Source organism: Phacochoerus africanus, chromosome 16 (assembly GCF_016906955.1).
Source record: "Phacochoerus africanus isolate WHEZ1 chromosome 16, ROS_Pafr_v1, whole genome shotgun sequence".
Lineage (NCBI taxonomy): Eukaryota > Metazoa > Chordata > Mammalia > Artiodactyla > Suidae > Phacochoerus > Phacochoerus africanus.
The window spans coordinates 42,390,020-42,527,398 of NC_062559.1; the positions used below are offsets into that span (position 1 = coordinate 42,390,020).

General features: G+C 44.3%; 2 protein-coding genes across 8 annotated transcripts; both read left to right on the forward strand.

Annotated features, from left to right (window-relative positions):
- Positions 1-9,770: 9,770 nt before the first annotated feature.
- Positions 9,771-17,511, forward strand: GGCT (gamma-glutamylcyclotransferase). Of its 2 annotated transcripts, XM_047763593.1 has the most exons (5): positions 9,996-10,127; positions 13,803-13,857; positions 13,946-14,091; positions 15,309-15,444; positions 16,899-17,511. In XM_047763593.1, the coding sequence occupies exons 2-5, from the start codon at positions 13,813-13,815 to the stop codon at positions 17,040-17,042; spliced, it is 471 nt and encodes a 156-aa protein (XP_047619549.1). In that variant the 5' UTR covers positions 9,996-10,127; positions 13,803-13,812; the 3' UTR covers positions 17,043-17,511. The 2 variants fall into 2 exon arrangements, with proteins under 2 accessions (XP_047619547.1, XP_047619549.1); XM_047763591.1 differs by lacking the exon at positions 13,803-13,857 and having other exon boundaries at positions 9,771-10,127.
- A 13,723-nt stretch (positions 17,512-31,234) lies between these two features.
- On the forward strand, positions 31,235-108,075 carry NOD1 (nucleotide binding oligomerization domain containing 1). Of its 6 annotated transcripts, none has more exons than XR_007132585.1 (15): positions 31,235-31,707; positions 58,698-58,795; positions 59,019-59,097; positions 60,633-60,940; positions 63,251-63,425; positions 72,911-74,735; positions 78,036-78,119; positions 79,877-79,960; positions 81,340-81,423; positions 83,934-84,017; positions 85,720-85,803; positions 88,188-88,271; positions 92,197-92,280; positions 104,834-106,458; positions 106,576-108,075. XR_007132585.1 is itself a non-coding variant. In XM_047763101.1 (14 exons), exons 4-14 carry the CDS (start codon positions 60,740-60,742, stop codon positions 104,904-104,906), a joined length of 2,862 nt encoding a protein of 953 aa, XP_047619057.1. In that variant the 5' UTR covers positions 31,235-31,707; positions 58,698-58,795; positions 59,019-59,097; positions 60,633-60,739; the 3' UTR covers positions 104,907-108,075. The 6 variants fall into 6 exon arrangements, 3 of the variants coding, with proteins under 3 accessions (XP_047619057.1, XP_047619058.1, XP_047619059.1); XR_007132586.1 differs by having other exon boundaries at positions 104,834-106,238; XR_007132584.1 differs by having other exon boundaries at positions 104,834-105,328; positions 106,087-108,075.
- The last annotated feature ends 29,304 nt before the right edge of the window (positions 108,076-137,379 follow it).

The window sequence follows — 137,379 nt, forward strand, 5'->3', positions numbered from 1 at the left end:
CTTACCCCTTGATGGTCTTTGGTTTCTACCTTTTGGCTATTGTGAATAGGCTTGCTGTGAACACTCATGCAGAAGTATTTGAGTCCCCATTTTCAATTCATTTGAGTATATACCCAGGAGTGGAATTGTTGGGTCATGAAAATATAATTTTGCCTCTATAATTTTGTGGCATCCTCAGGCCCGTCAAATCACATGATTTAGCTAGCTTGAGATGTCATTTTAATGCATCGGAAAAAGATGCGTATAAAATGCACTACCCACAGGAAGCTTAGAGAATGACTTACTGAAGCAACTTTCTTCTCTCTGCACAAAACATACCTATTTCTCCCATGAATACCATTCATTTTCAGTGAGCCAGTTGAGTTTCTGTTACTCAGCTGTATAGAGTTTCTGTTGTCTTCTCAGCCAGTAAGCATTTAACAAGGACAATAAGTAGAGAAGCCTTTTGGGAGCTCTATTATTGGGATGTGGTACCCATGTGAAAGCAGAAAATAATGAAGAAGAAAAAAGGTTGACACCAGCACTAGATCAGCTTTTCTGGAAAGATTCTGAAACATCCAGAGTTGTATTAGAGTCAAGTAAACCAGCTGCATTTGAGTACAGGTCTCTGCGAAGAGTTAATTAATGATTAAATATGGGTGAATTGACTGAAAACATTAATTGAGCAGAGAACCCAGGCATAGTTCTCACTTTCCAAAGATGTTTCCAAATGCTTAAGCTAGGCCTCATTCCAAAGCTATTCTTCTTAGGGGGACATTAAGAGAATCTTGGCTTTCTTCTAATGACTATACAGGATATTAAGAATTTACTGCGTTTTCATTTCTGGGAAGAAAAGAATGGGTCTATCACCAAGGGAAACGGGGATTTTCATTTAAGTAAATCTACATTGTAACGTGTAAAATTACTTAATTATTTATATTACTCCCATTAATAACAGTAAAAACATGCAGCAAACATTTTTTAATTTAATTTTATTTATTTACTTATTTTTGCTTTTTTGGGCCGCATCTGAGGCATATGGAGGTTCCCAGGCTAGGGGTCGAATTGGAGCTGTAGCCGTTGGCCTACACCACAGCCACAGCAATGCGGGATCCGAGCCGCATCTGTGACCTACACCACAGCTCATGGCAACGCCGGATCCTTAACCCACTGAGCGAGGCCAGGGATCGAACCCACAACCTCATGGTTCCTAGTCGGATTTGTTAACCACTGAGCCATGACAGGAACTCCAGCAAACATTTTTTTAACATTTTAATTTCAGCTGAAATTAAGATGTTACAATAGCGTGGACATATACGCTGAGGAAATCAATATATATTACCATGCAATTTGTCTGACTTTAGCAGTAGTCAGTCTTGGATCTAATGAACCTATCGTAAATAACAGGGAGAGAGCTGAACTGCTGTATTTCCAGGAACTTCTGGAAGTGATTTAAGCTTGGCAGTAGGAGCCAACAAATCATTGTCTAAAACATACATGTGACCTTTTTTGAAACCAGATTGGGGAAGTATTCTGGTTCTTGTGTCCTCTGACATCTCAAAGGGCGAAGAGGGACCATCCAGACAGGCACTGTGAGATGGAACAGCTTTGGGCTCCACAGGATGAGAGCGTATCCATCCTCAGAGCAAGGCTGACTTGATCTGGCCTAATGATCTGATTGGTGTGTCAAGAGATAGACCTACATCGAAATGCAGGTGCTGCAATTTTCTCTTTAGACATTTTATTTAGTCATCACCATTTTTTTATCCTTATAACATTAGATCTCTAGATATTGACCTCAAATTCTCTAAGATATGAATTTAATAACACGTATTTTTAAATAATAAAAGTTATACAAGAATATAGGCTCAAACATGCAAAAAAAAAAATAGAAAAGAACAAAAATGAAAAGATGAAAGGGGTTTTTGTTTTTGTTTGTCTTTTTTGGGCTGCACCCGAGGCATATGGAGGTTCCCAGGCTAGGGGGTCGAATCAGAGCTGTAGCCTCCGGCCTACACTACAGCCACAGCAATGCGGGATCCGAGCCGCATCTGTGACCTACACCACAGCTCATGGCAATGCCGGATCATTAATCCACTGAGCGAGGAGGCCAGGGATTGAACCTGCGTCCTTATGGATCCTAGTCAGATTCGTTTCCACTGAACCATGACAGGAACTCCAAGATGAAAACTTTTGTATTCAACTTGCTCCCCTTCCACTTCCATTTCCCTTCCAACAGGTAAGCACTGTTAACAGTTTGGCGGCTGCCTTTCCAAGGTGCAGAGTTATAAACATAGATCAGAGACAGCAAAGGAGACCATCTTCACAAACCCTAAATAATAAATGTTATTGGAACTACTTTTCAGAGTTTATCTCAAAACAAGAATACAAGTTATCTCTCAAATTACTGCCTCCCGGAATTTTCCTATTCTTTTTTTTCCTCCGTAAATCAGTTTGGGATTTAACACATTCTGACTTGCTTCCCTGTCATGTGCCAGACATAAGCTGGGAGGAGATATAAATACCACTATGGCTAATAAAATTTATGCAGGATCCCATATGTTAAAATCATTTATTTTAAAATAAATTTTAAAATCTTAACTCAGAGCTGAAGCACCTCAAGCCATCAAAGAAATCTGGGGGAAAAAAAATCATAGAAAAAAAAAAAGCTTGGGAGCCCGTGCAAAGGGTAGGGGAGATTTTGACTCTGGTTCCATTCATCAGCAAGTATTTGTTATTCATCTCTGCTGTGGCAGGCACTGTAGGGATGCAGAAATACAAGGTGTGGCCCCTGCCTCCACTGGGTTTACTATCAGCTGAGAAATCAGACCAGTCAGACAGAATGGAATCAGATAAAAGAGGCTTGTGCAAGAGCTTGAAGTTGATAAAGTGATACACAACAGGCCGCCTCTACATGTTTTTACACAAAGGAGTGATACAATTAAAAAAAAAAAATGCATCCCTTCATTTCCCTTCCATAATTACTCCCCCAGCTCAGGCTTCCGTGGCCTTGCTTGTTGCAGTGAACTTGTATCCAGCACTCAGCAATCGTCTCCCCACCCCCGACCCCCAGCCAGGCCATCCTCCACGCAGCCACACGAACGAGTTTCCAAAGGTGCGGGGGAGCCTCTCTCTGCTCAAAAGTAAAAAAAAAATGTCTCCCCTTTGACCCCTAAATAAGCTGAACTTTTGAGTGCAAAATTCAAGGCCCTCCCATCAACCATGCTAATCTCCTTCCAGACTCGTCTCCCACTTCCTGATATAAATCCATTGCTCTGTTGAAACTGAACTGCTCACCCACGGCTCCCCAAACCCACTTCTGTGCTGTCCTCATGGGATTCGCACCCTTCTCCCACCTCCACGGAAGAGCAGAGTCAGGGAAGCCAGCCAGGCAGCTGTGGCCATAGTCTGGGTGTGTGCTGATGACGCCGAGGAGAGGGCGGGAGGGTGGAAAAGCCGAGAACAGAGGAAACGCGGGCAGCAGCGGGTCCTACTGACTGATGGGATGTGGGGTTTGAAGGAGAGTGGAGGAGAATCCTCGGGAACTCATTTTAGGTGTTAGACAGCAAACAGTTCTCAGTAACTGCTTATCAACATCCTTGCAAGTCGTTGCGGGTTCCTATTCATTTCATACTGCTGGTGTAACCTGGGACCACATAAAATGAATGACTTCTCTATGGGATAGGTCAGCAATACATATTTATTTAATGTAGTAATTTACTTACTATATATATTTTAATTAAAGTTAGGATCTAGAAGTCCTCAGGACACGCTCTAAAATATTGTGGGGAGTTCCCGCTGTGGCACAGTGGGTTAAGAACCTGACTGCACATTTTAAAAAATAATAAAATAAAAATACTGAATCACTATGTTGTACCTTTGAAATGAATAAAATTGTAAATCAACCATATTTCAATAAATAAAAAATTGATTAATTGAAAAAAAAAAAAAGAATCTGACTGCAGCAGCTTGGATGGCTGCAGAGGTGCAGGTTCAATCCCTGGCCCCACGCAGTGAGTTAAAGGATCCGGCGTTGCTACAGCTGCGACTTGGATTCAATCCCTGGCCCAGGAACTTCCATATGCCTTGAGTGTGGCCATAAAAAATAAATGAAATAAAATATTGTTGAGGGATTAAATATGCTGATTTCCACATAAACTATACACATCTAAAAAAAATTTTTTTTTGATTTCACTACAGAGTGGTTTGTACCACAAAGCATATTAGGTTACCATGTGAAAACTGAAGTGAGAAACTCAGGTGGATCTTGGTAATAGCTAGAGCCAGGTGCTTGAATGAGCTCAGGAGCCAGATTCTTTTTTTTTTTTTTCTTTTTCTGCTTTTAATCTTTTTAGGGCTGCACCCAATGGCATATGGAAGTTCCTGGGCCAGGGGTTGAATCGGAGCTACAGCTGCTGGCTACAGCCACAGCCACAGCCATAGCCACAGCAACAGCAACTCAGGATCCGAGCCGCACCTGTGACCCACATCACAGCTCATGGCAATGCCAGATCCTTCACCCACTGAGTGAGACCAGAGTTCGAACCTGCATCCTCATGGATACTGGTCGGGTTCATTTTTGATGGAAACTCCAGTGTTCAGATTTTTTATGTCCCTTCTCCCTGTAGTCTATGATCTGCTTTCTTCTCTGTCACTCCCATCAAATTCCTTCTCTCCTCATCCCTTCCATGGAAAGCTGGCTGAGACCAGCTCAGAATGTTACAAGCTATGGTCTAGGCCTCCAGAGAATAACCTAACCCTTTCAGACACAAGTTCAAATTCTCAGGGAAAAAAACTAGAATTAGCAGGAAAATCAGCTCCCTGTATTCCCAGATCAGTGCTTCCTTCCCCAGGAGGAAAATCTACTAAAAAGGCAAATTACAATTGGAAAATTGTTTGGTGAGTGTGGAGTCACACCTCCAGTCCCTCAGCCAGTCTAGTCTTCTCCGCCATAAAAAAAAGCCCCGAATCAGTCCTCTCTCCCTTCATTCCTACTACCCAGTCCAAAGCCACCATCCACTCTTGTCAAAATGTCTGAAATAGCCTCTTTATTTATCTCTTAACATTATTTGCATCCTCTTGGAAGTGATTCTCCACTCAGTATCCAGAATTATCCCATCAAAAAAAGTCAGGAGTTCCCGTCATGGCTTAGCGGAAACGAACCCAACTAGTATCCCTGAGGACACAGTTTCGATCTCCGGCCCTGCTCAGTGGATTAAGTATCTGGTGTTGCCAGGAGATGTGGTGTATGTTGCTGACGCAGCTCAGATCTTATTTGACAAAACTTATTATCAGTAAATAAAAAATACTGATGATAAGTTTTGTCAAATAAGATTTGACAAGGTCAGCTAGAAAATGGAAATTTACAGCAGGTGTATCTGAAATACAGGTTTTATCCACTATTGCTTATAATTAACTTTGCCCTGGATATGTTTTGCATTGACGTGACAGTTGAAATAGTTACTTTTAAAATTTCTATTTTGTGGGTATAGCACGTGTAAATTATATACATATGTGATATATATTACTGTATTTAGTGCATGAGTGCTCAAAAGTTTTAATGAATATAACCAAAAACTTTTAAAGACCACTGGATTAAAAGATGGTATTTAGGAGTTCCCATCGTGGTTCAGAGGTTAATGAATCCGACTAGGAACCATGAGGTTGTGGGTTCGATCCCTGGCCTCACTCAATGGGTTGAGGATCCAGCATTGCCGTGAGCTGTGGTGTAGGTTGCAGACGCAGCTCAGATCCAGCATTGCTGTGGCTGTGGCGTAGGCCGGTGGCTACAGCTCTGATTAGACGCCTAGCCTGGGAACCTCCATATGCCATGGGTGTGGCCCTAGAAAAGACAAAAAAAAAAAAAAAGATAGTGTTTAGAGGATATCTGACACCATTATCTTTATTAGCAAGTGTTTGAAAGCTAGAATTATTATTGCATAATATCCTTGTAGATAAGATAGAGATCTTACTTGAAAGAAGTTTATTAATAACCAGTTATGTCTAGACCACGAGGGCTTTACAAGCTGAGCAACTAGGGAAGCAGCACCCAGTAATGACCCTGGAATTCAGATTGTCTGGCTGTTAGTCTCCCCTTCAGTCATTGCTGACTACATCTGGGGCAAATTAGTCAACCTACTGCACCCCAGTTCCTCAACTGTAAAATGAGGGTAATACTAGTATTTTCTGCATAGGGCTATTTTTGGGATTAAATGGGCTAATATATGTAAGAGTTTAGCTTCTCCCCTATTTAATAAGTGCTCAGTGAATGTTGGAGTTCCCGCTGTGGTGCCCTTGTGTTAATGCTCTGGCTTTTTTCTCTGTGGAGGCACAGATTTAATCCCTGGCCCAGCACAGTGGGTTAAGGATCTGGCATTGCTATAGCTATAGTGTAGGTTGCAGCTCCAGCTCAGATTCTGTCCCTGGCCCGGGAACCTCCATACGCTGTGTGTGCAGCCCAAAAAGAAAAAAAAATTGCTCGGTGAATGAATGTTAACTAATATTACCCGTGCTTTGGTTAAGTTTGAAAAAATAAAGCCCCTTGCTATCTATTGCCTCTTGTTGGCCAACAGGGGTCAGTATGTGGCAATCTGCTTGGGGAAGCTAAATAAAATGCTTCCTTTGGACAAGATTTTCGGTGTCTGAGGAAACATCAGTGCTTCAGAAAATGTTCACAAAATGGTGTTGAGAAAAATCAGTCACCGTAAAGTAAACAATTAGTGAGAAGTATAGGAAAAGAAGTCAAATACCTTAAAATAATTAATTAATTAATAAATGCATTTTGAATGTCTAAAAGCAGCGGAAACACAGAAGGATGTTTTAAATGGTAGTGCTCTGAAGCAGAGACCTTGGGAATTCATAGTGCAATCAAACACTGCTTGCCAAGAAAAGCAACTTGCTTACTGAAATGACCAAATATGTATGTTGAGTTCTGCCTTAATGTTTAGGGGGCAGAAGAGGGTGTGAACCTTCTTATTTGCAGATTATATAACAACACAATTATTGCTTGTGGAGTGTTCATTACGTCAAGCACTTTACCTATATCACCTTTTTTCTTTTTTGACTTTTTAGCATGAAAATGTTCAAATATATAGAAAAAAGAGAATAAGCATCCATATAGTTTAACATTTAACACTTTCCATAGTTTGATTTTTTGAATAATTAAAAAATGTAGATAGAAAACATTTTACTCCTAAATATGCCAATATGTGCATTTATTTTTCTACATAAGCACAATGCCATTATCATCCCTAAAAGAAAAACAATTGTCTAATATCATCTAATGCCCTAGTCTGTATTCAAATTTCTCCAATTGTCCACAAAAATCCCTTTTGTATCTGGTTTATTAAACCAGAACCAAGGACAAGCCATTGTATTGGCAGTTATGTTTCTTAGGTTTCTTTTAATCTAAAACAGCCCTCCCTCAATACTTTTCTTCTTCTTCTTTTTTTTTTTATAACACTGAGTTAATTTGAGACTGAGCCATTTGTTGTACAGTCTGTCTCACCATTTGTTCTGGATTTTTCTGATGGTTTCCTTCTATCCTTGTAGTTCCTGCTCGATTATACTGAGGTTAAAGATTTTTGGAAACAATATTTCACAAATAATGCTGGTGCTTCATATTATATCACATCAGGAGACACATAATGTCAGGTTGGTCCAATTTTAGTGATGATAAAATCAACTGAGGTTAGGGTGGGAGGGGCCAGATTTCTCCATAGTCATTATGGTTTTTCCCCTGATTACTGGCAAGTAATCCCTGGGGTGGGAGTGAGGGTCATTTGGCTCTATCTGAATATCTTGTTCCCTGGCACACTTTTACCAGTTGGTTTCATTGATGATCCCAGCATGAACCAATAATTTCATTAGGGACTGCAAAGTGGTGAATTTCTAATTCCATCATTCATTTTACATTATTTAGCTGGCATACTTCTGTAAAGAGAACTCTTTGCTCATCAACAGGGGACAGTTGGTTACCCTGAAATACACCTGCAACTAGAAAAACAGAATAAATGTTTTCTTAAATTACCACTTTTCAGAGGAAAGAGTTGGTATAATAGTTATACCAGCACTATGGAGAAGGAAGGTTTTTTTTTTTTTTTTTAAACTGCTGTTTTTTTTAGATTTGGTTTACTCTTCGGGAGAAATGACCTTTATATGTTTGACATTGTTAACCAATTGCAATTCTTATTTTTGATGCTTAAAATTGTTCTAACTTTGGCCAGGGGGCATTGTTCCAAGCTGGCTTCCATCTCCTGAAGGACCTCATTTTTGTTGTTGTTGTTTGTATATTTAGGGCCGCACTTGGGGCATATGGAGGAGCAATCGGAGCTGTAGCTGCCGGCCTTCCCCAGAGCCACAGCAATGCCAGATCCGAGCCGCGTCTGCGACCTACACCACAGCTCACGGCAATGCCAGATACTCAACCCACTGAGCAAGGCCAGGAATGGAACCCACAACCTCATGGTTCCTAGTCGGATTCGTTTCCACTGTGCCACGACGGGACCTCCAGGACCTCATTTTTTAATACCTCCTGACTTTCCTTTACAAGATGTTCCAAGTGTTTCTATTATTTCCCAGCTCTTGACCCTGGCATCAGCCATTTCTCCAAGGGCCCTGGGTACCTTTTAGTTGGAAGTAGTATTTAGAGATCAAAGTCTGGGTGCCAAGGATAGTTAATGCTTCTAGGCCCTGAGTTCATATTAATATTTCCATTTCAAAGTTAACAAGACAGGCTTTTAATGTCATTGTTATTAATTTCTATATTTTTACACTGGAGCTTTTGCACCTAGTAACATTAACAAAAGTACTCAAAAATATTTATAACAGCCCATATACGATCCCATATGAGACATGGGATCATACTTTATGTTATATAACTTGTGATTATAACATGATCTTTCTTTTAAAAGGAGGAACTGGGGGAGTTCCCATCGTGGCGCAGTGGTTAACGAATCCGACTAGGAACCATGAGGTTGTGGGTTCCAACCCTGGACTTGCTCAGTGGGTTAAGGATCCGGCGTTGCAGTGAGCTATGGTGTAGGTTGCAGACGCGGCGTGGATTCCGCGTTGCTGTGGCTCTGGTGTAGGCTGGGGCTGCAGCTCTGATTAGACCCCTAGCCTGGGAACTCCATATGCCGCGGGAGGGGCCCTAGAAAAGGCAAAAAATAATAATAATAATAAATAAATAAATAATAATAATAATGATAAAATAAAATAAAAGCAGGAACCGGGGACTTGAGATGTGTCTGAGGTTACATGTCCAATAAACAGCAGCTCCAGGATTTGAAGCTGGCATGCTGCTTCCATCAAAGAAGGGAGCCCCTGACACTCAGAGGAGATTTTCCAGGAAGCCAGAGGTCCTTAGAAAAAGTATCAGGGAGAGGATAAGGCCTGGGGGTGCAAGAACCAGCGTCTGCGGTGAACACGCCGGTCCTGACTCCTCCAAACCTGGAGGGCGGGATAGAAGCGAACTGCAGAGTGAGGGACCTGTCGGGAGCGTTTGCCAGAGCCGGCGTTTAGTTTCACATCTGTCGAAAACCACACAAGGACAGCCCAATGGTGAGAAAACCTGGCTGGGACCCGCGCGCCACGCCCCCGCAAACGGAGCTCACAGGACCTGACCCGCCCCCGCGTAGTGCGCGCCCACTTGCCAATCAGAGAGGGAGCCTTGAGCACGGGGGCGGGACAACAGGGGAGGGTAACGGGTGAAGAATCAGCTCCGGCTAGCCTCTGCGCAGAACCTTACAGAATCCCCTCGAGAGCGTAGAGGAGGCGGGCTAGCCAATCAGAGGGATCGGCTCACAGCGTTGCGTATTGGAAGCCAATCAGAAGGGTGCTCTCAAGCGACTGGCCCGACCCCCGCTTCCCGCCTTTCCCTTAACCTCTGAGGCTGCGGCGAGCCGGCGCGGTCCTTGGACTGGGGTCATCGGCTACTGAGCTGTGCTCGTAGTTCTCTCCACACATTCCCGCTGCCAACCCAGGTCCGTGTAGGCGTCTGGTGGGACATGGCAAACTCCGGCGGCGAGGACCGCCGAGGCCAGGAAGAGGAGAGTTTTCTCTACTTCGCCTATGGCAGCAATCTGCTGATGGAGCGGATTCACCTCCGAAACCCCTCCGCCGAGTTCTATTGTGTGGCCCGTTTGCAGGTCAGTCAGTGCTCCCTGCCCAGCCCCTGCAACGTCCTGTGCCCCTCTGCAGTCGAGGGAGCCAAAATTTGAGAGATGCTCTCTCAAGGCCTCCTAGGAATGCAGGCCTAGGCCAGGAATGCAGCTCTTCTTGCTAAGAGCACATTGCTCCCTGCACAACCCAGGCCGGCCCCCCCTCGCCCTCGGCCCTATGGCCCTATGCTTGACCCTGCTGAGCTCTGCTACCCTGCACCTGCGCCTCCTAGCCTGCCCTGAGCTCCTGCTCCTGTTATTCCCACTAGTTGCTAGTTCTCCCCAGATCCCGCCTCCTCTCTCTTGGCCACTGACCTGGCATCATCACCAAATCCATTTGGTTGGTCCTTCTAAGAAGCCTTCTCTGACTCAGGTCAGGGAATCTCTTGTTTTCTGTTCTTTACCTGCCTTTGCTCCAGGACTTGTCACCTGGTTTTGTAAAAATCCACTTGCCTGCTCCCGGTCTGAGAAGTTCTGAAAGCTGGAGCAGCGTCTTATTCGTAGTAAGGGCTGTGCTCAGTTAAGTCACGTGGTTGGGTGAGCCTTGGTAAGAATCAGTGCTATCAGCACAGTCCGTCCATTCACTTAGTGTGTGTTCTCCCAGCACTTACCTGGAGATAGGAAGGTGATTAAGTAAAGTTGGCTGCTTTCAGGACCTTCCAGTCTATAAGAGAGACATGCAAACAAATTGCCTACAAAGCCTTTTGACATTATCGAGTGGGATAAATATGGTCTCTGCTATGGTTGTCAGGGTTCTTAGCTGGAAGGAACAGAGTGGCTGATTTAAGCAGAAAAAGCATATGTTGTAAGGCCGTTGTACAGCTCAGAGAATGACCAGGAAGATAGGATCACAAAGCTGACAAAATAGGCAGGCATAAAGCGAGCCTGTAATAGAGCCAGTATCACAGACAGAACGAGCCCAGAAGGCCACTGTTGTGTGGCCGCTGACCTTAGTAACCATGGACACTGCGTCTTCCATCACTTGCTTGGGACCCTGTCTGCCACTGTCACTACACCTCACAGTTCCTGAAACCACCAGAGTGAAGTTACTGCTGTCTGGGTCCCCAGCTTCACACTCAAAGCCCTAGGTGGGCGTCCTGATTGGCTAAGTCTTGGCCCTGACTTCCAGCAAAGCTGGCAGAACCAACTTCCGGCTTTTGAAACTTCAAAAATGGGAGTCAGGCTCTGGCATTCTCTAACCCCCAAACTTATAAGGTAGGAAGTTCCCCAAATGCAGAAAAAGAAGTTCAGATGTTTATCATGGGGCGGGGCAAAGAGCTAGCAAGCAAGTGATCATTCAGTCACAGATATGGTCAGCCTTAAAAGGAGACCTGCTGTATCTTCCTCTCCGTTTTGCCCTGAACCTAAAACTGCTCTAAAAAAGTGAAGTCATTTTTTTTCTTTCTTTTTTTTTTTTTAAGAGGGCATACAAGGTGCTATGGGAGCATATGACTTGGCGGGACTGCTCAGTAAAGCTGTTCCTGAAAACGACCTTTGAGCTGAGACCTGAATGATTGCGGAGGGGATAGCAAACAGAAGGAAGAGCAGGTGCACTAGACCTCAGGAAAGAAACACCTGCATCTTCTGGCTAGTGTGGCTGGAATTTAGTATGTGAGGAGGCTGTAGCATGAAGACTAGAGCGGTTGGGAGGGCCACATGGTACAGGACCCCAGAGGCCAAAGAAGACTTGGGTCTTTATCTTGAGAGCAATGGGACAATCTCGGTGAAACGTAAACAAAGGAAACCTCAGATTCGCATCTCTGAAAGCACCTTCTGGTTGCTATGGAAAATGGATTGGAAGGGTGGGGGCAACAGTGGGTGGGGGGAGCCCACTTAGGAAGCTTTGGTAAGTAGTCCATATTGAAGATCATGGTGCCATGAGGGGTAGCAGTGGAGGGTAGATGGGTTTGGGAGATATTTAGGAGAGAACGCGTTAGACCTTGGTGGTTGCGAAAGAGGAGATAACGGGGATGACTGAGGTTGTCGGTGCATCCGAGTGGATGGTGGTGATGTTTGTAAAAAGAAGATAATTAAGTTGGGAGGGAGAATCAAGCTCATTTTCAACATGTAGTTGGCCCATGAACAACGCCAGGGTTGGTGGTGCCGACCCTCTGCCCAGCCAAAAATCCGTGAAAACTCAAAAGCAAAAGGATTGATCAATGACTCACCCAAGGTCAGGAAGCTGAAAAAGTTTGGATAGAATCAGGACTCAAACCCTCGTTCATTTGACTCCACATGTTCTCTATTTCCATCTCTACTCAAACACAAACTTACCCCATACTTAGTTAATTTAATGCTCTCTAAAATGAAAATATAGATGCTATGTTTACTGAAAAAATTCACATATTAAGAGGACTTGTGTAGTTCAAACTCCTATTGTTCAAGGGTCAGCTGTGCTGAGTTCGAGATGCTTGTTTTATATGTCCAAGTGAGCAGCAAAAAATATTTGTGAACATTTATTAAGAACTTACCATGTTCTAAGCACTTTTGAACCCAGAAGGGAGGTGGGAGCATCCAGTATGCCAGTTGAAGGCTTCCAGTCACTCAGAACAACCTTTTTTCGTGAACTGTCTGACAAGTTTTTAAGAAAATAAAAGGTGACAGAGATAAAATGTAAACCTTATATTTATTATCTAGTCCAGCCACTTCTGTTTTATCATTAAGGAAACGAAGCTCTGGAAAGATGGAAAGAAATCTTCCTAGAGCAAAGAGCCAAGTAAGGATTTTTAATCTTCATGGCTCTGTCCTTTGATTACCCACCTCTGTGAGAGAAGAAACTAAACTCGAAACCTTGACTCCATTACTTATTAGTTGTAAGATCTTTGCTTAATCTTTTTAAGCCACTTCTTTTTTTCTATTATATGGGTCTAATAAGGTATTGACAGGATAAAAATGAGACTCCATGTAAATCTCATAGCACAGTGTAGAGAACCCAGTAATTTTCCAGTAAGTGTTAACTGCTCTTGATTGTTATAGATGTATTAGTATAATTCATGAATATTAGATTAAGTTCATAAGTATACAAACCACTTTCAAATACCAGCTTCCTTAGGGTAAACGTGGTAGTGTATCTATCTAGTGGGATACTCTTACATACGTAAAAGTAGAAAGAATGTTATAACTTTTTTTGTAGCCATCACCCGGCTTCAACAACAGGTACACAGCAATTGCCACTGTGTTAAAATCTGTGTATGTAAATAAACTAGGAAGTCATTTTCAAAATAAAATAATTGTGTTAAGGCATCAGGATTATGGGGTTTATTTTCCCCCTTAAACCTTTTGTTTATGGTAAGATATATGTACAATTTCAGTATATATTTTATTTTTAATGAAAGATAGTAAAAAAATATAGTCCTTGAGATCTAGATGCTTCTTTGTTTTTGCCTTTTCTTTTTTTTTTTTTTTTAGGGCTGCACCCTCAGCTTACGGAGGTTTCCAGGCTAGGGGTCTAATCAGAGCTACAGCTACCAGCCTACACCACAGCCACGTGGGATCCAAGCCATGTCTGCAACCTACACCACAGCTCATGGCAATACCGGATCCTTAACCCACTGAGCGAGGCCAGAGATCTAACCTGTAACCTCGTGGTTCTTAGTTGGATTTGTTTCCACTGCACCACGATGGGAATTCCTGCTTCTTTGTTGATCTTTGTATTTTCCACAGCATCTTATGCATGGAAGGAACTCAGAATTTGTGTTTTAATTGCATGGAGTCCAAGGTAAATTTTTTTTTTTTTTTTTAATTTTGAAGAGGGAAAGTTTGGTTTAAGCAGATATTGATCATATGACTTTGATTTTCCTTTGTAGGATTTTAAGCTTGACTTTGGCAATTCCCAAGGCAAAACAAGTGAAACTTGGCATGGAGGTATAGCCACCATTTTTGAAAGTCCTGGCGATGAAGTATGGGGAGTAGTGTGGAAAATGAACAAAAGCAATTTAAGTTCTCTGGATGAGTAGGTGGCTTCTAATTATAAGTTTAATAATTACTAATTTAAAAAGTGGATGATATGCAAGGATATGTATATATGTGTTAGTTTTGCAAAATCATGTACTACGGACGTGTTCAGGGTTAATCTAAAAGGTGTAGTGTTCATTTCCTTAAAAAAAGGCCTAGAAGGGGCACACTTTCTGATTGAGATTTGAGGAGTTGTTGGTAATCTCTTCTATTGTAGATGGGAGTCCTTATTTTCCGTCCTACTTGTTTTTATTTTTATTTTTTATTTATTTATTTTTTTGTCTTTTCGCCTTTTCTAGGGCCACACCCACGGCATATGGAGGTTCCCAGGCTAGGGGTCTAATCGGAGCTGTAACTGCCAAGCCTACGCCAGAGCCACAGCAACGCAGGATCCGAGCCGCGTCTGCAACCTACACCACAGCTCCCGGCAACACCAGATCGTTAACCCACTGAGCAAGGCCAGGAATCGAACCTGCAACCTCGTGGTTCCTAGTCGGATTCATTAACCACTGAGCCACGACAGGAACTCCTCTACTTGTTTTTTAATAAAAATATCTTTGTAGTTTCATTGTGAAAAGGCCTGAAGATTTTCGTAATCATTACATGCTCTTACTGATTTCAAAAGCAGTTCAGTTTTTATTAGAGCCAGTTTTTGAAAGATAATTCTTTAAGTTGGCAGTTGACTCAGTCAAAAAGTAATAATAATTTGTAAAAACTTTAAAACACTTTGTTGCATTTTATAATTAGAACTCAGGGATGTGTGATAGAGCATTTTATAAGAAAGCTGGCAGAAAAGAGCAGCATTTGAGAAGAGCAGACAAGCCTCTGACATGCTCTGTGCTTTACCTCACTTGCAAATGGGAATGAGCCATCCTCTGTCCTTTTCTCTGGGTGGATATTCTTTTGGTGTCAGAACACATGGTCCAGTTTTTGTAGCCTAGAGAGCAGCGTGTCAGGGTTATAAAGCTTGACACTGAAGCATGTTTTTGGATAGGCTAATTCTAGAGATCTGTTAGAAGTATCCTCAGGAATAGTAAGTCTGCAGCTTTCTAATTGAAATGGTAAGCTTACTTTTGATGTGGTATTTCTAGTACGTTCTGCTCTATCCCCAAATACACAGAGAGCAAGCGCGTCTGTATATAGTTAAAATTTTTAATCCAGTAAACGAACTTGGCGAAGTCAAGTCTGATTAAAATTTGCCTGTTCTGGTTTTAGGCAAGAAGGGGTTAAAAGTGGAACATATGTCCCAATAGAAGTGAATGTTTCTGCTCAAAAAGGAAAAGAAATAACCTGTCGAAGTTATCAGATGACAAATTATGAGAGTGCCCCCCCATCACCCCAGTATAAAAAGGTACCCTTTTTTTAAGAATGATTTTTATTTTTTCCATTATAGTTGATTTACAATGTTTTGTCAATTTCTACTGTACAGCAAAGTGACCCAGTCACACATACATATGTATGTTTTTTCCCGACATTATCTCCATTATGTTCCATCATAAGTGACTCGTATAGTTTTATACAGCAGGATCTCATTGCTTATCCAAAAAGGTACCCTTTTTAACTTACTACTTAACACAGACTTTTGGTAATTCCTTAGTAATTTTTACTGAGCTAAACTAAAGAATATCTTGTTTTTAAAAGGCTTTGTGTGTTTTAAACTCTTCATGAACAATTCATTTTAGACAGAATGTTTTTTAATACAAAATACATGATATTTACTGAAAGTGCAAAATCAAAAATGTTCAGATTTATCTGTAATGCTAGAACTATGTTTCTAAAACTTTAATTAATTTATTTATTTCAGTTAAAATTTGACTTTAATTATGATTGACTTTAATGATAACTGTGCAACCTTATTTCAAAAGTTTGTGAGGATTTTTGTTTTTTTTTTTCCTAAAACTTTACTTTAAAAAAGCATTTTAGAAATGTATTTGAGTCATAATTCTAGACATGTTTTTTCTTTCTTAAAGTAGAAACATGTATGAGTGTATTTTTTGTAGATTTATTCTATACCTATACTTTCGTAATTGTTTTGTTTCTTCCCCAAACAGTATTTCATAAACACCAAGATTCATTTATATATTTTTAATATATAAATATATATTTCCTACTGCTGAAATGTTTGCCAGTTCTAGCTGGAGGCGGGGAAAAAGTCACACTGCTTTTCAAAACCAGGGAAACTACTTCTGCAAACACAGGAAATGAATTCAGGATGGAGAGCCCGACACCCTTTTCAGACACCCAGACTTAGGCACTTGTTGGCAGGTCTAGTCGGGACATGACATCTGGCGAGGGTGACCCAGTTCCTGGGCTTAATCTGGAATTTTCTAGTATGGAGCCTGGAGGAATTAGCCTGGTGTGGTCTGCAAAGTACCATGGAACACAGTTCCCATTTATTCCCCTGTGTCTAATTCAGAGGTAGTGTGGATGCTAGGATTAAACTAAAATTGCTCCCTGTAAACTTGAAATTATTTTTGAAGAATGCCATTTGTTTTTCTTAAAATATCATGCAAACGCTGTACAATAAGTTTTGCATCTTAATATAAATACTTTCCAGACCTCACTCTAACAATATTTTAAATCATATTATTGAGTAGAGCTGCTCTTCCATAAGGATGGATCAGGTGTACATTCGTGCTTGTTGTGAGAGGAACGAGTCTCTGTTTTGTTCTACAATTATTACAGAGTTATCCGAAAGCTAATATTTCATACTTTGATACTACAGATAAATCTATGGTATACTAAATTAAATTATGTTCCTAACTAAAACAGGGTTTCTTTGTTGTTTATTTTAACTATTTCTAGATCATTTGCACGGGTGCAAAAGAGAATGGTTTGCCACTGGAGTATCAAAAGAAGTTAAATGCAATAGAACCAAATGACTACAAAGGAAAGGTGTCAGAAGAAATTGAAGATATTATCAAAAGGGGGGAAAAAAAAGCTCATTAGAATCTCATGGAATATATCTGCAGATATTTTTTCTATATGCTAATGTATTTTTAACATTGAGAACAGGGATCTGGGATAGCTCTCTGTTTAAATATATTTTCAAAAGTGTTCTGAAGGGATCTCTCACTTGGGTGATTCTTTGTTTTCGAACTGAAAAGACCAGGTTAGGAGTTAGGTAATTAAAAGGGGGCCGGGCAGCACTGGAATACATGACAAGTAGATGTGAATACTCCTTCTGTGAATCCTGAAAATGATTTTATTGAGTTGATCTGAAGTGTATTTTTGCTGTATGACAAAGGATGGATTTGCAACTTCATGATGGTGCTAGTAAATTGCTCTGGGACTTTAAAATCAGCTTAATAAGAGCAAGCAACCTGTAGAGACAGTTGATCATTTTCTTTTTAATTTAAAAGGTGGCATACTGTTCTTAGAGAAATAAATGTTTTTGTGCTTTAACTTGTATACCCTACTAAAATACTGCATTTCATTTTGTTAGATTCATACCATCACACATACTGGGTCTGGTCTTGGCCATATCCAGTCTATACTAAAGGATTATTGCACAGACTCGAACCAGACAGCCCAGGCTCGATTGTCAGTTCCAGCACTTTCTTGCTGGGAAACTTAGAGTTATTTGACTGTGCCTGCAGGCCGAGGACAGCCAGAATATCTATGTCTTAGGATTATTTTGAGGAGTAAATTTATGTATAGGCTTAGAACAAAACTTGGTGTATAATAAGTAATAATAATCTTTATTGTTTTGGGGAGTTCCCTTTGTGGCTGAGCAGTTAACGAACCCAACTAGGATCCATGAGGAGGCATGTTTGATCCCTGGCCTCGCTCAGTGGGTTAAGGATCCATTGCTGCCATGAGCTGTGGTGTAGGTTGCAGACACGGCTTGGATCCCACATTGCTGTGGCTGTGATGTAGGCCAGCTGTGGCTGTAGCTTCAGTCCGACCCCTAGCCTGGGAACTTCCGTATGCCTCGGGTGCAGCCCTAAAAAGCAAAAAAAAAATCATTGTTCTTACTGAAGAGTTAGGTTTGTACACAGCCATCCTTTGAATAGGATTTTAAAGTGGAAGAGTCAAGATTATGAGGAAAGAGTGTTTCCTGGAAGCTAAAATTTGATTCTTCGATTATCAAGAAATGGTTACCTTCTTCAATTTGTTTACTGAGTAATTGGAAGAAAGAAGAGCCATGAATAAAACAACCCTGATTATCCAAAAGATCTCTTAGATCTCTGTGGAATGCAGTGAGCTCGACCTTCAAAATAAGTTACTAGAATGAAAGAGAACATGCTACAGGAGCATCAAATAAAAATATGGTTTTTACTTTTGGAAAAAGGACCAAAGGACAGCTGCAGTTTGTAGCAAGGCTGAACCATAGACTACAGGTTAGACCTTGTTTTACAGCTGTTACACCTCACTGTTTTCAAGTAATACCCTCCATCAGTCCTGTTTTCACTAGTTTTTAACTCCTCCCAAGAAGACCAAGTTTGTGGGTGACGCAGAATCCAGCTATGGTGATATAGTGAGCAAGGCTCAGTTTTGCTATAGATACTAAAAATTTAAAAACTGAATATTATTCTAGTAATCTCTCCTATGTAGAATGACAACTTTCATTAAGGAATTTAAAACATTAACACTGAAAACGTCATGCCTGGTCTTTTAACAAAAATCTGTTAATCATGGCTGTTTTCCAGCTGTTTTCAAGGTAGTACTGGCAAATGTCTTATGTGAGAAATTTCCTTTTTTTTTAGGGTTGCACCCTCGGCATATGGAAGTTCCCAGGCAAAGTAGGGGTCCAATCAGAGCTACAGCTTGCCAGCTCATGCCACAGCCACAGCAACACAGGATCTGAGCTGCATTTGCGACCTGCACCACAGCCCACAGCTATGCTGGATCCTTAACCCACTGAGTGAGGCCAGGGATTGAACTCACCTCCTCATGGATACTAGTCGGTTTTGTGATACGCTGAGCCACAACAGGAACTCCAGGAATTTTCATTTCTACCAGTGATTTTGGACCTCTAACCACAATACAGCCAGCTCTTGGATATACCATAGCAAACAGATTTTGAAAAGCATTTCTGGGTTTGCAAGGAAATAAGGACAATCCTCGAATTGTACGAATCCCTCTCCCACAAGAAGAAAGGAGATAAACTGAGCTGAAAGGCCACACAGTATGAGCTGAAAGCCTGGACAGCAATGGGAAACAAGTGGCCCTGATGTCTTTGCCAGTTATAGCCCAGAATTAGATGACTAACCCTTGAGCATTCTCATTGCAGGACAGGAAAACTGAACTTGAGAATTCTCTTATGAAACCAGGACTCTTGAAGAGAGCTAAAATAGTTCCCAATTAGTAAGCCTGGTGGCTCCCAGCAGAGACAGATGCAAATACTTTCTGAAGAAAACAATCCTAATTCACATCAGGATTTCCACTTAAAAATGAAAAGACAGGAGTTCCCGTCGTGGTGCAGTGGTTGACGAATCCGACTAGGAACCATGAGGTTGTGGGTTCGGTCCCTGCGCTTGCTCAGTGGGTTAACGATCCGGCGTTGCCGTGAGCTGTGGTGTAGGTTGCAGACGCGGCTCGGATCCCGCGTTGCTGTGGCTCTGGCGTAGGCCGGTGGCTATAGCTCCGATTGGACCCCTAGCCAGGGAACCTCCATATGCCATGGGAGCGGCCCAAGAAATAGCAACAACAACAACAACAAAAAAGACAAAAGACAAAAAAAAATGAAAAGACAGTCATCAGGAAAATGATGCACTGTGAATCAGAGCAGAAAAAAGAAATTTAGATCCCTAAGGTTTTAGGATGTCGCAGTGATCAAAACAGATTATAAAATAAGTATATTTGGAGACTTTGACTTCTGGGAAGATGGAACAGACATATTCTTCCCTATTCCTTTAGTTAAGGACAACTAAAGTCCGTGAACATTATAGGTAAAACATGAAGACCGGCTAGGAGCTCAGGACCTGAGGCATGACTGGGTTTTGTGCAGTATTGCCTGGGTTTTCTTTTGCCTTGTGCATCTCAAGACTTGTAGCTGAAGAAGGCTGCAAACTGAAAGCACCATGGAACAGGAGCACAAATGAAAGACGAAAAAATAAAAGCTCTCTAGCCAAAAAGTTGAGATATGGATAATCTAGAAAGAAAGAAAACTTAGAACAAGTGCTTTTACCTAGCCAAACACCATGGAGAAAAACTATGGAAACCCCACCTTGACCCAAGCCAGCTAAAGGTCAAGAGGGGAGCTTAGACTTCCACCCTTGCTGAGTTGCAACAAGGTACCCTGACCCCATCCCCTCCCACCACTACCAGGGGAGTGTTAGGAAAGGCCAGGTAGGGGTCACCTTGCACTGTGTCAGTGGGGACCATGTGGGGAGCCTACACTTACAGCCCCATCTGGTAGTAACAGGGTACCTACCCTTCCCTGTCCCTGCTGAGTGGTGGCAGAGGAGGCCAAGTGGCAGATTAGGATTTTAATCACTACCAGGTGGTAACAAAGCCACCCTTCCCTGTGGTATCAGTGGCGGCTGTGTAGGGGGCAGTAATAAGGCATTCCTACCCCTCCCAGCCAGTCTTTCTATCAGTGCAGACCAGGTAGGAAGGTGAACCTCCTACCTCCGTTCAGCAGTAACAACGTGCACCCTCCCTTGGGTGAGAACTTGAACTTCTACCTCCATGTAGCAGTATTGAGGCAGTGCCCCCCGCCTTCCTCTGCTGGAGTGGTTTCAGAGGAAGCCAGCTAAAAAGAAGATTTCATCCAAGACCCAGGAAGATCTGAAACTAAATGAAGAAAGACAATCAGTAGATGCCAAAACAGACATCTGACAGATTATATGACAGATTTCAAAGCAGACATTATAAAAATGCTTCAGTGAGCAATGAGGAACATGCTTGAAACGTATGAAAACAGGGAAATTCTCAGCGAAGAAACAGAAGATATAAAGAAGAACCAGGTGGAAATTTTAGAATTGACAGATACAATAACTGAAATTAAAAACTCAATGGATGGAGCTCCCATTGTGGTTCAGTGGTTAAGGAACCTGACTAGCATCCATGACAATGAGAGTTTGATCCCTGGCCTTGCTCAGTGGGTTAAGGATCTGGCGTTGCCAGGAACTACAGTGTAGGTCACAGACACGGCTTGGGTCCCACGTTGCTGTGGCTGTGGTGCAGGCCAGCAGCGGCAGCTCACTAGCCTGGGAATCTCTGGATGTGGTGAGTGCAGCCCCTCAAAGACAGACAAAAATCCCCCACAAAACTCAGTGGATGGATCCAATAGCAGAATGGAGGGGACAAAAGAATTAGTGAACTGGGAGACAGAACAATAAAAATTACCCAGTCCAAGAGTTCCTGTTGTGGCACAGTGGGTTACGAATCCAACTGCAGTGGCTTAGGTGGCTACTGTAGCATGGGTTCAACCCCCAGCCCAGTGGGTTAAAGGATCCATAGGTCAGATTTAATCCCTGGCCCAGGAACTTACATATGCTGCAGGTGTGGCCATAAATAAAAGAAAAAAATTTTTACCCAGTCTTAAAAGCAGAAAACAGACTGAAAAAAAAAATGAGAAGAGCCTCAGGGACCTGTAGGATTACAGGAGAAGATGTAACATTTGTGTCAAGGGGGGGTCTCAGAAGCAGAGGAGAGAAGGCAGGCTGAAAAGTCCCCAAAGAAATAACGGCTTAAACATCCTGCATTTGGGAGTTCCTGTCATGGCTCAGAGGAAGTGAATCTGACTAGCATCCACGAGGACGCAGGTTCAATCCCTGGTCTCACTCAGTGGGTTAAGGATCGGACCTTGCAGTGAGCTGTGATGTAGGTCACAGACGAAGCTCGGATCTGGCATTGCTCTGGCTGTGGAGCAGGCCAATGGCTCCAGCTCCGATTCCACCCCTAGCCTGGGAACCTCCATATGAAAGGACAAAAACAAAAACAGACCAAAAAAACACCTGAATTTGGCAACAGTCACAAACCTGCAGATGCAAGAAGCTCAATGAAGTTGTAACAGTGGTTTAACCTAACAGATACCTAACTCCCAGGTTTGTGGATGAGATTAGCAACAGTGTAAATAAAATGCCCAGCACAATGCCTGGTATACTGCTGTCATCTAATAAATAATAGTTAACATTAAAAAAAGAAAGGAGTTCCTGCCATGCTGCCGTGGAACCATGGTGCAGTGGGTTAAGAATCCGACGGCAGCCCCTGGGGTCACTGTGGTTGAGCCCCAGCCAGTGCAGTGGGTTAGAAAGAATCCGGCATTGCTGCAGCTGCAGCTCGGATTCAGTCCTTGGCTTGAGAACTTCCATATGCTGCAGGTATGGGCTTAAAGTGAAATAAAATAAGAAAAAGCTGAGTGAACCTAAACATAACCCAAAGAAGTCCATACCAGGCACATTGTAGTCAAAACTTGTGAACATCAAAGACAAAAATTCTTGACAGCAGCAAGCGAGAGATGCACCTTACCTAAAGGAGAAAAACAATTTGAATTATACCAGACTTCTCATCAAAAATCACCGAGGCCAGAAGGAAGTGGCACATTTTTTTTTTTAAGTGCTGGAAGAAAAGAACTGTCAACCCAAAATCCAGTGAAAATAGGCCTTGAGAATGAAGAGAAAAATCAAAACATTCTCATATGAAGAAAAACTAGGAATGTGTGGCCAGCTGACCTACTCTAAAAGAAAAACTGAAGCAAGTACTTAACAGAAAAGAAATTATTAAAAAAAGGAACTTTGAAACAACAGAAAGGAAAAAAATAACATGGTAAGCAAAAGTGTGGATAAATACAACAGACTTTCTTGAGTTTCCTACATAAAGGTTGAAGCAAAAATTATAACATCGTTGTGGTTCTGAGTATATGTAGAGGTAATATTTAAAACAGTTATAGAAGTTCCCGTCGTGGCGCAGTGATTAACGAATCCGACTAGGAACCATGAGGTTGCTGGTTCGATCCCTGGCCTTGCTCAGTGGGTTAACAATCTGGCATTGCCATGAGCTGTGGTGTAGGTCGCAGACGCGGCTCGGATTCCGCGTTGCTGTGGCTCTGGTGTAGGCCGGTGGCTACAGCTCCAATAAGACCCCTAGCCTGGGAACCTCCATATGCTGCAGGAGCAGCCCAAGAAATGGCAAAAAGACAGAGGTAAGGGAAAAAAAAAAAAAAAAAAAAAAAAAAAAACAGTTATAGAAGTTCCTGTTGTGGCTCAGCGTTGAACAAACCCGATGGGCATCCATGAGGATGCGGGTTCGATCCCTGGCCTCGCTCACTGGGTTAAAGATCCGGTGTTACCATGACCTGTGGTGTAGGTCGCAGATGCGGCTCGGATCTGGCAGTGCTGTGGCTGTGGCATAGGCTGGCAGCAGTAGCTCTGATTCGAACCCTAGCCTGGGAACCTCCAGATGCTGCAAGTGTGGCCCTAAAGAGACAAAAAAAGACCAAAATAAATAAATAAAACAGTTATAAGAGGTGAAAAGTAAAGGGAAATAAGCTTTATATGCTTCTTTTGAGTTGGTAAAATGATGATACCAGTGGACCAAAAGAGTATATATGTAATATGTATATTATACATGTATATATATTATATATAATAGAGCAATAAATTTTAAAGGCATACAAAGAGATACACTTAAAAATTCCATAGGTAAATAAAAATAGAATTCTAAGCAATGTTCAGGTTAACCTACAGGAAGGTAAGAAAAGAAAACAAATGAACGGAAAACAAAAAATAAATGGCAAACTTAAAGCCTAACATATCAATAGATACATTCAATATAAATGATCTCAATACACCTATTAGAACACAGAAATTAGTGGAGTGGATTAAAAACATGACCCAACTTTATGCTGTCTACAAAGAACTCACTTCAACTATAATAATATAAGCAATTTGAGGGTAAAAGTATGGAAAAAGGTATATGATGCAAACATTATCTAAGGAAAGAATAAGTGGTTTTATTAACATTAGACAAAGCAGATTTCAGAGCAAAGAAAATTACCAGAGACAGACATTATGGTAACCCATGTCAGTTCATTTTGTGAAGCTGAGGTCATTTATTACCCTGATACTAAAACCAGACACAGATAGTAGTAAAACAAACAAACAAAAATAAGCCTACAGACCAGTATCCCTTAGGAATATTTATGTGATGCAAACATCCTTAACAAAATACTAGCAAATAGAATTCAGCAATATGTAAAAAGAATTCTATACCATGACCAAGGGGATTTATTCCAGAGCTGCAAGGCTGGTTCAGTACTTAAACATCAAAGTAATCCACTGTAATTTAACTATTATTAAAAGTCATGTGATCATACCAATTGGTGCATAAAAGCATTTGGTACAATTCAATACCCATTCACGGTAGAAAATTCTTAGGAAAACAGGAACAGAAGGGAACATCAACAACTAGACAAAAAGCATTTATAAAATACCTATAATGAACATTATACTTAAAAGACTGAATGCTTTTCCCTTAAAACTATCAACAAGGCAAAGATGTCTGCTCTCACCACTCTTACTCAACATAGTACTGGAAGTTTTCACCAGTGTAATGAGGCAAGAAAAGGAAATGAAAGGCATATAAATTGGGAAGAAACAACCTCTATTTACAGATGACACGATTATCTATGTAGATAATCCCTTGAAATCTATAAAAAAGTATCCAAGAAGTACATTCATTAAGGTCACAGGACACCAGATAAAAAGTGAATTTCTATATACTAGAACATATAGTACACAGTACATTTCTATATACTAGAACTTGGACACTGAAATTCAAAATGTAATACCATTTGCAGTTGCTTTTTTAAAACTTTTTCATTGTGATGAAATTTACATAAAGTTAACCATCTTAAAAAGTGAACAATTCAGTGGCATTTAATACACTCACACTGATGTACAACCACCATCCCTATTTACTTCCAAAACATTTCATTACCTCAAAGGGAAACCACATAGCCATTCTTCCCTCCCCCATTCCCTGGCAACCACCGATCTACTTTCTGTGTCAATGGATTTTCCTATTCTGGTTATTTCATATAAAAGGACTTGTAAAATATGTGACCTTTTGTGTCTGTCTTCTTTCACTTAGCATAATGTCTTTGAAGCTCATCAACATTCTACCATATATCAACACATCTTTTTTTTTTTTTGGTCTTTTTAGAGCTGCACCTGCAGTATATGGAGAGTGCCAGGCTAGGGGTCCAATCGGAGCTGTAGCCACCAGTGTACACCAGAGCCACAGCAATGCAGGATCTGAGCCATGTCTGTGACCTATACCACAACTCAGGGCAATGCCAGATTCTTCACCCATTGAGCAAGGCCAGAGATCGAACCAGCATCCTCATGGATGCTTGTCGGGTTGGCTAACCACTGAGCCATGGCAGGAACTCCTCAACATGTCCTTTTTGTGGCTATATAATGTCCTATTGTGTGTGTGTGTATATATATATATATATATATAAAACGATTTTTTTATCCTTCCCTCCACTGATGGACATTTGGACTGTTTTCATCTTTTGGCTATTGTGAATACTGCTACTATGAACATGTGTGTACATGTTTTTTGAGTACTTCTTATCAATTATTGTGGGTTTATACCTAGGAGTGGAATTGTAATTCTATATTTAATCTTTTGCGGAACCACCAAACTTTCTCATGTTGGCTGAACCATTGTAATTCTTATCAGCAATGTATGCAGTTTTTTTTAAAGGAAATACTTAAATGAAAAAAAATTTTAAGTGTAAGACATATGCTGGAAACTACAAAACACTGATGAAAGAAATCAAAGATCTAAATAAAACGGAGGGTTCATGGTTTGGAATGCTCCACATAATAAAGACGCCAGTTCTCTCCAATACAGGTTTAACATAATTCTTATCAAAATCCTAGCAAGATTATCTTTCTAAAATGTATATTGAAAGGCAGAGGGACTGGAATAGATAAAGCCACTTTGAAAAAGAAGAATAAAATGGGAGGAATTAACCAATCCAATTTCAAGATTGTATGATATTAGGAGAGGGATAAATACACAGGTCAATGGTATAGAATGAAGAACTCAAAAATAGACCCACACAAAGGTTCAAGGGTAATTTAATGGAGGAAAGATAGTCTTTCAGCAGTTGAAACATCAATCGGACATCCATTGGCAAAACTAATACTTACATAAAAACTAACCTTAACTCAAGTCTCATTCAAAATTAATTCAGGAGAATGATATATCTTTTCATCTATTTATGTCATCTTTGATTTCTTTCATCAGTGTCTTATAGTTTTCAGAGTACAGGTCTTTTGTCTCTTTAGGTAGTTTTACTCCTAGGTATTTTATTCTTTTGGATGTGATGGTAAACGGGTTTGCTTCCCTAATTTCTTTTTTTGCTCTTTCATTGTTAGTGTATAGAAATGCCGTCGATTTCTGTGTATTAATTTTGTATCCTGTAACTTTGCCAAATTCATAGATGAGCTCTAACAGTTTTCTGGTAGAGTCTTTAGGATTCTCTAGGTATAGTATGTCATCTGCAAATAGTGATACTTTTACTTCTTCCTTTCCAATTTGGATTATTTTATTTCTTTTACTTCTCAGATTGCTGTGGCTAGGACTTCCAGAACTATGTTGAAGAGTAGTAGCGAGAGTGGACATCCTTGTCTTTTTCCTGATCTCAGTGGGAATTCTTTCAGCTTTTCACCATTGAGAATGATGTTCGCTGTGGGTTATCCCATGCTCGTGGACTGGAAGAATTAATATTATCACAATGACTATACTACCTAAGGCAATCTACAGATTCATTGCAATCCCTATCAAATTACCAAGGACATTTTTCACAGAACTCGAAGGAAATGTTTTAAAGTTTGTTTGGAAGCACAAAAGACCCAGAATAGCCAAAAACATCCTGAAAAAGAAAAATGGAGCTGGAGGCATCAGGCTCCCTGACTTCAGACTATACTACAAAGCAATAATCATCAAAACCGTATGGTACTGGCACAAAGACAGACATATAGATCAGTGGAACAGGATAGAAAGTCCAGAATTAAACCCACGCACCTACAGCCAACTAATCTATGGCAAAGGAGGCAAGAATATACAATGGAGAAAGGACAGCTTGTTCAATAAGTAGTGCTGGGAAAACTGGACAGCCACATGGAAAAGAATGAAATGAGAACACTCCCTAACACCATACACAAAAATAAACTCCAAATGGATTAAAGACCTAGATAGAAGACCAGACACTGTAAAACTCTTAGAGGAAAACATAGGCCAAACACTCTCGGACATAAACGACAGCAACATCTTCTCAGATCCACCGCTTAGAGTAATGAAAATAAAAACAAAAATAAGCAAATGGGACCTAATCAGACTTAAAAGTTTCTGCACAGCAAAGGAAACCCTAAACAACACGAAAAGACAACCCACAGAATGGGAGAAAATCTTTGCAAGTGAATTGACTGACAAGGGATTAAGCTCCAAAATTTATAAACACCTTCTGCAGCTCCATACCAAAAAAAGCAAACGACCCCATCCAAAAATGGGCAGAAGATCTAAACAGACAGTTCTCCAAAGAAGACATACAGATGGCCGAGAAACACATGAAAAGATGTTCAACATTACTCATTATTAGAGAAACGCAAATCAAAACCACTATGAGGTACCACCTTACACCAGCCAGAATGGCCATCATCCAAAAGTCTACAAACAATAAGTTCTGGAGAGGGTGTGGAGAAAAAGGAACCCTAGTACACTGTTGGTGGGATTGTAAATTGGTGCAACCGCTGTGGAAAGCAGTGTGGCGATTCCTCAGAAAACTAAAAATAGAACTACCATTTGATCCAGAAATCCCCCTCCTGGGCATCTCTCCAGAGAAAACCACGACTCGCAAAGACACATGTACTCCAATGTTCATTGCAGCACTATTTTCAACAGCCAAATCATGGAAACAACCTAAATGTCCATTGACAGAGGAGTGGATCGAGAAGATGTGGTACATATACACAATGGACTATTACTCAGCCATTAAAACGAACAAAATACTGGCATTTTTAGCAACATGGATGGACCTAGAAACTATCATGCTAAGTGAAGTCAGCCATACAATGAGACACCAACATCAAATGCTTTCACTGACATGTGGAATCTGAAAAAAGGACAGACGGAACTTTGCAGAAGTTTGCATCTGCTGACTCAGACATTGAAAAACTTACGGTCTCCAGAGGAGATAGTTTGGGGGGTGGGGGGATGTGCTTGGGCTGTGGGATGGAAATCCTGTGAAATTGGATTGTTAGGATCATTATAGAACTACAGATGTTATAAACCCATTTGAGTAATAAATAATAATAATAATAAAAATTAATTCAGGAGTTCCCATTGTGGTGCAGCGGAAATGAATCCGACTAGGAACCAAGAAGTTGCAGGTTCGATCCCTAGTGGGTTAAGGATCTGGCAACCACCAATCTACATTCTGTGTCAATGGATTTTCCTATTCTGGTTATTTCATAACCGTGAGCCATGGTGTAGGTCACAGACTGGGCTCGGATCTGGCGTTGCTGTGGCAGTGATGTAGGCTGGCAGCTGTAGCTCAGATTAGACCCCTAGCCTGGGAACCTCCGTATGCCATGGGTGTAGCCCTGAAAAGATAAAAAAAAAAAGACCAAAAAAGTGTATAATGGCCTTAAATAACATAAAACTGTAAAGCTTTTAGGCAAAAAAAGAGAAATTCTTTGACATCTAAGGCTTTTCAGAGTTCTTAGACTCAGTACCAAAATCACTATTCATACAAGGAAAAACTGATAAGCTAGACTGCCTCAAAATTTAAAATGTGAAAGATCCTATTAAGAGAATGAAAAGACAAGCTTGGAGTGGGAGAAAATATTTGTGAATCGCACATCTAACAAAGTGCTAGAACCTATAATATACAAAGAACTCTCACAACTCAACAGTAAAACATCAAGGAATCCAATTAATAAATGAATGAGGCATGAAGAGACATTCACCCAAGAGGAGACACAAATGGCAAATAAGCCCATGAAAAGATGTTCAACATCACTGGCAAATTAAAACTATAATGATATGTCACTAACACTATACACTCATCAGAATGGCTAACATAAAACACTGTGACAGCACCACATGCTGACGAGGATGCCATGAAACTGGATCACTTACACATTGCTGGTGGGAATATAACAGCCACTGTGGAAAAGAGTTTGGCAGTTTCTTAAGAAACTGAATGTGCAACTACCATATGACCCAGCAGTTGCACCCCGGGCATTGATCCCAGGGAAATAAAAACTCACATTCACAGGTAAACCTGTAGCTGAACGTCTATAGCAGCTTTATTCATAAGAGCCCCAAACTGGAAATAATTCAATGTCCTTCAACATGTGTAAAAAACGGTGGCATTCCTGTGGCGGTGCCATGAAATACTACTCAGTAATAAAAAGGAAAGAACTATTGATACATGCAGTGACCTAGATGAATCTCCATGCTGAGTGAACAAAACCAACCCCCAAACAAAATCCCAGTACCTACTGTGTGCTTCCAAATACATTACATTCTTGCAATGACATATTAGAGAAATGGGAAACAGATTAGTGGCTGTCAGGGGTTAAGGAGGGGGTGGTGTGCTGTTTCAGGGCAGCAGGAGGCATTAATATAGTGATGGAAATGTTCCGTATCTTGATTGTATAAGTGCCAACATCCTGGTTCTGCAAGCTGTTACCATAAAGGGAAACTGGATTAAGGGTAAAAGGATCGCTCTGCATTATTTCTTACAAGTGAATTTACAATTATCCCCAAATAAAGGTTAATTAAAAGCAAAAATAACTCTATGAATTTTTTAAGTGATGGGATCAGCAGAGAACCAGACATGATCATAAATGACCAAGAAAATTCGAACCAAAACACTCTTAGTAAATAAGAACATTGTTGAAATTAAGAACTTAAATGGATGGTTATTGGTTTCCCATTGCTGCTGTAACTAGTCACTTCAAATCTAGTGGCTTAAGACAAGGCAAATTTATTATCTCACTGTTCTGGAAGTCAGAAGTCTAAAACGGGTCTCACGGGGCTAACATCAAAGTGTCAGCAGGACTGCCCTCCTTCTGGAGACTCTCCTGGAGAACCCATATTGTTGCCTTTTCCAGCTTCTAGAAGCTACCCTCATTTCTTGGCTCATAGTCCCATTCCTCCATCTCCAAAACAAACATCAGATCCTTCTCAGGCTGTTATCTCTTTAGCTCTTCTTCTGCCTCCCTCTTCCACGTATAAGGACTCTGGTGATCACATTGGCCCATGCCAGTAACCCATGATCACTGTCCCATCTCAAGGTCAGTTGACTTGCACCATTCATTCCATCTGCTTCTTTAATTTTCTTTTGCCATAGTCACAGGGTCCAGGTGTAGGGCATCATGAGTGGAGGGGATTGGAAGCTAAGGGCGGGGGCCGGGTGGGGGGAAGCAGACAAGGGCCAGTCTGCCTAACACACGTGGGAAACACAGCCGATTCAAATCTACCGGAGACGTGATGATTGGAAAGGCAGAACTGAAGGAGCTGCTCAGAATGCAGCCATTCTAAGTATGAAACAGGATGTGGAAAATATGGGAGTAAGAGAATCCTAGAAGAAAAGAAAAAATTCATAATTTTTCTACCAGAGTTTCAGGTAAGGGTAAACTGGAAGAATTCGTATGTTGAGCTTTTCCATTTTGGTACTTACAAGTTTGCTCATCATATCCCATCAATTTTACGTTCGCAAAGTTTCACTTTTGAGTTAGGAACAAACTTTTCTCAGAAGGCAGCCTTGGATGGTGATTTAAATATTCATGAGCATATGTGGTCACACGACTGAATGTACTTTAGTGTGAAGGTGACAAACTATTTATAGCGTCGTTTTGTAGACCTTCCCCATTTGAAATGTTTAAAACATTTTTTTTTTGTTGGGGAGATGTGCGTGCATGTTAAAAACTCCCTTGCAGGTCATTGCAGCATAACATATAAAACATAAAAGGTACCAAGAGCGGATTTAAGGACAAGGAGAAAAGCTTAGATGTTAAAACGTATAAATCGAAATATATGCTCTGCTGTAAAGGTTTGATTGCTTTGAGCTGCGTTTCATTGGGGGGAGCAGGTGTCACGTTTTAACGGGAGTTTCTCCAGCGTGCCCAGGTGCCGCCTCGGGTTGTGGATGGTGGGTTGGTCCTTTTAGGAGGACGGGCCTGGGCTTGCGGCCGCCGTTACCGAGCTGGCGCCCTCCGTTCCCAATGTGTCACTCCTGGGCGAGCTCTCAGGCCTGGCCGCTCGGCCCTGCGCGGTGGCCTGGCCTCCCTGCGGGCGCGGGGGCCGCCCCTCCCGGCTGCCCGTGGTCACTTCGGCAGGAGGCCTCTCCGCGCTTCCCGCTCCGGGTGGGGGACCACGGCCGTCCCGCTGATCTCGCCTCGCCCGCCCGGGCGGGGTCTCGGCCTCCACGCAGCACGCGGAGGAGGCTCGGGGCGCGGCCAGAGGGGCGCGGCCGTCGCTGCGGTTGAGCCAGTTCCCGTTCCGGCCGGCGCTGCGGCGGCTGCCTCCCCAGCCCCTGGCGCAGCCCCGCGCTGCGCCGCCCGCCCGCGTGCTCCCGGCGCACCCGGCTCTCGCTCTGGCTTCCCGCTTCTGCGAGGTCTGCACACCTCGTGGCCAAGTAAGTCCCGACGACGGGGGCGGGTCGCTCGGGGCACAAGTTTTCTGGATTACCGGGCGCTGCAAGGGAGGAGGCGCAGGGAGGCGGCATCCTGCGAGCGGGCGGCATTCAAAGCTGCCCTGGATGAGCTCCAGGTGGAGCAAGGCAGAAATACCCGGGAGGTTGCGGAATGCCACCAAAGTTCAGAGGGATGAACTTCGGCGTCAGGGAAATGGTCCAGGTAGGGCTTCTCAATCCTGTCTGCACCTTGGAATCACCTGGGGCGCTGTTAACATTCAGATGCCCAGGCTGGATCCATCAGAATCCCGGGGCGGCGTGGAGGGGGGTGGGGGAGGGCGCTCCGAGGCCCGGTCCCAGGCCTCTGTATTAAACTCCCGGCTGATTCCGCTGTGCGCCTGGCCTGGGTTGGTCCCCAGTGACCAAAGGGTGGCTGCCAAGGGAAAGTGGCAAGGCAGGTAGGGGGGCCTTGATGGAGTCCAGTCTGCAGACAGATCCGGCTGTTCCCAGTGTCCTGAGTGATCCTGGGAGCCTGGCAGAGGACTTCCCTCCGCTTCCTGAGACTCAAAGAAAGGAAATGAGATGAGGCTTGGCAGGGGCCTCTGAATGGTGCCTTCAAAATAGATATGCAGCCTCAGACATGCACACGGTTTTTTTGGCACATTGTGAAACACAGAAGGGTTGCCAGATCACGATGCCCTCTTAGTTCTGCTTCCTTTCCTGGAAATGCCTTCATTGTTAGCATTTAAAATCAAAGTTGGGGAAAACCAGTAAACCCATGGCCTTGACAACTTCTGGGTTTTCTGTGCTAAGGATGAAGCAAGGTGTGTTTGCCACAGGGTGGGGTTTGTCCCTCTTAAAAGCCCCCTGAGATTTCCTATAGCCAGTAACCCCCTCGGGTATGAGGAGTGCCCAGTATTCACCCTGTTCTCACCCTGGATGTGGATGCTGGGGGGCAGAGAGCTGTCATCTAAGCAAGCGGGGAGAGTGGATAAGGCACAGACTTCTGCACATGTGGGACAGATGGGGGGGGGGGTGTTTCAACGCAAAGAACAGCCTAGGCGAAGAGAGGACTTCTAAAGTGCCTAAGAGGAGTAGCTGGTGCTTTTTTGTAATGAAGAAATAAGTTCAAGCTTTGGAGCCCATCAACCCTGGGTCCACATTCAGAGTCTGTCACTTCTGTGATTGTGACCATGGCCATGCTATGTGACTTCTCTGAAACCCTGTTTTCTTGTGAAAAATAAGTAGTTCTGTCCTGAGGCTAATATTGTTAAATGAGATAATATGTAGCAAAGGCCTGGCAGGGCAGCTGGCACATAGTAGCTGCCTCATCAATGGCGGGGATCAGCCACTCTGGGGGTGATTGGTGCCCAACAGTTGTTCAGTACAGCCATGGGGAGGGAGAGTGCCCAGAACTGGTCTCCCTTGAAACTCCATTCCCCTGATCTTTCCCTGCCCTGCTCAGGAGGGCTCTGTAGCTCCCTCCCGCTTTGGGCCCCTGTGTACTTTGTGGCCTGGAGTCTCAGGCCAGCAGCTTCTCCCCTCAGGGTTGCTTAATGGCTCTGGAGTAAGAGTTTTACTCCATGTGATAGGAATCAATTTCTTGACAAAAGAAGGTAGTTCTTAATCCAAAGACTTTCCCCACTGCCACATCCATCGAAAAATGAGCTGCCTCCCCCTTCCCCCCGCTCCAGCAAAGGGAGGCTGTTTACAGAGTCTCCACATTGATCAGGCACACACAGGTGACTCTCCTGCTGGCAGCATCCTCAGGCCATGCCCCGGTTGTACCTGTTTTGCTACTGACTCTTGGTCTAGGGACAATCAGGCCTTCTCAGATGACCAAGAAATCAGGAATTTGAGGAAGGGAGGACTCAACATCCTACAGTTGTCAGTGGGGGTATCCCAGCCAGACTCTCTGCCCTGGTCCCACTTTGTGTGTCACTGATGATCCCTTTGATAGTAAGAGCAGTGCTGTTTATTTTAGATTAGACATGAGAAGTACCAGAAATGGTGATGGAATGGAGGTTTAAAGATCAAGGGTATTCACAGGGCTAGGGCTGAGACTTGCTTAAATGGGACCATCAAATTCTTGTCTCTTTTTATCCCAAGAAAAGAGGTCAATATTTCTTCAATATCTAAGACATAAACCTAGGACTTGAGGTTCCAGTTACCCATTCCTCCTACAATTCTTTTGGGAGCTTAAAGGAAAAATGAAAATTTAAAAAGGTGAAGTTTATACTGTGTGGAATTCTTGTCATACAGCAGCTGTAGGAATTTTGCAAATTTCTGGTAGCCCTGTTATTCTTTTTATTTGTTTTTTTGGCTGCACTTAAGGCATGTGAGGTTCCCAGGCCAGGGATTGAACCCACACCACGGGAACAACCCAAGCCACTGAAGTGACAACGTGGGATCCTTAACCCTGTTTGCCACAAGAGAACTCCCGAACTTGACTTTTGTAGTAAGAGGCGAACAGTCACTGGCATTTCAATTAATTGATGGTTTTTAAAAAGTTTAGAAAGGTAGAACGCTTGTCAAAGCAAGAATTTCTGGCTTGAATTCTTCTTGTGTTTCATGTAGAAACTGCCACAGACCAAACTGTGGGCAGAGAATGGGGGCAGGGTGGGCCAAGGTAAGCTGATCACCAAACCTCCTCCCTTTGCCGTCCACCCAGCCCTGCAGCTGCAGAGCCAGCGAGGCCTGGCATGCTCTTACTCCGAAGGGGCCTTGCCGTGGCCTTCTGATCAGGCACAGTGCCCCAGGACAGGTCTGTGGCACTTTGGCTTGACACTTCATTACAATCATTTAGGGCTAGTCATCTCCTGCTTTGGGACTTGTTTTGCCGAGTGGTCATTTTCCTCTTCCTTATGCTTTTCCATAGGACTAACAGATAGGTCACCCTGAGGGCCCAGGTCACTGCAAACTGAGCCCTAGATGAGCACCAAGTTGTGGTAAGGTAATAGCTGAATAAAACATGAAGAGTCATCACGACTGTATCTTTGTGTCAGGCTGTTGATCTTGGCCCTTCTCTGTATCATCTCCACAGGACACCTTAGGAGCAGGACAGAGTTGAGAGGTTGGAATGACTTGGTAGGTATTTGCAGAGTTGCACGTAGCTGGGGAGGGCTGTTGCCTGTTGCTAAGGAAAACCCGTCTGGTAGAAAAGCTGGGAGCAGATGATGATTTAGATGAGAAAATATTTGTGTGCTAATTCCCAAAAGATAAAAGTCTAATGACTAAGAACTTCCCCTGCTGAACACATTCCCCTATTGCTATCTGTGACCCCAAACTGAACTTTCCAGAAGGGGGACAGGGTGGAAAGCTTGGCTCTTCTTTGGGCATATCCCAACTCCTGATAACCCAGGACAGCAGGCCCCTTCCTGGAGAGGGGCCAGCCCTGGGCTCCGCTTGGCAAGCCCAGTGTTGGACGTTTCATATGAAGTCGGGCATGTTGATTTCAAGCGGCGGATGCGATCTATAACAAACACAGGCAGGGCTCAAACGGAGGAAATGGGCTTTGGTGTCAGAACTGGGATCAAGCCCCTGCCTTGTTCCTTAACTAACAGTGTGACCTTGGCCAAGAGAGTTACCCTTTCCAACCCTGTGTCCTCCTACATGTAAAATAGTTAAAATTCTTCTTTCCTTCCAGAGTGGTTGTAGTATTTGCTAGTTGCTGTAAAGTGGGCAGCATACCACCTGGCTTCCGGTAAATGGTGAGGATGATGATGATTGGGTGCAGGTGCTGGCCTTGCTGTCTCCCTGCAGCGGCTCCGAATGAGCTACTTAACCCTCACGAGCCTCGGGTTTTATATCTGTAAAAAGGGGGTGACTATCCATCTGGAAGGATTGGCTTGAGGCTTTGATGAAATAAAATGGAATGAAGATGTGTCCGATCTGGTTGACCCTACATAATGATGGCAAACTCTTAATAGACTGACTCTGTGCAACCCTGCTCGGAGGGCTTTAGGTTTTTGGTTTGTGTTGGGTTTGGGCTCATTGAATCTTTCCAGCAATGCTGTATAGTAGTTATCATTTCTCCCATTTTACAGGTGGGACTCCTGAGGCTCAATGAGATTAAATAGCCCTAGGTCAGCAGAGAGGAAGTGCTGCACCCAGGGCTTGAAGCAGTCTGGGGCACCACTGAACGGGACTCAGTGAGTGCCCCTCCCTCCTGCCCACCTCCCCACCCCCATGCCTGCCTCTAGGAATTGATGCACAGATGTGCTTGGGCTCTTTCTAGAGCTGTGCTTCTGGGTATAGGACCCAGCTTCGAAAGAACTGCCTGCTTGTGGAGTGAACATGGGAGATCTCCCCCATAAAAAATAATTTCTAGCTTTTAAACCTCAATCACTGCTTACACTGGATGATCTAACATCCACTGGAAGAGGGGTGATGCTGGTATTGACGGGTGTTATTAGAGTGGATGATGTTTATTTTTAGGCAAGTGTGGGACAAGATTGTTAGCCTGGATGTAATAAAACACACAGGCGTTCTGTGTTTCTAAACATATTCTAGAACATTGACCCAGACAGGTGTGTGGGGTATTTGAAAAAAACAGAAACCAGGCCTGGCAGGGCCTAGGATGGAGCTCAGGGGGACTTGATAGTATTTAAATAACTTCCCATCGACAATGCAGTGGCCTGTTCCAAGTACACAACCCTTTAAAAAATTCCTTACCCATCTCCCCTTTCTGTTACACCCCAGGAGCTTTCGCTCCTTTTTGAGCTTTGGCGGTCTTCCAAGAGGCGTGGGCCAGGGGAACTCAGAGCCTAGAAAAGGGAATTCTCCACTGAGTGAACTGGGGATGCTTTAACATTTCTGATCATGAGCTGGCAGTTGTTTTTCTGGCTCACCCATGGGTGTGAAATGCTTTGCTAGGTCCCCAGCCCGGTGTGGAAGGCCGTTAGAAAGCTATTGGTAGCTCTGGATTCCTCCTGACTCTTTGGGGCTTCACTGTGTTGACATTAATTCAGCAAATATCAGCAGACATTGTTGCTGCCAGGTATCTACTAAGTTTTGGGGATACAGCAATGAATGAATCCAGGAGCCCAGTGCCTGGCCAAGTGCAATTTGCTGGCTGTTTGGAGGAACCAATAAATTCATAGTTTTAAATGCAGTAGGTGTTCTAAGTGAAAACAGCAGGATGTCCTGAGACAGATTATTAGAGCCGTACTAAGATTAGGGGAGTCTCGGATTTGCCCCTCCAAGAATTAGCATTTTTCCACTAATTATTGGGGTTGAAAAGGGGTCAGCATGCCAGCCGCAGGGAGCAGCATTTCTGAAGGCTGAGAGGTAGGAAAGAAAGAACAGGGCGCCTTGGGGAAGGTGCAGGAGCCCTAAAGAATGAACCAGCTCCTCATACAACATTGTAAGGCAACCACACTCCAAGATTTTTTAAAAATAATTTTTAAAAAGGAAAGGGAAAAAACAAAACAAAAAAAACAACCAACTCAGGCCAAGCAGAGCCTCCTGGGCTGGGACACATTTGGAAATTTATTGCAAAGGGCAGCAGGAGGCTCCCCAGTGCTGCCTTTCCCCAAGGTCAGTAATCTATAAGAAAAAAATCACTAGCAGCCCCCTGCTTATTAAACATCTTAAACCCTGTCTTAATTCTGGAGACAAATTATGGTTTTTGATTTCTAGTGAAGGAACCGAAGCTCAGAACAGAGAAAAGATAGCAGCGTCAGGGCTGGAAGCCTGGTTTGCCCGCCCTCAGCACGTGCTCTGTGGTTTTCTGGGCAGATGGTGTATGCGAGTGCGGGCCAGCGAGGCGCCAGCATTCTTCAGCAGGAGCCTCGGTGGATGCATTTGGGTGGGGTCCAGTCCTTCCTGGCTCCTTGGAAACAGGAACAAAAGGGCCCAAAGAGCGGGCACAGGCTGGCAGCATGGGAGTCCGAGTGTCAGAGCCTGCAGGTAGAAAAGCTGGGACCCCACCCCCACCCCCCCGGCCAAGGGAAGAGGCTTTGGGCAGTTTTACTTTCTAGACTGTTATCCCTCTGGAGAGCCCCAAAGCCCTGAAAGAGGTGCTTTCCCCGCCCTGTTCATCTCTCAGAGAGTTTGCATAGACTTAAAAACCAGAGTGGTAGGAAAAAGAAATTCTTTATTTGGAGCTTTCCGATCACCAAAAAAGCGTCTCATCTTGGGGTATCTGCATGACCCCCTTTCTCACTCTCATGAAGCTGTCATGAGGTCACAGCGAGAGGCCGCAGCAGGTCAAGTGTATCTTGGCTGGTGGGCAGGGCCTGCTCCCTAGGACAGGCCCCCACCGGGCAGGGCCCAGGGCATGCCACCTCTCAGAAGGGCTTGGCATCGTCTCAGTCTCTCAGTGCCCTGCGGGGTCACCTCCCACACATCCCAGCTACTGCCCGGCTGAGCTCGAGGGAGACATGTGTCCCAGTCAATAAAAATCTCCAGCTAAGCATTTTGGCCAACCATCAGCTGAGTGTGTATTTTGTACAAAGCCAAGTTTCAGCTCAGGCCTCTGCGATGACTAACCTATTTTGTTCTTGGAAGTGCCTTTCACTTGCGAAGCTCCATTCATTTTCCGTGTTCCGTCCTAAAGGCCACCTCCGGATGTCCTCTGGCTTCTGGACCTGCCCCTTCATGTGCGCTTTCTTGTGCGTGAGCACTTACACCCACTTAGCCAGTTCCAGACCTGGCTTTCCAATTCAAGGCTCTGTTGGCTTCTGTCGGCTTTCTCTATCAAGATAATTTTATTGGAGTTCCCGTTGTGGCTCAGCGGAAATGCATCTGACTAGTCTCCATGAGGACGCAGGTTGGATCCCTGGCCTCGCTCAGTGGGTTAAGGATCTGGTGTTGCCGTGAGCTGTGGTATAGGTCACGGACACGGGTCGGATCCCGCATGGCTATGGTGTAGGCCAGTGGCTACAGCTCCGATTTGACCCCTAGCCTGGGAGCCTCTATGTACCACAGGTGCGGCCCTAAAAAGAAAGAAAAGATAATTTTATCCATTGGGCTCTCAGATGAATACCAATCAGGCCTTTTCAGAACTTTGTTTTTCAAAGCCTGCATAATACCAGGAAAATGTCAATCAACAATTGTATTTCAGCCCTCTAAGGCCCTGGGTGGCTGGGTCAGGCGGTGGGGCGGTGGGGGATTCATTGTCACAAAGCAGCAGGTGCAGAGAGAGGGTGTAGACTGTGCTCTGGAAATTGAGCGCTGAGCTTTGGTTAAACCTTTTAAGGCAGCAGTTAATAGAAAAGTCTTGCAACAAGAGAAAATACTGGTGCCTACATATCTGAATTTATCTGCTAGGAAGCTTGGCCAGTGACTAAGTGAGCTGGTGAATTCTGGAAACCCACATGTTCATGTAATAAGCATTAATGAAGTACCCGTTATAAGCCGGGTGTTGTGCTAGATTCATTCATTCAACATCTGTGATCTAGCATCCTCTCTGCGCTGGAGATACAGGAACTTACCAGGTGGGCACCACCCCTGAGAGTCAAATGATGCAAGGCCTCAAAGATGAACCAGACAGAAGCCCCAGCCTTACCACCTTCCCCTTTATCAGGATAAGTTCTTGTAGTGTGACCAGGGCTGTCTGAATGCCAGCTATGTATTAACTCACTGAGTCCTCACGCAGAGCCTATGAAGCAGGTGCTGCTATTATCTGCATGTTCTAGATAAGAACATTGAAGCACAGAAGGGCAGTGTCTTTGTCGAAAACACGGAGTTGAGAGATTGGAACCAGGTAGCCTGGTTTTAGAGTCTTGGCCCTTTACTGCCACCATCAATTGATGTGATTAAAGAATATAGCAGGGAGTTCCCGTTGTGGCTCAGTGGGTTAAGAACCCAACCTAGTATGCATGAGGATGTGGTTTAATCTCTGGCCTTGCTCAGTGGGTTAAGGATCCCACATTGCTGCAAGCAGGTGCAGCTCGGATCCCACATTGCTGTAGCTGTGGCCAGCAGCTGTAGCTCCAATTAGACCCCTAGCCTGGGAACTTCCATATGCCTAAAAAGATCTTTTAAAAAAAGTTTAGGAGAAGAAAAATGTGAACTACCATGTCCTGTGAGGAAGGTGGGGATAGAGTACAGTGGGGTTCTCAGTGGGGAGTGAGGGGAGAATGGGGGGGCTGCCCTTTGCTTTCCCGTCTGACAGATACCAGTCCCTGCTGGGGGGCGGGGATGGGGCCAGCCAAACCAGAAATAAATAAAAGAGCATTTGCCTCAGTGTCTGGAGACCTAGGTTCTAGTCCTGGTTGATCCAGACAAGTCTCTGCCTTGCCTAGGGCCTCAGTTTCCCCATCTAAAAAATGGGGTGTGGGAGGGTATTCTGTTCCATTCTGGAAGTCCACGGCTGGAGCAGAGAAGGGAGGGCTGGCTCTGAGCGCCCTCTGAACAGGGTTTCTTGACCAGAAGGAGATGCTTGGCTCTGAGGGACGTGGAGTTGGACATTTGAGTTCCCAGAACCCAGGCAGCTGTGAAGGGATGCCTGCATTCCATCAGCACCCACCCCCAGCACTCCTGTCAGCCGTGTCTGCATTCCTGCCTTCATGGGCAGGGTGGCAGGGTCTGTGTCTGGAATTCATACCAGGTGGTACTTTGGAAAGCAAGAGAGGGGAGGGGAAATGGGGGGAGAGAAAGAGAAGATACTGAGAGACACTGACTTTTCTATCTCCTTTGAAATTCAGAGGGATCCTGTGCTTTCAGATCCTAAGGTAAATGAATGTGAATGGGGCTTTAAAGCTTCTCCTCATGGTGCAGCTGAAACAAATCTGACTAGGAACCATGAGGTTGTGGGTTCGATCCCTGGCTCGCTTGGGGTTAAGGATCCGGTATTGCTGTGGCTCTGGTGTAGGTCGGCGGCTACAGCTCCGATTCGACCCCTAGCCTGGGAACCTCCATATGCTGCGGCTGCAGCCCTAGAAAGCAAAAAATAATAAAAATAATATATTAAAAAAACTTCCAATAATGACTGTAGCCTACTAGTCTGCTAAATTTCTCCCAGAGGGGGCTCGTGGTAATTTTCTGGTACAGCAGAGGCATATAGGACCAGGCTTGTTTTCCAGGTTTAGAAACTGGAAACAAAACAAGAAAAATGAATAAACCTTCTAAACTCCCAAACCCATGAGAGAAGGGTCCCAGTAGACCCATAAAAGAATGGTGGCTTGGGGTTCCCGTTGTGGCTTAGCAATAATGAACTTAACTAGTATCCATGAGGACGTAGATTTGATCCCTGGCCTTGCTCAGTGGGTTAAGGATCCCGCCTTGCTGTGAGCTGTGGTATAGGTCGGAGACATGGCTTGGATCCAGAATTGCTATGTCTGTGGCATAGGCCAGCAGCTGTAGCTCTGATTTGACCCCTAGCCTGGGAACCTCCATATGCCGAGAGTGCAGCCCTAAAAAGCAAACAAAAACAAAAAAAACCAATAACCCTCAAGCCATTCTTTATCTACTTTCTGAAGGCTGGAAGTGTAACTGAGCTGCTGTTTTTGTGGCTTATGCAGCAGGGAGAGTAGGACCCTGTGTGCATTGACCCAGTGTGTGTGATTCCTGTGCTGTTCTGTCAATATGGTATAAAAACAATACACAATCCCTGTACTTGGTCTTAGCCTCCTGTTCTGTTGCTGATGGGAAGGGTCAGTCCACCTACCTCATTGTTGGAAATCTTGAAGGATGGTGGAGGCTGGCCGTGCACGTCCCCTGTGTCACCAGACACAGTGTAAGTGTCTTCATCCCCGCGCTGAGGGTGGGCCCTGCTCACCAAAATGAACCTTAATCCGGGAGAAGCATTCTCCTCGAGGAGAATCTGGATATAGTCACCGGTGTTCACGGATGTGTGTCCAGATTACCCTGGGGTCTATGAGCAGGTTGGCAGCCTGTGTTTGTGGAATTTTGCACTGTGGGGAATGTCACTTCTGAGGGAGGCAGGTACCCATTTGAGGTTGGCAGGGAAAGATGCCTTTATGTTACCTTATCTTAAACCTGAATTCAATAAATAAATATCAGTGATCAATTCCCATTGTTCAGGACTGTGGTAGACAGATTGTTTTATTTAATTGAGGTATAGCTGATTTATTACAATGTTGGGTTAATTTCTGCTGTACAGCAAAATGATTGTTATTTATATATGTCTATATATATGTTTACTTTCAAAAATATTCTTTTTTTTTTTTTGTCTTTTCTAGGGCCTCACCCACGGCATATGGAAGTTCCCAGGCTAGGGGTCTAATCGGAGCTGTAGCCACCGGCCTACACCACAGCCACAGCAACACGGGATCTGAGCCGCATCTGCGACCTACACCACAGCTCACGGCAACACCGGATCCTTAACCCACTGAGCAAGGCCAGGGATCAAACCTGCAACCTCATGGTTCCTAGTCGGATTCGTTAACCGCTAAACCACGATGGGAACTCCTCAAAAATATTCTTTTCCATTATGTTTATCATAAGACGTTGAATATAGTTTCTGTGCTATGCAGCAGGACCTTGTTTATGACTGAATGTTTTAGAAGCCCAGAATGTACATGGCACATGTGTCTCTACCAAAGATGTGTTTACTGGGCCGACTTCAGTGATAGGATGTGGTTTTAGCAGAAAGAGAGAAAGAATCCAAAGTGGTTTCCTTGGTAACGACAGCTGTTTAGGTGGGAAGGAGTTATGGGGTGGAAAGTATGAAATACCTTTGGCTTTATCCATCAAAATTAAAACATCACTCGGGATCAGAATGTTACACAAAAGGCAGTTGAGCCCATATTATTTTAAAAACGTGTTCAGAGGCTTGCACAACATGAAATAGAAGACAAAGGAAATGAGACATGTAATTATGGAGCATTTTCTCAGTGTGGTATTGCTTGAAGTCCTAAGGTTTAAAAAAATCTGCTTGAAAGTCAGTTCTGTTGACTCTTTTGCTCTATTCTATTTTAGTAGGGCTTGATTTTTTACTTTAGATCCTTATTTCAAACAGGTTTGGTGGCAATAATGTGAGTTGACAGACTCCTACTAAATTGAAGACAAAACTCTTCCCACCCACGAACCCACTGGTTTGACTACGATATTTCACCACGCACGGAGGAGTGTCCCATTTATTGATGGGTGCACAGAGAGTCTTAGCCTTCCATCTGAATTTGTTTGGTTTTAATGAATTGTCATTTAGCTTAATGGGGACTGAGCTTTTTTTTTCCTGGAAGGGTGGGCTCCCAAGTTGAAAGTCAAAGTTCCTTAAAACAGGATGATTGCTGAGAATGTTACAGTGACCTGTCTCAAGTGTCCTGAAATGCCCTAATAATCAAACAGGCTCTAAAATACCTTTAGGAGTTCCCATTGTGGCTCAGCAGTAACAAATCCAACTAGTATCCATGAGGACGCAGATTTGATCTCTGGCCTTGCTCAGTGGGTTAAAGATCGGGCATTGCCGTGAGCTGTGGTGTAGGTTGCAGACGCTGCTGGGATCTGGCATTGCTGTGACTGTGGTATAGGCCAGCATCTACAGCTCCCATTTGACTGCTAGCCTGAGAACTTCCATATGCTGCAGGTGTGGCCCTAAAAAGACAATAATCATAATAACTTTAAATTATGCAAGTATATATTATCCTATAAAAATATTATTATGAAGAAAAGTACTGTACTAATTCTGGTGCCTGTCCTTCCCTGTCCAGAAGTAATCTCTCTTCTCATAAAGCATATCTTCTTCCAGATATTTTTATTTGCATTTATGCTTATAGATGTCTGCTATGTATGGTGGTGTGCAAGTCTGTAAGAGACATGATGTGGGCAAGTTACATATGTTATACTTTCTGCAGCTTCCATGTTTTTCAGATGACAATATGTCTTGAAGAACTTTCTTTTTTTTTTCTTTTTTTTGTCTTTTTGCCATTTCTTGGGCCGCTCCAGCGGCACATGGAGGTTCCCAGGTTCGCGGTCGAATCAGAGCAGTAGCTGCCAGCCTACACCAGAGCCACAGCAACGCAGGATCCGAGCCGCGTCTGCTACCTACACCACAGCTCATGGCAATGCCGGATCGTTAACCCACTGAGCAAGGGCAGGGACCGAACCCGCAACCTCATGGTTCCTAGTCGGATTCGTTAACCACTGCGCCACGACGGGAACTCCTGAAGAACTTTCTGTCAGTCCATAGTGCTCCCCTGCATTCTTTGTCACTGCTGATCATGTGTGCTTAGCTCTTTTGGCCCTACCTGAGGATTCTGACAGAAGTGGTGGTTGAGGCTGAGCTGAGAAGGCTGAGGTTGGGATGTGGGACGAGTAGCTGGGTGGAGTGAGGTGACAGGATCCTGGACCAAACCAGGAAGAGGCAGCCACCTCAGTGCAGATGAAGAGAATGTGTGGCTTACTCCTGCGCCCCTCCCCCCTTTTAATAAACTAGTTTTCTCTTGTGTAGATTACTTCTAAGGCCGGAAATGATGCTTAATTTTAACTCTTAATTCTACAGCCAGTTTTACAGTATCTGAAGAAAAAGCTGTAGTGGCTTTATCTTTCTTGCAAGTGGTCTTTTAGTGTCATGAGTCTCTGTCCTATAAAACCTGCTGTTACGTGAAGGCAGGGAGAGGGCTGTGCTGAGCATCTTGGGCCTCCTGCTCTGCCTCCAACCAGCTGTCTGGCCTTTGACGGCTCATGTCACCCTCTCTGGCCTCCGTTTCTCAATGTGCTAAATGCTTTTCTTGTCCCAAATTACAGTATCCGTCAGGCTGGGCTAGGGTGTGCTGCAGTGACAGATAAGTCCAAAATCTTGGAGGCTCAAACAACAAAGGTTTATTTCTTGCTCACACTCTGTGCCTGTCACAAGTTAGCAGGAGGCTCTCCTGACTGTTGTTACTTGTGGGCCAGGTGGCTGGAGCAGCCACCAGCTGGGATGTTGTTGGTCCTAGTGTCGGATGAAAGGAAGAGACACATTAGGCACAGACGCCGTAAGTTCCTGCCTGTAGTAACTCGTTCCACTTCTGCTCACATGTAATGAGTCAAAGCATGTACCTTCAGGTGGATAGGGATGTATCATCCTGCCTGATAGCTGGGAGGAGAATCCGAACTATTTGTAGCACACTTTCTCTCCCAGTGTGATTTGTCAAGGAAGGGCTGGGAAAGTCTGTGAAAACTGTCCTGTGGTTGGTGAAGTCATGCTGCAGAAGCTAGTCCTTTCTGTATACATAAAATCATTGACCTTTACCTGTGGCCTCCAAGGTTCCGGAAAACAGAAGCCCATTTGGGGACTCAGATTTCCACAGATGACCAGAGCTCGGGGAGGGAGCAGTCAGGATGAGAGCACAGGCTGATGGTCCTGGGTTAGATCCCACAGCACAAGGATGCCAGCAACGCTGGCCTTGGTTTTGCCTCTGTTTGTATGTTTCTAGCCTATAGGCAGACACAGTGTCGGGAGGGCAGCAGAAACACTTGGAGATCGGCTTGACTGCATGGAGGTCATTGTTTAAAAAAACTCTTCTCTGTTAGCATCTTCCACAGGGCAATCGTGAGGCCGGTGTGGATGTTGGGAAGTGATTTTCTCGAGGTTTCTATTCTCAACTTAGCATCCACAGCCCCATCGGTTGGAACGGAGGCTACACTGTCTGTTCATCCTGGGAGTCAGCATTTGTATTCACACCGTGGGCAGGTTGACCTCTGCACTCAGGCTCTGCTGGATGGTTTTGCATAGAATGAAGCTGAATGGACGTGTTTGCCAGTATCTTCAGGGAACACTGGCGTTTATTTTAAGGATGCACGGGGTGGGGTGGCCCACCTGGGTGGCTGTGGGCTGTGAGTTCTCGGGGCTCAGTGAATCTCTGGGTGTCTCAGATCCAAATTCCCTAAGAGGCTCTTGCCACTTCTCTCTGTCACCTTCCATTTCAGGGGGCGTCAGAGGGACCAAGGAAGGATTTGGGAGAGCTACAGATGGCCTTGGCTCTCTGATCATTTCTGTCATGCTTCTTGTCCCTTGTTCTGTGTCCACCTGCCCTGCCACATCATAACCTCTGTGAGGGTGGCAGCTGCTTCCCCGCGGGTGCCTCCGTTTCCTCATTGTCAATCAGTGGTGACAGTGACCTCTGCCACCTAGGGCTGTTCTGAGGTTTGAGTGAGATAACGGCAAAGATTAAACGAGGTGATAATGGCTGCATATTTACTGTAGGCCAGCCCTGGTCTAGGCACTTGGTGAACATGGCCTCAATCCTGCAGCAAGACCTGGAGGTAGATTGGAGGAAACCGAGGCACCACCGGGAGGATGGCTGGCGCACGTGCTGAGGGGCCGTGGATCACATCTGAACTCAGCCCGCCGGCTCCAGAGACCACCTGGAAGCCTGGTGATACCCAGCTTGCTGCAGGGAGTAGGAAGCGTTGGATGGATGCTGGGCCCCTAGTGAGGTGCTTGCTCAGTGTTAGTGATCAGTCAGTGCCCCGTGCAGCACAGGCTTGACACGCTGGGTTTCTGGAGAAGGATGTGCGAGGCTGCAGCATCCCAGAGTCTGCGCAGCACCCCTCTCCGCTGCCCCCATACCCCAGCCCTTCCTCAGGCCTGTCCATGATGGATGGCGTGTGTTCGTATGGCTGGCAGCTGGTGGGGGCTTCAGGGCATGTGGACCTGATTTGCCCTGACAGTTCAGGCCAGGCCGGGCCAGGGAAGGGGTTTGCCATCTGGTGTCAGTTTGAACCCTCTAGTTGGCACCTGGAATTTCTCAGGTACGGGGCCTTGAAACAGCACAGAGTGGCCGGTGGTTCTTACTCTTCTTTATAAAATAAAAACCAGGGAAAGCAAAGCTTCTATCAGAAACCAGCTTCTACAGCTCAAAAGAGGGCCTTGACCGTTTCAAAGGAACACGAGAGAAGGGGAGAGGTGCAAGTGTATACAGTGTGGTACCAAATATGGGAAAAGATCAGTAGAGGCAAAACTGCATATAGAGAAAAACAGAAAAGGAATACTCCCAAATTTTACCAGTAAGTGATGGATGACTTTTTTTCTCCAAACTTTTCTTTTTTTTTTCTTTTTTTTTTTTTTGCATTTCCAAATTTTCCATAGTAAGCAGGTATTGCTTTTATACTTAGAGAACGTTATTAAAACAAAGAATGGAACTTCAGTGGAGAGGGAGAGCATCTTTATAAGGTGCTTCGGACCTTAGCATCCCAGTTACAAAAAGTGCACATTTCCTTTCTGGAAATAATGAAATATCCTGAGCGAGTAGAAAGGGCAGAAAGTAGCAGGCCTGGGATAAACCCCTTTTTAGCAAGTGAAACCGCGTGTGTGTGTGTCTGTGTGTGCGTCTCTTTTTCTCTGGAGCCTCCCTGTGACTCCAGGACAGAAACAGGGATAGAAGTTAGTCTCTGCCCCTGAGTTCCTGGCTGTTCTCCCAAAGCGGGGCTCTTTTCTAAGGGAATCCTTTGAAGTGTCCTGTGACCTCATGCTGTGCATTCTGACAGCAGCCCAGCCACAAGTGTCCTCTAAGCTCCGGCCTCTCTTGCCCTGCCCCAACCCGTGGCTGACGCGGCCCACCCTCTCTCCTGGGATTCCCAGTTCACCCCATTCACACGTCTTTGCTTTGTTTTCTGCCCCCCCGCAGCCTCTTCCTTCCCTGCTGTTAGCTTGTTAACTGGGCATTTGGTGGTCCGGTGGGCTTCTGTGGGTTCCCCTGTCTTATCTGTAAGCCCCCTGAGGGCAGGGTAGTTGACTTAACTCACATATATGTCCTTTATGCTCCCATAAATACATGATGAGTGAAAACGAGGGAATGAATCCACCCCCAGTCCTCTTTCTCCAGGAGGGCCCCCTCACCGTCACCATCCCCTCTTCAGCTGGGGAGGGCAGTACCACTGGCCTCGCAGGCGCCCTCCCCTGGAAGATTGCGGCTCTCCGCTACTCCAGACCCCACCTCCGCCTCTCGCTTTCCCTGGTGCCTGGCCAGCAAGGAGAGTAGGGTGCCAGCCAGAAAACACGGGGACCTTCGTTGGCCATGGGCTGTGTCCTCATCTACTTGCTGTTCTAAAGAGAGACGCTACTAGGATACGGAACTTGTCAACAGGGCTCTTCGGCAGCAAACTCAAACACCAGTTAAATGTCAGCAGTGCTGTTCCCGACCATTAAACCCAAGCATCACAGTTACGGTTTGGGGTGGGCTAAAATATTTTTCTCTTATTAAAAAAGAAAAAAAGAGACTCCCTATCAAAGATAATTTGGAATATGCCACCTGCACCTCTAAGTAATAAGTCATCTGTAATCTCATCACGCAGAAATAATCACAACTAATGTTTTGGTGGATTTCCTTGGGATTTTTCTGCTTAGTGTACCTGGCTATACATGGCCATTTATGTATAATGTATATATACATAAATGTGCACAAGAAATTTCTTGAACAAGTTAGAATACCATCCATGTGATGAAACTTCATGTATTTTTAAAAAGCTTTTCAAAGAATATGAACAAGAGTAAATATCCATGGTTTTAATAATAAATTCCAAGCACAATACAGTGGCATTTTTCTTTTCTAATGTATGTGTATAAGGCCACATATTTCTATGACTTTTTAAATTGTATCCCACAAATTTCAATGGGTAGACTTTCATTATTATGCAATTCAAAATATTTTCTAATTTCCACTTTTACCTCTTTCTTTGACCTATGGGAGTGGGGATTTTCTAGGTATTTTTAGTTTTAGGGAGTTCCCTTTGTGGCTCAGTGGTTAACGGACCCGACTAGGACCCATGAGGGTGTGGGTTTGATCCCTGGCCTCTCTCAGTGGGTTAAGGATCCAGCGTTGCTGTGAGCTGTGGTGTAGGTCACAGACACAGCTCAGATCCCGCGTTGCTGTGGCTGTGGTGTAGGCTGGCAGCTGTAGCTCCGATTCGACCCCTAGCCTGGGAACCTCCATATGCTGCGGGTACAGCCCTAACAAGCAAAAACAAAACAGAACAAAAAATTTATTTCTAGCCTTATTCCACTGTGGTCAGAGAACTCATTCTGAATGATTTCGGTTTTTTTACAATTTATTAAGAATTTGTTTTATGGTCCAGCATTGGTCAGCTTTGGCAAACACTCCATGCACTCTAAGTGCTGGGCATTCATTTGCTGTTGGCTGCAGTGTTCTATAGGTATCAGTGAAGATATCATTTTGTTCAGATTCTATGTATTTTTACTGTTTCTTTTGTTCATGTATTCTTTCAGTTATTCAGAGAAATGAATTAAAGTCCCCCACTGTGAAAGTGGATTTGTGTGTTCCTTTTTATGTTGTTATTTTTTGCTTTATAGACTTAGAAAATATGTTATTATGTGCATAAAAATTAAAGATTCTGGGAGTCCCTATCGTAGTGCAGAGGAAACAAATCCAACTAGGAACCATGAGGTTGTGGGTTTAATCCCTGGCCTTGCTCAGTGGGTTAAGGATCTGGCATTGCCGTGAGCTGTGGCCGTAGGCTGGCAGCTGTGGCTCCGATTCTACCCCTAGCCTGGGAATCTCTGTATGATGCAGGTGCGGCCCTAAAAAAGCAAAATAAATAAATAAATAATAAATGCATACTTAAAAAAATTAAAGACTCCGTAACATCTTTTAGAAGTAATCATTTTATCATTATGAAATATTTCTCTACCTCTATTAACACTCCTCTTAAATTTTACTTTAATTTTAATATGGCTCTGCCAGCCCTCTTTTGCTAGTGGATAGCTGTGTATCTTTTCCAACTTGGGGGAATGAATAAATGAATGAATGAAGCCCTGTCATTTTACTTCAAGGGGTACACTTTTAGCAGCATATAGTTTTTTTTCTCTCAAGTCTGCCAATCTCTGCTGTATAATTGGTGTATTTAGTCCATTTAATTTAACTGAATTATCAATATATTTAGATTTGTATATGCTGTCTGGTTGTTATTAGTCTCACCCCTTCTGCATTCCTTTTGCTTCTCTCTCTGCTTTCCTTTAGAACGAAATACATTATTATACTTCCCCCTTCTTTTGTCTTCTTTTGCCTCTTAACAGTCATTTTAGAGATTAAAACTTGGATCCTTGAATCATTACTGTCTAAGATAAAGTGATACTTTTGCCTATTACCAGAAAATGCTTTGACCTTAGAACACTTTAACTGCATTTACTCCCTTTTATCTTTTTGTGTTGTTACTGTTCACGTTTCTTTCTAATTGAGGTATCGTTGATGTACAATATTATGTAAATTTAGGTGTACAATATAGTGGTTGAAAAATTTAAAGTTTATATTGCATTTATACTTATTTTAAAATATTGGCCCTATTCCATGTTTTTGCACTCTATATACCTGTAGCTTATTTATTCTACACGTAGTAGTTTGTATCTTTTAATCCTCTGCCCTTCTCTTACCCCTCCTCTCTTTCCTCTCCCCACTGGTAACCACTAGTTTGTTCTCTCCACCTGTGAGTCTGCTTCATTTTTGTTATATTCACTAATTAGTTTTATTTTTTAGATTCCAAGTATAAGTTATACCATACAGTATTTGTCTTTCTCGCTGACTTATTTCACTCAGCAATTAGTCCATCTGTGTTGTTGCAAATGGCAAAATTTCATTCATTTTACAGGTATATAACATTATATATATGTGTATATATATGTGTGTGTGTGTGTATATATATGCATATACCATATCTTTATCCATTCATCTGTTGAAGGTTACATAGGTTGCTTTCATATCTTGGTAATTGTAAATAATGCTGCTATGAGCATTGGGGCGCATGTATCTTTTCAAATTAGTGTTTTTCTTTTCTTTTCTTTTTTTTTTTTGCTATTTCTTTGGGCTGCTCCTGCGGCATATGGAGGTTCCCAGGCTAGGGGTCGAATCAGAGCTGCAGCTGCCAGCCTACGCCAGAGCCACAGCAACGCAGGATCCAAGCGGCGTCTGCAACCTACACCACAGCTCATGGCAATGTCGGATCTTTAACCCACTGAGCAAGGGCAGGGACCGAACCCGCAACCTCATGGTTCCTAGTCGGATTCGTTAACCACTGAGCCACGACGGGAACTCCTAGTGTTTTCTTTTTTTCAAATAAATATCCAGGAATGGAACTGCTGGGTTGATAAAGTAGTTCCATTTTTAGTTCTCAGAGAAACCTCCTTACTGGTTTTCATAGCAGCTGCACAAATTTACATTCCCACCAACAAGGTGTGAGGGTTCCCTTTTTCCACATCCCCACCAACATTTGTTGTTTGTGTTCTTTTTGATGATAGCCATTCCGACAGGTGTGAAGTGCTATCTCTTTGTGGTTTTGTTGAAGAATTTTGTATCTATGTTCATCAGTGATACTGGCCTGTAACTTTCTTATTTTGTGATATCTTTGTTTGGTTTTGCTATCAGAGTGATGCTGGACTTGTAGGATGAGTTCATAAGAGTTCCTTCCTCTGCAGATTTTTGGAAGTTTGAGAATAGATGTTAACTCTCCTCTAAATGTTTGGTAGAACTCACCTATGTAGCTATCTGGTCCTAAACTTTTGTTTATTGGGAATTTTTAAAATTACTGATACAATTTTTTACTGGTAATTGGTCTGTTCATATTTTCTATTTCTTTCTGGTTCACTATTAGGAGATTTTACATTTCTAAGGAATTTGCCCATTTCTTCTAGGCTGTCCATTTTATTGGCATATATTCGTTCATAGTAGTCCCTTATGATCCTTTTTATTTCTGTCATGTCTGTTGTAACTTCTTTCATTTCTGATTTTATTGATTTGGTCCCTCTTTTTCTTGATGAGTCCAGCTAAAAATTTATCAGTTTGTTTATCTTTTCAAAGAACTAGCTCTAAGATTTATTGATCTTTTCTATTTTTCTTTTGGCCTCTACTTCATCTATTTCTGCTCTTTATGATTTCTGTCCTTCTACTCACTTTGGGTTCTCTTCTTCTTTTTATAGTTCTTTTAGGTGTAAATTTGGGTTGTTTGAGATTTTTCTTATTTCGGGTAAGCTTGTATTGCTATAAACTTCCCTCTTAGAACTACTTTTGCTGCATCCCACAGATTTTGGATCATTGTGTATTCATTTTATTTTGTCTCCAGGTACTTTTTAATTTCCTCTTTGATTTCCTCAGTTCCATTGGTTGTTTAATAGCATATTGTTTAGCCTCAACATGTTTTTGTTTTTTCAATTTCATTCCTTATCATTGATTTCTAAGTTCATAGGTGTTGTGGTGGAAACAGATGCTTGATATGTGTTCAGTTTTCTTAAATTTACTGAAGCTTGTTTTGTGGCCTAGTATGTGATCTATCCTAGATGATGTCATCCTAAAGAATGTGTATTCTCTTGCTTTTGGATGGAAAGTTCTACATATACCTGTTAAGTCCATCTGGTCTCATGTGTCATTTAAAGCCAGTATTTCCTTCCTTACTGATTTTGTCTGGATAATCTGTCCATTGGTGTAAATGGGGTGTTAAAGTCCCGTATTTTTTGTGTTACTGTCAATTTATCCCTTTATGTCTGTTAATATTTGCTTTGGTGCTCCTATGTTGGGTTAATATATATTTACAATTGTAATATCTTCTTGGATTGATCCCTTGATCATTATGTAAGTCCCTTTTCTCTTATAACAGTCTTTATTTTAAAGTCTATATTTTATGACATAACTATTACTATCCTGACTTTCTTATGATTTTCATTTACATGGAACACCTTTTTTCCCACCCTCATTTTCAGCTTCTGTGTGTCTTTAGATCTGAATTGGGTCTCTTTTTGGCAGTATATATATAGGGTCTTGTTCCTGTATCCATTCAGCCATTCTATGTCTTTTGATTGGAGCATTTAGTCCATTTACATTTAAAGTAATTATTGAATTATTGCCATTTTGTTAATTGTTTTGGTGTTTTATAGGCCTTTTTTCCTTTTTTAATACTCTTGTGATTTGATGACTATTGTTCGTATTATGTTTAGATTCCCCTGTGTGTGTCTAAATTTTGGTTTGTGGTTACCATGAGGTTTATATATAGCAATCTAAGTATATATATACACACATGTATGTATGTATATGTGTGTATGGGTGTATGATTGTTTTAAGTTGCTTATCCCTTAATTTCAAATGCATTTTAACAACCCTGCATTTGTACACTTCTCCCTTCACAATTCCTATTTTTGATATTATATTTTACCTGTAATTGTTTTGTGTATCCCTTAACTGCTTTTTTTGTGGGTACAAATAACTTTACTGCTTTTGTCTTTTAACCTTCTTACTAGCTTTGTGTGTGGATGATTTCCTACCTTTGCTGTACATTCGCCTTGATGGAACTTTTTCCTTTTGTGATATTTATGTTTTCCATTGTGTCATTTTCTTCTTTGCTTAGAGAAGTTCCTTTAACATTTCTTGTAAAGATGGTTTGGTGACACTGAATTCTTTTAGCTTTTCCATGTCTGAAAAGCTTTTGATCTCTCCATCAAATCTGAATGAGAGCCTTACTGGGTAGAGTATTCTTGCTTGTAGGTTTTTTCCCTTTCATCACTTTAAATACATTGTGTTACTCCCTTCTGGCCTGCAGTTTCTGCTGAAAAGTTAGCTGATAGCCTTATGGTACTTCCCTTGTACATAATATGTTTCTTTTCCCTTGCTGCTTTTAATATTTTCTTAATACTTAATTTTTGCCATTTTAATTACAGTGTGTCTTGGTGTGGTCCCCTTTGGATTAATCCTGAACAGGACTCTTTGTGCTTTCAGAAATTGGGCATCTATTTCCCTTCTCAGGTTAGGGAAGTTTTCAATATTGTAACTTCAATTATATTATCAGTCCTTCTCTCTCTCTCTCTCTCTCTTCTCCTTCTGTGACCTCTGTCATGCATATTAGTGTGTTTGATGTTGTCCCAGAGGTCTTTTAAACTGTCCTCATTTCTTTTTCTTTTCCCCATTTTTTTTCCCTGTTCAGCATCAGTGATTTCCACTACTCTGTCTTCCAGCTCATTGATCCATTCCTTTGTGTCATTTAGTCTATTGTTGATTCCTTCTAGCATATTTTTCATTTTAGTTATTGCATTCTTCATCTCTGTTTCATTGTTCTTTATATTTTCTAACTCTTTGTTTAAAACTTCTATTCTTGTTTAAAACTTAGAAATTCTTCCTCTGTGTATCCATCCTTCTGAGTCCTTGATTCATCCTTATGATCACTACCTTGAACTCTTTCTCAGGTTGATTGCCTATCCCAACTTCATTAGTTTTTTTTCAGTGGTTTTTTTTTTTTTAATTCCTTCATTTGGAATGTGTCCCTCTGTTGCCTCATTTTGCCTAACTTTCTGTTTTTATTTGTATATGTCTGGTAGGTTGGTGATGTTTCCCAATCTTGAAGTGGCCTTTTGTAGATGTCCTATGCATCCCAGCAGCATACTCTCCTTTTATTACCAGAGCAATATGCTCTAGGGTTTCCCCCATATGGGCTGTGTGAGTCTTTCTGTTGTGGTAGGCTCACTATATGGGCTGTTTAGTAGGCTTGGTTGGCCCCCCATTTGTTTGGTTGCCAGCTCCTACCTTGTGTGGAGGCTGTGGTTGTGGGGATCAGGTCATGAGGCAGCTGTCTGTGAATGCCACAGGGTCCAGGAACTAGTGCAGGTTTGCTTGTGGGTGAAATCAGGGTTCAGGAGACTCCAGGGGCTGTTGCCTGCCCACTGCAGGGTGAAGGCAGGTCCTGGAGCTAGTGCTAGCCTACTGGTAGGCAGAATTTTGTCCTGGAGCCAGGTTGCGGGACCCAGCCAGTCCCAGGGCAGGATATAGTCTGCTAGTAAGTGGGCAAGATCTGTAGACTGTGGACCTGAGGTTTTATTGGAGCTGGTATTTGCCTACTGGGAGAGGGAGCAGGCTGGAATCTAGAGAAGGCTTGCTGGTAGGCAGTGCAGGGGACCCAGAAATTCTGGGGTTGGTCCCTGCCCCTGCTGGGTGGAACTGGGTCCCAGGGTCTTTGGCTGGATATCCCTGGCAGTCTTGGGCCTATACACTGGTGCATGGGGCTGGGTCCTGGGCTTTCTGGTGAGAAGGGCTGTGTCCAGTGGGAGCTATGGGCTCAGGGATGTCTCTTTTTTATGGCCACACCCACAGAATGAGAGTTTTGGAGCCAGGGATTGAATCTGAGCTGCATCTGGGACCTACACTGCAGCTGTGGAAAAGCTTCATCCTTTAACCCACTGCTCTGGGCTGAGGAGCAAACCCATACCTCCACAGTAACCCTGGATGCTGCAGGTGGATTCTTAACCCACTGTGCCACAGTGGAAACTCCTCAGAGATGTCTTAAAGCAGCTTGCCTGCTGTGGGTGGTGCTGTGCTGGCCTGAGGTGTCCAGCCCTGGTGCATACAGACCATTGAGCCAGGGTGGGGCTGGCGCCTGGGACTAATACACTAGAGAGAGGATTCCAAAATGAGGCTTGCTAGCACCAGTGTCCATGTGGTAGAAAGAGCGCCCCCAAAATAACTATTGCCAGTGTCTGTGTCCTGAGGGTGAGCTGCAGTTGCCTCGTGCTTTTTGAAGAGACTTGAGGAACAGTAGACAAGTTTGACCCAGGCACCTGTCAAGTCACTGCTACTGCCCTGGGTTCCAGAGAATGTTAGATTTTGTATGTGCCCTTTAAGAGTGAAATCTCTATTTCCCCCAGCCCTCTGGGACTCTCAAAGTAAGCCCCGTTAGCCTTCAAACCCAAATATACTGGGGGCTCTTCTTCCTGGTACAGGATCCCCAGGCTGGGGGAGCCTGATGTGGGGCTCAAACTTTTCACTCCTTTGGGAGAATCCGTGTGGTCGTTATTACTCTATTTGTGGATTGCCTACCCAGGGGTATGGGATTTGACTATATTGCAACTCTGCCTCTCCTACCTGTCTTGCCATGGGTGGGCTTCCTTCTTTATATCTTTATTTGTAGTAGATCTTTCCTGGTAGGTCCTGGTCATTTTCATTGATGGTGGATCTGCAAATAATTGTGATTTTGGTGTGTCTGCAAGAGGAGGTGAGCTCAGGGTCTTTCTCTTCTGCCATCTTGCTGTCTCCCTTGTTTAGATGTTAATTCTACATATGTTTGAGACTCCACAAGATATTAATGTTGTTCAGTCAATACACATGTACATTTACCCATGTAGTAAAACTTTCTGTTGCTCTCATTTGGTTTGGGATCATTTTTCTTCTACCAAAAACAACAACAACAAAAAAACCCTTCTCTATTCAGTACTAAAGTGTAGCTGTGCTGGTCACAGTCCCTCAATTTTTATTTATCTGGAAATGTATTTTGCCTTTACTTAAAAAAAAATTGACTTCACTGAAGTACAATTCCTTACAGTAACGTTCACAGATTTTAGGTGTACAGGTTGACTTTTGACAAATCATATGTGTGTGTGTGTGTATATATATATATATGTTTGTATGGGGAGTTCCTGTCATGGCTCAGTGGTAATGAATGCAAGTAATAGCCATGAGGACGCGGGCTCAATATCTGGCTCCACTCATTGGGTTAAGGATCTGGTGTTACCGTGAGCTGTGGTGTAGGCTGTAGACGTGGCTTGGATCTGGCATTGCTGTGGCAGTGACTTAGGCCAGCGGCTACAGCTCCAATTTGACCCCTAGCCTAGAAACGTCCATATGCCACAGGTGCAGCCCTAAAAAAGACCCCAGAAACTTAAAATAAAAATGTATGTGTGCATAAATATACATATGCATACATATGTGGCATATGCATATCACACCCATGTGTTGTGCATACATGTACATATTAATGTATATTGATACATTCACATATAGGTGAGATTTATGTATCTATTTCCAAGGTAACATTTCTTTTTTTTTTTTTTGTCTTTTGTCTTTTTGCCATTTCTTGGGCAGCTCCCATGGCATATAGAGGTTCCCAGGCTAGGGGTCTAATTGGAGCTGTAGCTAATGGGATCCGAGCCACGTCTTCGACCTACACCACAGCGACGCCAGATCCTTAACCCACTGAGCAAGGCCAGGGATCGAACCTGTAACCTCATGGTTCCTAGTCGGATTCGTTAACCACTGAGCCACGACGGGAACTCCAAGATAACATTTCTTTCACCCCAGAAATTTCTCTTGTTCCTCTATGTAGTCAGTTTCTCCCCTACTCCCATGTCCTGGCCCAGGAAACCACTGCTCTAATTTCTAGATCAGATTGCTAGAATCACACGAAGGAATCATGTACTCCATGCTCTTTTGAGTTTTGTTTCTTTCAGCATACCAACCATGATACCCATTCATATCCTCATCATATGTCATTTCTATTTATTGTTGAATAGTGCTCTGCTGTATGAATGCCACTCCAGTCTGCTGATCCATCCACCTCTGTGGGAACAGCAACCTACTGTCAAAGCCAGAAATGGAAGCTCCTTGTTTAAAAAAAAAAAAAACCATAAATCTTCTGAATCTTTTCAGAAGGCTGAGTTCTAGAATGAGAAGTTACTAAGTCGAAACTTTTCGAGGGCTCTTGATATGTATGTCAAATGGATTTCCAGAAAGGTCCCACCAATTGACATGCCTGCTATAAGAGACCCTATCTCACCATATACTGTCAGTAGCATTTTTGTACCTCATTTATTGATCTTTTCGAGCATGCCAAGCTGCAAAATCGAATCTAATAGTTGAAAAGAATTTCCCTCTACCCTTAAAGCAGTAAGTCCTGGACTGCTTTTCTCTCTGAGTTTGTAGAATTATCAACGGCCTCACTTCTTTAACTCCCTGTCTCCCTGAGAAACGAATCCGAAAATGCAATTCAGAGTTATTCCTGGCATCAGTATTTTCCTAACCACATACCCATGAACTGACATTCTCGGCAGTGTCCCGCTTGGCTACCCTTAGATTTGCTTTCCCAGGGGAGGCTCAGCTTTCTTTGTTTGCTTTTCTGTTGTCCACACCTTGTTGCATTCCTGCTGAACTGAGCTAGTTCTGCAAATCTGATTAAATCTCAAACCAGGGCTTTGGACATGACGAAACGACAGCCTCCTTGCCAGCTTGCTGACATGTGATTCATTGCGTTGCTTAGGTGGCCATAAATCAGGAGATTGGCCTTAAGTTTCTGCCTGTGATGGCAAGAGGCAGAGATGTCTATGGGTGCTACTCCCGGCAAAAGGGTGGGAAGACATGTCACTGGTTTTGTGGGAATCACAGGCTTGGAAGAGACAGAAGCCAGGGGTGCAAAGGGAGCCACTGTGCGGAAGAATGAGGAGTGGGAGTGGAGGAACGAGGGCCCTTGGGTAACGCCCGTTCCAAGCCCTCGTCAGAATGGAGCCAAGGCATGAAAAACCCTGAATCACCAAATAAGAAGGGCAGTTCCCTTTCCAGCTCTCCCGGATTCATCATGATCTCATACAGAAAGTCTCAGTCGCACCTCTCAAAGGGCTTCTAGGAGGAAACAGACCTCAGTCCAAAAACGTTTCCAGGCCAACACTGTCCAGCTGGAATTTAATAGCATGGTTTGTTTGTTTTTCCTAGAGAATTTCTTTTTGTGTTGCTTTCTATTTATTCCAAGTGACCTTTTTTTGTATACAAAGGTAATAGAAAATTTCCTTTAAAATTAGTCTATTAGAGTTGTGAAATAAAGTCTATTTATTTATTTATTTTGCTTTTTGAGGGCTGCACCCAAGGCATATGGAAGTTCCCAGGCTAGGGGTTGAACTGGAACTACAGGCTGCCGGCCTACGCCACAGCCACAGCCACGCAGGATCTGAGCCATGTCTGTGACCTACACCACAGCTCCCAGCAACGCCAGATCTTTAGTCCACTGAGCGAGGCCAGGGATCGAACCCTCATCCTCACGGATCCTAGTCAGGTTTGTTACTACTGAGCCATGATGGGAACTCCCAAATAAAGTCAATTTAAAGCAAAAAAGTTAAGCAGATCAAAAACACAGATGGGACTCAATTGTGGCAAAAAAACATTTTTTAAGTGACTATGGTGCCTGAATGACTGACATTCGTAAAACACCGTCCCAAAGAAAGAAAGTACAGAAAGTACTCTGAGACCTAGAGCTCTGTATTTAAAAATTATTCTTTCCCCAATTTAATTCATTCATTTGTTCATTGTTTGGTATAAGAGTGTTTTCAAAGAAACCTTTCTTTCTTTTTGATTTTGCAGATTCCAGAAAGAAATTGGAAATTGACAATAGTAGGAGAGACTGTCATTTTAACATACTCTCACTTGCTTCAAAGAACACATACCCGAATCTTTGAAAGGTATTTCTAACCACTAATGTAAATATACATTTAACATTATCAACTGGCATCCCTTCAGGGAACTAATTTTCTAAAGCTGTATATCCCTAAGTGGGTTGTAGAATTGACCGTGATAGACACGGCTGAAGTAGCGTCTAATAAATCAGCATACTTTATAATAGAATGGTAACCAATCACTCATTTTCACCCCTTTACATTCTTTATTTTTTTATTTTTATTACAGTGTAGTTGACGTACAATGTTATGCCAATTTCCACTTTACAGCAGAATGACCCGATCCTGCAGCCTTTACACTCTTTTTGGTAAGACTCTCTTGCCCTTCTGTGGTTAGCATGGTAGCTCATACTGTCTCTTGCTCAGTCACTCAGGTTGTAAAGTTATTGTGTGTGTGTAGGGGGGGGTCCCCTGAGAACCTCTATAAGGCTTGCCGTTCGCAACTCAATAGGTAGAAGAAGAAAAAAGTGCACGTGTGTCAGAGATCAGGAAAAAAACCACGAGAACCGCTGCACCTGAGTGTTACCAGATGTGGGCTCATGAAACATACCGTAATAATGTGTTCAGAGCTCTATGCATTTTTTTTTTTCCTGAGCTCCGTAAAACAAAACAAAAAAATCTTTAAAACTATCTCCCTGGAATATGTGGGTTTTAGATGAAGGACAACGTGGCCAGCTCAAGGCCTTTCTACTTTCAAGAGCGTGACGTGTTTTATATACACAGGATGCCTAGAGAATGAAGTAGCCAAGGGATCTTACCTGAAGGAAAAGCAGTCACTGCAGTTCTAGGGTAGCACAGAGAAACTCAAGGTATTTTTAAGATACCCCAGTGAAAGACTTGGACCCCTGTTTCTACCGAGACAGGAAGTCCAGCCCATGCATGAGGTTTTCAAGGCTTTCCAGGGAGCTGGCCTCTCCTGGTCAGCCACTGCCCAGAATCCACATCAGTCTCTGCTGTCCTGCTTCACTGCAGCGTGGCCATTGCTGCTCCTTCATTCCCTGAGGCACCTGTGTGTATCCGACCTGGCTGGAGATGTGAGGAGAGCTGTTGGGGGCAGGGGTACAGCACAACCCAGCACAGGCACTGATGACGGTGGCATCACTGTTCCAGGTGTCTGGACTCTGGCTACTATAGGAGACTCCCTGCTGGCCTTCTCTCCTCTGGCCATTTCGTGCTCAGACCTCCTTTCCCCCAACGCTGTAGTTCCTCTGCTCCCCGTTCTGGGCCCTAACTCCTCCTAGCGTGTGGGGAAACCTCCAATCCCACTTAACATAATTGAGAAAATAATATTACGAATGCCTGTCCCAGTCCAGGATTGAGGCACGCTTTATTTATTTTAGTTTTAGTTTTTTCAGGTCTGCACCCACAACATATGTAGGTTCCCAGGCTAGGGGTTGAATTGGAGCTGCAGCTGCCAGCCTAAGCCACAGCCACGGCCACAACAGATCCGAGATGCGTCTGCAAAGTACACCACAGCTCGTGGCAACGCCAGATCCTTGACCCACTGAGTGAGGCCAGGGATCGAACCTGCAACCTCATGGCTCCTAGTCGGATTTGTTTCTGCTGTGCTACAACGGGACTCCCAGAGGCACACTTTAGCAAAACTTCGTAGTTATTATTATTTTTTAAACATAAGGGTTGTCTCCCTCTGGTCCACCCTAGTAATGTAACCCAGAAGCAGAAGCAATTAAATTATGATTTTCATTCTAATATATCACTGGTCAGTGTTGTAGGCATGACTCCTTATTCTAAATAGAGAAATTCCAGGACCAAAGAAAGGGGGGTAGGGAGGGGATCTTTGCCGTGATGTTTGTTTTGTTGGTGGTTCTGTTCGTCTCTTCAGACTTTGCACTGAGAGGCTGGCCCTGGATCCGGATCGCCCTTCTGCCGGGAAGACACACATGCAGCCAAAGATGAATTTGGGAAACGCAGCCACTTGCTCCTTTAACCATGGAAAAGCAGGGCCGCAGTGAGATGGAAGCAGCCCCGTCAGAGTCTCCCTCCTACATTAAATTGTTGAAAGTCAACCGGGAGCATCTGGTCACCCACATCCGCAACACCCAGTGTCTGGTGGACAACTTGCTGCACAACGACTACTTCTCCGTGGAAGACGCCGAGATCGTGTGCGCCGGCCCCACGCAGCCCGACAAGGTGCCGGGGATGACGGGCTGCCAGCTTCGGTGGCCGGACAGGGCTTCTCCCGACTGACCTGAATGAAGGGCTTTGGGAGTTCAGTACCTTGGGTGGGATGGCCTATGGGAGTTCTTTACAGGACAGAAATGCGTATCAGCTTATCACACAATTACGTAGTTTACGTCTGTGTTCATGTCGAGAGCACATGCCTCTTACCCATTCTTTCTCTTTGCTGTGTTCATTAGTTCTCAAACAACTCATTTTCCAATTCACTTTTTATTATTTTTTTTAATGGCTGCACCTGCAGCATATGGAAGTTCCCGGGCCAGGAATTGAATATGGTCGCAGCTGCAGCCTACACTGCAGCCATGGCAATGCCGGATCCTTTAACCCAGTGCACCAGCCAGGATCTAACCCTCACTTTTACAGCAACCTGAGGCACTGCAGTCAGATTCTTCTTTTTTTTTTTTTTTTTTTTTTTAGGGCCACACCCGTGGCATATAGAAGTTCCCAGGCTAGGGTCTAATCAGAGCCACAGCTGCCAGCCTACACCACAGCCATAGCCACAGTGACATGGGATCCGAGCTGTGTCTGTGACCCAAACCCACAGCTCACGGCAACACCTGATCCCTGACCCACAGATCAAGGCCAGGGATTGATCCCGCATCCTCATGGATACTAGTTGGATTGGTTTCTATGGTGCCACAACAGGAACTCCCTATAGTGGGGTTCTAACCCATTGTGCCACAGTGGGAACTCCCCAGTTCACTTTCAGTCAGTAAATTCTTTAAATAGAAAATGAACATGAAACACTAGCTGTGCTGCTCATTCTTTGCCTTCAGACTGGAGAGCTGCTGACTGCCGGGTGCGGCTCTGAGACTGGTCCTCGCCTCTGACTGAGGAGTGGCTGCATCCCAGCCTGGGGCCACGGTAAAGGATTTTCCACACTCCACTGGGAGAAGTCTTCCCAGCCCCTAGTTTCACTTTAGCTTTGTGTCGCCTTCTGAAAATAGAATGTGAGACTCAGCACTGCTTCTTGGAGAGTGGAGTGACGAAACTTGTTTGAAACATGATCTCTCTGGGCTCAGAGGAGACCAGAAGGGTGTCTGGGAGAAACACAATGGAACAGTGTTGTGATTCCAGCCCCCCCCCGCCCCCCAGAACTTTTAATAAGACAGAAAGCTTTTTAAGGTACACCTTACATGGCAGGCTGCTTTCCTTGCTGTGTGCCCCAGTGCCCACCTCATTATACCCACAGGGTGAGTTTCTTCCCTCAGCACTCATTCCCAGAGAGCAGGAGTGTTAGGTTCAGGGGGAAGAGGAGGAGTTCCCTGGTGGCCTAGGGATTAAGGATCTGGCGTTCAGTGGTCGCTACTATGGTGCAGGTTTTATTCCTTACCCATGAACTTCTGCATGCCACAGGCACGGGCAAAAACAAACGAAGAACAAAAAAAACCAGAGGAGAAAAGGAGGGAAAAGGGAATTCTAGGGATAGGCTCAGCTCTCACTGGGAGGTGCGACTTTTTTTTTTTTTTTTTTCCTGTTTTCCGGACTTCGCATGTGGCTCACAATATACATTTTTTCTATTTCTTAGGGCTGTACCTGCGGCATATGGAAATTGCCAGGCTAGGGGTCAGATCAGGGCTACAGATGCTGGCCTATGCCACAGCAACACTGTAGGATCTGAGCCACATCTGCGACCTACACCACAGCTTGCAACAATGCCAGATTCCTTAACCCACTGAGCGAGGCCAAGGATCAAACCAGCATTCTCATGGACACTATGTCGGGTTCTTAACCTGCTGAGCCACAATGGGAACTCCTGTTTTATTTTTAGGCTTATGGAAGCCTCTGGTTTCTTAGAACCTCATGGTTTTCTTGCTCAGGTGGTCCATGTCATAGATTCTGGGCCTTTAGTATCTCACACCTGCTGGGTGGAGAGTCCAGCTGGAGGCTGTACACAGCCTGCGTGTGGGCCTCTCCAGGGGGAGGACACCCCAAGTGCCCGCTCATAGCCTAATTCTTTTCTTTTCTTTCTTTTTTTCTTTTTTCTTTTTTTTGCTATTTTAGGGCCTCACCCACAGCATATGGAGGTTCCCAGGCTAGGGGTTGAATCGGAGCTACAGCTGCCGGCCTGCACCACAGCCACAGCAAAGCGGGATCCGAGCCACATCTGTGACCTACAGCACACGTCACAGCAGCGCCAATTCTCAACCCACCGAGCGAGGCCAGAGATCGAACCCATATATCCTCCTGGATCCTAGTCAGGTTCATCAACAGCTGAGCCACGAGGGGAACTCCTACAGCCTAATTCTTGTGCCCCGATAGGTGCGCAAAGTTCTGGACCTGGTGCAGAGCAAGGGTGAGGAGGTGTCGGAGTTCTTCCTCTTCGTGCTCCAGCAGCTCGCAGATGCTTACGTGGACCTCAGGCCTTGGCTAGCCGAGATCGGCTTCTCCCCTTCCCAGCTCGTTCAGGGCAAAGCTGTCGTCAACACCGATCCAGGTACGAGTCAGCCCAGGGGAGAAGGCAGTCACCGAGCAGGCAAGGCCCCCAGGGCTTGAAAATGCCATCTTTGTGGGCCCAGCAGGAGATAAAGGCGGGGTCCACCTCGCCACAGGCTCAGCAGCTGTGTTCCTTTGAGAAAAGGAGAGCTGCCCTTGTCACCCTCGTGCAGTCCGGGGGACCATGCTTGAACTGACCACACGTGGCCGGTCTGGTGGGTGTAGGGGCCCATGGAAGTGTAGGAATGGCCTCTGTTCTGACCTCTTGCTGACTTCCTTTTCTGACATATATGGACATTTTAGTGGTGGTACAAAGTCGAGTTTGCATTTTTTTTCCTTCTTAAAATCTTTCCAAATTTGATTCTAGGCAAAATATTCCTCTGTCACTTCAACTGTCTGTCCTTATTTCCAAAGCACCAGGGCCTCTGGTGAGTTAAATGATTAGTTCAGTGGGTATCTATGATGTGCCCACCATGTGCCAAGGCTGGGTGTGCTGGAAACCAGGGGTACAGTGGGGAGCAGACCCAGGTGTGATTCCTGTACCCCCCGACCCAGGGAGCTCAGAGGTTAATGCAGGGAATAAATACACAAATGTATAATTGCAAGTGGTGATAAGGACAACAGCAGCTCAAGGTGCTGTGAGAGCCCATAATTTGACCATGGTCTGCTCTGGGGACCTGGGGATCTTCCTTCCAGGCCTGAGGTCTCTCCGCTTTGAGACAGTTATTGGCAACATACAAGCCCTGACCTTTCAAACTTGGATTTTTTTTTTTTTAAAAGAATCCAGTGTGACCTTGAAAATAGCAACAAAAGACCACGTCCCAGACTGTCAGATGTGTATATGGTGGAATTCAGGCCAATTGGCAGAGTGTCAGGGCCACACTCTCACTTCTGCGGCCCCAGCAGATACCCGCCAACCATTGCTGCCTTCTTACCCTTCCTGCTCCCACCCGCCTCACTTTGTTTCCCTCCCCCATGAAATAAGGAAAACATCTCTGTGATAAAGCGAAACCACCTCTCCACGGGATCCTTTAGCCAGCTCCTGTGACTGTGTCATTTACTCTACAAGAAGACAGATGTAAAAGACTACGTTCTCTCTGATTCCCTTTTTTTTTTTCTTTTTTTGCTCTTTTTCTAGGGCCACACCCACGGCATATGGAAGTTCCCAGGCTAGGGGTCTAATCAGGGCTCTAGCTGCCGGCCTACACCACAGCCACAGCCACACAGGACCCAAGCCGTATCTGCGAACTATACCACAGTTCACGGCAATGCCGGATCCTTAACCCACTGAGCAAGGACAGGGATGGAACCTGCAACCTCATGGTTACCTAGTTGGATTCGTTTCCACTGAGCCACGATGGGAACTCCGTTTTTTTTTTTATTGTTGCTGTTGTTGTTGTTGTGATTGCATTTATATGAAATACCTAGGAAAGGCAAAATCATAGAGACAGAAAGCAGGCCAGCAGTTTTCTAGGGCCAGGCGTGTGGCAGAGATTTTCTGCAAATGTGCTTATGATGGAGATTGTAGTATTGTAGTGACGTTTGGGTAACTTTATAAAAACCGTTGACAACAATATCTGTTGTAAAATAAGAGAATTTATTTTATCATCTGTACATTTTGCTGACTAAAATTGTAAAATGCAGAAGTCACTTCACAAATTTAAGCAGACAACCAAGTTGGACTAAGTTGGTAGGAAAGGATTATAGATGAATCTGGAAATGTGTATGTGTATCATTAAGGCCCCCAAACTTTGATTTGGTTATTTTTATTAAAGTGTATTTGATTTACAGACTTGTGCAAATTTCTGCTGTACACCAAAGTAACTCAATCATACATATATGCATATACACATTCTTTTTTAAAAATATTATTTTCCATCAGGTCTAACCTAGAATATTGGATGTAGTTCCCGGTGCTAAACAGTAGGACCTTATTGTCTATTCATTCCAAATGTAATAGTTTGCTATGTATTAACCCCAAACTCATAATCCATGCCACTTCCTCTCCCCTCCCCCTTGGCAGCCATGTATCTGTTCTGTGTGTCTGTGGGTCTATTTTGCAGATAGGTTCATTTAATGCCATATTTTAGAGTCCATATGTAAGTGATACAACAGCATTTGTCCTCATTCTGACTGACTTCACTTAGTATGAGAATCTAGTTGCTTCCATGTTGCTGCAAATGGCATTATTTCATTCTTTGTTATGGGTGAGTAGTATTCCATTGTATACATGTACCACAACTTCTTAACTCATTCGTTGATGGACATTTAGGTTGTTTCCTGTCTTGGTTAATTTGAATAGCACTGCAATGAACATAGGGGTGCATATATCTTTTTGAATTATGGTTTTGTCCAGATATAAGCCCAGGACTGGGATTGCTGGGTCATACGGTAGTTCTATTTTCAGTTTTCTGAGGCATCTCTATACTATTTTCCATAGGGGTTGTACTGATTTACATTTCCACCATCATGGTAGGAGGTTTCCTTTTCTCCACACCCTCTCCAGAATTTGTTATTGGTAGACTTGTTAATGATGACTGGTGTGAGCTGGTACCTCATAGTTTTGAATTGCATTCTCTAATAATTAGTGACATTGAGCATCTTTTTATGTGCCTCCTGGCCACCCGTATGTCTTCTTGGGAGAAATGTCTATTTAGGTCTTCTGTCCATTTTTTGATTGGATTGTTTATTTGTTTTGTTGTTGAGTTGTATGAGTTGCTTGTAAATTTTGGAGATTTTTAAGTCCTTGTGGTTGCATCATTTGTAACTATTTTCTCCCATTCAGTTTTTTTGTTTTTATGGTTTCCTTTGCTGTGCAAGAGCTCGTAAATTTGATTAGACATGACTTGTTTGTTTTTATTTCTATTACCTTGGAAAACTGACCTAAGAAAACATTTGTATGTTTATGCCAGAGAATGTTTTGCCTATGTTCTTCTCTAGGAGTTTTATGGTATCATGTCTTATGTTTAAGTCTTTAAGCCATTTTGAGTTTATTTTTGTGCATGGTGTGAGGGTGTGTTCTAGTTTCATTGATTTACATGCGACTGTCCTATTTTCCCAGCACCACTTGCTGAAGAGACTTTTTCGCATTTTATATTTTTGCATCCTTTGTTGAAGATTAATTGACCGTGAGTGTCTGGGTTTATTTCTGGGATCTCTATTTTGTTCCATTGATCTGTATGTCTGTTTTTGTACCAATACCACACCATTTTGGTTACTGTAGCTTTGTAATATTGTCTGAAGTCTGGAAGAGTTGTGCCTTCCGCTCCCCCCACCCTGAATTGGTTTGGCAATTCTGGGTCTGTTAGGGTGTCCTATAAATTTTTGGGTCATTTGTTCTAGTTCTGTGAAAAATGTCATAGGTAATTTGATAGGGATTGCATTGAATCTGTAGATTGCTTTGGGTAATATGGCCATTTTAATAGTCATCATTCCTCTAATCCAGGAGCATGGAATATCTTTCCATTTCTTTGAACTGTCTTTAATTTCCTTGATTAATGTGTTATAGTTCTTATAAGTCTTTCACTGCCTTAGGTTTATTCCTAGGTAGTTTTGGGTTTTTTTAGTATGATTTTTAAAAGGGGTGTTTTTTTAATATTCCTCTTCTAATATTTCATTGTTAGTATACAGAAATGCAACCGATTTTTGAATGTTAATCCTTGTATCCTGCTACTTTGCTGAATTTGTTGATCAGTTTGAATAGTTTTTGTGTGGAGTCCTTGAGGTTTTCTATATATAGTATCATGTCATCTGGATAGAGTGACAAGTTTACTTCTCCTCTTCCATTTTGGACACCTTTTAATTTCTTTTGTTTGTCAGATTGCTGCAGTGAGGACTTGCAATACTATGTTGAGTAAAAGTGGTGAAAGTGGGCAACCTTGTATTGTTCCAGATTTTAGTAGAAAGTCTTTCATCTTTTCTCCATTGAGTATTATATTGGCTGTGGGTTTGTCATAAATGGCTTTTATTATGTTGAGAGATGTTCTCTCCATAACCACTTTGGTAAGAGTTCTTATCATGAATGGATATTGAATTTTGTCAAATGCTTTTTCTGCATCTATTGAGATGATCATGTGTTTTTTGACTTTTGTTAACGTGGTATATCACATTATTGTGTAATTTGTGTATGTGGAACCATCCTTGCAAACTTGGGATGAATCCTACTTGGTCATGGGTATTATCTTTTTATGTTTTGTCAGAGGTGGTTTACTAGAATTTTGTTGAGAATTTTGCATCTATATTCACCAGAGATATTGGCCTATGATTTTCTTTTTTGGTGGGGTCTTTGGTTGTGGTGTTAGGGTGATGGTGGCTTTGGGAGAGTTTGAGAAGAATTGGTATAATTTCTTCTTTGTATGTTAGAATTCACCTGTGAAGCCATTTGGTCCTGGACTTTTATTTGTATCAAGTTCTTTTAAAATTATGTATACTGTTTCACTTCTAGTGATCAGTCTGTTCAAATTATTCATTTCTTCTTGATTCAGTTTTGGTGGGCTGTATATTTCTAGAAAGTTGTCCATTTCCTCTAGGTTGTCAAATGTGTTGGCATATAACTGTTCGTAGTATTCTCTTAGGTTTTTTGTATTTCTGATGTATCCATTGAGAGTTCTTTTTAATTATTTTCCTTATTTGGGTTTTCTCTCTTCTTGATGGGTTTGTCAGTTTTGTTTACTTTCAAAGAACCAACTCTCGGTTTTATTCCTTTTTTCCTATTTTTTTAATCTCTAGTTTATTGATTTCCTCTCTTTATGATTTCCTTCCTTCTGCTGACTTTAGGTTTTGTTTGTTCTTTTCTAATTCTTTTTGGTTGTAGGTTTATGTTGATTATTTTAGATTTTTCTTCTGTATTGCTATGAACATCCTTCTAAAAGCTGCTTTTGCAGCATCCCATAGATTTTGTATGGTTACGTTTTCATTATCATTTGTCTCAAAGTGTTTTTTTTTTGTCTTTTGTCGTTGTTGTTGTTGTGGTTGCTATTTCTTGGGCCGCTCCCGTGGCATATGGAGGTTCCCAGGCTAGGGGTTGAATCGGAGCTGTAGCCACTGGCCTACGCCAGAGCCACAGCAACGTGGGATCCAAGCCGCGTCTGCAACCTACACCACAGCTCACGGCAACGCCGGATCGTCAACCCACTGAGCAAGGGCAGGGACTGAACCCGCAACCTCATGGTTCCTAGTTGGATTCGTTAACCACTGCACCATGACGGGAACTCCCTCAAAGTATTTTTTAATTTCCTTTTTGATTTCTGCATTGACTCATTGGTTTTTTAGTAGCATGTCTTTTTATCTCCATGCAGTCCATTTTGCTCATTCCTTTTCCTGTGGTTGATTTCTAGTTTCATGCCATTGTGGTCAGAGAAGATGCTTGAAATGATTTATATACTCTTAAGTTTGTTGAGGTTAGTTTTGTGCCCTAGTATGTGGCCAATCCTAGAGAATGTTCCATGTGTACTTGAAAAGAATGTATATTCTGGGTTTTTTTGGATGTAATGTTCCAAAAATATCAAGTATAACTGCTCTATTGGATCATTTAGGAGCTCTGTTGCCTTATTGATTTTCCGCCTAGAAGATCTGTCCATTGATGTGAGTGGGGTGTTAGTCTCCTACTATTATTGTATTTATATCAATTTCTCCTTTTATGTCCATTAGTGTTTTTTAATGTATTTTGGTGCTCCTATATTGGGTGAATATATGTTGACAGGTATAATATCCTCTTGTTGAATTAATCCTTTTATCATTAGTTTCCTTCTTTATCTTTCTTTGCGGCCTTTCTTTTAAAGTCTATTTTGTCTAATACGAGTATTGTGACTCATACTTCCTTGTCATTTCTATTTGTGGGAAATATCTTTTTCTATCCCTTCACTTTCAATCTATGCGTCCTTTGCCCTAAGGTGGGTATCTTGTAGGCAGCATACTGTAGGCTTCTTTTTTTTTTTAATCCAGTCTGCCACTCCATGTCTTTTGATTGGAGCATTCACTCCATTGACTTTTAAGATAATTATTGATAAGTATGTATTATTGCCATTTTAAGCCTTGTTTTGCTGTTGACTCTGTTTCTCCTTTGTTCCTTTCTTTTTCTTGTTATGGTTTAATGATGTCCTTTTATTTTATGCCTATTCCTCATCTTTTGGTTTCTATGAATCTATTGTTTGTTTTTGATTTGTGGTTGCCCTGTTTTTCCAGTATGTTAACCCCTTCTTGTATCTGCTTGCTTTAGACTGATAGTCATATAGCCTCAAAACACATTCCAAAAAAGAAGTCCATATTTTCTTACTCGCCTTCATCGCATTCCTTACTCACAGTTCATTATTTCAGTGTTCTTTTTTACCTCTTCATGTTGATCCTTTTTCTGTTCATTGTGTTTATCATCACTTTCACAAAGGAGATTTTTTTTCCTTTTTGATCTGTATAACAGTTTAAGCAATTACTTTCCAGTTATGATTCCTCTATCCTGTATCTTCCTCCTCCTTTCCTATTTAGAGGAGACTTTTCCATATTTCTTTTAGGATAGGTTTAGTATTGCTATACTCTTTTAGTTTTTGCTTATCTTAGAAATCCTTTATTTTTCTTCTATTTTAAATAATGCTGAGTAGAATATTCTAGGTTGCAAACTTTTCCCTTTTAGAATTTTGGATTTATCTTGCCACTGCCTTCTAGCCTGTATCATTTCTGTAGAGAAATCAGCTGATAGCTTTATGAAGTTCCCTTGTAATTAACTCTTTTTCTCTTAATGTCTTATAGAATCCTCTCTTATCTTTAACTTTTGCCATTGTTAGTATAATATTTCTTGGTGTAGGTCTCTTTGGTTCATCTTGTTGGGGACCCTCTGTGCTTCCTGTATCTGGTTATCTGTTTCCTTCTTTAGATTTGACATTTTTTGGCCATAATTTCTTTAAAAACATTTTCAATCCCCTTTTCACTTTTTTTCTCCTTCTGGGATCCCGATTATGCATAGACTGGCATGCTTTATAGTATCCCATAAATCCCTTATATTGCTTTCATTTTTTTTTTTTTCATTTGGTTTTCTGTCTGCCGTCCTGATTGGGTGATTTCCATTATTCTATCTTCCAGGTCATTTATCTGTTCCTCTGCACTATTCATTCTGCTTTTCCCTGCCTTTAGCTCAGCTTTTGTCTTGGCAAATGAACTTTCTAGTTTTTCTTGGCTCCTCCTTATAGTTTCAAATTCCTTTTAAAAGTATCCTGTATTGCTGTTGATAGCTATTCTTAATTCCTTCACTATTTTCTTTACCTCCTTTTCAAACTCAGTGTCTGTTAGAAGAGGTCTGTTTCATTGTCTGTTCCTTCGGGAGAATTCTCCCGTTCTTTTAACTGGGGATGGTTCCTGTGCTTCTTCATTTTGCTTACATTTTTCTTACTCTGAATTTAGGGAAAATAATTATCTATTATAATCTTGGAGAGCTATTAATATGCAGGAGTATCCCAAAACTAGTAGGTTTTTTTTGCTGCCTTATTTTTTTCTTTTTTTCCTCTGGCAAGGACTACTTTTGGTTTGGATTCTTGCTGCCACTTTTCTTAGTGCTTGCAGGCTATTATCCCCTTGATAGGGGGTGTGCAGGTGCATGGCCTGCACATGCTTCCAGGGGAGTGGGGGAAATGGGCAGCACCTGTAGGCAGTGCCTGATTGCCAGACCCTTGGCAGTGGTAGTGAGGTGGGGTTGGTGCCTGGGGCCCTCGACAGCAGTAATGGCAGGGCATGTGCATTTCCAGGGAGGTGGGAACGACAGGTGGTGCTTGGTTGCAGGGCTTTCCAAGGTGGCAACCCATGGGGTGACTGGGGCAGCAGGTGGTGCTTAGTCATGGGACCCTCAGTGGTGGATGCCTCGTCCACCTGTGAGGTCTGAGATAGCTGTGTGGAGGTTTGCACTTGCCCCTGTAGCACATGTAAGAGGCACCCTGCCACCTGAGAGCCCACGTGTACACAGAGAAAGAAGTTCTTATGGCGATGCCAGCTCCTTTCCTCTCACACTCCCAGAGGATGCTGCCTTGCTTCACTGGTGTGCCCAGGCCTCCCCCCATACTCTCTTGGGTGTTTCCATACAGCTAACCATAGTCCTCTCCCTAGAACTGACCTCTGAAGCCTAAGCCTTAGCGCTGAGCCCCCACCTAAGTATCTCAGGCTGTGGCATGCCAGGTGGAAGGACCAGTCACCTGTGTGGCTCTTCTTCTGCTTTGCCCTCCTCAGACTGGCTGCTGCACTTTTCTCCGAGGTTTTTATGCCCCCCATCCCAGCTGATCTCCCCATCATTAAGGTGTTCTCCCAGTGTGCAGATTCCTTTCCTCTTTCATAGCTCCCTCTCAGGTGGGCTGGTTCCATCGGATTCTTTTTTCTTTTCTCTATTTTTCTTCCTTTTGTCCTATCCAGTTATGTGTGAAGGGTTTCTTGCCCTTTTGGAAGTCTGAGATCTTCTGCCATAAATGTTCCATGCAAGTTGTTCTACATGTAATTTTTCTTCATGTGTTTGTGAGCTCCATGTCCTACTTTTCCACCACCTTGATCCCAGACCCAAAAACTATTTTAAAGGAATTAATGGAACACCTTTTTTGTCTGGAGTAAGTTTACTTTGTAGCTCAGGCTTGCTAAGAGCCCAGCACCCATGTCAGCGTGTTAACTCAGGTACTCTCCTGTGGGCAGGGCAGGGCTGCCCTGGGGCACGTGCTAAGCATTGTCGGTGATCCCCAGGCTTCATCCTGGGGACTGGGGCTGCAGTGCTTTGTGTAGTACAAGAAGCCTGGTTTTCACCTTAGTTTATTTACTCAGTTATAGTGAGGCATGGCCCCTTTGTAATCCATGTCAATGTCAAGTGTATCTTATCCCCAAAAGTTTTGGCATGGGATTTTGTGAGACTACCTGTTGTTTTAAGAGCAGTGTAATAAGCACAAGAAATTTCTTCCTTTTGTTTTTTTTCTTTTGTGGCTGCCCCCAGCATACAGAGTTCCCAGGCCAGGGATCAGATCCAAGCTGCAGTGTGACCTACAGCATCCTTTTAACCTCTTGTGCTGGATGGGGGATTGAACCTGCATCCTGGTGCTGCAGAGATGTGGCCAATCCCACTGCGCCACAGCCGGAACTCCAGTTTCTTCTTTTTCCATGCAAGACTTGCTTGAGCTGTTTGAGCAGGTCCCTGGGGTTGGGCTGGGGCGGCAACTTTGAGGGGCTTTGGTTTTTAGCTGGTGTTCAATGCCAACTTGCACAGAGGAATAAGGGAGGCTGTCTCAGACAGTGATGCCTGTTGACTGGCTAAATCTGAGGTCAGGCAGAGGGTTCAGGCCCAAGGACACACAGATTCTGGAGGGCTGGCTCTTTGCATGTGAGGAGTCCTTGCTCTTGGCCTCAGGGTCCAGGCTGTAGGTTTGTGTGGTTGCTTCGCCACTTGAGACCCCCCTGATGGATGCCCTTTCCCCCGTGCCTCCCTCTCTCTCCCGATCTGCCTCCACCTCTCACCTGGGCCCACTCTCCCTGCAGTGAGCAGATACTCCCAGAAGCTGCGTCACCAACTGAGCCGGGACTCCAAGTTCATCCTGTGCTATGCCCAGAAGGAGGAGCTACTGCTGGAGGAGATGTATACGGACACCATGGTGGAGCTGGTGGACTTTGGCAACGAGAGCCTGGGCAGTGTAGGCAGCCTGGCCTGCCTCCTGGACCCCTCCACGGGCGTCCTTAACAAGGAGGGGGAGACCATTTTCATCTTCGGCGACGCGGGGGTGGGCAAGTCCATGCTGCTGCAGCGGCTGCAGAGCCTCTGGGCCTCTGGCCAGCTGGATCCTGGGCTCAAGTTCTTCTTCCACTTCCGCTGCCGCATGTTCAGCTGCTTCAAGGAGAGCGCCACCCTCTGTCTGCAGGACCTGCTCTTCAAGCACTACTGCTTCCCGGAGCAGGACCCCGAGGAGGTGTTCACCTTCCTGCTGCGCTTCCCTCACACTGCCCTCTTCACCTTCGACGGCCTGGACGAGCTCCACTCGGACTTCGACCTGAGCGCCGAGCCGGACACCTCCTCCCCCTGGGAGCCAGCCCACCCCCTGGCCCTGCTGGCCAACCTGCTCAGCGGGAAGCTGCTCAAGGGGGCCCGCAAACTGCTCACGGCCCGCACGGGCGTCGAGATCCCGCGCCAGCTCCTCTGGAAGAAGGTGCTCCTGCGGGGCTTCTCCCCCAGCCACCTGCGCGCCTTCACGGGGAGGATGTTCCCCGAACGCGCCGTGCGCCAGCGCCTGCTGGACCAGCTGGAAGCCAACCCCAACCTCTGCAGCCTGTGCGCCGTGCCGCTCTTCTGCTGGATCATCTTCCGCTGCTTCCAGCACTTCCACGACGCCTTCGACAGCTCCCTGCAGCTGCCCGACCGCACGGTGACCCTGACCGATGTCTTCCTGCTGGTCACCGAGGTCCATCTGAACAGGACGCAGCCCACCAGCCTGGTGCAGCGCAACACGCGGAGCCAGACGGAGACCTTCCGCGCCGGCCAGGGCACCCTGCGTTCGCTGGGGCAGGTGGCCCACTGGGGCATGGAGAGGAGCCTCTTCCTTTTCAACCAGGAGGAGGTGCAGGCGTCCGAGGTGCAGGAGGGGGACCTGCAGCTGGGCTTCCTGCGGGCAGTGCCAGAGTTGGGCCTCGGAGGGGACCAGCAGTCCTACGAATTTCTCCATCTCACCCTTCAGGCCTTCTTTGCCGCCCTCTTTCTCGTGGTGGATGACAGTGTGGGCCCTCAGGAGCTGCTGCGGTTCTTCCAGGAGTGGGTGCCTCCTGGGGAGACAGAGGCCACGTCCTGCTTCCTCCCCTTCCTCCCTGGCCAGTGCTTGGGGGGTCGTGGCCTGGTGGGGGAGGACCCCTTCAAGAATAAGGACCACTTTCATTTTACCAACCTCTTCCTGTGCGGGCTGCTGTCCAAAGGCAAACAGAAACTCCTGCGGCACCTGGTGCCCGCCACCACCCTGCGCAGAAAGCGCAAAGCCCTGTGGGCTCACCTGTTCTCCAGCCTGCGCTCCCACCTGAAGAACCTGCCCCGAGTTCAGTCGGGGGGCTTCAGCCAGGTGCAGGCCATGCCCACCTTCATCTGGATGCTGCGCTGCATCTACGAGACGCAGAGCGAGAAGGTGGGGCAGCTGGCTGCCAGGGGCATCTGTGCCAACTACCTCAAGCTGACCTTCTGCAACGCCTGCTCGGCCGACTGCAGCGCCCTCTCCTTCGTCCTGCACCACTTCCGCAAGCAGCTGGCCCTCGACCTGGACAACAACAACCTCAATGACTACGGCGTGCGGGAGCTGCAGCCCTGCTTCAGCCGCCTCACGGTCATCAGGTGAGGCTGCCGGGTTCAGGGAGCCTGGGGCGGGGGCAGGGACTGGCATCGGGGGGCAGGGTCTCCTGGATGATCCTGGGGTTCTTGACCACAGGCCTTGGAACATCCAGACCTTCTCTCAGGGCGGCCGAGGGCAAGGAGCAAAGCTTCAAAGTCAGATGGACCTGGATTGGCCCCAGCTGGTCCACCTTGATCCTTGAACAAGTTGCTTAACCTTTTTGAGCCCCAGGGTCCTATCTGGAAAAAGAAGATGCTCATGGCCTAGCAGTTACAGAAATCACAGTGTGCATTTATTGAGAAAGGGTGTTTGTTACCTGGTTTAATGCTCTTAACAGCCCAGGAAGGTAGGTGTTGTTATTATATTCATTTCTGCACATGAGAAATTTATGCATTTAGCAAATGAGAAATTATATCTATTTTAGCAAATGGAGGCACAGAGAAGTAAGTTGCTCAAGGTCATACAGCTGGGCCACGGCAGAGCCAGAATCATAATGAGCCTATCTTTTGAAGTTCACGGGAGGCTCAGATAGCTGGTGAAAAGTTTCTGGCACGTGGAATCTTTCGTGATGGCTGAAAAAGCAGACTTTGTGCTTATTAGCATTAGTTACTTTCCACAGTCAAGGCTGGCAGCCCCAAGCTGCCAGGGATCTCAGTAGAGAAAGCTCTTACTTTGTTTCCTATTTGATGGTTTAGAGGAAAGAAAGTCAGTCTTCTTTATTTTGTCAGTATTTTCTGTATACACTACACTACGGAGGTTTCAATTCTCTACTGCTTGGCTCATGCATTTCTGAAGAGCAGAGGGATTTGGAACCGATTCCAGGTACTGTCACACCAGTGCCAGAGTGTACATTGTGTGGGGATGGGTGGGATGTAGCAAGCCCAAGCCTGCCCTGGCCTGGGAATTGGCAAGCTTATTATCTAGTCTCGGAGCTCTTAGCTGGTGACTCTTTGCAGCCTTAAGCAGCCTCACCCTTTGCCCATTTCATAAGAAACTCTGCACCAGTATGGAAACTCTGCACCAGTAGGCTGGTCCCTAAGTTTGTCTCCAAACCAGTAAAAGAGAAAGCAAAAAGAAATGGACAACCCTAGGGAAGCATTTTGAGCTCCCTAGGGCATCACTGAGGATTGGGTTTGGCTCAGAGTTCGAGAAAACTTAAAATATCAGTGACTTAGATAAATTACGAACTTATTTGTCTCTCATACAAAAGTCTAGAGGAGGGCAGTTTGGGGCTGCTCCAATGTCTCCATTGACCCTCAGGAGCCCAGGCTTTATTTGGTCTTGCTCCCCTGCTGTCCTCACTACCTGCTTTCCACCTCTTGGCCCAGAATGGCTGCTCAAACTCCAGTCATTTAGCTGACATTCTAGCCGCTAGGATGAAGGAAGGGCAAAGGACATACCCATTCTTTTAAGAAGATTTCTCAGCTGTTGCTGTGAAACTTCTGTTTAAATTCCACTGGGCAGAAATTAAATCACATGTGCCCAGCTAAAAAGTGAGAGATTCTCTAAGTAAGTGTTGATATTGGTGGCTCTGCCACCCTGAGATATTCATGCAGTGTATGTATACGCTGTGCCCTAGCACCAAGGTGGGTACCATGAGGGGAAAGGTCCAGACTGTTGGACCTGATCTTTTTTTTGTCTTTTTTTAGAGCTGTACCTAAAAAGTGGAAGTTCCCAGGCTAGGGGTCGGATCAGATATATAACTGCCAGCCTACATTGCAGCCACAGCAACATGGGATCTGAGCAGCCTCTGCGACCTACACCACAGCTCCCTGCAATGCCAGATCCTTAACCCATTGAGTGAGGCCAGGGATTGAACCCGTGTCCTCATGGGTACGAGTTGGATTCATTCCTGCTGAGCCACAATGGGAACTCCTGACCTGATCATTTTGATGTGGCCTAAAAAACAATCTTTTATCTATTCAGCCTTTTACTTATTACAGAAATCAGCTTGGGGCCCAGTTAGGACCCTGGCTTGTGGTGTTTATAAAGTTTTATTAGAACACCGTTTATAAATAATACTCATTTATTTACATATGAATAAGTAACATTTATTTACATGTTGGCTGCTTCACTCTGCAGAGTTAAGTGGTTGCAGTAGGGACCACATGGCCTGCAGGGACTAAAGCATTTGTCAGCTGACCCTTTACAGAAAAAAAGGCTGATCTCCCTGAACCTGACCCTCACCTCGTCCCCGACATTCGTCCGTCTCTGAGCCTCAGTCAATCTCTCAGCCTCACCTAAAGGAGGGGGCAGAGGATTGAAAAGATCGGAGTGGTGCGTTATAGAGATTATTTGGTAGTTTAAAAAAAATTCTTTTGCATTTTAGCCAAATCAGAATGTCCTGCTAGAATAGAGGTTTCGAGGAGCAGTTCCAGTATGTGGCTGGCCCCTGTCCCAGACTCATCTGTCACTCTGGAGCCCTCGTTTCCCTCTCAGAGCCTGGCCTGCTGAAACAGCAGGTGCGCTAGAGAGGAGGGCAGGGGTGCAGCTGCCAACAGCTGCCTCTTCCCACTGTTTTTCCCTTGCCATTGAGCTTCCCGCACTGGGCGGAACCGCCCCACAGGAGCTGTCTCCCTTGGCTGACTTTTTCAGGTGGCAAGTTGGGTTTAGCACATGTGTTTCCGGATTCAAAGGCGCTTGGCATTTTGGATGGGGCACTTCTTGTGGGGACAGTCCCGCCTTTTGCAGGACCCCCCACCGTCTCTGGCCCCTCTCTCGAGATGGTGAAACATTCCCTCCCCAGCCTATTACCACTAAAGGCAGAGGCCACACACTTCCAAATCCCGTGCTCCGCTACTGTGTAGCAAGAGCCACATCGACACGTGGGCCACTGGCAAATGCAGGCTACCAGAGGTGGCTGTCCAAATGCGTCCTTCACGTGTCCCTTGCAGCCCTTCTGTTGAATCTGTGCTGTGGCCTCGCTGATGGGCTGGTTTGGGCAGATCTATTGGTCCTACAGAGACCAGGCTCTTTGGGGGCCATTTGGCTGGCTGCTATGGCTATTGCCTCTGGGGTGGGACAGCATTTATAAGTGAGAAAACTCCAGGACCTAGAGGCTTCTGGATCCTTGTGGAATTGCTCTTTCATGTGATCAGAGCAACTACTCTGATACACTTTTTTTGTTTGTTTATTTTTTTGGCCATGCCCACGGCATGCAGAAGTTCTGGGGCCAGGGATCGAATCTGCGCCATGGCAGTGACCTGAACTGCAGCAGGGACAACGCCAGATCCTTAACCGCTAGGCCACCAGGGAACTCCAATGATTTTTAACTTTCTTTGCTGTTTTTTTTTTTTTTTCAGACTCAGTGTAAACCAGATCACTGACAGTGGGGTGAAGGTGCTATATGAAGAGCTGACCAAATACAAAATCGTGACATTTTTAGGGTACGTATTTCTCAAGGACCCTGGGACAACTCTGTGGTAAGAATACAGAGCAGCGGGAAATTGCCATTCATGAGGTTTGCTGGATGCACAACTGATGGCCCCAGGGCACCAGAAAGTGCTCTGGATTGGGAGCCGTGGGTCCTGGGTCCTGCTTTTGGCTTGGCCAGCAGCCCACTCTTTGAGCAAGTCAGGAAATCTCATTGAGCCTCAGTCGTCTCATCGCCCCTGGATAACTGGGATCCTAACGTAGACAAATAGTTTTATAGGTGGTGACTGTGGAATGTGGTGACAGAATACCTGGGGATGTGTTTTATGAACGTGAGACTACTATTTATGTAGTAGACTTTATTACTACGGGTCCATGATACAGCATCCGGATCCCTTGGGGCGAGACATGAATCGGAGGTGAGTGTTAATGCCACCCAGCAGTGACATGGCCACTGGGGTCTAGGGCAGCACCCCATTTCCAAATATGTTATTATTTCTGCAGCCAAATGTCCATGTTCGTATCAGTTGGGATAAAGACCGCAAGTAGTTCCACATCAGTTGTCAAAATAGTTAATGAAGAACTTTGGGCTCTTAGAGCCTTTGAGATTTTGGGGTCGGAGAAGTTGAGGGTCACGCCAGCTGGCTCCACAGCCACTGTTTTGTTTTGTTCGCTTTTTAGGGCTGCACCTGCAGCACACGGAGGTTCCCAGGCTAGGGGTTGAATCAGAGCTGCAGCTGCGGGCCTACGCACGGCCATGGCCATGCAAGATCTGAGCTGCATCTGCGTCCTACATCACAGCTCACGGCAACGCCAGATCCCCAACCCACTGAGCGAGGCCAGGGATCGAACCCGCCTCTTCGTGGATACTAGTCGGATTGCTTCCCGCTGTGCCATGACAGGAATTCTCCCCATAGTCACTGTTTACTCTGAGCTGGAGCCAGTCTTTTGGCTTCTTTGGGCCTCAGTTTTCTCAGCTGTCACATGAGGCCACCAGCACTCTCGGCTCTGGAGTTCCATGTGACTGTGGGACACCGGAAACCTGTCTGCTCACCGCCTGCAACTCCCTATTGTTGAATTGGTGTCAAGTGGTAGCATGACTGAAAGGTAGACACTAAAGTGGCTCCAGCGCTCAGAAACTTTTCCCCTTCAAGATGCTGATCATGGAGTTCCCCTCGTGGCTCAGTGGTTAACGAGTCCGACTAGGAACCATAAGGTTGTGGGTTCAATCCCTGGCCTTGCTCAGTGGGTTAAGGATCCGGCGTTGCTTTGAGCTGTGGTGTAGGTCGCAGATGCGGCTTGGATCTGGCGTTGCTGTGGCTCTGGTGTAGGCTGGCGGCTACAGCTCTGATTAGACCTCTAGCCTGGGAACCTCCACATGCCGCAGGAGCAGCCCTAGAAAAGGCAAAAAGACAGGGAAAAAAAAAAAAAAGATGCTGATCATAACTCTAATCTAAAAATTCCCCTCACCTACCATTCACTGAGCACTTGAGTGCCAGGGCTCGGAATGATGGCATGCGAGGGAGCTGTGCTTCTTACCCTGCATCCCGGATGGAGAATCTGGGGGCCAGAGAGGTTAGGTACCTTGCCCCGGTCGTGAAGCTGGGAAAAGTGGCAGAGCTGACCTTGGACGCAGTCAGGGAGGCCCTAGAGCCCCAAACTCTGGTGTCCACGTGCCCGTCCTTTCTCCTTTGAACCCAGCCTTCAGCAATGAGCAGACACTTTAAAAAACAGGGGTCCTAAATCCTCATGGCTGTGCTTTCTCTCGAAGCTTATACAACAACCAGATCACTGATGTCGGAGCCAGGTACGTCGCCAGAATCCTGGATGAGTGCAAAGGCCTCAAGTGCCTGAAGTAAGTGGGGTGGACGAGGTGGGTCCTTGAGTGGCTTCTGTTGGTCACCCTTCATCATTCAAGTAGAGAATAACTGTCACCCGAGAGCCGCCTTCTGGGTGCCCTGGGGCCACACTGGTCAAATCAGGACATTGGTGTGCAGCAGGCAAGCTGCGGGTGGGGCTCAGATTTTGGAAGGGCCACCTCCTCGGGGTGTGAGGAGAGCTTGGCGTTTTGATTTCATTAACTCCTGATGGGAACAAAGGCCGCAACTATTGACCCTTTATAGAGGCCTCTTCCCACTAAGTTCCTCATTGTCTTAGTCCATTCTGGCTTCAATACAAAATACCGTAAGCTAGATTGCTTTTATTAATTTTTTAAATTGCAAAGCATTTTTATTTATTTGAAAAAAAATGTTTTTTGCTTTTTAGGGCCACGCCCACAGATATGGACGTCCCCAGGCTAGGGGTCCAATCAGAGTTGTAGCTGCTGGCCTACACCACAGCCACAGCAACGTGGGGTCTGAGCTGCACCTGCAACCTCCAGCACAGCTCACAGCAACACCGGATCCTTTAACCCACTGAGTGAGGCCAGGGATGAAACCTGCGTCCTCATGGACACTAGTTGGTTTTGCTACCACTGAGCCACAACAGGAACTCCCTAGATTGCTTTTAAATGCTAGAAGTTTATTTCTCATGGTTCTGGAGGCTGGAAAGTCCAAGGTGAAGGTGCCGGCAGATTTGGTACCTGGCGAGGGCCCGATTTCTGGTTCTTCGATGGTGTCTTCTCGCCGTGTCCTCATGTGGTGGTGGCGAAGAGGGGAGGAAGCTTTCTTGGGCCTCATTGAAGTCACTAACCCCCTTCATGGGTGTGCGACCCTCCTGCCCATGCCCCCTCCCAAAGGCCCCGTCTCCTAGAACCATTGCCTTGGGGTTAGGATTTCAACATAGAAATTCTGGGATGGGGCTGGGGTACAAACCTCAGGCCATGGCAGCCATCTGGTTGCAAGCAGGAGCTTGAGCCTTGGCTGTGTCATAGAAGCATTCTGCTGCGGGTGACAGAGCCCCAGGCTTGGAGGAGCCCCTGGTGCTGCTCTGGTGACAGGGTCTACACCTTGACCATTTGCAGTTGAAGCAGGAACCTTCCAGTCTGCTGATGGAAGGAGTGATGCCCAGAGGTCATTTAAAGAATTCCCTGGAGACGTCAGGTCCCTGAGTTTCTGCGGAGAAAATTGTGACCATCCCCTGGAGAGGAATCCCGACTGGCTCTCCTTGGGGCTCCAGGCGCCTCCCTGAGAGGAAGCCCAAGAGAAAGACCAAGGGGCTCTGTCCCAAGGGTGGGAGGCCCATGCTGAAGCCCCCTCACAGTGGGAGCTGACCCGTGCACGACTCTCTCCGCAGACTGGGAAAAAACAAAATCACGAGCGAAGGAGGAAAGTGCCTGGCCCGGGCTGTGAAGAACAGCAGATCCATCTTTGAAGTTGGGTGAGTAGAGGCGGATGCACGCAGGTGAGCGTCCATAGCCTGCCCTGTGTGGGGAGAACCTGCTGCTCTTTCTGTGGGTACACAGAGCCGAAGGTCCACCAGGACCAGCTCTGGGGCCGCGGCTGCAAACCTCGGTCACAGATGCCCTGATGGGTGGGCCGCCCTGGTGCCTGCGTGGGAAACATGGTGGGAAGTCCCCGGGGTTGACACCAACTTCAGTCGCATGGACTTTAACTCATGCAAAATGCAGGACATGCAAAACCAGCCAATGGGGAGAGCCGTTCCAGCTCTATGGGGTTCGTTTCCTCAGACAGATGTTCTCAATCTTATTACATATTCTCTAGAGGCTTCTGTGAATTCAGTTCTTATTGTGAAACACACATCACGTACCACCCTTACCATTTTTAAGTGTATGGTTCAGTGGCATCAAGCATGTTCATAGAGTCGTAAAACCACCACCACGCTCCCTCTGCAGAACTCTCTTTATCTTGCGAAACAGAAACATGGTACCCAGGAAACAATGTCCCCATTCTCCCCTCCCCCAGCCCCTGGCTACCACCATTCTACTTTCTGTCCCCGTGAGTCTGACTGCTGTAGGTAGTCACAAAAGTGGGGCATACACTATTTGTCTTTTTGTAACTGGCTTATTTTCCTGAACATGATGTCTTCAAGGTTCATCCGTGTTGTAGCATGTGTCGGACTTTCCTCCTTTTTAAGGCTGTGTAATAGTCCAGTGGTGTGTCTATGGCACGTTTTGTTTGTCCCTTCATCTGTCAGTGGACACCTGGGTTTCTTCCAGGTTTTAGCTCTTGTGAATAATGCTGCTATGAACGTGGGTATATTTGCATCCATCTCTTGGAGGGCCTGCTTTCAATCCTTTTGACATACACCCAGAGGTGGAATTGCTGGATCTCGGGTAATTCTACTTTTAATTTTTTGAGGAACCGCCTTACGGTTTTTCACAGCATCTGTCCCATTTTGCATTCCCGCCGACAGTGCACAAGGGTTCCAGTTGTTGTTTTCTGATTTTTTGAAAGTAACCGTCCCCACAGGTGTGTTTTGATCTCTAATTTTGATTCTGGAGGCTGTCTAAAGATTTTTATATGGTTAAAATATTTCCCCTGATTATGAAAGAAAGACAGGAGTTCCCACTGTGGTGCAGTGGGTTAAGGCTAGTGTCGCAGAGGTGCTGGTTCGATCCCCGGCCTGGGGAACATCCATGTGCCCCATATGCCGCAGGTGTGGCCAAAAAAAAAAAAAGAAAAAAGAAACATAATTTTATTTGTGAACTATGGAAAATAGATCTTCTCAGAAATAATTACTGTCAACATTTGAGGTCAGTTAAGCTTTCTTGCTCTCTCTCTTTTGCAACATGTATGCTCTCTACAATTTTTTTAAAATATAGTAGAGGTCAAACTGTATGTACAGACTTTTACTCTGCATTTTTCAGTTAATCTCATGTCATGAGTCGCTTTCCACTTTATTAAAACTTTGATTCCATTCAGCTGTATCAAGTATACAGACTTCTTAGGTAAAGCCCTGCAAACTCTCATTTCTGGGGTTTTACAAGCCCTGCTGGCGGGGCCACAGGCAGGCGGCTTGCCTGTGAGAGCGTGTGGCTGTGGCAGCCTGGCTCTGCTGTGCGTGGGCCCGGCAGACTTGCTCCCTGTAGACAGCGCCCCTCGGCCTTTTGGGACTAGCTGGTGCGTGTGACAGGCCCAGCACTGTGCTGAGTGCTTTGCATATATGAACTCCCTTAGCCTCACAACAGCTCTCCGAGGAGATGCTCTCCTCATCCCCACTTTACAGAGGCGCAGACTAAGACCTAAGACACTCTGTGTTTCCTCCGAGCCAGCACCTACACGTGCACTGGGAGTTGGGGGTCAAGGCCAGGATGGGAGCCCAGGTCTTCCCGTGCGGACCCTGGATTGAGCCATATCCTCACAGGGTGGCTACTGTGGGGGAAAGAATAGGGCTTGTCCACACAACTCCCCATCCAACGTGCGGCGATCGGAACAGCACAGTTTGGTTATTACAGCCTCTCTACATCCAAAGAACACTGCTGATCAGGCTTCTGAACATGCCTCCTGACCTTGGCTTGTGGCAGGACCGTGCTTTCCAGAACGCCTCTCATCCCTCCCTGGGGCCGAACAGCTGCTGGGAGCCCAGCCCTCTGCAGGCCTTCCTTTCCGGCTGCTGCGAACCGGGATCCCCTGCCGGTGACATGCCTGGGGCGGTCGTGAGCTCAGGCTCCGCCGGGCTGGGCTGCTCTCCGAGCGCTCGGGGGTGAGCCTCGGCCTGGAACTGTGCAGCTGGCCCACTTGCCTTCTGCTCGGGAGGCTCGCGCTCTTCTCCCTCCTCCAGGGCTGGCGTAGGGGTTGCTCTCCAGGCCGCAGCTCCAGGGATGGAGCAAACACACCTGCCCGCAGAGTGGCAGTCAAACCGTGGCCACGAGCAGAACACAAGGGATTCGCGTGAGATAATCTGCACTGTCTTGCCTCTGCTCGCAGGATGTGGGGCAACCGAATCGGCGACGAAGGGGCGAAGGCCTTCGCAGAGGCTCTGAGGAACCACCCCAGCCTGACCAACCTGAGGTAGCAGCCGCCTTCTGACACCTGCCGTCTCCAGGGCCAGCCTGCTTACCCCGCATCCCTCTTATTCTCCCAGGGCAGGAAGCCAAGGGGAAGAGGGGGGCTGGCATGCCTAACGCGGGACGTACTTGTGTGTGGTTTTTCCTTTTCTTTTAAAAAATATTTTTATTGACATAAACCATCAAGCATATTTTGCTTTTATGCTTAAATTGTCAGCTCCGTGGCATGACACGTGCACATACCAATCAAGACAGGGGATACTGGGAGTTCCCCTTGTGGCTCAGTGGCAATGAACCTCACTAACATCCATGAGGAAGAGTTCAATCCCTGGCCTCGCTCAGTGGGTTGGGGATCTGGCATTGCCAAGGCTGTGGTGCAGGCTGGCGGCTACAGCTCCACTTCGACCCCCTAGCCTGGGCCCTTCCATATGCCCTGTGGGTACAGCCCGAAAAAGACAAAAGAAAAGACACAGGATATTGCCACCCCCCTTGGCAGTCTCCTGGCACCCCTTGAGGGCCAGGGAGGAATCCTGGGGTCCAGACAAAACTGAAAAGGACACTGGGCAGCAGATTCCTGCCCCTTTGCCATTCTCAGGATGGTGCTGGTACAAGAGGGGACCCACCCCCTCTGTAAACAGACCTGGTCCTCCCCGGCCCTCCTTTAGGCCTCTGGCCAAATCTCTGCGACTTGGGTGTCTCCTAATTGCCCGCACCCTTCCTGCCACCGCCAGAGAGTCTAGTGGTGGAGACAGTGGCAGAGTTCCTTCCCTAGGAGAACGGAGGGCACTTCCCCAGGCTTCATGGGCGGGCGCCTGTGAGAGGTCAGCCCTCCCAGGCAGAGCTCGCCAGGCCGCCTCAGCCCACAGTCGGCACTGTGACCCCATCTCGCTGATGTTCCCTTTCCTGTCTGGCCTCTCTGTGGGCATCGGCACCTATCCTCCTGCTCTGAGCCTGTGCTCTGCAGTGACAAAGCCTGCGCTGCTGCTGGCAAGGCTGAGCACTTCTGCTTCCTGCCTCAAGTCAGCCCGGGCAGGGGCCTCCTCCAGGCAGTCTTCCTGGCTGTTTGCATTGCTGTAGACGTGTTTGGTGGTGGGTGGTGTTTTTAAATTTTTAAATTGAAGTATAGTTGATTTACAAAACAGAAAGAGACCCACAGACATAGAAAACAAACCTCTGTTTGCCAAAGGGGAGGTGGGGGAGGAATAAATTAGAAGGTCGGATTAAGAAATACACACTGCTATATATAAAACAGAAAACCAACAAGGACCTACCATATAGCACAGGGAACTATAGTCAATATTTTGTAACAACCTATAAGGGAAAAGAATCTGAACAAGAATGTGTGTGTGTGTGTGTAACTGAATCCCTGTGCTATACACCCAAAAATAGACACTTTTTTTTTGTCTTTTTTTGCCTTTTCTAGGGCTGCTCCCACGGCATATGGAGGTTCCCAGGCTAGGGGTCAAATCGGATCTGTAGCCACCGGCCTACACCACAGCCACAGCAATGCGGGATCCAAGCCGCGTCTGCAACCTACACCACAGCTCACGGCAACACTGGATCCTTAACCCACTGAGCAAGGCCAGGGATTGAACCCGCAACCTCATGGTTCCTAGTCGGATTCATTAACCACTGTGCCATGACGGGAACTCCCCCAAAACTAGACATGTTTTTAATAACCTCCTGCAAACATTTTTCTGTCCTAGTCTTGCATTCAACGGCATCTCTACAGAAGGAGGAAAGAGCCTCGCGCAGGCCCTGAAGCAGAATGCATCTCTGAGAATATTCTGGTAACCATGAGAGTCATTTTGAAAGGTTGGGTCTTGGGGATTTTCCCAAAGGCTGTGCACAGCCTGGAATCTTAACTGAAAGGCTGGTCTGTCTATTGAAAAGGCTCCAGGCCATCCCTCAAAGGAAGGGTTATCATTTAAATTCCTCCTAGAGAAGATAATAGCTGTTCTCAGCAGCACAAACAGGGACAGAAGGGGTGGGGGAGGAGGCCCCAGGAGCATGGGTTTGAGACGATCCCCTTCTTCGCCACCCTAGGCCTCAGGAAAACCAGGGGACTAGCCCTTCTAACCATCAGGGTATCATAAGAGCATCCGCAGTTGTGCCTCTGGAGTCCAGCTTCCATCCATGCGCGTGTCTCGCCGTTCCCCTCCTCCTTCCTCGGGAGGGAGCTGCCTTCCTCCCCAGGCAGCCCCCACTTTCCCCAGGGAGCCACCTCCCGATTTGGCCTTGATGCTCCAGCTCATCTGTCACCTGTCACAGGAAGCTGGCCGTTTTCTCTCCTTCTCTATACTCCCAGGCCACTAATTCCTTTCTAGTATGCCACTCTTCCTTTTTCAGTTATTTACCCTATTTTTATTTTATTGTATTTTATTTACTTGCCCGTGTCATGGACTACTTCCGGGTGAGGAGGTTCTGTGACTTGTCTCCATACCCTCCTCCGGAGACATTGGCTAAATTGTTCAATGAAAATGTTACCATTATGAGAATCCTGATCCTAGACCTGCTGGCCAGTAAATGCATTTTCCTTTTCTCCTCAAAAAATCTTTTAAAAGATTTTGAAAAGTAAGACATGCTTTTTTGGGGGGAAAAAAAAAATGAGACACTGAAGTCTGGAAAGTAGGAAGTGAAAGTACCTCCCCCTTCATGTTTTCTAAATCTTTTTTTTTTTTTTCCCCTAGCATTTGAGTGTAAGTTCAAATAAATATCCCTTTTTCTTATACAATAGAATAGCATTTAGCAAGTGGCTTTTAAAAAATATCTGAATCATATACTGCACACATGTCCCCTGCCCCTCATGTCAGGGTCTCCATCTCAACGCTGTCGGTCTTTTGGTCCAAATAGTTCTTGTTTTGTTGAGAGGCTCTTCTGTGCATTATAAGATGCTCAGCAGAATTCCTGGCCTCCACCCATTAGATATCAATGGGGTCCCCCAGCTGTGGCAAGAGAAATTGTCTCCAGGCCTTGGCAAGTGTCCCGGTTGAGAACCACAGCTCTAGGTGGGTAATGATAGTGTCAATCCAGCATCTTCGAAACACTGGCTGTACCTCACGCATTGTTCCCAACCGTTTCCGTCTATCAACTCATTCTCGCTACCAACCTGTGAGGTCTGTACCATTACTCTTCACACTCATTGGTGCAAAACTCAGGCCTAGAGCAGCTCAATCCCCTGCTACCGTCACACTGCTAGTAAGCCATTCCCAGCCAGCATGTGTGTCTCAGAGCATCTTAAGCGCCATGCTCTTCTGCCCCTTTCTTCTTCCTGCCTCATTCTCTGTAAGGGCCGCACGGCGCCCCCTGGATGTCCACTCACAGTTTATTTTGCCGGTTGCCCCTATTGATGCCAAAGTATGTTTACATCTTACATTATGACCAAAAAGCCTGCAGTCAATGCTGTGTGTATAGGTCCGTTGTGTGTAATGTGTTTGCACACTGGAGGGTCAATTTCTAGAAGTCTAATCATTGGCTCAAAATGTAACACATTTAAAATTTGCCTAGACACTCCCAAATTGCCCTTCAAGGAGTGATTTTTTTAAAATGTTCTTTCTATTCCATTCTCCTTCTTCATTTATTCTTTCACCCATGGGCATGGCAGGGTCCAATCCTGATTACAACCAGGAGCTTCTAGCCCTCTATGCTTAATCCGACCACGTCTGGATTTTAAGAACAGTAGAGAGACTTCCTGGACGTTCAGAACTTGGGTCCTGCATAACTGGCCTCAGAGCAACGTGATGAGCACATTTGAACATGCAGTCGGTGGGCTTTTCCACATCTTCATCCAGCTGCCTCAGTAACATGCCGTCCAGTATTCAGGGGCCGTCCAGTATTCAGGGGATCCTAGGGGCTGGATGGGGACCCGAGAAGCAGGCGTTGGCCCCTCGCTTTCTGTGAGCCCCTGTCTTGAGATCTGAGGACTCAGCAAGGATGAGGAGGGAGGTATGGGCTCCCCCTCCCTCGGCAGCAGGGCTAGGAAGTAGGAGCTTGGGTGAAGGGTAGGCACTAGAATTGAACCACCGTTTGTGTTCTGTGGGGCTCAGAGGCTGGGCTTGGAGCCTGGATTTTCAGCAAGTGAGCCGGAGACGCCTGGGCTGGGATCCCCCTTCTGTGAACTCGGTCAAGAGCCTGTGCCTGGTGGGGCTGTTCTGACACTTCCTTTCTTTTCTAGGCTCACCCAAAATGAGCTCGATGACGAAGTGGCAGAGAGCTTAGCAGAGATGCTGAAAGTCAACCAGACGTTGAAACACTTATGGTAATCCAGATTTCAATACTGTGCTTTTTTTAAAAAACGGTTTTTGAGAAAGAATTCATATACCATCCAAGTTACTCTTTTGAAGTGCACGATTCAGTGGGTTTTAGCATATTCATAAGGCTGCGCAACCGTCACCACTATCTAATTCTAGAACAGTTTTGCCAACCCACCCCCCTACCCCCCAAAGAAAACATGCCTGAGTTAAGCACTCGCTCCCATCCTTCTCCTCCCTTCATCCCTGGCACCTAAAGTCTGCTCCCAGTCTCTGTGGATTTACCTCTTCTGGGCACTTCATCGAAACGCAATCATACGATGTGTGACCTTTGGTCTGTGTTCTTTCACTTGCATAAGTTTTCAAGATTTGCCTCTATTGTGGCATGTATCAGTACTCCATTGTTTCTTATGGCTGAATGGTATCCCATCGAATGGGTCGCCCTCCTTGTGTTTGTCCATCGGTTGGCGGACATTTGGGTTCTTTCGACTTTATGACTATTTTGAATGATACTGCTGTGAACATTCATGCACCTGTTTGTGTGTGAACACCTTTTCGTTTCTCTAGGGTATATACTTAGGAATAGAATCACTGGGTTACGTGGTCTCTCTGTGTTTAAGTGCCAAACTTTGTCCAGCGTGGTTGCACTGCTTACATGCCCACCAGTCATGTAGGAGGGTCCCCATTTTCTCCACATCCTCATCAGCACTTGTTACGGTCCATCGTTTTGGGTCATGCCATCCTAGTGGGTGTGAAGTGTGCTTCATCGTGAGTTTGGTTTGCTTTTCCCTGACCACTAACGATGTCGGGTTTCACGAGCATCTTGGTCATTTGTGTATCTTCTCTGGAGAATTGTCTCCACATCTTTTGTGCATTTGTAAATCTGGTGATGTGCCTTTTTTTGTTTTTCCTTTTGGCCTCAGAAGTTCCCAGGCCCAGGATCCAACCTGTGCCACAGAAGCAACCCGAACCATTGCAGTGACCGTGCCAGATCCTTAACCTGCCGTGCCACAGGGGAACTCCAGGGTTATGTGCCTTTTTATTGTTGAGTTGTTAGTGTTCTTTATATATTCTGTGTACTGGTCATTTACTAGGTACACAATTTGCAAATACTTCCTCTCTTTCTGTGAGATTTTTCACTTTCTTGAGAGTGAGCTTTTGAAGCCCCAATTTTTAAAATTTTGATGAAGTCCAATTTATCGTTTTTTTTTTTTTTATTTCTTTAGTTGCTTGTGCTTTAGGTATCTTACTAAGAGATCATTGCCTAACCTGAGGTCACAAAGATTTCCTTTAAGCGCTGTAGTTTCACTCTTACGTTAAGGTCTTGGATCCATTTGGGGTTGAGTCCTGCATATGGCACAGGTGTGGAGGTCTAGCTTCATTTCATTGCACGTAGGGATCCAGGGGTCCAGCACCACTTGTTGAAAAGATGCTTTCCCCTTTGAAAGTCCCTGGCACTTTTGTCAAAAATCACTTGACCACAAATGTCTGAGTTTATTTCTGGATTTTCTGTTCTAGGTCATTGAGCCACGTGTTTATCCTTAGGCCAGGATGACACTGCCCTGATCACTGTAACTGGGTGATGAGCTTTGAAATCAGGAAGTGGGAGTCTTCCCACTTTGTTCTTCTTTCTCAATATTGTTTTGGCTATTCTGGGTCCCTTGAATTTCCATATGAATTTTGGATTAGCAGGTCAGCTTCAGTTAAAAAAAATCCAGAGTATGCTATGTTTCTACGTTTACATTTGGTTGGTTTATTTTTGTTTGTTTGTTTAGTTATTTTGCTTTTTTGAGGGTTTTTTTGTTTTGTTTTTTGTTTTTTAGGGCCGTGCTTGTGGCATATGAAAGTTCCCCGGCTAGGGGTCGAATCGGAGCTACAGGTGCCAGCCTACACCACAGCCGTAGCAGTGAAGGATCTGAGCCACATCTGTGACCTACACCACAGTTCATGGCAATGCTGGATCCCCGACCCACTGAGCGAGGCTAGGGATCAAACCTGCATCTTCATGGATTGTAGTTGGATTTGTTTCCCTGCACCATAACAGGAACTCCACATCTGGTGGGTTTTTTCCCCTTTTCTTTATGGCCTATAGCCTTATTTTATGCCCTTCCCCAGGTATCAGGCCAGCCCCTCCAGGGAGAACAGAGCTAGAACAGGGTTAGAGAACAAGCCTTAGCTCTTTGTGCGTGCACAGACCACGCTGGCCGTGGTGAAGCTGGCCCCACTGGGCATGTGTGCCTGAGCTCTGGCAAGCTTTTTACTTCTCCTCCCACCGAGCCTTGGCTACAGGCAGGTCACCCACCCCCAGAACGGTGTAAGCGGTGCCAGTATTCACCACCGTGGAAGAGGTGATTGGAAAACAGAGGTTAACTGAATGCAGAACGCTGTGCTCACTTCTGGGTTCTAGTTTTGCTCCTTTTTTGCAAAAATGTCCACGTTGCATTGCGGTCGTGCTTACCAGAAGGTCATCACCTCTGCCACTGAGCCCAGGGTGCCAGCCTTTCTTTGGGAGGCGTGGCGGGGATCCCTGGGCCATGGCAGCAGCACTGCCACCTAGTCCTGGGTGCTCAGGTGACAGGAGCTCCCTTCCTCTGGGCAGAGGCTGTGAGAATGGCTTCGCATACATCCTCCTAGTGGAACCTCACATCCCGGGGATAGGGAGTTCTCTCGTAGTTATTCCCATTTTATAGATCCGGCTACTGAAGCACAGATAGCTGATTTCTTCAAGGACCTATAGCTGAGAAGCGAAGAACGGGTCATGCATGTGAGGGGAACTTTTAATCACTATGAGATAGCGCATTTCTGTAATCCCATCAGTCACCATAACATGGCCCTTTATCCTGCTGGTAGGGCTGCCTTCTTGGATCAGAGCCTAGAATTTCTAAGGGTCAAGTTCAGCAGCAGCTTTATTCTACACATAGCAGGGGCTGAGGAGTGAGCCTGTGATGAAGCTTAGACACATCGCTGCCTTGCGCTGCAGGTGTTTCCTGGGTGAGTTGGAAGCATAGCTTCCCAGGAGAGCATTTCAGGAGTTGCCCCAACTTCCCAGCTCTGTCTGCAACCTTTGCTTCCTTGGGATGACTGCTCCCCAGCAGAATGGGGTGCTTTTCACTGGGACCCACGAGTAGCAGCCGACCTGTTTCTCCTCCCTCCCTCTCGAATGGTGGAGAGGACATGGGACCATCTTGGAAACCTGTGTTTCCCCCAAAGAAGAGAATGGCCAGCTCTTTAAATACTATTTAACTTTAAACATTGCCTTGCCCCCTCCCCCCCCAAAAAAAGGAGTTCCCATTGTGGCTCAGCGGTAATGCACCCGATTAGTATTCTTGAGGACTCTGGTTTGATCCCTGGCCCCGCTCAGTGGGTTAAGGATCTGGTGTTGCCGTGAGCTGTGGTGTAGGTCACAGACGTGATTCCAATCTGGTGTTGCCGTGAGCTGTGGTGTAGGCCAGCAGCTGGAGCTCTGATCTGAGCCCCTAGCCTGGGAACTGCCATTTGCCACAGGTGTGGCCCTAAAAAAGCAAAAACAAAACAAACTGCCTTTCTTTAGCTACCTGGAAGTGGACATCAGACTGCCTGTTCCCCACATGAACCGAGTTTTTGTTCAGACTGGTGGTCTCCAAACCATTTCGACTGGGTATCCCCGTGATGAAAAACATCAAGCACACACGTGTGTGTGTGTTCATGTATTAAACTACCTGCATGTGAATGTATAGATACCTTATACTCAGTCCCAAATAGACAGGAAAATTAATCATTGTAAAGTATGACCTTGGTTCTCATGGGCCTGATCTAGATAAGCCAGATTAAAGGTCACAGGGACTCGGTTCTTCCTCTGCCCCTGTCTGTCCATCACACCCTTCCGAAGCAGGAGCGAAGCAGGAGGATTTAATCCAGTATTATTTTGATACAAGAGATATGTTCTTCTTTCAGGCTTATCCAGAACCAGATCACAGCCAGGGGGACTGCCCGGCTGGCGGATGCCTTACAGAAGAACACTGGCATAATGGAGATTTGGTAAGACCAACGCACTGCTTGTTGCAGTAATACTAGTAACGACGACTGGTGACTCAGCACCACGGGCTGTGTGCCACACACACTGGAGGGCAGTCTCGCTTTACTTCTCATCTTCTCAACCCTCTGTGAAGGAGGTAGTATCATCTCTGTTTCACAGATGTGGAAACTGAGGCCCAGACCAAGGTCACACCGAAGAGGAGAGGCTGGAATTCAGCCCACACTCTGCCTCCATAGTGGGGGCTCCCCTCCCCAGCCCCCCATCCTGCCTGCAGTCCTGGGCTGCATGGGGGCAAATGGACCAGGAGAGGGCTTCCCCCTGAAAGTGAATCTCCCCGAGACCCAAGAATGCCTGATGGCCGTGTTGGCCCAGAGTTTGAAGCTCCTTCTTTTGCTTCTCTGGGCTTCCAGGCTGGATTTGGGCAGAGGGTGGTCTTTTCTGACTTCCGGTTTCTGCTCTGAGGACTCGCTTTTGCTGGCAGAGGAAAGCAGGCCGTCGGCCTGACTGCAGAGTTGAGCCTCAGTCCATTTCTTGCACCTCCCACAGGACACATACGGCCCCGAGGTGGGACTGGGCTTGTCGTATAAGTGGTGGCCGGACATCCCATCAGCAACAGTTAAGTGCTAGGGAAACAGCAGTTAACTGGACAGAAAGGGCCCTGATTGCTTCTGAGTACTGGTATAACTGAGCTGAGAACGGGGGGGGGGGGGGGGGGGGCTCCATGTCCCTGAACCTAGACCCTCAAGCACTCTGGTATTTGCTGTCTAACCTGGGCCTGGCCTGAGACAGCCCAGCACAGGGTGAGGCTCAGACCTGCGTGGAGAACCTGCCAGGGGCGGGGCTGGGTTCCCCTTGGGGACAGAGACCACAGGAGTTCCTGCTTCCACCGTGGTCCCTGAGGTCTCCAGATCAGCCTCACGGTGAGCCAAACCCTGAGCTCAGGGAGTAGTTACTCGTTAACGGCAGTACTTAAATTCTTTATGACTGGGGAGAATTTCACAGCCAAAACAAATAAATCAAGGTCCAGCTAGCTCCCTGACCTCAGCTCCTAGAGCAGTGGTTTTTAAGCTTGAGTTCCCATTGTGGCTCAGGGGTAATGAACCTGACTAGCATCCATGAGGATGTGGCTTCAATCCCTGGCCTCACTCAGTGGGTCAGAGGATCTGGCATTGCCGTGAGCTGTGGTGTAGGTCTCAGATGAGGCTCGGATCTGGTGTTGCTGTGGCATAGGTCAGCAGCCTCAGCTCCTCCGAGTCAGCCCCTAGCCTGGGAACTTTCATTTGCCGTGGGTGTGGCCCTAAAAAATAAACAAAAACCTTTGCTTTGGAACTTGTTAGTGAAGCATCAGATCAGTTTGGTGGGTTGCAACCAGCACTATTTAAAAAATGAAATGGAGCAGATGAATGCTCTATGCATAGTATGATATTATTTCATAATCTTGTTTCAGATGTGGGTATGTGCATATGCACAGAGGCTGCTTCACAATGTAAAATGCTGTTCTTATTTGGGGTCACAGTCAAACACTGTCCCAGAGAGGAGAGCCCAGCTCCAGCCAGCTCAGTGGAGGGGCTGCCTCTGTCTTTCACGGGCAGCAGGCAGACGGGGGCGAAGAGGGAGACAGGCCAGGCTGCAGAATAGCTTTGGAACCCAGCTGACTTTGTTCTCAGCGGCTGGTTAGAATGTTTGTGAGGATAGGCAGCTGCTTGAATTCTGTCCAGCTTGAAAATGGGCCTTGCTCCCCCCTGCCACTCTCCCCACCCCCAAGGCCCACTGTTCCCACGCAAGGAACTGTTCTTGAAGGACCAGGTGTCTAGCTTCAAGGCAGGCTGTGCAGAGGCTGAAGGAGGTACGGTTGTGTCAGGAGGAGTCAGAGAAGAGGGCAAGACGGGAGGGCTCGAGGGCTGGCCCAGGAGCATCTCCACTTCAGTCCCTGGCTCGTCGCGGGGATGTGACTCCATGGGACCAGGGCTGGGGATGAGGGAGCATCTCTGTCTGGAGCCACCACTGGCACAGATGACCTTGGACCATCTCCCCGGACTCATCATCTGTCCTGCCATTTTTCTGCCTCATCCCTGTCCAAAAAGAACTTGAAGTTAGAAGACCCGCAGTGAGTTCTGCCTTCAAAGACAGAAATGGAAGCGTTCAATGACCTGACATTGCAATTGATAGCATTTATTACACTCCATGGTAATGGCTTTCTGGGAGCTCCTTGACGGTCGGGCCTGTGTCATGGTCACTGCTGAGTCCCTATGACTCGGCACTGAGCTTCAGTGCTTCATTTGTGAGACAACAAAGTGCTTGGGTGCCAGACGGTGTGTTGGCACCAAGAATCCAGTGGGAACAGAATCGACCTGTTCTCACGGGTTTATCATCTAGTGAGGGAGATAAACAGTCAAGGAAAACATTATTCAAGTAGTTATTTAATTCCAGTCATGACGCGTGCTGGAAAGGGGGACGCTTTTTCATCTAGGTTGCCCATCTCCACTTCACTTAGTTGTTCTGGGGATTTGTCTTGTTCTTTCGTCTGGAGCATATGTCTCTGCCGTTGCATTGGGTCTGGCTTTCTGTGTTTGCGGTCTCCTTTCTGCAGGTTGCAGGGGTGTGGCCCCCTTGCTTCTGGTGTCTGCCCCCTGGTGGATGAAGTGGATCCGGGGGCTCCTGTAGGCTTCATGGTGGGAGGGATGGTGCTGGCCCACTGGTGGGTGGAGCTGGGTCCTGTACCTCTGGTGTGCAGGGCCGTGTCAAGGGGTGTGATTAGAGGCGGCTGTGTGCCTAGGAGGACTTAAGGCAGCCTGTCTGCGGAGGCGTAGGGCTGTGTTCCTACCCTATTGGTTGCTGGGCCTGCGGATTCTCAGCCCTGGAGGCTCCTGGGTGGGGCCCGGATTTTCCAAAATGGCAGCCTCCAGGGGAGCTCATGCTGATGCCCTGGAGCCTCTGCCTCCAGTGTTCTGCTCCCACAGTGAGCCACAGCTCCCTGAGCCCTGCCTCCCTAGGAGACCCTCCAAGACCTGCAGGGAGGTCTGGCCCAGATTCTCATGAAGTCCCCCCTTTAACCTGGCACCTAGTGCACATGGAAGCTTGCATGTGCCTTCCAAGAGGGGATTCTCTGTTTCCCCCAGTCCTGTGGGGCTCCTGCCCTCAAGTCTGGCTGGCCTTGTCAGGCTGGGGACCCTGACATGGGGTTCACGACGCTCACTCCTGGGGGACAGTCTCTGTGATATGGTTATTTTCCAGTGTATAGATTGCCAACCCACTGGGTATGGGATTTGCTTATATCATGAAAGCACCCCTCCTACCGTCTTGTTGTGGCTTCTTTGCCTTTAGGTGTATTTTTTTTTTTTTTTTTGTAGTTTCCAGTCTTTTTTGCTTACGGTTATTTAATAGTTGTGATTTTGGTGTTTTCATGAGAGGAGGTGAGCTCAAGTCCTACTCTGCCATCCTGTCTCTAATCCTAGAAAGGGGAAAGCTAAGAAGGGAACCTAGTATAGAAGAGGTTTCAGGAAAGGTCTCTCTAAGGAAGTGGCTTTTAAACTGAGTCAGGGAGGATGAATAGGAGTTGGTCAGCTGAGATGGGAGGGAAAGTGTTCCAGGTAGGGGGAACAGCATGTGCAAAGGCTCTGAGGCAGGAAAGAACATGATTCCCTTGAAAAACAGTAAGAAACTACTGTGCCCTGTGGTTCAGACAGAGTGGAAGAGGGAGCACCAGGAGGTGGAGGACATGGGAAAGACTAGACCATAAAAGGTCTGTGGGTCATGTTATGTATTTTGGTCTTTGTCCTAAAAGCAAGGGAAAGTCATTGAAGGGTTTGAAGCAAAGAGGAACGTGGTTAGATTTACATTATAAAAAGGCCACTGTGCCGCCTCTAGGCATAGTCCTTAGAACGTTGCAGTGAGCTAGAGAAAAGATGATGGGTGCTCAGACCAGGATGGGGGTGGTGAACATACAGCCAGGTTCCAGGGAGCCAGTCTAGAGATGTTTAGGAAGTAAAATGGAACTTCGTGATAGAATATGAAGATGAGGAAAAAGGAATCAGGGCTGACCCCCCCAGGTTACTAACTTGCACAACTGCATGAAGAGTGGTACCATTTATCAAGCTAGGCAACCCTGGGGAGATGTGGCAACTTGAAGTGCCTAGGGGACATCCAAGTGAGGATGCCAAGCAGTTAAGAGGCTCTACAGTAGAGAGGTGTGGCCCAGGTCGCTGACATATGGATGAGGTCAAGGATAGATGAAGTTGCCTGGGAAAGAGGGCTGAGCCCTAAGCCAGGAAGAACTTTATGATTTAGAGGTCACATGGAGGAGAATATAAAAAGGCAACCTGAGAGGGAGTGGCCAGATGTAGGAAAGAAATCAGCATAGTATCTTGCCATGGGTAGGTAGTATTTCAAGGAGGAGGGAGAGGGCAAGATAACCAAATGCCTGTGAAGTTCAAGAAAGACAAGTTCTGAAATATCACTTAAAGTCAGGTTTATAGAGACTGCGGGTGACTTTAGTGAGACCCAGTCCATAGTGTTATAGTAACCAGAAAGGATTAACATTCACAGTAAAGAAGTCATCAAGATGGCGGAGTAAGAGGGTGTGGCACTCACTCCCCACTACAGATACATCAAAAATACATCTACATGTGGAACAGGTCTCATGGAAAACTAACTGGAAACTGGCAGGAGAACTATACAACAAAGGCTGCAAGAAAGATGCTCATGTAATAGGGTAGGATGGGGGGAAAAAAGCATTGAGTTGGGACCTGTGCCCCTAGGAGGGGTCTAAGAGGAAAAGCAAGAGCACATAGGTGGACACCACCCCAGGGGTTGCTACCATTACCAAGAGCCATGTGTCCAGGCATTGCCCATTGCCACCAGTTCCCTGGGACCATGCATGGCTATGCACCTGCACACCCACTAACAAGGGGATAATGGCCTGCGCACACTGAGGGAAGAGACAGCAAGTATCCAAACCAAAAGCAGCCCTCTTGCCAAAAAAACAGTAAACTCACACAAGCTACCCAGGGGCACTCCTGCATATAAATAGTGTTACAAGACTATGGTAGATAATTGTTTCTCCTAAACTCACAAAGTAAGAGGAATGAAGAAGCAGGGAATCCATTCCCAGTTAAAAGAACAGGAGAATTCCCCTGAAGGAGCAAACAATGAAACAGACTTCTCCTGTCTAACAGACACTGCGTTCAAAAAGGAGGTAATGAACATGCTGAATGAATTCAGAAGAGCTAGCAGCAGTAATGCAGATTACTGTAAAAATGAACTAGAAGCTTATAAGGATAAGCCAGGAAATTTTAGAAAGTTCCTTTTCTGAGTTGAAAGCTGAGCTAAAAGCAATGAATAGTAAAATGAATAATGCAGAGGAACAAATCAGTGACCTGGAAGATAGAATAATGGAGCTCACCCAATCAGGACAGCAGACAGCCTGCCAAATTTAAAAAAATGAAAGCAATATAAGAGACCTACAGGATAATATAAAGCATGCCAATCTATACATAATAGGGATCCCAGAAGGAGAAGAAAAGGAAAAGGGTATTGAAAATGTATTTGAAGAAATTATGGATGAAAATTTCAAATCTAAAGAAAACATATTGAGATACAGGAGGCACAGAGGGTCCCCAACAAAATGAACCCAAAGAGACCTTCACCAAGACACAGTATAGTAAAAATGGCAAAAGTTAACAAGAAGAGGATTCTAATGGCAGTAAGAGGAAAAAAAAAAAAAACTAATTACAAGGGAACCCACATAAATCTTAAATCTATCAGCTAATTTCTCCACAGAAATCATACAGGTCAGAAGAGAGGCAAGATATACTAAAAATTCTGAAAGAGAAGGTTAAGGCTCCTGCATTTTTGCCACTAGGTCTCTGGTCACTGCTGTAGGTACAGGTTTGATCCCTGGCCTGGGAACTTCCACATGCTATGGTTGTGACAAAAACAAAACAAGAGAGAACCTGAAATAAATGCTGCAATTCTTATGTTAAAAAAATGGTTTACAAAATTCTGAAAGGGAAAGATTTGCAACCTAGAACACTCTACCCAGCAAGATTATCATTTAAAATAGGAGAAATAAGTTCTCAGAGAAGCAAAAACTAAAAGAATACAACAATACCACACCTACCCTAAAAGAAGTATTGAAAGTTCTCCTCTAAATAGGAAAGGAGTAGGAAGATATAAGATGGAGGAATCACAGTTGGAAAGTAACCACTTAAATAAGCCAGTATACAGATCAAAAAGGAAAACAAAACTATTCATGAAAGTGATGATTAAACACAAGGAACAGCAAAAGTTCAGTCTAAAGCAAGCAGATATAGGAAGGGGTTAACATACTTGGAGAAACAAGGCAACCACAGGCAACCACAAATCAAAAACAAACAATAGATTCACAGAAAACAAAAAGACAAGGACATAAGCATAAAATAAAAAGAAAACCAGAAAAAGAAAAACACGGTCAACTGGAGAACAAGTTTTAAAATGGCAATAAAAACATCTATCAGTAATTACCTTAAAATGTCTATGGACTGAATGTTCCAATCAAAAGACATAGAATGGCAGACTGGATTAAAGAAAAAAAATAACAGGAGCCTGCAATATGATGCCTACAAGGTACCCACATTAGGGCAAAGGACACACACATAGGTTGAAAATGAGGGGATGGAAAAAGGTATTTCATGCAAACAGAAATAACAGGAAAGCAGGAATCACAGTACTCATATTAGACAAAGTAGACTTTAAAAACAAAGGCCATAAAGACAAGGACACTATTAATGGTAAAAAGGACTAATTCAACAAGAGGATACTACACTCAACATATATTCACCTAATATAGGAGCATCCAAATACATTAAAAAATACAGACATAAAAAGAGAATTTGATGGGAATACAATAATAGAGATCTTAACACCCCACTCATATCAATGGACAGGTCTTCTAGACAGAAAAAAAATAAGGCAACAGAAATCCTAAATGACCCAATAGAACAGTTAGACTGAATTGATACTTTCAGGACATTACATCCAAAAAAACCCCAAATATACATTCTTTTCAAGTGCACATGGAACATTCTCTAGGATTGACCACATATTGGGGCACAAAACTAACCTCAAAAAATTTAAGAGTATAGAATTTATTTCAAGTATCTTCTCTGACCACGATGGCATAAAACTAGAAATCAACCACAGGAAACTAAATGAGAAAAAAAAATGACTACATGGAGATAAAACAACATGCTGCTAAAAAGCCAGTGGGTCAACAAGAAAAAAAGGAAAAAAAAATCTTGAGAAAAATGCCAATGAAAATATAAGCATACAAAATCAATGGGATGCTACAAAAGCAATTCTTAGAGGGAAACCCATAGTGATACAGACCTTCCTCAAAAAGTAAGACAAATCTCAAACAATCTAACCTATCACCTAAAAGAACAAATAAAACCTAATGTCAGAAGAAGGAAGGAAATAAAGATCAGAGAGGAAGCAAAGATTACAATCCAGTAAAACCAAGATCTGGTTCTTTGAAAGGGTAAACAAAATTGACAAACCTATGGCCAGACTCAATAATAAGGAAAGAAACCCAAATAAGAAATGAAAAAGAGGAAATCTCAAAGGATACTGCAGAAATAAAAAAAATACTATGAGCAATTATAAGCCAACACATTTGACAACCTTGAAGAAATTGGACAAATTTCTAGAAACATAGTCCACCAAAATTAAGACATAGATAATTTGAACAGACCAATCACTAGAAGTGAAACAGAATATGTACTTTTAAAAAAACTCCATACAGATAAAAGTCCAGGATCAGATGGCTTTACAGTGAATTCTACAAAACATACAAATAATATGTCAATCCTTCTCAAACTCTTAGAAAAGATTGAAGAGGAGGGAATACTCCCAAAGACAATCTATGAAACCATCATCACCCTAACACCCAAACCAGACAAAGATACCACCAAAAAAAAATTATAGACCAATGTCTTTGATGAATATAGATGTAAAAATTCTCAACAAAATTTTAGCAAACCAAATCCAACCACACATAAATATGTCATGACCAAATAGGATTCATCCCAAGTTCACAAGGATGGTTCCACATATCCAAATCAATCAATGTAATACACCACATTAATAAAAGTAAAAAAATCCCACATGATCACCTCAATAGTTGCAGAAAAAAGCATTTGAGAAAATTCAACATCCATTTGTGATTCAAAAAACTCTTACCAAAGTGGTTATAGAGAGAACATATCTCAACATAATAAAAGTGCACAGCCAATATAATAGAGAAAAGCTAAAAGCCTTCTTGCTAAATTCTGGAACAAGACAAGGATACCCATTCTCACCACATTTATTCAACATAGATTTGGAAGTCCTAGCCACATCAATCAGAAAAGAAAAAGAATTAACATTCAGAAGTTGGTTGCATTTTTGTATACTAACAATGACGTATCAGAAAAGGAATGTAAAAAAATACCTTTTAAAATCACACTCCAAAAAAATAAAATACCCAAGAATAAGCCTGAGCAAGGAGGTGAACGACTTATATACCGAGAACTTTAAAATACTAATAAAGAAATCAGAAATATATCTCATGCTCATTGATTGGAAGAACTATTATTAAAATGGCCGTTCTATGCTAAGTAATCTCTAGATTTAATGTGATCCCTAACAAATTACCCATGCCATTTTTCAAAGGACTAAAATAATCCAAAAATTTATATGGCACTATAAAAGACCCAGAATTGCTGAAGCGGAGGGGGAGGAAGTGGGAGGCATAACTCTCCCACACCTCAGACAATACTACAAAGCTACAGTAATCAATACAGTGTGATACTGGTACAAAAACAGACATATGGATCAATGGAACAAAACAGCCCAGAAATAAACCCAGACACCTATGGTCAATTAATCTTCAACAAAGGAGGCAAGAATATAAAATGGGAAAAAGTCTCTTTAGCAATTGGTGCTAGGAAAATAGGACAGCCGCATGTAAATCAATGAAACTAGAATACAGCCTCACACCATGCACAAAAATAAACTCAAAATGTCCTAAAGACTTAAGACATGACACCATAAAAGTCCTAGAAAAGAACATAGGCAATACATTCTCTGACATAAACTGTGCAAATCTTAGGTCAGTCTCCCAAGGCAATAGAAATAAAAATAAGCAAATGGCACCTAATCAAACTTACAAGCTTTTGCATAGCAAAAGAAACCATTTTAAAAAAAGACAACCTATGGAATGGGAGAAAATAGTTGCAAACAATGCAAAATAGGCCTACAGGACTTAATCTCCAAAATCTACAAACGACTCAGACAACATAAAAACAATTCAATCAAAAAATGGGCAGGAGATCTAAATAGACATTTCTCCACAGAAGATCTATGGATGGCTAGTAGGTGCATGAGATGTTCAAAATCACTATTAGAGACATGCAAATCAAAACTATAATGTGCCACCTCACACTGGTCAGAATGGTCATTATTAATAAGTCTACAAATAACAAATGCTGGAGAGAGTGTGGAGAAAAGGGAACCCCCCCACACACGTTGGCGAGAATATAAATTGGTACAGCCATTACAGAAGTTCCTCAGAAAACTAAAAATAGAATTACCATGATCAGCAATCCCACTCCTGGGCATATCCATATATCCAGACAAAAGCATAATTCAAAAAGATACATGCCCCCCTATGTTCACAGCAGCATTATTCACATTAACCAAGACATTGAAACAACGTATGTGTCCATTAACAGGTGAATGGATTAAGAAGCTGTGGTACATATATACAATGGAATATTACTCAGCCATGAAAAAGAATGAAGTAATGCCATTCGCAGCAACATGGATGCAACTTGAGATCATCATACTAAGTGAAATAAGTTAAAAAGAGAACGACAAGTGCCATATGATGTCACATATATGTGGAATCTAAATTACGGCACAAATGAACCTATCTACAAAACAGAAAACTGACTCACAGGCATAGAGAACAGACTTGTGTTTGCCAAAGGGGACAGGAGAAGGAGAAGGATGGACTGAGAGTTTGGGGGTAGTACATGCAAACTATTACATTTAGAATGGGTGAGCAACAAAGTCATCACCACTTCTCTCTAACATAGTATTGGAAGTCCTCGCCCCAATAAAAGAAATAAAAGGCATCCAAATTGGAAGGGAAGAGATAAAACTGTTACTATTTGCAGATGACATGCTATTCTATATAGAGAACCCTGAAGTCTCCACTCAAAAACTCTTAGGACTAATAAGTGAATCCAGCAAAATTGTAGGATGTAAGACTAATATTCAGAAATCATTTGTGTTTATATACTCTAAGGATGAAATAGAAAGTAAAAAACAATCCCAGTTAAAATCACATTAAAAACTTGTTAGGAATACATTTAATCAAGGAGGTGAAAGACTTATAGTCTGAAAACTCTAAAACATTGACAAAGGTAACTGAAGATGATTCAAAGAAATGGAAAGATACTCCATGCTCTTGGATTAGAAGAGTTAGTGTTATTAAAATGGCCATACTACTCAAAGCAATCTACAGATGTAATGCAATCTCTGTAAAAATACTCATGACACTTTTCACAGAACGAGAACAAATAATCCTAAAATGTATATAGAACCACAAAAGATTCTGAGTTGCCAAAGCAATGCTGAGAAAAAACACATTTGGAGGTATAATGCTCCCAGACTTCAGAGTATACTACAAAGTTTCAGTAATCAAAACACTGTAGTGTTGGCACAAAAACAGACACATAGCTCAATGGAGCAGAACAGACAGCCTTGAAATAAATCCACATACCTAGGGTCAATTAATGTGCCACAAAGTAGGCAAGAATATACAATGGAGAAAAGACAATCTCTTCAATAAGTAGTGCTGGAAAACTGGACAGCTGTATGTAAAACGAGATTAGAACATTCCCTCACACCATACACAAATATAAATTCAAAATGATTTAAAGACCTAAAGTAAGACCAGAAATCATAAAATTTCTGGAAGAGAAGATAGGCAGAACACTCTACGACATAAATCTTAGCAATATTTTTTCTTGGGTGAGTCTTCTAAGGCAAAAGAACTAAAAGCAAAAAACGTATGCAAAAACCTAATTAAACGTAAAAGCTTTTGTGCAACAAAGGAAACCACTGGCAAAACAAAAAGATAATTCTAGAATGGGAGGAAATATTTGCAAATGATGCAATGAATGAGGGGGTTGATATCCAAATATACAAACAGCTCATACAACCCAACATCAAAAAAACAACTTGATTAAAAAATGGGCAGGAGTTCCCACCACGGCTCAGTGGAAATGAATCTGACTAGTATCCATGAGGACGCAGGTTCAATCCCTGGCCTCTCTCAGTGGGTTAAGGATCTGGTGTTGCCATGAGCTGTGGTGTAGGTTGCAGACGTGGCTCGGATCTTGTGTGGCTGTGGCGATGGTGTAGGCTGGCAGCTATAGCTCCAGAACCCCTTGCCTGGGAACCTCCATAGGGTGCGGATGCGGCCCTAAAAAGACAAAAAAAAAAAAAGGCAGAACACCTGGATAGACGTTTTTCTAAAGACATGCACATGGCCAGCAGGCACATGAAAAGATGCTCAACATTGCTAATTATTAAAAAAATACAAATCAAAGCACAGTGAGGTATCACATCATGACCATCATCAAAAGTCTACAAACAACAAATGTTGGTGAGGGTGTGGAGAAAAGGGAACCCTTGTACATAAATTGGTGTGAACATAAATTGGTGCGGCCGCTGTGTAACACAGTATAGAGTTTCCTTTCAAAAACTAAAAACAGAACTACCATATGATCCAGTAATTCCACACCTGGGTATATACCCAGAAAAAATTAAAACACTAATTTGAGAAGATAGATGCCCCCCAGTGTTCACAGTAGCACTCTTCACAACAGCCAAGACATGGAAGCAAACCAAGTGCCCGTCGGCCGATGACTGGATTACGATGTCACACACACACACAGGAATATTAGTCAAAAAAAAAAAAAAACCGCAATGAAACTCTGCCATTTGCAGCAATATGAATGCACCTAGAGAATATTATGCTCTGAAAATAAGTCAAAGACAAATACTCTATGATATCAGTTATCTATAAAATCTAAAACATACAAATGTTTACATTTGCAAAGCAGAAACAGAGTCATGGATATAGAACATAAACATGGTTACAAAAGGGAAGGGGACAGCACGGATCGGGGCCATGGGAGTTACAGATCTGAGTCACTGGATGTGAAATAGATAAGCAGCAAGGACCCACTGTACAGCCCAGAGAATTAGCCCCGTGATCTCGTAACGACCTGCAACCGGACGTACTCGGCAAAAATACCGCATCGCCTTGCTCTGTACCCGAAACTAACGCAACGCGGCAAATCAACTATGCTTCAATGTTAAAAAAGAAAAAAAAAAACCCTAGTATTTGGCAGTCGGCCTCAATTTCAGGGCTGTATGAAGCCCAAGAGTGTGTTAGGAACACGGGTTGCGAAAGAGAACGTCCGATCATCCCTCGCATTGACCTGTGTTGTTTTTCTCCAACAGCTTAAATGGAAACCTGATAAAGCCGGAGGAGGCCAAAGTCTTTGAAGACGAGAAGCGGATTGTCTGTTTCTGAGCCGTTGTCTGACTTGGAGGTTTGAAACACGCCACGGGCAGCTGAGGCGGGGCTTCCGGGAACCCTGCCTTCAGGGTGCAAACCAACCTCCGTGCAGGGGCCCTGACTGGCAGAGTCCCTGAGCAGCGGTGACAGTGCCTCAGAAAAGCACAGGCTGTTTCAGTGACTGTGAACACACCGTGAAGAGGGGTTAATGCACAGCCAGGCGCATTTTCATCGGCAACTAGAGGAATGAGACTTTGAGCTCTGACAAACACCTGCCCAGAGCCCAGGGGGAGGGAGTGGATCCTTGCCCTGTTCCCTGAAGCGTTGAGGGCAGGGTGCAGAGTTGGTGCCCTGTGTCTTGGGGAAGAGGTGCTCAACGAACAAAAGAGTTTTTACCTGAAATGTTCTCTTCCTCTGAAGCCCTCCCCAGTTCGCAGGTAGCGATCCGGCGGTGTGCGGCGTCTGGGGGTCTGCCTCGTCCAAGGTCTGGTCGGGAGTCAGGGCCAAGAGAAGGACCCACCACACAGGCTTCGGTTTGGGTCCTGGAGTCTCACCGTGCGCTGACAAAGATCGCAGGCTGCCCTCCTAGCCAGTCTGAGGGACAGGACGATGCCTTGGTGATGCTGAGGCTCCACTCAGCCCTTCACGTGGCGGGGCTGGCCTCTGGCAGGCTGATGCTGTGTGCAGAGGTGCCCCGGGCGGGAGGAAGAATCAGTGCCCACCTCCAAAAGGAAAAGCGCCTGGATTGCCCTTGGGCCCTGGCACCCAAACAGGAGCTTCTTCCTCTCTTGCCCTGCTGGGGAAGGGAAATCTCTTCTGCCCCCAAGCAGTTGTGAGGGTGACTGAGTCACAGGCAAGATTCAGGGCCCCTGAGGCCCCAGCCAGCAGAGCGGGCCACCCCGGGGGGCACGTGGGGGATGCTACGTGGGGGAGGGGGCCCAATGACCAGGTAACTTTGTTCTTTAGGTAAAATACCAAAAATACTCATTATTTCTAATTGCCTGGATCTGGGATTTTCAAAAGGGACTGGGGTTGGTGAGCGTGCTATGACCCCTGAACCCCAGGCCTGGCTCCCTCAGAGGCACTCACTGCATGGGGGGGGGGGGGGCGCCTGGGGTGCTGTGGGGCGAGCCTGACCAGAGAAGGCCAGAGGCATCCTCACTGTGATCCTTTGCGGGCCCCTCACCTACCACAGGACCAGAAACAGCAGAGGAAGCATCGGAGGCCTTCCATCTGACCGCCCGATCCACCAGGCGGCTTCTCAGAAGAAAGAACTTGAGTCTGGGGCGGCAGAGGCCAGGATACACTGGCAGGGCCGAGTTCCACAGCCCTCACCGCTGGGCTGGGGTGAGTCCTGGCCAGCCAGCCTTGACATCTGCTGCCTTCCTCGGCTGTTCACTGCCCGGGGGTGCACGGAGGTGGGCCCGCATCCCCTGTGGCAAGAGGCACCAAGCATGAGAGGGGCAGGGGGTTCTCCAGCGGAATCTGCGAGTTCTCAGAAGCCCAGCCTGGCTTTCTACTGCAGCCCCTGTTAGGAAGGGAGCAGTGCAGGAGGTTAGCCCTGAAGGTAATGGGGAAAATGCCACACAGTCACTCAGCCTCAGGGGACGGTTCCCCTAAGGCACTGCTTTGGGGGTTCCTACCCCCCAACTTGAGTATTTGCCTACTTGTCACCCCCCAACAGCAGCAACTCTCTGGGCCGCAGACACAACCAGAAAGGACAAAGGAAAGAGCGTTGGGAAGCTCAAGGTCAAGGGTGCTTAGAACAGACTTCAGACTTGCCGAGAGAACCACACTCCTCAGCGGACGCCTTCATATTTTATTAAAGTGCGAACGCTCAACTTTCAAGCCTAAAATGTACCCAGAAAGTGCCAAATATTACTGCTTTTAGAGACTGTCAGAATTAAAACTGCTGCCTCTAAGGGGAGTTGGATTTGTATGGTGTTGACCTAAATTCTGACTTGGAAGTACGTTGATCATCTAGATGGTAAATGATAGATGTTCTGTTTTTCTTATAAAAGTGCAACCAGCCTCCTAATTTGCTGGAAAGTTTCTCCAGTACCCAGAGGTGAGCGCCTGTGCAGAGAAGTGGAGGCTTTTCCAAATCAAGGAAAAGAGGTGAAAATTGGGGGAGGGGCTACAAAGGAATTTCGTGAACTTGGGACATGACTGTTTCTTTCCACGGGACACATGGGTTGATTTGAAGACAGAAATTACACCTCCCATTTTTCAGACCTACATTTATGGCACGTCCATGCTGACTGGGAACTTATGAGCTGTGTCAAGTCACTGTGGGGCTTTGGGCCACGTCCTGAGAATTGGGGATCCCAGAGTACCGGCTCGTGGGGTGGTTGTGAGGATTAAATGAGCCGATACATGGAAAGCGGTTTGCACGGTGCCTGGCACAGGGTTGACGCCCCATATGTGATGTGATGGCATAAAGCCGTTTCTCACCCGCAGGTGTCCTCTTCTCACTCTGAGACTTAGGGAACTTCCCAGCAAGGTCAAAGATGGGGGGACTGAAAGTTCTCAAAGCTCAGGTCAAAAAACATTCAGCATCAAGCCTCCTGCACTACCCTAGCTTCCTCAGGGAAAAGCATAGCTGTTAGTTGTCACCATTCCCGCCGAAGGGCCCCACCATCGAAGTGTCACTCACTGGATAGAGGGAGGTGCCTTCCTATCTTCACTGCACAGTAAGAACAGAGAGGACGCTGGCACCACGGCCCAGAGCCGGGCCCTCCAGCTTCTGACAGGTGTCCCTTTCAGGTCCCCAGCTCAGAAGGAGCATTTGGCTCCGCGGTGTTGGTCCCTTTCCAGGTGTGACACACGTCTACTTCCAGTAACTAATTGCTCATTTATAGGAAAACAAAACCAAACGAAACCCTTGCTCTGGAGCTGAAAGGCAAAACGGTGACCATTATCCCAGGCTCCTAGACAGGAATTTTAATGAAAATGGAATTAGCTGGTAAGGAAACCAAAGCTCAGGTTACCACACAGGGAGCGGGGGTGGGAGTGGGGGGGAGAAGTTGGGGGGGGGGTCCCTTCCCAGCCTGATGCTCACAGCCTTCAACCTAAGGTAACTGCACCCAAGACCAGCTGAAAACTTTTAGAAGCACAAACCCAGGTCCCCAGTGTTCTGTAATATTTTTAAAAAGATTTGAAATAAAAATAAGTTACGAAATAAGTTCAAGGATGTTCCGTTTCTGATTTTTCCCACAACTCCTCGGGTGCTTTTATGAGCAAATGACATATCAAAATACCTCCAGTTTTTTTTCCCTTTGTCTCTGTCATCGTATTTTGTTTTTGCTATCAAAGCAGTATCCATATTAGAGACCATTTTAAATAATGCTTATGACCCAAAGCTAACACAGCTACTTTAATTTCTGCATGTCATCTTCCCATGTTTTGCCTACTTTGAGACTTTTTATTGTAAAATACACAATTTACCACCCTAATGTTTAAGTGTACAGTTCAGTGGTATAAACACGACCATATGTTGTGTAACCATCACCAACACCCACTTCCAGAATTAGTCTTCCTGTCAAACCAAAACTCTATACTCTGTAAGTAATAGTTCCCCATTTTCCCCTCCCCTGAGCCCCTGGAAACTACCTACTTTCTGCCTCTGATTTTGACTATTCTAGGTCCCTCATACGAGTAGAGCCATACAGTATTTGTCTTTTTGAGCCTGGCTTATTTCATTTACCATGATATCCTTAAGGTTTGTCCATGTCAGAATTTCCTTTTTTAAGGCTGACCATTTTGCGACTTTTTTTTTTTTTTTTTGGTCTTTTGTCTTTGTGTCTTTACAGGGTCGCATCTGCGGCATGTAGGAGGTTCCCAGGCTAGGGGTCTAATTGGAGCTGTAGCTGCCAGCCTACACCACAGCCACAGCAACGCCAGATCCGAGCCATGTCTACGACCTACACCACAGCTCACGGCAACACCAGATCCTTAACCCACTGAGTGAGGCCAGGGATCGAACCTGCAACCTCATGGTTCCTAGTTGGATTCATTTCCCCTGCGCCATGACGGGAACTCCTGAGACATCTTTTCACATAAACACAGTGTACGTTTGCCGTTTCTTTCAAATATTTTCCCACATCATAATCTATCTGTATTAGTTTGATCATTTGCTTAGTTATGTTCCAAGAGCCGGACATTCCGGTTTCCAGATTGGCTGTGGTGGTCGTGGTGATTATTAGAGACAAGTCTATGGAAGTAAAAATGTCTTTAGGATGATTCCTTTGGAGTGAGATTAGCAAGTCAAATGAATTTTTCTTTCTCAATCTATGTGAACCCATCCAGTTTAGGAGCCTCAGAAGTGGCTTAGAAGCAGGTGGAAGTTGGAGACCAATGGCATGTCTCCTTTGAAAGGGGATGAGACTCCCTGCCCTGGACTCTCACCCTGGACAGTCCAGGCACTGCCCGCACATGCAGATGTGTTACAGCCACACATGGGCACTGGAAACAACCACAGCTGCTGGGAAGAATGAGTAACCCATAAATCAGCAGCTGTTTTCAAGCAGCATTGTGCACAATGACCATGTGCGACTGGATAGGTGCATCTTCAGAATCAGTTTTCCTTGATCTTCAATACTTCTACATGTGCATGTATCTCCACCTTGCCTGAACAAGTCAGTCTGACTGGACCCGTGAGCACTGGGTCAAATGGAAACTAATTCGTCCCCCAACTACCCTATGAAGTAGGGGTTACTTCCTGAGTGAGGAAACTGAGCATTCGGGCAGATAGGATATGCAGCTTGTCTTACTACTGAGGTTGTGCATAAAAATAGGGAAGGAGCAAAACCCCTTTAGGAAAGGGATTTTTGGCAAACGTAGACGGTTGGACCTGATAATATCCACAATTTTTGAGCTCACTTCACCTCCCCTGCTCTGCCAGTGCGGACAGTGACACTGGGGAGGAAACGACTTGCCCAAGGTCATACGCATCATCATCAGTTGAATAAGAACTAGAACACAGGCCTTGTGGCTGGCCTTACTGTCCCTCTGTTCTGATGGTTTGTGACCTTCAGTTCATTCTCCAACTGACCTTTTTTTTTTTCCCTGCCAAGCCTATTCAACTTGATTCCAATCCACTAGGGCAAGTTAAACAAATGAACTCTTCCCCCAAGGACACAGCTGGGGTCCCTTTAGTGTCCCTTTGTTTGGGAAGCCTGGTCTTTTTTCCTTTATCCGTGGTGCTAAAAGTTACAGGACCTTGGCTCATGTTCTCAAGCCTCACTGACTGAGTCACAGGGCCAGGAACACCCTGGAGGATGCTGGGTGACACAAGAGTCTGATCCTTCAGAGCATACAGGCTTCACCCCCCAACCTTGGGACTGGACCAGAGGAAGTAGGTGGAGTCCAAAGAGGCGGAGAAGGTCGAACTGGGATTATTTTCATCACAAGAGGGCAGTGTGTATCCAGCAATTAGTTCATTATGCAAGTGGCCTGAAGGCATCGGCTGCGCAGGGGGTCTGATGACAGACCCAATGTTCTACTTACATAAAAATCCAAAGTACAGAGTGTTAAAAGCAATTTCATCATGAACTCACTCATCCGTGATTTCAAAGACATTTGGAAACTAGCAAGAGTGGTCTCCAAGGCATATATAACCACAGTGCTACAGCAAAGCCTGTGGGTACCGAGGATCTGGATTCAAATTCCAGTGCCACCAGTACCCGTGTGATCTTGGACAAATGACTTATCTTTTCTGTGCTGAGCCTTTCATCCATAATAATAGTGCTCCCTGAGAGTTCCCATGGTGGCTCAGAAGAAGAGAACCTGACTAGTATCCATAAGGACACAGGTTCGATCCCTGGCCTGGCTCAGTGGGTCAAGGATCCAGCACTGCTGTGAGCTGTGGTGTAGGCCGGCAGCTGCAGCTCCAATTGGACCCCTAGCCTGGGATCCTCCATCTGCCGTGGGTGCAGCCCTAAAAAAAATTTTTAAAAATGAAAAAAAATAAATGTAGTGCTCCCTTTGCAGGGTTGTTGGGTTATGGGGACTACATTAATTAACAGTGCCTGACATGGAGCCTTAGCAAGGAGCAATGCTTAAATCTAATCAGAACTTTCCCTCTGGCACTAACTTAATGAGCCTCAGAGATAAGAAAAGAGGGGTTGCTGGTGCCGGGCTATCCTTCCCCCCTTAAGAGCCCCTCGGAAACAATACTGCCATTTTCAATCTGATAGCAAAGTCTATATACTTTCAAGTAGCTCAGACGCCAGAAGCCATGTCCAAGGCTGGATACCTGTGGGAGAAGAACGAACCATTCCTTACATTTCACGTTGCCTTCATTTTTTTTTTTTTTTTGGTCTTTTTAGGGCCACACCTGCGACATATGGAGGTTCCCAGGCTAGGGGTCAAACTGAAGCTGTAGCTGCTGGCCCCTGCCACAGCCACAGCAATGTAGGATCTGAGCCTCGTCTTTGACCTACACACAGCTCACAGTAACGCCGGATCCTTATCCCACTGCTCGAAAGACCAGGGATCGAACCTGCGTCCTCATGGATGCTAGTCAGATTCGTTTCCACTGAGCCATGATGGGAACTCCCATTCACTTTTATTTTGTTAAGGAACCACAGGTCCAAGTCATATTCAGAAGCAGGGATTAGGAAAGCTATAAACCTATTTGCATTTTAATTTGATTTCCCAGATGTCAGGGTGTAGTATCTGGCTTTCCCTACTGTCACCGTATGGCTGAAGGTCATTTCTTTCTTTGTGCTCAAGATGTGGTTCCCCAGCTCTTACTGTTCATTCACTCATTACCATTGCTACTGATCCTCCTGCCTCCAGCAGAAATGAATAGTGGGAGTCTTGAGAGCCAGCCAGAGAGAAGAGGAGGAGAGAAGGGTAGGGCCGGAGGCAGATCAGAACAGAACTGGGCGGTGGGGGGTGGGGGAAGGTGGCTGGGTTAACGCCTAGCATCCTGACTCCCACCCAGATTCATATCCCCTGAGCACCATGTCTAGGAACTGGCCCTGTGTGTCTGGGCCCTGAAGTTGTACGGAGCCGGCAGCTCTTCACCCACCGAGCCGCTCTGGGGGGTGTCCCAGCTGCCCACTGCTGCTTTTAGGTCTCCCAGGGGATACTCACTCGACACCGCGGAAGATCTTTTTCCTTTTGCTGAGACAACACGCATTTCCCATTCGTTTTCCCAGGAGGACCCCTTGATGGTCAATAAACTCCTTCCATTCGAATCATCCAGTCCGGTGTTTCACAACCCTTTTTCCTTATCACCCCTGTAAGGAGACTTTTAAGACTTTTTTCCCCCCTAATCCCCCCTCCCATGATGAAATTCCAATGCCACAAATATATTGTAATCTGTTCAGGTGCTTTGGCCATGCAGGCTATGGAATGGCGAGGTTCTTTTTTGTCCCCCAAGAACCAGTGTTTACCCTCTTAGGGGTGATATCCCTCCTGGGGAGGGTCACACCCTAGATAATTCTTGTCACCCTTGCCAACTCCAAGAGCCCCCCTGTCACCCTAATGGCTGTTCACCTTTTTACACATTATTCAGCTTCTAATGCAAGAAATCTTTAGGTTATAAATTTAACATTCTGGTTTGTTATTTTCACTCTTTCATCTGTCCTGAAAACACTTTATTCTATGTGCAAAAACTTTGCTTAAATTATTACTTTTAAAAAGGCCATTTGTGGAGTTCCTGCTGTGGCCCAGCGGGTTAATGATCCCACTTGTCTCTGTGGAAGCACCAGTTGGATCCCTGGCCTGGTGCAGTGTATCAAGCTGTTGCTGCAGCAGTGGCTCAGGTGGCAGCTCTGGCTTGGATTCGATCCCTGGCCTGGGAACTTCTATATGCTGTGGATGCTGTTTGTCAACCTCCTAACAGGGACAGTTCTAGTCTGAAGCATTCTGGTACCAGCAGCTTCTGAGATGACTGTTTATGGCATGTCCCCAGTGATGGCCACCGGGCTTTGGGTAGATCTGGAGGCCAACCACGTGTGCCTTTGCTATTGCGCCACTTCCGTTTCTTGCTTCCCGGTCCCCCCCACCTTCACACCTCCTCCAGGAAACCCAGAATTATCCAGAATTCCCCCTTCAAAATAGGACCCGGGCCCCTGCCCACCGCAGGCAGCCTCCCTCCCACCCCAGCCCTCCCAGCTCACCACCGCTCCACTCAGCTTAATAGTAGAACATTACACCAATTCAAGAAATTCTGAACAAAATGGAACTCATAGGATTATCTCTGTCAGATGCCTTACACATATCAGAAGAGAAGCTGGCTGCTCAAAGTGCTCTCCACTCAGACACATAAACCCAGAGAAACCTCAGATCAAGTTAACCTTCACGTTCCCTCAGCTGTCTCCCCACAATCCCGGGAAAATTCCAGAACATGGCTGGATCTTCTGAAAACAGTCTGATCCCTGCAGCATCTTGGCAAAACTGTGTAAGTCCATCCATCCATCTCATAAACAAATACTGAACACCTACCTCCATGCCAGGCCCTATGGGGCTGCTAAGAATACAGTGGTTCATATCAGGTATGGGATTTGCTTTTACCCTGCTCACAAGTTATTTCATAAGGTAGACACGACTTCATGGATGCTAGCGTGAGACATGAGACTCCTGGGCCGGAGACCCAGCACCTCATTATTCACAGGCCAGCAGGAGCCAGTGGGGAATACAAAGGGGTCAGTAAGGAGAGTGCAGGCAACACCGTTCAATGTTTCTGTCAGTTAAAGTAAGGTTCGTCCTGAAAAGTGCCCATGGATTTAGTGACATAGAGGTTATGGGTCCCCTGAGTAACAGCTGTTTGGCGGCCACTGACAGCAGAGAAGCCACTGGAGGGGCTGAGAAGTAACTGGAAGACGAGGACATGGTTCAAGAAACACGTGAAGGAGAAAAGATAGGATGGTGGAATCCATCCTATCGAAGGGGAGGGGGAATCTGGGGAGGGTCACTTCATGTGGCTTGAGGAGCGACAAGGTCATTGCCAGGGAGAGGTGAACACAGGAGAAGGAGTGGATGGGAACGCAAGGCTCCTGAGAAGGTGTGGAGGCGGGGCTGCCCGGGTCAGAGCCTGGCCTCATCCCCGAGGAGACAGGTGCCCACTAGATGGGTTTGTGAGGTTAGGAGGGGCGTGTTGATGCCACTATCAACATGCAGGGTTAATGCAAGATTTTCCCCTGAAAGATTTTCCCCTGAAAGATTTTCCTGTTTCGGGCAGAAACAGGAAAGCAAAAACATTCTCCTAAAGGTGGAAACATTTTTAGAAGGATTTTTGCCCATTTCAATGCCCTCTGTATTCGAAAAGAAAGAAAGAAAGAAAGGTCTTAAGTAGGAAGGCCTCAGGAGGAAGGCTCCAGGACCCATCACTGCTGAGCAGAAGGACAGACGTCAGAGACCCCGAGAGACTGTTGTGACGACGGTGAATCCCTACAGAAGGCTCGCAATTCACCAGACCCTCTCCTGGTTGTTCACAGACTCATCGTTTCTTCATTCCTCACAATAATCACGTGAGGAAACTAAGCTACAGGGAGATGAAAGTAACTCGCCCAAGGTCACACCGTAAGTGAGATGGCAGATACTCCAACACAGACAGCCTGGCTCCAGAGTCTGTATGTTTAACCCCTTATGCTACCCTGCTGTCCATTAATAAGTACCTAAGAGACAACCTGCAGAGGAGGAGAGACAAGAGGCCCTGCATGGGGCCTGAGACCCAAGAGACAGTTTGGGGGAGGAATGAGGAATGAAAGGAAAGTGGGACATTGAGAAATGTGGGGAAAATGTGTCCATCCTCCCTCCAAATTTTATCATGAAAAAGATCAACCCTCCAGGAAGTTTCACGTAACGCAGTGAACCTTCATACCCTATATATATGAACAAGCATTAACATTTTACCGTATTTATCTATTTTCAATATATTTTTTTCTTTTTGCTATAGCGTTTGAAAATGTTATATACATGATGAAACTTTATCTCAATATTTTAGGATCTACTAAGAAAATAAGCAATCTCCTACAGTCCTAGGTTTATGATGTATTGGTAAGTATTTCATTCTCATATGCGAGTCTGAAGAGCAATTAAAATTAAAATTCTCGGTTATACCTTAAGAAAGCGGAAATTAAAAAAAAAAATCTGTCTGACGTCTTATACCCCGGGCTAAGCTCTGAATCAAGGGATTTTTTAAATTTTATTTTTAATTTTTTAAATGGATTTTTTTGGCCACCCCCGCGGCACATGGAAGTTCCTCCGCTGTGCCACAAGGGAACTCCAAAAGGCTGTTTTAGATACTGTATCTCATTTAATCCTCACAACAGCCCTATGAAATTATCCCCACTTTACAGGAGAAGAAACTGAGGCACTGAATAGTTAATTGCACAAGGTCACACAACAGGCAGAAATGACAGGATGTGAACCCAGGCACTGTGGCTCTGGAACCCAGATCTTTCGCCACCGCACTATTCTCAAGTCGGTGTCATCAAGGAGGTAAACCACAGCCAAGGACTCTGCCCCGAGGGTGGAGGAAAGCATTCTGCTCTTACCGGGGTGGCCTAAGAAGGAAAATTAAAGGGAAGTAAGGAACTACTGAACGTAAAATCACTTATTACAAGTTACTCTAATTAAGGGTGAATCTAAGTTGAGCCCTTTAAAGATTGCTTTAAAGTACATAGATTTGGTTACAAATCCACAGGATCTTGAGAAATTGGGCTCATGAAACCTCGGGTCAATTTGGGTCAGAAGTTACATCATTGTTATCGTGTCAATGCTATTAAGCTACATTTATCATGTATCGGTAAATATTTCATTTATATAGAGAGATCTGCAATGTAATTTTAAACCGAATTAAATATAATTTTTATTAAAACCAACTCTGATATTACAACTTGCTTCAAGGGTTGTGAGAACAGGCTTAAACCTGGACTCTGTTATCAAATATGCGACTGAGATGTACGCATGTGAACGATTTGGCTGATGTGCGTATGAGCACCACAGGGTATATGGCAGATTGCTGCCGTAGAGGCTCTGCAGTAAATCACATCTCCCTTTGCCTATGTCACGTGCACGGATAATGGTACACTGGCACACATACACAAGCAGAAGCCTGAAGAGTACTTGCAGAGCGGGGCTTGCCCTCTCTTGCTGCTGAGGGCGCTTCCACCAGCAAGTGAATAATTCCAGCAAACCTGCTGGGGACACACGGTCCAGAGAGTAGTCTGCTCTTATCTCCAGGCACGTGAGGAAGGCAATGCTAGAGCAACTGGCCCCCAGCTGACCCACCTACTAGTGGCAGCTCCATGAACAAGTATAGGCACGAGCCCAGGTTTCTGATGAACAGAATCCTGAGTTAAGACTGTGGTTTTAAGCCACTAAAATTTTGAGGAGGTTTGTTACCTAGCAAAGGATAACCGAAACAGTACATAAAAATTAAGGAAGGCTAACTGCTATAATGAACAGATTCCTAAATATATAATGGCTTAAGTATAATAGAAGCTTATCTACCTACAAGCTCATATAAATAGTTCAAGGAGGTTTGAGATTGGTGGCAGGGACCTCTGTTGCATAATCACACAGGAATTCAGGCTGTCAGTTTTTGCCATCGTCAACGTGTGGTACCCAAGGTCACTTTAGGCATCATAAACTGGATAAGCAGAAGCAGAACATAGAGGGCAGCAAATGGGAAATTTTATTGCACCTGCCTGGTCAAAAAATAGGATATATCTCTTCTGTTGGCATTTCATAGCTCGATCCCAATCATGTGACCAAGCCCAACTGCAGTGAAGGAGTCTAGTCGTGTGCCCAGGAACAGGAGCAAATGGTCTGATGACCAACTCAGTTTCATGCTACAGAACTGGATTGGCTTTTTAGGAAAGAAAAATCATGTCTGTCAGGGCCAGCATGGCAGAGTGGGAAAACCAGCTGAAGACTGGGAAGATCTGGGCAGGATGTTGGTTCTATCCGTATTAACCGTGTAACCTGAGCAAATGACCTACGCCATGTAAGTCTTCTGTTTTCCCTCTACCAGACAGGGAAATCTCTGTCTTCAGGGGCTTGTTGTGAGGTTTAAATGGCAGGTGCTTGGTAGAGTGTCTGGTACATGACAGGCCTTCAGTAAGTGGGAGCTGAAGGCATTAGTGTTAAATTGAGCAGCGTGAGAACTTGTGTGAGTACGGAGAGAAGTAAAGATTAACACTAGGCTATCCAGACAGCAGTAGTGCTGTCATGACAGTTCCAAGTGTAAACCACAAAGTCTAACTGAAACCAGTCTTATCACAAAAGGAGGAGATTTATGAGAAGGCTAGAAAGGCAGGGTGTAGCTCTCAGCATCAAAGACAGACCTACTGAACTGGAACCTCTTCCAGGACTTTGGAGATTAAAACTTTTTTTTTTTTTTTCAAGGTTTGCCACATTCTCTCCAATTACAGACATACCTTTTGCATGTTTCAACAGCCTCTAGAATGGCTAATTTTTAAATGTGTGGTAATATTGTGGTTATAAAGAGTATCTTTTATACATATATATGAAATACTTAGAGATGAAATTGTATCAAGGCTTTGCTTTCAAAAGATGCACTTAAAATACTTTGGGGGAAGGGAAGTGGAGAATGCATATAGCAGGATCGGCCTTGAGCTGATAATTGCTGAATTTACAGGACGGGTACTACTGTTCTCATTACTTTTGAAACTTGAGAGTTTCCACTAAATAAACGAACGAAGGACAACGAGAGCCCAAGACTGATCTCATCTTCTTGAATCTCAGGATACAAGAAGAAAGAGGGATGGACTTGGCCCACTTTACAGCACCGTTTTTCAGCTGTGATGTTTCTGCTTTGGTAAAAACTTTACGTAATGAAGGGGAAAACAGGGCTTTGCTCTGCAATATCATCTGTCTGGCTACGCTCTCTCTAGATTCTGAGGCACGTGGCCAAAACGGAATTCCAAAATCAGGCCTCGAGGCTGGATGAACACAACCACAACCTTTTCATGACCAGCGGTTGCTAGAGCACTCGCCCCATTCTCTTGGCATCCTATCCCCATTCTCCTGGCATCCTATCCCCTTCAGAAAGGCACAGCTACGTTGGCAGCATTTTCCTCAGGCGCCACATATTTAATTGAGTCTCAGGAGAGAACAGGTCAGAGAAAAAAAGCATGAGAACTGCAAAAATTATGGATCTGCTCTCTAGTGATGGAGACAATAAGCTTTCAGAAGAGTCATGTTGTATCTTGAGGGTTCTAATCAGAATATCCAGTACATAAAAGACTGCCTGGTTGGCAGCACAAAATAAAAAGAGAAAGAAGTTGAGAACGAGTTGCTATGTCTTTCTCATATGTTCCAAAGGGACACCCAAGGTGTGCATGGGTTTTGTGATCATGTTCTATGAACTGGTTGATCGCTTCTGTTACATTGAACACATAAAAACAAGGACCGAAGGGAACGATACTAATAACATTAGAAAGAAAAGTCTAGGGATACAGGGAGCAAGAGTTTGCTGGCCACAATCGAGTGTGCCATCCAAAAAGAAAGAAGGTATTTGGACTATAAAAAAGTTATGTCACAATTAACACCTTTGCTACTTAGTCTCAAAATCAAATCATGGTGTTATATCCAAATCAGGTTTTTTTTTTTTTTTTGGTCTTTTTGTCTTTTTTAGGGCCACTCCGTGGCATATGGAGGTTCCCAGGCTAGGGGTCCAATCAGAGCTGCAGCCACCGGCTTACAGCAGAGTCACAGCAATGCCAGATCCAAGCCATGTCTGTGATCTACACCACAGCTCACGGCAAGGCCGATCCTTAACCCACTGAGTAAGGGCAGGGATTGAACCTGCAACCTCATGGCTCCTAGTCAGATTTGTCAACCACTGTGCCACGATGGGAACTCCCCAAACCAGATTTTTAATTTTCACGAATGGGGCACACTGTCTTTCCCAAAGACGGATACCATGATCTATCCCATCCCACATGCATTTTGGGGGGGCCATGTAACACTGGCATTTTTTCTATTGGGTGGTGGGGTCTATGTCTCCTCCCTGTGAACCTGGGAAGACCTCTGTGTCCTCCTCGACCAACAGCACACAGTGGAAGTGACTGTGACTCTCAGACAAAGTCACAAGCAACTCACGCACTTCTGCCTCACTGCTCTTGGAACCAAGCCACCACGCTGTGAGGAAGCCAAGCAGCCAAATGGACACGCTGTGTGTAGGTACTTTGGCAAACAGTCCCATCTGAACCCCCAACCGAGAGCCAATGTTAACTCTCACATGTGATGGAGCGTTCAGCTGATTCCAGCCCCAACCAGTTGAGAAATTGCCAGCTCCACCTGATATGCGTGGAGCAGAAATGAGCTCTCTGCCAACGCCAGTCCCAACTGCAGATGTGTGCGGAAAATAACATGATGGCAGTTATCTTAAGCCACTAAGGGGTGCTTTACTATGCAGCAAAAATAATTAGAAGAATAAATATGACAAGTTAAATTCATAAAGCTTTTTAACTTTTCTTTTTGGCTGCACCTGTGACATGTGGCAGTCCCCAGGGCCAGGGAGCAAATCCGAGCTGCAGCTGTGACCTATGCCACAGCTGTGGCAACACTGGATCTTTAGCCCACTGGGCCACAACAGGAACTTCTAGCCTTTGACTTTTTGTACATGGTAAAATGGTAAGTAAAATGTCAAATGAATATTGACTAAAATGTAATATTTTGAAGCTCTCAGGAGGGATAAAATTAGACTTACATGTAGCAGCATATATAGATCTCAAAAACACACAGTAAAACAAATTAATAATCAGAATGATATACAATGAACATTTTAAGAACACACAAAGCAATCCTATATATCTTTCAAAGATTCATAAAAATCTAATTAAATATATAAAAGGTGGATCAGAAGGACATATATTAATACTAAGGATATGTATTAAATACTAAGGTGTATGGGAGTGGGAATGGAGAGAAAGAGAGAAAATAATTTCAAAAGAACAACAACAGGGGAGTTCCTGTAGTGGCTCGGCCAGAAATGTCTCTGACTAGCATCCATGAGGACGCAGGTTTGATCCCTGGCCTTGCTTGGTGGGCTAAGGATCCAGCATTGCCCTGAGCTATGGTGTAGGCCGGCACCTGTAGCTCCAATTTGACCCCTAGCCTGGGAACCTCCATATGCCACGGGTTTCTGCCCTAAAAAGAAAAAAAAAAACAATAAAAAAACAAAAAACAACACCCCCCCATCCCACCCCTGAACAAGAGTGTTCTGTTATGTACTTACTAAGCTTAATTCACATTTCCTCTGGCGCACAGCTAAAACCCACTTCTCAGCCTCTCAGGTGTAGCCACGTGACTGCATCCTAATCAACAGAATGTAGGTGGAAGTGATAAATGCTACCTCTAGGCCAGGCCCCTAGAAAAGGAAAAACAGCCTTGGCAACTAAAGGAAAGGCTTGTGACATTTGCATCTGAATATAAACAATGATCACAATATATCAACACCCATCAGACAAGGCAGCTTCCTAGCTTCTGGGGGTTGCTGGAGTCCTTGGTGTTCCCTGACTTATGGCTGCAGCACCCCAATCTCTGTCTGTCATCACATGGCCTACTTCCTGCTCCATGTGTCACCAAATCCCCTTCTCCTCATAAAGACACCACCAGTCACTGGATTTAGGGCCCACTCTAACCCAGTGTGACCTCAACTTCACTCTATTTCCAAACAATCTCACACTCACAGGTATTAGGGTTTAGACTTTAACACAATTTTTTGGCAGATAATTCAACCACAACAGTCACCTTTCAAGACATTTTAAGACTTAAATTCTACAGTTCTGTCATTCCTAGAACTGGTTGTTTTTGTTTTTCTTTAATGAGTCCTAAAACTGCTAACAGCTTGTCCTTGACCAGATTCTAGAGATACGTATTACACAAGCACAGTATCAATGCAATAATCTTTTTTTTTTGCCTTTTTTTTGCCATTTCTTGGACTGCTCCTGCGGCATATGGAGGTTCCCAGGCTAGGGGTTGAATCGGAGCTGTAGCCACCGGCTTATGCCAGAGCCACAGCAACAGGGGATCCGAGCCGCTTCTGCGACCTACACCACAGCTCACGGCAACGCCGGATCGTTAACCCACTGAGCAAGGGCAGGGATCGAACCCGCAACCTCATGGTTCCTAGTCAGATTCGTTAACCACTGCGCCATGACGGGAACTCCTGCAATAATCTTCATGAGAACTTTTTAGTCTGAATTTGCACTCCCTTCAGGCCAAATACTTTTCCTGCAGGATACCTGCTAAGTCATGCACACGTCTTTCCAAGTTGCATCATTTCCCTGATGACCATTAGGTATTGCAGTGGTCACTTTGGAGAAATCCAACATGAGGAATGTTGTTCATATGATAGGCATCTTAGCACAAGAAGAAAACAAAATTCCAGCTTGCAATGGTCTGATTCTACATTCCATTTGAAGTGCTAGAATGCTGATACTGGTAGATTGTTATGTTACTTATGTAAATGTAGGATAACCACCTAAAAATTATACAAAGAGATATACTTACAAACGCTGTAAATAAATTTAAATGGAATTCTTAAAAATGTTCAAGAAACTCACAAGAAGTTAGGAAAGATCCGTGAAAAATGGAGGGAATAAAGAGAAAACAATATAGTAGACTTACAACTTACATCTTTTTTTTTTTTCTTCTTTTTAGGGCTGCACTTGCAGCATGTGGAAGTTCCCTGGCTAGGGGTCGAATGGGAGCTGCAGCCACCAGCCTATGCCACAGCCACAGCAACGCCGGATACGTAACCCACTGAGCAAGGCCAGGGATCGAACCTGTGTCCTCATGGATACTAGTCAGGATTGTTACCACTGAGCCATGATAGGAACTCTAGACTTACATCTTAACACACCAAAATTACATTCAATGTAAACAGTCTATACACAGGAATAAAAAAATTGATGTAATAGATAAAAAAAAGCATTTTTCTGTCTACAAGAAAGAGATGAGACAAATTACCCAACATCATGAATTAAAGAGAGAGTATCACTACAAACCCAGAAGACATTAAAAAGATAATCAGGGAATACTACAACTCTATACCCATAAATTTGACAATGTAGTTAAACCAACCAATTCCTCAAAAGCTACAAATTATCAAAAATTCCACCCCAAATGAAATAGGTAACCTGAAGTGTTTTGTAAATGGTAAAAGAAATTGAATTCATAGCTTAAAATCTCTTGAACTCTAGGCCAGATGGTTTCATTGCTAAATTGTATCAAATATTAAAAGAATAACAGCAATTTTACACCATTTCTTCCAGGAAACAGAGGAGAGGGGACCACTTCTAATTGAGTTTACAAGGTTGCAAGATACAAGATTCACAGACCAAATCAACTAGATTTCTACATACTAGCAACAACATATCAAAAATTTGAAATTAAAAACACAAAGCCAGAGTTTTCCTGGTGGCGATATGCTATGATCCCCCCCCCAAAAAACCCACATATAACTGTTCCACAAAAAGAAAGAAACGCTATATATGTAAATCTAACAAAACATGTACAGAATTAGTATAAAGAAAACTACAAGACTCTGATGAAAATACTTTTTAAGGACTTAAACAGAGAAACTTACGGTGTTTATGGATTGAAAAATGATTCAACATATTAAAGATCCAGCAATCCCCACTCCTGGGCATCTATCCAGAGAAACCATGACTCAAAAAGATACACGTACTCCATGTTCATTGCAGAACTATATACAATAGCCATGGCATGGAAGCAACCTAAGTGTCCACAGACAGAGGAGTGGATAAAAGATGATGTGGTAACATTTACTCAAGGGAATATTACTCGGCCATAAAAAGGAATGAAATAATGGCATTTGCAACAACATAGACAGACCTAGAAATAATCATGCTAAGTGAAGTTAGACAGTGAGACACAAATGTCATATGCTATCACTTACATGTGGAAATTTTAAAAAGGATTAATGATCTTCTTTGCAGAACAGATTCTGACTCACAGACTTTGAAAAACTTATGGTTACCAAAGGGAGACAGTTGCTGGGGGTGGGGAGGAGGGATGGGCTGGGGGGTTTGGGATGGAAATGCTGTAAAACTGGAATGTGTGATCATTGGTACAAAAATAAATATAGTAAATTCAGTAGTTTAAAAGCAAAAAAAAAAAAAAGAAAGAAAGAAAAAGAAACACATTAAAGATGTCAATTCTTCCCTAATAGATATACAGGCTTAATATAATTTTTATCAAAAACTCAGAAGGATTTTTTGTAGATATAGAGAAGCTTTCTAAATTTATATGGAAATATAAAAACAACATAAAAGAAAAATTTCAGAAAGAAAAGTTGATGGAATAACAGTATTCAATTTTCTAATAGTTACTACATAGTTACAGTAATTAAGACAATGTACTATGGGTGGAAGGACAGAACAGAAAAGAATGCCAGAAATAACTTACAGGATATTGACAAAAGGGCAAAAAAAAAAAAGCAAGTCAAAGGAGAAAGCATGGTTTTCCAATAAATAGTGTTGAAATAACTGAATAGGTCAGGTTTTTGTAAAAATGAGCTCCAACCTAAACTCACACCTGACACAAAATTAACTCAAGATCTATGACCTAAATGTGAAAAGTGAAATCATGACTCTTTCAGAAAAAAACAGGAATCTTATGAGTTAGTTGGAGTTCTCAGCCATGATTGCAAAAGAAAAACACTGACAAAATGAATTTTATCAACCCAAATCCTTTTGCTATGAAAAAGGCTCTGTTAAAAGGGTGAGAATACAAGATATAGACAAAGACATGGATAAGATAAGGAGATACATTTGAAATTCACAATTCTTAAATGAGACCTCTTTTCAGAATCTATGAAGATCTTGCTAAATTTAGCAAGAGTAAGAAAACAAAAAATTCAATCAGAAACCTACTAGAAGGGCATGAAAAAATTTCTACAATACCAACTGCTGGTAAGGATATAGAGTAAATGGATCTCTCATACATTGATGGTGGAAATATAAAATGGTACATCTACTCTGGAAAATAGCTTGGCAGGTTCTTACTAGGTTAAACATAGACTTACTGTAAGACTCAGCAATCATACTTCCAGGTGTTTATCCTAGAGAAATGAAAACACATGTCCACACAATGATCTGTACATGCATGTTTAAAGCAGTTTTATTTGTCATAGCTAAAATCTGAGATCAAAATGTCCTACAAAAAGTGAATGAATAAAATATGGTACATCCATACAATGGAATACTACTCAGCCATAAAAAGGAACAAACTTTTGATAAATGCAGTAAGTTGAAAGAATCTCAGGGCTACTGTGCTAAGTAAAAAAAAAAAAGCTAATTTAAAAAGATTATATATGATTCCATTTATAGAAGCTATATATAAATTTCCATTTTGAAATAACAAAATTATAGTGATAAAGAATAGATCAGTGGTTATAACTATGGAGAAGGTATGATTATAAAATGTTGGCATGAGGTTGTGGTCATGAAAAAGTTCTGTATCCTAATTGTTGTGGTAGTTATAGGAATTTATATATGTGATCAAATGTAATAGAACCATACAGTAAAAAAAAAAAAAAAGAATGCTTGTAAAACTTGGTAAAATTTGAATAAGATCTATAGTTTAGTTAAAAGTATTTTAGCACTATCAACTTCCTATTTTGATAATGAACTATGGTTTTATGAGGTCTTACCACTGGGGCATCTGGGGAATTCTAGGTGAAGGTCCACAGGACGTCTTGGTCCTATTTTTCGCAATCCCTTAGGAGTATAAAATTATTTTAAAATTCAGCTAAAAATTGGTAGGAGAGGCTTCCAAATACAGTCCAGGTTCTAAAACTTCTCTAAAGACTCTTTCCCTAGACCAAAAATAAAAAAAAACGTAAAAAAATTTAAAATCTGCCTCACTTGTACATCCACCTAAACGCTTTTCCACACCATCTTGTCCGTAATAACTCCAAGCCCCTTACCACTGCAACCTCTATATGAAGAGGTCCCCAATGTGTCACCTTCTAATCCTCGGTACATTCATATCTTTGTGCTATTGTTAAGAATTTCCCAGGTTCCATCCTATATCCGAAGCCTCTTGACTTCATTCAAGTAGTTCCTTCCTTCCATGGGTGCAGGAGATGCAAAAATCTGCCACTGTAAACCAAAAGGTCACTGGAAAATTGTCCCATTCTAACCAAAAAGAGGAAGAACTAGAAGCCTCTGGGTGATTAAAAGGAGACCCGAGGGGAACTGTAGCATCTGAATTCCAGTGATGCCCTCGGCCCAACAGGGTAATTATCTCGGACAAAGGACAGAAACTAATGTTTCTAGCTGACACAGGTTGTATTATAAATTCTACAAATGTTTCTATAAATGTAAAATTATACTTTTCGGAATTATACAATTACAGGCAGATGAATCCCCTATTTCATCTGCTATCCTATGCCAGAATTATACAATTACAGGCAGATGAATCCCCCATTTCCCTCCTCCCTCTTCTTTTCCCCTTCTCCTAGATGAACTAGGAATTAATTTTAAAAAATCAAAAACTCATCTATAGTTACTCACATATGCATCCAGTCCAGATAAAATTCAACGATTTTTTTGTTTAAAGTCTCAAGCTTTATGCATATTGCCTCTTCAAATTTTTCTTGCTAAAAACTAACACAGGAGAAAAAGTTAATTGTTAGTTTGAATAATGACCTTGGATACGAGGTTATAAGCCTCAAAAAGCAGGAAAGTTAAAACTTTTGACGTGATATACATTTTTGGTTTATGGATGCGGAAGTTCATCCTTTATCAGAAATAGAGTTACATTAGAAAAGATTTCACGCACCATTCGTATCCTATCCCTATGGACAAATTGGAATGACTTTAGTTTAAAAACAGGTCTTGGTCTTCGCTGATTTACTATCACATAAAAATGATGCTAGTGTAAAGTACTGGTTTGTACAAGACTTGGATTTAGTGTTTTTGGATTTGAACTTTCTAAATCTCTTGCATTTCAGGGCGTTGATTTAATTATGTGTAATTCCTTTTTTTTTTGGTCTCACCCGCAGCACACGTAAGTTCCTGGGTGGGCCAGGGACTGAATCCAAGCCTCAGATGCGACCCACACACCACAGCTGCAGCAATGCCTGATCTTTAACCCACTGCGCTGGGCCAGGGATCAAACCTGTGCCTTAGCAGCAAAGCAGGCCACTGCCAGATCCTTAACCAGCTGTTCCACAGTGGGAATGCCTAGTTGTATGTAATTCTTATTATGCTACAAACCATAGGATGTAATGTGTAAACTTAAATTACCGTTTCCTGATACACAGTTAACTTTGTTAAGAACTTAGGTTAATATTAAATTGAGTTGAATTAATAAATAATGAGTTAAATGAATAAACAATCTTTGGCTACCTCGGCAATTTCTAAGAAAAGGATACAAAATGCTGGTCACAACAGTTTTAATTTATCTTTGTTTCCTATTTTAAAAATTACAGAATGACTAAAGAGTAAGTGCAAATGCCTTGGAAAATATTAATTTATTTTACATCTTAAAAGCTATAAAAATATGAAATGGGCAGCCATAGAGAAAAAATTTAAAGCTTTTGGTTTTATGTATTCTGGTTCTGTGTTTGGAGGAAATAAAATGTGTTATTTGATTAAGATAGTAACTAATAAAATGGTGGAGACGATAATATATATTATTGCAACATATAATCTGTGTATTCAATTATATATTATATAATATACGAGACTATAGTATATAATATATAATCGAACCTGAGTCCTCATGGATACTAGTCGGGTTCGTTTCCACTGTGCCACAAGGGGAACTCCCGAGTCAAATTAAAACTAGGGCTTTCAGGAGTTCCCATCGTGGCACAGTGGAGACGAATCTGACTAGGAACCATTAGGTTGCGGGTTCAATCCCTGGGCTCACTTAGTGGGTTAAGGACCCGGTGCTGCCATGAGCTGTGGTGTAGATCGCAGATGTGGCTTGGAGCTGGCATGGCTATGGCTGTGGTGTAGACTGGCAGCTATAGCTCCGATTGGACCACTAGCATGGGAATCTCCATATGCAGTGGGTGCAGTCCTAAAAAGACAAAAAGGCATAAATAAATAAATAAAAATAAAATTAGGGCTTTCTTTCTGTAAAATGACTCAACTTATTCTGTGCCCAGATAGAAAAGCTTATTCTTAAAAATAAAAATACTGGAGTTTCCTTTGTGGCTCAGTGGTTAACGAAACCGAGTAGGGTCCAGGAGGATGCGGGTTTGATCCCTGGCCTCGCTCAGCAAGTTAAGGATCCGGCATTGCTGTGAGCTGAGGGGTAGGTAGCAGATGTGGCTTGGATCCTGTGTCTCTGTGGCTGTGACACAGGCCGGTAGCTAGAGCTCTGATTTGACCCCTAATCTGGGAACTTCCATATGCTGTTAATGTGGCTCTAAAAAGCAAAAAAAAAAAAAAAAAAAAACCCAAAAAACTAAAAATAAATAAAGAATTGTGGAATCTATATATTTTGGCATACTCCTGAATTACTTTCACAGAAATTTCCTTTTTTTTGAAAAAAATTAAGTTCCTTATAATCATCACTACTTAATGCTGCTGTTTTTACCTTATCAACTTATAAACTTTTTTTGTCCTTTTTACTGCCCCCCCCCCCCCGAGGCATATGGAGGTTCCCAAGCGAGGGGTCGAATCGGAGCTGCAGCCCCTGGCCTACACCACAGCCACAGCAACAACGCCGGATCCTTAACCCCCTGAGCGAGGCGAGGGATGGAACCTGCAACCGCATGGTTCCTAGTCGGATTCGTTTCCGCTGAGCCACGACGGGCACTCCTCCAGTACATTTTTTTTTTTTTGTCTTTTTGCCATTTCTTGGGCCGCTCCCACGGCATATGGAGGGTCCCAGGCTAGGGGTCCAATCGGAGCTGTAGCCGCCAAGCCTACGCAGAGGCCACAGCAACGCCGGATCCGAGCCGTGTCTGCAACCTACACCACAGCTCACGGCAACGCCGGATCATTAACCCACTGAGCAAGGGCAGGGATCGAACCCGCAACCTCATGGTTCCTAGTTGGATTCGTTAGCCACTGCGCCAAGACGGCAACTCCTAAACATTTTTTTTTTTTTTTTGGTCTCTTTGCCATTTCTTGGGCCTCTCCCACAGCATATGGAGGTCCCCAGGCTAGGGGTCCAATCGGAGCTATAGCCGCCGGCCTACACCAGAGCCACAGCAATGTGGGATCCGAGCCGCGTCTGCAACCTATACCACAGCTCACGGCAACACTGGATCCTTAACCCACTGGCAAGGCCAGGGATTGAATCCACAACCTCATGGTTCCCAGTCGGGTTTGTTAACCACTGAGCCACAATGGGAACTCCCTTACAAACATTTCTTGCAGGTAGATTCTTCTCACTATGTTTTGTGTTTCTATTTTGCTTCTTTGTCAGCTCTTCTTTATTTTTGCCCTTCCCAATTTGAGAATAAAACTTCCAATGTGCCTTTTTTTTTTTTTTTTTGGTATTCTGCAATGGCTACAAGGTAATCTGTGATTTGCTTCTTCACCTTTTAAAAGGAAGAAAAATAGAAACAAATGAACCTATTTGACATGTGAATTTTAACAAACTTAAAACTGTTTTGAGAGCTCTTTTTAAATTTTCAAAACTTAGGCTAAAAGAACAAAAACTAGAGATCCTGTCGTGGCGCCACAGAAATGAACCCCACTCGGAACCATGAAGTTGCAGGTTTGATCCCTGGCCTCCATCGGTGGGTTAAGGATCCAGTGTTGCTGTGAGCTACAGTGTGGGTCACAGACGTGGCTTGGATCCTGCCCTGTATGGCTGTGGTGTGGGCTGACAGCTGCAGCTCCAATTCGACCCCTAGCCTGAGAACATCCGTATGTGGCAAGCACAGCAGCCTTAAAATGCAAAAAAAAAAAAAAAAAAAAAAAAAAACCCTGACAAAACGTAGGAGAAATTTGAAAAAGTGTTACCTACTATAGGAAAAACTACCTTTGAGACGAAACAGACCTTTCCAGGAGCTCTTGAGTGTCAGAAGTCCTCTGGGCAGACGATGTTCAGGTGAAGGCTGGAACCGAAAGCCCTCGTGCCGCAGAGGTGATGACAAGCAGAGTGAATTAGGCAAAATTAATTTCCTGACAGCTCGGATTTTCTTCTTCCTTCTTTCCAGCTAATTTTGTTAGCGGACTCTGGTGCCCCCTAGCCAGTACCTAAGGCTGCACAGAATGTTTCCACAATCCTCACTGTTGTATTTTCACTTCCACCTTCTCTGTAAGAAAAGGCAAAACCCTTCACGGTGGTGTTTTATGGTTTGTTTGTTTTCTTTTCCCAGTCAGTTACTTCTCTAAATCTAATTGACTGCTAGATTATTTCATTCCCAACCTGACCTCCCTGGTAAAAACTTAAAGTGACAGCTGTTACACAATTTATATACTTCAGGTGGCAGGTCTCTTAGCGTATTTGAATTTTCCTCCCATTTATTAACCCCAACTCTTGGGTCTTAATAAAAATTGGAACCTGACCTCAAGCCAACAAAATTCGTTTGCTGAGATCATTCTAGTACAGACATCACAGGTTCATTAGGAGTGGGAACAGGGCTATCCATGTGGCAATGGCCAGTCTGTTGTCTTCAGAGACGCTTCAGCCGGATTTGGAAGCATTCTTTGCCTTCACTCAGGGAATCTGCCAGCCTCAAGGGACAAGCAGTTGGTTCAAGTCTAATGTGATAAATGTTATTTATATTCCCAATACAGTCTAACCCCCATCGTTGTTTTCAACCAATGTATCAGTGTGTGAGATACCGCTACAGCAGAGCCCAGAGGAAATTGTGCAGCACTCTATATCAACTCAGAAAATAAAAGAGGAAGGAACACTTTGCAACTCTTCCATTACCCTGATACCAAAATCAAAGCTACTGCATGAAAAGAAAACTATAGACTAATAACCCTCTTGGACATAGATGCAAAAAAGAAAAAAAAAAATCCTTAACTACTATGAGCAAACTGAATCCAGAAATATATGAAAGTTTGGTTCAACATTCAAAAAACCAGTGAAATCTACCATGTCAGCAAATAAAAGAGAAAAAAAAACCCTTATAATCATTTCAATAGACAGCGAAAAAGCGTTTGACAAAATTCAATATCCATTCATGATAAACTGTCTTAGGAAAAAGGAACAAGAGTGTTCTCGATTTTATAAAGGGCCATCTACACAAAAGCCTACAGCTAACAAACCTGAATAGTGAGACTGAAGGCTTTCCCTGTAAGTTCAAGAACAAGTGAGGTTCTCTGCCTTTGGCACTTCCACTCTCATCATCCTGGAGAGCCCAGGCAGCGTAATAAGAGGCAAGGGGGGCAGAGGGACTAGAGAAACAAAAATGCTTTGGGGAAGAAAAGAATAAAGTGGGAGATCTCAAACTACCTCATTTCAAGACTTACTACAAAGCACAAAGCTACAGTAATCAAGACAATATAGCACTGGGGAAGGAAAGAAGTAGAGGCAGAATAGACAATCCAGAAATGAACTCACACATATACGGATAACCGATTTTTTTTGGCCATGCCTAAGGCATGCAGAAGCTCCCGGTCCAGGGGTCCAACCCAAGCCACAGCAGTAACAACACCCAAGCCTTAACCTCTAGGCCACCAGGGAATTCCTGATTTTTGACACAATATAATCTGAGTAAGAACAGTCTTTTTAACAAGTGGTGCTAGAATAATTAGGCATTTGTATGCAAAAAGATAAAACATGGAGTTTCCTGGTGGCTCAGTGGGTTAAAGATCCAGGGTTGTCACTGCTGTGACTCAGGTTGCTGCTGTGGCATGGGTTCTTTCCCGGGCCCAGGAATTTCCACATGCCATGGGTGTAGCCAAAAAAAAAAAAAAAAAAAAAAAAAAGACAAAAAGAGATTCAATTCACGCTTCATACCATATTTTAAAAAATTAGAACTTGATAATAGACTGAATATCACACCTAAATCTTCTAGAACATGAGTCAGCAACTAAGGCTCATGAGCCAAATTTGTCAAATATGTGATATGGAAAAAGAGGAAAGCAGAGTAATGAAAATAGGAAATGTGAGGGAAGATCCAAGGGCTGATAAGGTATTCCTTTTTTGGACTGTACTGTGTGGTTAAGAAAGGTCTCTCTGATAAGGCAACAGTTAAGCCAAAGCCGAGGGGGAAAAGTGAAGAAGGATGCCCGTAGAGACCTGAAGGAAGTATTGCAGGCAGAAGGAGAGCAGGTGCAAAGGCCCTGGTGCAGGGGCTCGCCTGCTGAATCCCAGGGACATCAAATGACCAGTGTGGCCTCAAGGGAACAAGAGGCAAGTGGGGGGTCAGGTGGACAACTTGGGGAGAAAGAGCCACTGGAATGCACACACACCAGATGCTGTGCCATCTTTTAGGTTATGGTAGACTTTGGCTGTGGCTTTGAGTAAAATAGGATCCATGGAGGATTTCAGCAGGGAAGTTCAGCAGGGAAGTAACATGATCCGATAATATATAATGGTATCCCATGAATATATAGGCACAGAAGAGCCTAGAATGACATACCAACCCACTAAGGGGGGAAGAATCCCTGGGGAGAAAGGGAAAGGAAAAACACGAGGTTTTCTCTTTCGCGCTCTACTTGTATCTGTGAAAATTTCTCCAATAAATGTCCATTACTGGCTGAAAAAATTTAATTGTAAAATATCTAAAGGATGAATTATTAGAACCATCAACTAAAATTAATTTTTCTTTTCTTCGCTCAAGACAGTTACACAGTATATACACCGCCCATTTCAGCTCCTATGATAATAAGCAAAACTGAATATTAACTAAGCAGTATGTACCTGGCTAACAAATGTCCAGAATGAGCCACTGACATTCAGGAGGTGCTTAAAGAGAAAAGGGTTAACTGTCCGGAAGAACTGTTTTAACTTGTACTACTTTCCTTCTTATTTAAATTTAGTAGTAATTTGATCAATTTATTCGTTAATTTTTAGAAAGCTGTCTATACATTTCTCGCACCTGCGAAGATTTCCAAATGCATCAGGATACTGACAAAGAGAAGCTTGTGGTTAGTAAGAAACCCTGGTCAACAGGAGGGTTAGAGAAAACACACACCATGGACGCTGCTTAAGAAGTAGCCAAAGACGATGCGAAGGACAACCCAGCAGGTGTCCTCCAGCCTTTCTGGCAAAGGTGTCTGATGCCGTTATTGATTGCTGCGTAAAAAAAAACCACCCCAAATTTAGTGGCATAAAACAATAATACCATGTATCATCTCTCACAATTCTGGGGGTTGAGGATACAGCTAGGCGGCTCTCACCCAGGGTGTCGCCCAGTTGCAGTCTGGTAGCAGCAGGGGCTGGACTCATCTGGTCGGCTTCCTCACTCACGTGTCTGGCAGCTGATAGGGCCTGGGGCTTCCTTAGAGCATGGAAACTTGGTCCATGGGAAAGCTCCCTGGGAGAGCCAGGAAGTCATCCAGCGTCGCTTCTTCTGCATGAGTTAGAAATTAATAGTGCCAGCCCGTACCCAAGAGAAATGAAGTTGGTATTTCACCTCCTGATTGGAGAAACACCAGAGTATTTGTGGACATGATTTAAAACCCTCTGGCTTAAAATCTACTAGATGGAATCAGACAAGAAAATAACTATAATAAAAAGTATCAGGCTCAGTGTGATGAAGGAAGTATTTGCAAATGATTAATTATGCGGTGTGGTTCACAACAGGCTGGCACAATCATAAGCAGCTTTGTCTAAGAAAGGACATTTTGAAAGACCTTATAGAATGACAGTGTTTATACGCAAAGATCTGAGGGAAACACAATGTAGACATCCATTCCTTGGATTGCTACAAAGGTCTACTAAGGATATAGCAAATGATTTTGTTTAACTGAGGCTTAGGGAAAAGAAGAGTATATGTGATTTACAAGATAGAGTTTGGTTACAGTATTAAAAGTCCTCTATTTCATACCTGAGGCGTTAAAAGATACCAGGCACATTCAGGTGTGATTTAAGAGAGGACTTACTCTCCTCGGCTACAAATTAAGTGCCTAAATTAAATCGGTAAACATTCAGCTGTATAACCTCTCCAAGCTGACCTGTAACTTAGGGCCGACTCTCCTTCACGGGGCCTTGAGCTTCCCACCCAACCTGCCTTTGGAGACCGAGGGTCCCCAAAGTCTTTGATACATCTGTCCTCTCTCAGTTTAGCCTCAGATCAGGCGACCAATGACCAACCAAGCAGTCTGCCTTTTACCATAAGACAGCCTCACCAATCAGCTTCATTTAAAAAAAAAAAAAAGTTTGATATTTCTGACACTAGGAAACCCTAGACTAACATCTCATCAACCTCCGCGTCATAACTTCTCTATAAACTTCCAGGGGGGATATTATCAAACTTTTGGAACCAGGGACCCCGAGGTTCATGATCATAATTTTAGCCCCGTCACCTACCAGTGGTTTTCCCTTGGTCAAATCACCTGACCTCCCCAAGTTTCCTCATCTATGAGAATGAGAATGAAAACCCATTTCTGAAAGGGCTGCTGTAGGGATTAAATAAGATACCCGTGCTAATTTATGAGCATGATAGCTGGCACACAGCGAGTGCTGCAAAATACAAGACATCCGCTTTTAGTAGCATAAACTCGTAACACAAAATCCTGATATTACTCAGCCATCAAAAAGAACGAAATACCGGCATTTTTAGCAACATGGATGGACCTAGAAACTGTCATGCTAAGTTAAGTCAGCCATACAATGAGACACCAACATCAAATGCTTTCACTGACATGTGGAATCTTAAAAAAGGACAGACTGAACTTCTTTGCAGAGCAGATGCTGACTCACAGACATTGAAAATCTTATGGTCTCCGGAAGAGACAGTTTGAGGGGTGGAGGGATGTGCTTGGGCTGTGGGATGGAAATCCTGTGAAATCAGATTGTTATGATCATTATACAACTGCAGATGTGATAAATTCATTTGAGTAATAATAAAAAAAAGAACTATCAAAGGGCTGATGTGAATAGCTTAAGGGTCTTATTTTTATCATCATTAGGTGTGGCTGACTTATACCCTGGGCAGTAGATGATTCCACAGTTTCACTTTATATTGAATTATATCTTTAGTTGCCTTTTAAATTTACAATTTCAAGCTATTATCAGTGAGGTAGTAAGGTTCTTTCACACAGTATTTTAACATAGGAAAACTGAGCAAGGAAGAGGATGCAGAACACTGGTGTGGTCCTCATCGGAGTGCTGAGAGTCTAGACCAAGTGGCGGCGGGGGCCGGGGTTGGGGGGGAGGGAGCCTGAGGAAGTGATTATTTATGCAGACATCTGAATACTGAGAAAGAGCCAAGTGAAGTTCTGGAGAACGTGCAGAAATATTGTGTATAAAAAACTGTATTTCAGAGTTCCCATGTGGCTCAGTGGGTTAAAGAACCAAGGTTGTCTCTGCGAGGAGAAGGGTTTGATCCCTGGCCTTGCTCAGTGGACTAAGGGCGTGGGTTGCAGATGCAGCTTGGATGCAGTGTTGCAGCTCTGATTTGGCCCCTAGCCTGGGAACTTTCATACGTATCTCATCATCAAATCTTTTTTGGGGGGGAGGGGCTATGCCCACAGCATGCAGAAGTTCTGGGCTAGGGATTAAACCCATGCCACAGCAGCGACTCAAGCCACTGCAGTGACAACGCTGGATCCTTAACTCACTGTGCCGTGAGAGAACTCCCTTACCATCACCTCTTATTCTGGCATTGGTATGGTATGGTATGCGACTTAAGAAGCTCAAGTAATTGTTTTGCCAAAAATAAAGCAAAATCAGCTAAGACTTATTTATTTCTCAAAAGCAAAACAAAGTTCTATACTTTAAAAAAGTTTTGTCACAAAAGGTTGCATTATAATAAATGGATTAAATATTTAAATATATTTTAAAATGAGCTACAGATTAAAAAACACCAGAAGAAAAATGCAGTGAACATTTACGTAAACTTAAGATGGGTAAAATCCTTTTAAACATGACCATGAAGGTCAAAAACATTAAAGCAAAAATTGATAAATGTAATTTTTTTATAAAAAGGTAGATACACTGAACAGAAAAAAGCATAAGAAAAAACATTACCATAAATGAGATTCAAAGATAAACGATAAGCTGGAAAACACACTCATAATATATATTAAAGACTAAGTCTTCACATTTAAAAATGTTTTAAGATAAACCATTAAGTAAAAAAAAAACCCCAAAAAAGGCAAATAGCAAATAAACAATTCAAGAAGATATACAAATGGCCAGAACATTAATGAAAAGATGCTCAACTATAGTCATAATGAAAGAAATGTAATGAAAACTCATATTTTGCTTGTTAAAATAGGAAAGATAGAAAAACTGTGAGAAAACTCAGTTTTGCCTGAGTTTGGCGAAACCTGAACTCACATGTCCTTGGTGGGAATGTAAGTTGAAGACAAAGTTCCAACAATAACAGTATTAATGAAATTAGTTACTTCAATAGGAGTATAATGTTATCATCAAAATTATGAAGTAAATCTGTATTTAATGACAAAGATATTTATGATGTATTTGTTGAATGTGCAAGGTTAAAGACATGTATGGCACGATGTTATTTATATAAAATTGTTTGCACAGGTTGTTAAGTGAGAGTGTATTCACCAAATATTAACAGCGGTTATCTATACAGTAAGGTTTGAGGTAGTCATTATTTTTCTTTGAGTAAGTACTTACATACTGACTTTGGCAACTATCTCAAGGAAAGGATTTTTTTTAAAGGTGTCCTGACTTCACACTTAGCTAACAAATCAACCACTAAAAATATGGTTTGAGTTCTCACCTTGCTTGACAGGGGAAAATAGAGTATAGTATTTATGACAATACTGTCAAGCCAAGATTGGCCAACTTCAACAGTGGAAGAATGCCCAGTCAAAGCTTTTCCTATCATTAATTACACCATCATTTATTATATACAAAAATGTAAAGTTATACTAATACTTACAAACTGGTATCACCTTATCCTTCGGTCAAGTGCCACGGAAAACTTCCTACCTTTCTAAGCCAAGAACACTTCCAGTTCTAAAACATATAGTTATCAGGACTGTGTGATACTGGCATAAGGATAGACATAGATCAATGGAATTAAATTAAGAGTCAAGAAATTAACCCATACAGTTATAGTCAATTGATTTTCAAAAAGGAAGCAACACAGTTCAGTGGGGGAAAGAATAGTCTTTTCAACAAATGGTGCTGGAAAAACTGGATATCCACACACGAAAGAATGAAGTGGGACCCTTATACCTTATACTGTACACAAAAATTAACTCCGAAGGGCTAAGATTATAAAGTTCTTTGAAGAAAACATAGGTGTAAATCTTCCTAACTTTGGATTAGGCAGTGGTTTCTTTGCCTAATGACATCTAAGCACAAGCAGCCAAAAAAAAAAAAAAAAGATACAATTGGACTTCATCAAAATTAAAATCTTTTGTGCTATGAAAGGCGCTATCAAAAAAGCAAAGACAACCCATAAAATAGGAGAAAAAATGTGCAAATCTTGAATCTGATAAAAGTCTAGGAATCCAGAACATATTAAAAAGAATTCTTAAAACTCAGTAATGAAAAAAACTCAATGATAAAAAGACAAATAACTTAAAGATGGGGAAACGATCTGGAGACATTTCTGCAAAGATATACAAACAGCCAAGAAGCACATGAAAAGATGCTGAACATAGTCATGGAAATACAAATCAGAGCCGCAACGAGATACCACTTTAAAAAGCCGGTGGCATACCTACAGTAAAAAGATGAACAGTAACAGGTGTTGGGGAGGATGGGGAGAAACTGGAAATTTTATACACTGCTGATGGGAATATAAAATGGTACAGCCATTTTGGAAAAAGTTTGGCAGTTTATAGGAAGTTAATTACAGAGTTATCATACGTGTGACTCAGCAGTTCTACTACTAGGTATATACCCAAGGTAACTGATATATGTTTACAAGAAGACTTGTGCACAGGAGTTCCCACTGTTGCTTGGGCTGCACCTCCAGCTCAGATTTGATCCCTTGCCTGGGAACTCCATATGCCACGAGGTAGCAAAAAAAGAAAGAAAGAAAGAAAAAAAGGACTTATACAAAGTGCTCGCAGCAGCATTATTCAGATAGCGAAAAATGGAAACACCCCAAGTTCATCACAAAAAATACGATATATGTGAGTTTCTGTCATGGCTCAATGAAAACAAATCTGACTAGCATGAGGATGCAGTCAGATGCATGCATCCCTGTCCTTGCTAAGTGGGCTAAGGATCCGGTGTTGCTGCGAGCTATGGCATAGGTTGCAGACACAGCATTGCTATGGCTGTAGTGTAGGCCTGCGGCTGTAGCTCCAATTTGACCCCAAACCTGGGAACCTCCATATGCCATGGGTGTGGCCCTAAAAAGAAAAAAAAAAAAAAAAGAACTGAAGTACTGCTCTGTGTTACAGTAAGTTATGAACATTTTCCTAAGTGAAAGAAGCCAGATATA

What these genes read in the sequence shown, in the direction of transcription:
- GGCT (XM_047763591.1), top strand. Translation starts at nt 9,987, where the DNA reads ATGGCAAACTCCGGCGGCGAGGACCGCCGAGGCCAGGAAGAGGAGAGT. An exon ending in ATTGTGTGGCCCGTTTGCAG is followed by an intron (nt 10,128 to 13,945) that starts GTCAGTCAGTGC and finishes TTTCCTTTGTAG; the next exon opens with GATTTTAAGCTTGACTTTGG. An exon ending in CATCACCCCAGTATAAAAAG is followed by an intron (nt 15,445 to 16,898) that starts GTACCCTTTTTT and finishes AACTATTTCTAG; the next exon opens with ATCATTTGCACGGGTGCAAA.
- NOD1 (XM_047763101.1), top strand. Translation starts at nt 60,740, where the DNA reads ATGGAAAAGCAGGGCCGCAGTGAGATGGAAGCAGCCCCGTCAGAGTCT. An exon ending in TGTCGTCAACACCGATCCAG is followed by an intron (nt 63,426 to 72,910) that starts GTACGAGTCAGC and finishes CTCTCCCTGCAG; the next exon opens with TGAGCAGATACTCCCAGAAG. An exon ending in CCCAGCCTGACCAACCTGAG is followed by an intron (nt 84,018 to 85,719) that starts GTAGCAGCCGCC and finishes TTTCTGTCCTAG; the next exon opens with TCTTGCATTCAACGGCATCT.